At 38.9% G+C, this 130,107-nt stretch overlaps 4 protein-coding genes and 1 long non-coding RNA gene across 11 annotated transcripts; 3 read left to right on the forward strand and 2 right to left on the reverse strand.

The window, feature by feature from the left end:
* Positions 1–16,182: 16,182 nt before the first annotated feature.
* CPT1A (carnitine palmitoyltransferase 1A) lies at positions 16,183–52,390 on the forward strand. Of its 3 annotated transcripts, none has more exons than XM_042884526.1 (20): positions 16,183–16,289; positions 19,884–20,072; positions 26,897–27,051; positions 28,076–28,215; positions 28,616–28,787; positions 31,842–31,943; positions 32,067–32,204; positions 33,424–33,501; positions 34,203–34,310; positions 35,942–36,029; positions 38,538–38,733; positions 39,981–40,169; positions 40,425–40,530; positions 42,187–42,303; positions 43,035–43,199; positions 44,487–44,621; positions 45,772–45,924; positions 46,855–46,959; positions 47,824–47,916; positions 49,362–52,390. In XM_042884526.1, the coding sequence occupies exons 3-20, from the start codon at positions 26,911–26,913 to the stop codon at positions 49,446–49,448; spliced, it is 2,313 nt and encodes a 770-aa protein (XP_042740460.1). In that variant the 5' UTR covers positions 16,183–16,289; positions 19,884–20,072; positions 26,897–26,910; the 3' UTR covers positions 49,449–52,390. The 3 variants fall into 3 exon arrangements, with proteins under 3 accessions (XP_042740460.1, XP_042740461.1, XP_042740462.1); XM_042884527.1 differs by lacking the exon at positions 16,183–16,289 and adding an exon at positions 16,478–16,550; XM_042884528.1 differs by lacking the exon at positions 16,183–16,289 and adding an exon at positions 16,892–17,041.
* Positions 52,391–53,407: 1,017 nt separating this feature from the next.
* Positions 53,408–68,942, forward strand: TESMIN (testis expressed metallothionein like protein). 4 transcript variants are annotated; one of them, XM_042884529.1, is made up of 12 exons: positions 53,408–53,937; positions 56,117–56,234; positions 56,841–56,899; positions 56,997–57,155; positions 57,781–57,901; positions 59,565–59,641; positions 61,468–61,553; positions 62,101–62,172; positions 62,777–62,879; positions 65,939–66,076; positions 66,611–66,786; positions 68,259–68,937. In XM_042884529.1, the coding sequence occupies exons 1-12, from the start codon at positions 53,464–53,466 to the stop codon at positions 68,431–68,433; spliced, it is 1,758 nt and encodes a 585-aa protein (XP_042740463.1). In that variant the 5' UTR covers positions 53,408–53,463; the 3' UTR covers positions 68,434–68,937. The 4 variants fall into 4 exon arrangements, with proteins under 4 accessions (XP_042740463.1, XP_042740465.1, XP_042740464.1 ...); XM_042884531.1 differs by lacking the exon at positions 66,611–66,786 and having other exon boundaries at positions 68,259–68,424; XM_042884530.1 differs by lacking the exons at positions 62,777–62,879; positions 66,611–66,786 and having other exon boundaries at positions 68,259–68,942.
* Positions 68,943–78,917: 9,975 nt separating this feature from the next.
* On the reverse strand, positions 78,918–81,206 carry LOC122187182 (spexin prohormone 2-like). The gene is made up of 4 exons (XM_042884457.1): positions 81,136–81,206; positions 80,947–81,024; positions 80,805–80,862; positions 78,918–79,006 (listed from the first exon to the last, which is right to left on the reverse strand). Exons 1-4 carry the CDS (start codon positions 81,169–81,171, stop codon positions 78,918–78,920), a joined length of 261 nt encoding a protein of 86 aa, XP_042740391.1. The 5' UTR covers positions 81,172–81,206.
* Positions 81,207–95,137: 13,931 nt separating this feature from the next.
* On the reverse strand, positions 95,138–103,090 carry GAL (galanin and GMAP prepropeptide). Of its 2 annotated transcripts, XM_042884590.1 has the most exons (7): positions 102,914–103,090; positions 102,642–102,722; positions 101,947–102,001; positions 100,910–100,981; positions 100,427–100,513; positions 97,849–97,926; positions 95,138–95,393 (listed from the first exon to the last, which is right to left on the reverse strand). In XM_042884590.1, the coding sequence occupies exons 2-7, from the start codon at positions 102,720–102,722 to the stop codon at positions 95,341–95,343; spliced, it is 426 nt and encodes a 141-aa protein (XP_042740524.1). In that variant the 5' UTR covers positions 102,914–103,090; the 3' UTR covers positions 95,138–95,340. The 2 variants fall into 2 exon arrangements, with proteins under 2 accessions (XP_042740524.1, XP_042740523.1); XM_042884589.1 differs by lacking the exon at positions 100,910–100,981 and having other exon boundaries at positions 95,140–95,393.
* Positions 95,300–104,990, forward strand: LOC122187252. Its single transcript, XR_006181267.1, has 6 exons — positions 95,300–95,427; positions 97,719–97,861; positions 102,552–102,795; positions 103,727–103,932; positions 104,764–104,879; positions 104,971–104,990. It is a non-coding gene; the product is annotated as an uncharacterized LOC122187252 (long non-coding RNA).
* Positions 104,991–130,107: the final 25,117 nt, after the last annotated feature.

Consider the following 130,107-nt stretch of genomic DNA (forward strand, 5'->3'; position numbering starts at 1 on the left):
GGCATCCTCAGATGCCAGGAGAAAAATACCTCTCAATCTCACTGCTTTTTTCAGAGTTTCCTTATTCATTGATTGGCTTGTGTACTTTGTGTAGTGATGAGCCATGTATAAGCTTCCTATGCTGTGTTATTTAGTATTTGTAATATGCATCTCTGAACAAATATCATCCTCAGTTCTGCTCCTGAGAAGTCAGCTGAGAGATTATTGTAGTGAATGAGCAGTGGAAATGTGCACCGTACATCATAAAAGTGTATAAATCAACTGAACCTTTAGAATAGAGTCATCAACTTCCACTCAGCTTTTCCTGTTACAGTGAAGATAAGAGATTCTGCACTACAAACAAAGGACTGGGAAGAAAAGATGAGGTACAGAGATCATCATCTACTCACCAATCCCACTGCAGCTCTGAAGGTGTGTGGAGGTTCTTAGGGGGACACAAAAAGGCACTCTGAGGGCCCTGGGGCATGTGAAGGACATGTAGGTGTACTGAAAAGCAAAATGATCACTCTGGCTTAGATCAACAGGTAAAACAAGGACTCTGGGGGAGCCAATAAAGCAGGAACATTCTTGGATCCTAACTCCAGACTTAGCTGAGCCTTGGCTGACACACATGGTGATAACATAGGGAAAAGTCTTTGGGATGAAATTTTTTTTGCAGCCCAGCAACAATGGAACCCCTAGGGTTTGTCATTTTTCCACTCCTAAGTCTTGGCCTCAGCTGAATCTTGGCCATGGCATTAATTTTTGTTAATGAGCTGGAAGATAGGATAGAGTGCACCCTCAGTATATTTACAGTACATGATATAAAATGGAGGAATGGCTGACTCACCAAAGAGCTGTGCTGCTATCCAGAAGGGCCCTGACAGGCTTTGGTTAGGCTTTGTAGTTGAAGTTCAGAGTTAGGATTAGAGTTCAGGTTAAATTTTAGGGTTATGGTTTAGTGTTTGCTTTTCTTTAGGTTTAGGGTAAGTTTTAGGATCAGTTTAGGCTTAAGGTAAATGTCAGTATTAGGCTTTACATTTAATGGCACCTGGGGAACACTAGAGATTCCTTAATGTCAGTGAAAGACACTCAGAAGGTTCTGTTTGCTTACCTAAACGCATTCAGAGATTGCTGGCATGCCCAGAATATTACTGGAAATCTTGGTGTGCATCAGAGAGCTCTAACAAGCATGTCTAGAACACAGAAAGTCCTTCTAAGTCGATAGGTGCACATCACAAGACTCTCATTGACTGCAGAGGAGAATCAAAATGGTTGCAGGTGGCCCTGGTGCACTTCACAGCTCTCTCAGATTCTGGTAAAACACACCAAAGGTACTTGGCCACTGAGCTCACCAGAAGGCATTTGAAAATTACTAGAAATAGGTCAGTTTCTTGGCCGCAAATAGGGTTAGATTTGGGTTTTAGACGTCAAGGATTAGGGCTTCATTTAGTAACACAGACATTTTTAGGGTTAGGATCAATAGTAGGATGTAGGATTGGCATTCTGAGGCACTTGTGGTCTACCGAAAGCACTTCCACTTTCTTATGTATCAACAGAACACACACAGAGTTCTCCTCTGGTATCCAAACTGCATTCAGAGTTCTGATTTGCCCATAAAGTCAATTGACATTCTGGTGTGCACCAAAATCCATTTATAGACCTTCCTGGAGCACAGAAAATCTGATCCAGGCTCTTGGTGTCCACCAGAGGGCTCTCCTTGACAAATTCAGAGTGCACGGGTGTCCTTAAAGAGTCTAAGCTTCACCTGAAGCACACCAGAAAGCGTTTGGAGTGAGTCAGCGTCTGGATGAGGGTTAGGTTAGGAGTTTTAGAAGTAGTTTAGTATTTGGGTCTCATTCAGGATTAAAGCTAGAGTTAGGGGAATGATTACAGATAGAGATTACGGATCAGCATTCCAAGGAACCTCACTTTGGTTTAGGGTTTAGTGTTAGGGTTGATGTTTTGGATGAGGGTAAATTTTAGGGTCAGGGAAGGTTTAGGATAATTGTCAGGAATAGGCTTTAGCACCTAGGGAACATGTCAAGGTGTTTTTCATCCAACAAAAGCACAACAAAAGGTGCTTGGAGGGCCACTCATCAGAAGCTCCTGGAAGACAAGTGAAGCTGCTGCAGGTAAGAGTGAAGGGAACCTCAGCAGTTTTCCCACAGTTGAGTTCTCTGTGTAGGAAAGTAGGAATCCAGTTGTAATTTAAAAACAAATTCACCAGCAGGTTCTCCTGTCTCCAAAGACAATAATTTTTAGTGATTTATTTTTTTATATTGGGATACGTCCCTGTGAATTAAAGTGACCTCAGCCCGGAACCCATTACAGCAGCTGCTGCTGATTATAATGACTTCAATCACAAGGAGTGTGTAAGAGCTATTATCTCTCTCTTGGGCCTTAAGGAACTGTTGCACCCTGGGGCAAGGAGCAGGGGATCCAGATCTAGTCAGTCTGCATGGATTTTGTACTTGATTGATTGATCAGTTTTTCTAATGAGACAACAAGAAAAGACTGGAGTAATTACTTGGTCCTTGTGTACTTTTCCTTTCCTCACTGAAGCCTGGGGATGGGAATGGCAGAGAGCATTGAGAATGTAATTGATTTATCCATCATCCTGTCGTCTTTTTGCATTTTCTTTTTCCTTTTTAATTGCCTTTTTTTTTTTTTTCCTCACGGGGTAGGTATCCCATCAATTCTGTCTTTTGGGACTCTAGATCAGAGTAAAGCTATGAGCACCTCCTTTCTGGTAATTTGCTTTCTTCTGTGGTTTATTCATAAATCATATTCTCTTTACCTTTAAGTTTGTTATTCTTTCAACTGTGTTTAATGCCAGAATTACATCACTAACTTATTTTGTCTGGACAGCTTCCAGGAGCATTATGATGTCTCCTATAAGATTTAAAGGTGCCCCAGATGACAGTCTGGATTGCAGTCCCAAAGTAAATGTCTCTAAGTTGGATTTAGTGAAACATCTTTCAACTAGCTGAATCTCTCAAATGATGCCCCTTTATATGTATTCTTCCATGTCACCATTCTGTTGCTCCAATCAAATGGGTGGGGTTGCTGTATGGTCCCCTACAACCACTCCCAAGAGATTACATCAATTTTCCATTTGCCTGTTCCATTTTTAAGCGTTGAGTCACTACTGGATATTGGGAAATCATTTCTAGATGCATCACTTCTCGGAGATTCAGTTGTACCCAATCTACTCCTTGGTCCCACACTCATAGTAGTGATTCCTCTGATCCTTCCCCAGTTCCCTGTCAGTACTAATCAGCAACATTCTGCAGCTCAGTTTGAGTGTGATCCTGCACTGACATTGTATGTTGCAGCAAACATTTTCATACTTAGACAGTCCTGTCCATTTATCGGAGAGATGCTGGGTAGCTCCATCCCCAAATTGACTTGGTTACTGAAATACTTGCTCCTCCACCCCCATTGCCCAGTGTAGTTCCTGAGTGCAAGTGCTCAAAGCTCCAGTATGTCCCCCGGTTTCTGGGCTTTGAGTTTAGATAAATTCACTCAGTTCTTTGAAGTTTCCAATTTCGTCTGAAGTTCCCTTGCTTTCTTTGCTCATTTTCTAGGGTACAATCACATCCAGGTGTCCAGATTTTCCAGTTATACTCAGAATTCCCATGTTTTATTTAGCTTAAAGTCTGAGATTCCCTCCTTGCATTTAGACTTCAAATTTATTTGAGCACATCTGGGTCTTCATTTTTTCCTTTTCTTTCATTTGCTTTCTAAGGTCTCCCCCTGCTGCTGAAGGTAAGTTAACAACAACCAGACACAATTTAGATTTTGTTATCCTCTGCCCTATTCTGCTCCTGGCTTCTCTAAATATCCTCGGGGGTGAAGCACTAAGTTAATTTCTTCTCAGATTCCCAAAGAATGAGGGCAAGTAATAAATAGTGTGACTGATCCTCACACCTGTATGCCTGGCCAGCCTGGTGCTTTGGCATTTTCCTGCTCTCCACTCAAAATAGCATTTCCTATTGGAAGACTCCAAGTGCATCTTTGCAGTCTGGGGGTTCTTCAGGAAGCTTTCTAGGGCTGCTTGGGTGGAGCATGCAGAAAATTAATTTGAATATGAAATAAAATTGGAACAGGCTGCCCAGGGAAGTGATGGGTTTGTGGTTACTGGAGGTGTTCAAGAACCTTGTGGATGTGGCACTGAGGGACGTGGTCAGTGGGCATGGTGGGGGTGGGCTGGAGGTTGGATTAAGTGATCTCAGTGGTCTTTTCTGATCACAATGGTTCTGTGATTCTAAATCACATCTACTTGAAACTGTTACATGAGTGGTTAGTTTCACATGGCAATCTACCTCTTCTCTATTCCAAAGCCTGCTAGGTTTTGCCTTCAAACTGTTGGATTTTTCTGTTTTATAGTCAACCAAGTAGTTAAAATGAACTAAATATTTCTAGGAACATTTCACTTCTTCCAAGAAGTAGATGTGTTACCGACTAACCACCCCTGTAGACCTTAAGCACACTTAAACTAAGTCATCATTTATGGGTGATTCTTGCACAATTTTGTGTCTTATGTGCTGACTCTGTGCCACTCAGCAATCTGTTCTGTAACTCCCAGTGTGTTACTTCTTGTCCCCATGCTTTAATAATACCTATTTTTGTGAAGATGATTGTCATAGTTTTTCTTTATAGAGGCTCACCTATTTTTTGGATTGGGTTTTGGATTTTTGTTGAAAATAGAGGTGACAGCAAACCAGTGTTTTCACTTGTTGCAGTGAAGTGCTTAGACAGAGTCAAGGACTTTTCTGCTTCACGTGCTGCTCTGACAGCAGGGAGCAGGAGGGGTTGGATGCATCTACAGCTACTGACCCAGGCTGACCAAAGGGATATTCTGTGCCATATAACTCAGAAATGCTCAGAAATAAAATCTAGGGTAAAGAAAAAGGAAGGGGGAGATGTTTGGATTCATGGTGTTTGTGTTCGCAAGAAGCTGTTATGTGGGATGAGCCCTGCTTTCCTGGGAGTGGCTGAAGTAGTGTGAGAATCCCTTGTTTTGCTTTGTGTGCGCACACGGCTTTTGCTTGAACTAGTAAACTGATTTTATCTCAATCCATGAGTTCTCACACTTTTACTTCTCCAATTCTCTCCTGTATCCCAGAAAGTGTGCAAGTGGCTGTGTGGCACTTCACTGCCTGACAGGTTTAAACCATCACAAAGTATTTCAGGAGATTATCTGGTGGAAGCATCTATCAGAGAAGGGTGTATCAAATACTGCAACTGCACCAAAATGTACATTCTTGCACACTTCTGTTTTTATTTGTCACTCCTGCTTTGGTTGTCTTGGAGATTAAGTCCCGGATCCCATTAGTTGTTGTGCATATGGTAGAGTAAAACCTAGAAGCAAATTTTTATATAAGAGCTATACTGAATGCACTTGTTTAATTAATAAATTATTTGTTTTCATATGGATAAACTTAGAAACTGTCATTTGGGTGGGCAGCCTGAAAAACCTTAGGAGTCAGGAGTTCAAATACAATGTTTTGTATTAAAGCTGCTCTGTTAGAGATAATTCTTGGTATTTTCTCCAGCAGCCATCGAAGTATAGGTTTATCTTTAAGTGCATCAACTCTGTCACTTAATGCATATGGAAGTGGTGTAAGTGTTTTTCTGGGTTGGAGCCAGGGACTCAACTTCTCACAGAACTGACCTCTCTTTAGATTGGGAAAAATCCATCATTATAAATGGTAGAATCGTGCCCCAGAAGTCAGACAGGAATATATTCATTTATAAGTAAACAGGGTAGAGGTGCAATAAGGATAACCAGAAATTTTAATGAAATGCTGCAGATTCTTTAGGCTGTGCATGTGCTGCGTGTTGTAACCTAGAGGAACGTGGATGGGTTTGAATGAGCTTCTTTGGATACTCAAGACAAGGGGCTGTAGAAGCTGGGAGCTCAGCAGACTAAATTAGCAGTCTTGCAGTGCTGGTATATGTCCTCTTGTGGCTTCTTCACTCAAGAAGCCAATGCTGTTCAGACAGTGGCTCATAAGAAGAGTTCACCCTAGGTTCTCAGGCATTGCCGCACTGTGAAGTAAAGTGAATTGAGTTGGATTTCAAAGGAGATTCCACCAAAGTGCAGGCATTTCTTTGGAAACTGTCATTTAAATGAGATTAATGAGGTTGAAATGAGTCATTGCAACTTTATCGCTACAATAAGGTAAAATGTTCTGCTTTCAAGTTAATGTTTCACATCTGTTTCTCTTGAAATAAAATGCCTCGTTCTTCCAGTAGCAATGTGGATACAGCATGGACTGTAGCCAGAGGTTCATGTGTGTAGCTCTAACTCCTACAGCCTAACACTTCATTCATGATGCATGAAGCTGGGCTAACTTATGGTTCTGTGGTCAACAGTGGGACTGAGCAGGCAGTATTTGGCCATAAATGAGCATCACTGGACCAACTTGTTTGTGGTGCAACCTATCTCATTTAATTTTAGATGTCTGAGAATTAACTCTGTAAGTGTAAAATAGTGTTGCAAGAGCTCTTCTTAGCCCTGAGAGTGATGGCAAAGCTTGGAGACTGAACTCCAGCTGCCTCTAAGAGGATCTGTTGCCACAGAGGGACCTGGGATTAGACTTAGTGAATTTTCAGAGAACCCCAGTGTACATGAAACCATCAGTGTCCTGCTTAAATAGTGCAGACTGTGGTCATGTAAGAAACCTGCACTATCCTGGAAAACCCTAGAGCTGGGGCAATGATGCTTTCCCTTTATTAGCCACGCATGCTGCTTGGTTTTCTGTTGACTTGTGTAAACCATTTCTGACATGTTGGTATTTGATGGCATTCTCTTGAACAAGATACGATTGAGCCACACTTGCCCACCCCATCTGTCAGAAGGCTGGAGTGTAAACATCACAGTAGGTGATAGTGTCCTAGCACCGGTATTTACAAAAGGAGAGATAAATACATTGCTAAACCTTGAACCATATGTCTTGTCCAGTTCAAGAGTCCATTCTGGGCAAGGGTACCAAGTGTTTTTGTACTTGTGTCCTTCTCCAAAAGGACAGACTGTTTGAAAAAGATTTCTTCCCTCTATTTGTCCTTACCATTTGTTTTTAAGGGCAGACTTAAAGGTATCCACCATTGCTTGACTGCAGAAGCCAGTCTGGTAGGGAAGAGCAGGAATTAAAAATACTCCTAAATTTTCCCAGTGAAGTCAGGTCCTCCTGTCACATATATTTACACTACACATACACTGCCCTATTTGTAGCAGACATGCACCATACCACACACATTGTTTAACATCCTTCCCTTCGCTAAGGACCACTAACAGCACCTTGCGTGCATAACTGCAAGCAAGAAGATCCTTGCTGGGTAATTGCCCTCCATGCAATGCTGGCATCTCATTCCACTGCTGCAGGTTGCAGGTCTGTTGTGGGAAGGACAGTGTGTTTGTAAGGCTGATAGTGCTCTCAGTGTAGCCACCCCACTAGAAAAGGATTCTGGAAGTACATGCTCTGTGGAAGAAAAACAGATTGTACAAGCTCATCTGTAGTGATTATAGGCACTGAGTAGCAGTGATGGAGATGGGCAGGAGCCCCTTCACAAAGTCTGTTAAAATGTAAGGCTGGGTCATCTAGTCAAAGCCAGGGCATGACAAGTCACAGCTGCCTCAAAGGCAAGATAAGAAAGTTCTGAGACTTCTGCTGTGACAAAACCTTGCAACCTTGGGAATGCCCATTTCTAGTAGTTATGTTGGATCAAATCCTGAAGCAAAGCCTTTTTTTTTTTTTTTTTTTTTAATCAGTAGCCACACGAGGGCAGTAAGCCCTATTTTCTATTTAATAAAGGCTTTTTATTTCCCTCCCCTCCTTTTATTATTGAACATGTTGCAAAAAGTCCCTGTTCAGTGACATATGCAGCTGATACCATGACATTTTCAAGTTTAATTTTTAGACCATGTAATTTTCCCATTTCCCAAAGTCTCATTGATACTGCAAGTATTTAGCTTGCATTAAGACTCCCTGACAAATACTGTTCTACTATTTCCATGTATAATGTAATTCCTTGTCTTCTGTGTTGCTTAGAAATGCTACTTTTCTGCACTATTTGTCATTGAATGTATTTCTAAAAGGTATACTTCTTGGAGGAGAGGTTCAATTTCAGCCCCTTCTCTGACCAATTCAATTGCATTGTCATATCAAAGAACACCAAGACTTACTGGCACTCTGAGCTTCTAATAATTCCCCTAACTGATACCTTTCTAATCTTAGTGACTTTTCCCCTTGATACTTCTGTTCCCTCAGTAAGCTGCAGGATTGCATTTGTGCATGGTGGTATTCTAGTCACCCAGCCCATCATCTGCACAGCCCTTAAACTGATTAGCTTCCCAGGCCCAAATGCAAACAGATCTAACTTTATCATAGACACTGAGAGTGCCAAGGCTCCAGCATGCAGAGTCCAGGTCTGTGTAAGAGAAATTCCTTGACAGTGAGTATTTTGAAAAGCTGCCAGGCAGATATGTCTTACCTAGGAATCTAACCTGCTCACAGGTCAATAAACCGCCTACAAAGTCAAGTATAATATTTTACTTTGGATTCTGAAAAGCTTGTTTGCAAAACCTGATCATGATCCGTGTTTTCATTCACCTTCTCTTACTGTTCTCAAATATTTCGGTGATCTGGATGTATGTTTTAGATATGCATGGGAAGAGTTTGTCCTTGGTACATGACCACAAAATCAAGCAGATCTATGTTAAATTGAAATATTCAGTCACAAATATGGGCAAAGTCCACTGGGTGCTTACCTCACTCCAGAAAGTTAACCAAACAGTACAGAAGTGCTTGTGGACTCCTGTTTACTCTCTGTTACCCACCTTGATAGGAGCTGAAGCCAATGTCTGTAAATAGGCCAGTCAAACATTTTGCTTTCTTTAAGTTTTCATCACCTATCAGGATGGTTTGAGAAACATAGCAAGACTATCAGATATGACTAAATACTGAAAATCCTCCAGAAATAATAATTAAAAAAAACATTATGGTGCTTTTATAGCTGTTTACAAAGCCAATATTTCAATATTTCATATTTCAATATGCCTTTATTTAAGTGAAGAGTGCCACAAATTTCTCTGGATCCTGCACCGAGTATAAAGCACTTTATCCAGACTTGCTTTGCTTATATATACAGATTGATCAATGTGCTCAGAAAATATTAATTAGAAAAAAAATGGTTTTGTTTTGTTTTGTTTTGTTTTGTTTTGTTTTAATTAAATTAAGCAGGAGGACCAATATGACAAACTGCTTCTTCTGGGAAAGGCTTCCTCGTGCAAGAAAGATGATAAATACAGATAGCAGAACAGAAGACTGTGGAATGAAACAGCTTTCAAACTAACTTCTGAACCTTCAGCCTTCCTAGTAAGAATAGGAAGACATTAGTAATTCTGGCCATGTTTGCTCTCCTTTTCAGTGAACAGATATCCTCTCTTCCCAGTAACAAAGATCAGTGCCCTCTGGGCCTGGCTGTTCAGTCAGGTTTTTGATCCACCTCAGTCCGCTCATCCAGCCCTTGCTCCAACATCAGGCTGGTGATTTCATTACAGAAGCTTATCAGGATGGTAAGACGTGACCATGGACTTGGTGGATCCGTGATGATACTCCTGATGATGTTTTACTTCCTGTGCCTGGAAATGGTTTTTGGAATGAGCTGTTCCATCACGTTCCCAAGGTTCAAGGTGAGGCTGACTGGCCTGTAGTAGGCAAGGAGTGACATCTACTTTCCTCCAGTCTTTGAGCACTTCTTTCAGTGCCAGTTGATCAAGGATTATTGAGAGCAGTGACATCTGCCAGCTCCTTCAGCACCCGGGGTACATCCCATCAAGGCCCACGCACTGTCTGGTTTGATCAAGTATTTCCTAACCTGATTCACTTCCATCGAGGGTACGTCTTCCTTGCTCCAGCCTTTTACCCTTGCCTGGATTAGCACCCTGAATCCACAAAAAGAGTTGTGATATTTGCTTCCACAAGTGCATGAGATGACCAGAGCAGCTGTGGCTGTGTGGCCCAGCCGTCATGGCAGAGTCACACCACTGTGAGACCACCTCCCAGCAGCAGCATCCACAACGCTGCTGCAGGTAAGAAGCTGTGTCCAAAACCTGGATGTACAATATAACTATGCAGGGAGATTTTAAACTAGTTTTTGTTTCAGTGCAAACATGACCTGTGTTTAGCTTAGCCACAGTTTCTGTCTCTCTGCTTCACTTCGTTGGAGGCTTCTCCATTCTGGGACTCCCAGGGGTCCATGCCTCAAAAGTTGAAAGCTGTGCCGATGCAACAGTTGTTGCCCCTTCTACAAGCTGTCTGACACTTGCTTTCTCCTGTCTTCCTCCAATTACTGGATGTCTTTTCTTCCTTCTTAATACTCAGCACCCTGCTTTGCTTCAGTGGGTGGCACTATGGAAGTTACAGGAAGCAAATTGCAAATGAATGATGTTTTATTGTGGCTGCAGATATAGAAAGATAAGGAAATTCAATAGAAAAGGTACAAAGGTAGATTTTATTTGTATGTGTGCACTCAGCCTTGACTGAAGATGAGACATGCACACGTTGTAAATTTACAGGGCCTTAAAATCTCTTGGTTATGCATACATCTGAAACAAAGTCTGTAGAATTGAGCTCATATAGCAGCCTGTTTTTCGGAAATCTACCTGTGCAATAAGCGAGCAACTTAAGCACAGCTAGTTTTCATGTTGGCATGGACGCTATAAAGAGAAGGAGCTCTCTTTTGGGACTTTGTATGGTTAGAATATCCTTTTCTTTCCTGAGTGGCTGGGGAACAGTACCTGTAAAGAGCAGCACTGTGGATCTTAGTTTGATGGCTGTGATAATGGTATTTGGTACTGGATAGAACTGGCACTAGTAATAGATGCCAAGAGAGGCTTGATAGGGACCGGGTTGGTCTTATCCAGATTTCCTTTATATTCTGTATTATCAGAGGTATTCTGTAACACAGAGCAATAAAATCACAGAGTGATAGGCAAAATGTGTCCTCTCTACTGATCACTAGTGAAGGCATATCTGAGTTATTGTGATAATTAGTAAGGAAAATGCCATAATGAATTGTACATGAACTGCAAGCATTTGAAGGGAAGAAACACTGTCATGCTACATAACAAATAGAGGTTCTAGTGAGAGTTGCAGTACTTTTTCATTTTGCTTTATGTGTTCAGAATCTATGAACTAAGTGGGAGGATAATCTAACCCGTTCAGCTGGAGCTGAGTAGTCTTCTGCATTTTTTATGCTGTCTGAAATGGCACAGTCGTGAAATAAAGGAATGGCTTTCCTCCCTGCTCCCCAGCTGCACGGGTTGTGGTTTTTTTTACATGGCCTTCCCATGGGCTTTGTTTAGCACGAGCTATGAATAACACTGAGGAACTCAGCTGATGTGCTTTGTCCCTAAAGTCCATAACGCAGCTAGGAATTAAACTCTCTTCCTTTGTTTTAGGCTGGGACTCCAGGACACTAAGCAGCAAATCAATCTTTCTCAGTCTTTGGACACATTCTGGAAATTACTGTAAGGTATATAATTGATATACTAAAAATGAAGTGAATATCACAAATACTTGACAGTGGCTAGATTGTTCAATCCGAACAAATTAACCTCTGAATAACATTCTGAATAACCTCTAAACAAACCTCTACCTTCAGCTAGAAGTGGTGGTGTGCGTTTTCAGGCAAGGGGGTTCTCTTTCTCAAAGTTTTGTAGAGTTTAGAGAGTGTCCCAAACACAACCATTATTAGGTTGCAACATTCTCCATAGCTTTTGCTAATTAATATAGATTCAGTACTGTATTTTTGACTTTTCCCTTGCTTTAGAAAACATCCACTACACTGTTTTCTTTCAAAGCTTGGCCAGACTCCATTTTTCTACTGTCAATATAACCTTAGGCGTATATCGTAAGCTTGTCAGTAATGGCCTTTATACCTGGCATGCCATCCATCTGCTCACATCTGGGATGGTATTGGGATATCTGTATTCCTCAACCAATGTGAATGTGAAGGACAAAGCAGGGAGTCATGAATACTCTAAGTAAGGGAATAGAGTTGAAACATCAGGAAGAAAGAGATAGAATTTAAAATGTTCTGTTTTTCATATGTTTAGAAATCTGAAGATCTGTCACTAGCTGTGGCTGTTCCTTCCAAATGGGCTGTAGTTATTTTTTTCTGAGCAGAGGAATGACTGTGAGCTCTTCCAAAAGGCCTGTCTCACTGTATGCTATGGCAGTGCTGTTCATTTCACTTTTACTGTTCAATATGTATTAAAAATATATTAGAGAGACAATGCGCTGCTTGGAAGGTGATGTTTGAAGCATGCAGATACCGTTTGTTTGCTTTTGGACTCTGCCAAATATGCTCAGGTACTCTCAGAAATTCTCAGTAGGGTCTATCATGGTTACTTGATTAAAATTTTACCCTTTCTGAGAAACTTAGCTACCTGCTAAATTTATGGACAGCTTGCTCAGCACTACATTAGATTTGCATTTATCCACTTCTCAGTAGGCACTGATTAAGTGTTTCTGTTCCCTTAGCCTAGCTCATCTCTATGGAAGCAATGTTACAATAGGTAAGAATACCTCAGGCGTACAAAATAGTATGTCCAGACACTGAGAGCACAACTCTGGTCATGGAGACTTCTTGGATCAAATCTGAGGAAATCAGTTGAGTTTCCATCACCTGAAACGTTACTATTAGTTAATTTCTAAAGCAGAAGTGTATTTCTTCCTAGTTGAGCCACATCTGCCAGTGTTAACTTTCCGAGGATGCTCAAAAGCCTAGCTACGTTGACAGCCTAATCCATGGAGTTAGAGCAGTGGAACGGTGCATGTGTTTGATTTATGAATTCTAAGCAAAACCTGTGACATGTTCTGAGCAATCCCTTAATCGGTGAACCATGAGGCTGAAATGCCTGCTTTACTCCAGAAAAATTAATACTCTAGAAGTTATTTATCAGTTCTAATAATGGTATGAAAAGAAGAGCACATTTGTTCTCCTAAAACATCTTTATAGTGTTGAAATGACAGAGGCATGTTTGCCTTCTTGTATGTCCAAATGCCAGAGGATCAGCTGACATCCCTGTTGACAATGCAGTCAAGCAAAATTAGTGGCAGAGCAAGACATGACAACTCACCCTGTTCTGTTTAAATATCATTTGGAGCAATATTATATCCTCATATACTATATGAGAAAGTACTTAAGAATGAAGGAAGATCAAGCCAGATCAAAGTCTCTGTTTCCTGAGACATCACTGTGCTGGCAGAATTTGGTGTTAGTATTAACAGCAGTGAGATGCTTGACTCATAGCAGTAAGGGCTTGGGAGTCAGGAGTGGTCTGAAACATGTAAGGAAAGGAGGATGTGGTAAGACGCTGGCATTACCAGCGGTGTGTGAAATCACTCAGTGATTTTCACTAGTCAGTAAATGAGCAGTATGCAGCTTTACAGTAGCATCACATCTAATTCTTGGCATAAAATTCTATACTGCATATACTGCATTCTATACTTCTGCATTTTGTAAACACCTCCACTTTTCCCGCATCCATCTCACAGGTGAATGTAGCTATTCTGTGAAGGTGTACATGTGTATGTGTGTAACTTGTCTGCGGAGAGGATCTGCTAAGGGGCCTTAGTGAGGCTCCCTGCTCTTAAGTAGCTTTTAAGCTGATGCTTTTGTCCTTGAAGCCCTGGCCTTGCAGCCAGGCCACGCTCTGTGTTGATCTGGACCCTGACCCTGTCTCAGTTTTCCAGATTAACAACCTTGGACTTCCTCATTGCTGCCGACGTGTCAAATGATCTGCCTGACCCTGTTTGATGTCACTGGACCTGTTCTGCTTGCCTTGCTTAGGTGCTGTGGGATGGCGCCCTTAGTAGGGAGGGCACTGCCTGCCTTGCTCTCACCTTTGACTCCTGGCATACAAACATGCATACACGTACCTGTCTATGAAATCTGTATTTCAGAGCTGTTTTCAGTTGGCTTACTATCAATGTGTTTTGCCACACAGATAATCAGTTGTAAATTGCTATGGGTCACTGAGTTACTATGTCCTAACCATGAAGTGTTCACGTTTAGATATCACAAGAGATAAGAGGGGGGGGAAAAAATAATCCTAGTCTTGTTTAAAATGAAACTAGCAACCAAATAGGGAAAATATCTGCTTTAAGCAACTGAGACTGCACACAATAATATTGTGTGCCAAAATTCCAATGAGAATAATATATATAATAATATATAATATTATAATATAATTTAATTATAAATTTAATATATAAATTATTATAATTATAACATACTATACTATACTATAATATTATATATAATATATATATATAATATAATATATAATATATAAATTATATAGATAAATGTGACCAGTTGCTGATTATTTTCATTTCTTTGGATGACAAGAATCAGAATTAACTACTAGGGGGCTTACAGCACCAACCACATGCTGTCTGTGCTGTACTCGTGTTTTTTTTAGAAATCAAAAATGTGCCAGTTGTAAGGGGAAAAACAAACAAACAAACTTGTCTTTCCTGAGCAGTGAAAGGTTACAATAGAAGTCGAGGCCATGCTGCAGGCATGCAGGGGACCACAGATGCAGTCATGAGAAGCACAATCACTCTGTGTTCTTATAGGAAGAGAAAATACAGTGCGCAGAAGAGATGGAGCATTTCAGCAGTGTGTGTTGCCACAGTAAGAGATGGACTAAGTTCTGAATAGGACAGCCCTACCCCAGGAAGTATCCAACTTGCTTTATCTGGGTTAATGGGTGAGTAGAGCCTGACCCAGGTGATAGTGGCAGTTCCACTGGCAACAAGTCACGGGGCTGTCTGTAATGCTAAGCTTACATTTGCCAGATAAATAGAGCCAAGTCTGGTTTGGCTAAGTCACAATCATACCGCTTCATGTAATGCAATACTTCTCATATATGGGGCTTAGCACCATGATAAAGTAAGTGCTTCATCTGGGTGTTCCCTAATTCATGACTGCTTGCTCAGGATTTTGGAGAAGGAGACAAACAATGGCAACATCTGCTCCCAGCTGACTGATTCCTACCTCATTACTGTGTAGATGAAAGTGTTGGCTGAGGACTGAGACATGAGGAAACTCCAAGCAGAATGAGAGAAAGCAGACTTGTGGTTTTGTTGGTTTTAACATTTCAAAGGTAAAAAGCATCTGGAAGGTAAAAATGGCAGCAAAAACCAAACACAAATAGCAACTCATGACATTCTAGGTTGTTTTTGTGCATGGTGAAAAATGTGTAGAACACAAGGACACCAAAGGGATGAAAGTTACCAAATTCCAATTTGTACTTGTTATAGGTAAATATATGCAGACATGGAAGCTGTTGAATTTGGAAGTGTTTTTAGTGATTTCTTTTCCTTTATTTTTTTTTTTTTGTTCCCCTTTCTTTCCCTCTTGCTAATACTTAAATCCCTCTTCTTTTTTCCCTTTTTTCCTTGTTTTCTTCTGGGCCTTAAGTTTCCTCCTGGAATAATACCATCATTTTCAAACTGCATCATTGGGCATGGAATGCTGGAAGGGAAAATCCCAACCAGCACTGTGGTGTTTTATTAGCGTTGCATGAGCTTGAGGGTAAAGGAGAGGTTCAGTCTGTAGCATCAGTGCATCTGTGTTTCATCACGTTTGTATGCTTTGGAGCCCTCAGGCACATGGAAATAGCAGCTGGCAGGAGCACAGCCGTGGCTGGGTGGATCTGATTACGCAGGGAAAGCCTATGGATCTCAGCTTGTGCTGCTTCAGAGCCTCTGTGCTGGCAGACTGTAGCTCGACAGGTCGTGCCCTCATCCTGGAAGGGACAGAGTAGCCTTCCTGCTGCGATCGTGCTGTAACCAAACATCCTCAAGCGCTGACTTCGTACTCAAGCTGTTTCTCCTCAGAGACCTGTACCCGTAAGTTCCCAGCCGCCACTCCACGACCCCACCTGAGCCCCGAGCCCGCAGGCCACCATAGCGGCTCCCTCACGCCCCGCCCACGCGCTCCTAACCAATCACATCGCGTAAGCCGCCCAACCTCAGCCTATCGCCACCCGTTTCCCTTCCCGCCCCCGCCCCGCCCTCCCGGGGAGCGCCCCGCGTCCCCCTTCTCATGCCCCTTTGCGTTGGGCCCGCCCCCTTCGCCGCCGGCAGCCAATGAGAGTGCGGGCGGCAAGCGCGGCTCTGGCAGGGTGTGTGAGGGGAGCGGCCGCGGTTCCCACTTGCTCTTCGTCGGTGCCGCCGCTCGCTCCTGCTCGGCCGGCTGTGGGACGCTGAGAGCCGGAGCCGGTGAGCGGCGGCACCGCCATTCTGTCAGCGGGCGGGTGGGCGGAGGCCCGGCGGGCGGCGGCGGGCCCCGGGGCGGCGCTGCGGGCGGACGCGGGGCTGCAGCTCTTCTCTCTTGAGCGGTGGGCACCGGTGGCCGCGAGGAGCAGCTTGGGGGCGGCGGGGGCCGCGTCCGTCAGGTCGGGAAGGGCTGCGGGGATCCGCGCGACTTGAGAGCCGCAGCCCGACCTCGGCCGCTGGGATGTCGGCGCCCGGCGGCGGGCGGTGCGTGACCTACATGCGGCGTGCGCGCGTGGGGCCGGGACGTTCGTTCGGCGCTTTTGGGACGCGGCTCCTCCCGTCCGCGCTTTGCTTCGGGGCGCCGAGCCGGGCGGCAGCGCCCGCTGAACTTGTTGCTAAAGGCACGCTGACATTTTGCCGCATCTTCCATCTCTGCCTTCTTGCTCGAGTTCAGGCGGCAGGATCGACGCGAAACGCCGGTCTCGTTATTTATAGCCTGGCGGAACGCGGCTCTGTGCTGCTGCCGGCGGAACTGCCGCAGGGAGCGCCTTTCCTGGGGCGGCCCTTCCCTGCATCCCGCACGCTGCGCGGCGGCCGGTCCCAAAGCGGGACGCACTGTGCCGGGCGCGGCTCGCTTCCTCCTGCCGTGTTCTCGACCGGGGCGGCTCTGGTGCCTTTCGTTCTCGGTTTCTCCCGCACTGTGTTTTCCTGCCTCTCTGACCTTCCCGACGCCCGGGTCGCGTCCTCTGCCTGAGGTGAACCATTAAATGAGGGTTAGGAATGCGCTTTCGCAGCGGTGCTTTTCCTATTGTGGCCGTACCGAATCTTTGGTGCTAATGAATCGTTACCGCTTTGTAACGCTGTGGGTGAGCGATGCGGACTGGGAAGCGTGGCATTGCGTGCTGGCACCGAGGTAGAGCTCTGGCACAGCTGTAGAAATAGCATCTCCGAGGGCTCTTTGGAGCTTGGGGGTGTTTGAGCTTTGGTTAGGGAGCAAGAAAGCCTTATTTTTAGAGGAAACCTTAACGCTGCGCAACCGAGGGGTCGTAACACTGCGAGCTGTACTGGAAACAGAACGTTATGCAGGCAAAGCACGTCGCTTTCTCCTGCTGCCTTTGAGATAGAGTCCGCTTCCTTCTCTTTAGTAACTTCTATCCGGCGCTGGCAGCGCTCGGGAGCCGCCCGGGGCGCGCTGGCGCGGCGCTGCGGCGGCGCGACCTTTCCCCTACTTCCCGACCGCGGTCACGTGGGCCGGCCTGGCTCGCGGGGGCGCGCGCGCGGCTGAGCGGCCGGGCTGCGGGCGTCCCGGGACGGAGCTGGGATCGAGTTCCCCTGGGATCGGGCCGCTCCTCCACGTGGCCGTGTCTGGAGGGTGAGGGGAGGGCCGGTGTGCCCTTGGCGGGGAGGGGATGTTTGCTTTCGCTGCGTGCACACACTGTTGGAGAGCTGCAACTGGAGCATGACTGCGTGAGCAGTTTTGGAAAACCTTCTGTGAAGGTGACTCAAGTGGAAGCTTATGTTTAAAATAAAAGCCAAGTGCGTCTTTTTATATTTTGAAGCCGTTCCCTTTGTCCTGCACGGAGCTGTAGTGCAGTCCCAAATTCCACCTGCTCAGAAAAACGGCATCTGTCTGACTAAAAAGCATTCCTCTCTTCCGTGTCTAAGTTAATGTTATTTGAATAATCGGTTCCAATATAAGTAAAATGTTCCATGCTCACTCATTCCACTCTTGGAATGATCATCGGGAGCAATTCATTCCGTTTGTCTTCAGTCACTGGATGTGGTGGTCAGCTTGTAGGACTTCAGAGGTGCTGGGAGGTGGACGGCTTCAGGTGCAGGGCTGCTGAAAGCGAAGACGTTACAGAAATATTTGCTGCCATCAGGAAGTTAAGCACAACTCTTTGCTGCGTGACCACAGAAGGTACTTAGTGCAAAGGGAGGGAGAAGTGGAAAAACACCTGCAGTGGTTTGAATGTCAGCAGGGACAGGGATGTGGTTGTCCCTCTCTACTCTGCTCTTGTGAGGCCCCATCTGGAGCCTGTGTCCAGGTCTGGAGCCCCCAGTACGAGAAAGACAGGGAGCTGTCGGAGGGGGTCCAGAGGAGAGCCAAAAAAAATTATCAGGGGACTGGAGCACCTCCCCTACGAAGACAGGCTGAGGGAGCTGGGCTTGTTCAGCCTGGAGAAAAGAAGGCTGCGGGGTGACCTCATTGCAGCCTTTCAGTACTTAAAGGGAGCCTACAAACAGAAGGGGAATCAACTCTTTGAAAGGGTAGATAACAGCAGGACAAGGGGAAATGGTTTGAAGTTGAGGGAGGGAAGATTTAGGTTGGATGTCAGGGGGAAGCTCTTTACTATGAGAGTGGTGAGGTGCTGGAACAGGCTGCTCAGAGAGGTTGTGGATGCCCTGTCCCTGGAGGTGTTCAAGGCCAGATTGGATGGGGCCCTGGGCAGCCTGGTCTGGTATTAAATGGGGAGGTTGGTGCCCCTGCCTGTGGTAGGGGTTGGAGATTCATGGTCCTTGATGTCCCTTCAAACCGAGCCATTCTGTGAATGCCCGGATAATGTTTTTTATGGCAGCATTTTTAAAAGAAATAAAATACTCAGAGCCCAGAGGTTTGCTTTTGAGGGTGTGGGAGGCTTCTGCATAGTGCAGCAGCTGTGCAGCATTTTGCTTTTTTGTGTTTATCTCTTACTTGTCAAGATGACTGAGTTTTGAGAAGATGAGAAGAGGTGGCTTATTGAATGAAATGTGTACAATCTAATGTGTGTTGCAGTGAAGATCAGGATGATGCAAAAGGCTTAGCAGAAGTTCAGTATGTCCTACTGCTCATAGAAAAGAATGTAAATAGCAACAATTGTAAGAGTTGCAGTTTTGATTACAGCTGTGGAGCAGTTCAGTGTTGCTGTTGTATGTTTGTTCTTGGTGGAGTAACATCATGGAACCATCCAGTAGAGCAGCATGATATTCAGGAAGAGAAAAGAGGCTATATGATCCATACACAGTAGGGATTAAAATTCATTAATGTTAGTCTAGTAATGAACACGTCTGCTATAACTGGTCTTCTTATGCTTTTTGCTTGACTGTCCTCAATTTCTGCAGGTGGGAAGACAGCTGCTTATCTATCCATGTCTTTTCTCCTGGAGGCACTGGTGAAAGCAGCCTGTTCTGTGAACGTGTCTCCAAGAAATCTTGGTGGGATCAAGGTTGATGGGAGCTTAAAGCCTGCAGGATGGAACTTGCATTTGGATGTCTTAAACCGCACGATGAATCTGGCCTTTGGGTCTGGCCACTGAGATCACCTTGCTTGTTGCACAAGCCAACAGCCGCTAATTTCAGCCCTCAGAAATAGCTAAGAGGGGAGCAGGGCACTGGGTGAACTCTTATTCACCATCTTAGGCCTGCTAAATACAGCCAGATCAATCCAGTATATTCGTGCAGTGTAGTGGAAAACAGTTTCACACTACTCTTTGTGACAATGCTTTCCTTTGGCATAAATTTTACTTGAGGGCTTCCAGTTTGATCCAGTCCCTCACAGCCATTGAAAGCCCTGTGTGAATCAAAGCTCAAACTGTTTTTCTTGACTTTCTGTTTCAGAGCTACAGTGAACTGTTTGTCATTGCCATCGTTTAATGGCTATTAGCAGCTAACAGCATTGGGATGAGTCTGGCTCTGAGCGTGTTCTGACCTACTCAAGAACCCAGCTGCAGTGAGTCTGTGGGATAGAAGATCTCTGGGGGACAAGCAGATCACAAATTCTTTTTTGAGGAATACAGAGCTGTTCAGGTATGTTTGCATTTCATTCCTTGGTCTGTTTGTCTGTTTTCATACTGTCCTTCCACATGTGCCTGCCATCCCATTTTAGCCTTTGGGAAGGGGATAAGGAAATTGGGCCAAAATTTCAAAGAAGCTGCGTTTGGAGGTTATCTATTCTACCCCCATAAGTGATGCTGGAAAATGCTGAGAATGGGACACAAGCTGATAGCTTTGTCAGTGGGGGCAACGAGTTACTGCGCACTGCTTGGCTGTTCTGATCTCGAACTTGCTGCACGTGAGGTTTGTAGTAGGTCCCAGTGCTGCTGTACCTGTGCACATACATGCACTCAGTTCTCTCGGTGGGCTTGCAACACACCATTTGTTCATTTTTTAGGTGCAGAAAATCCTTTAAACATTGTAATTTCAATGGACTACAGCCCTCAGCCATAGGGGAGGATAAGAGGGATGGAAGCCAATGCTTATTGCTTATACAGCAATAATGACAACTAAAAAAATAACCCCTAAAATTTACATTAAAAAGTTCCTATCTCATCCAGTGCTTTGCTTAAGCCATCTCAATCATTGGATTGGCCCAGTAATCCTATTTTGGCAATCCTTTGAGAGATCTATCATGTAAATAATTGCATTCAGCTTTTGGGGAAACTTAAACTGGTTTTAACTCCCTTCAGTTACAGCTAGCCTGGCATGAGAGAACTTGTCAGGTTAGCGTAGCATTCAGCCCATTATCATTTAATGGAAGTTTTAAAGGCGGGTGATTGTTTGGTTTCTGTTTTATTTCTGTACCGCAGTTATTAGGTTCACCCGAGAAGACCTGCTGAATTTAACCCACGTGGTTGTTTATTGCACAAAAAAGAAAAAACTTGGCTTTGCTCCTCTTGGATTTCTCTTAATAGTTTTGTGTCTGCAGTCCCATTGGAGTAGGGAAGTGAACTGTTGGTAAAACTTAAGCATGTAAAGTAGCCAGTGATAAGTGCAGCTCAAGCATGATTAGTTATTATTGAAGGTTTGTACGTGAGCAAGCTATTCTGAAGTAGAAATTCTTAACTGAATAACAGTGTTGGTTAATCTGTATAGTAAGTTCAGAAGTCAGCCACTTGCAAAATATCACGTGGTTTGTGAATAAGCTCTTTATTCTTCCTGAGGGATCTCGTTACCTTTTTGCAAAGCTCTAGATCTCTAAGATGGGCCGCAAGAAAGTGGTATTAGCTGGTAGAACATCCAATAAACAAAAGCCTTTTTGGTCATGATTAAATGTTTGGGCTGCATATTTCTCAGTGAAATATGAAGAGAATTGGAGATCAAAAAATTATTTTCCTTTGAGAGGCATAGCAACCTTTTTTGGGAAATTATATGCAAATAAAATTAGCCAACTTTCATCTTTGTATTTCTGTTAAATGGGATGCTTTAGTTTTAACTTCCTTCAAGTGCTCATCAATGGAGCACCAGATTCTTGTAAACTGCTTTAGGCATCTTCTGGTTAGCTGCCTGCCTTACCCAAATCCTGTCTGATGTTAGGTTGTCAGGTAGTGGTGGGGAAGCACTCGTATAACGGCAGATGTGACTTTGACTGCATCGATGCTGGATACTGCTGACAGCATACGTTTCAGTGAATGAATCTTCTGCACCTGTAGCAGACTTTCTGAAAAGACATCACTGAAGTCACCCAGGTTTTGTTATTGGTAATACAGGGCCTCAAGTGGATAAGAAGGGTCATTGTTTTCCTTTCCAATGAATACACACATGACGTTAAGTTTCAAGGACTTTTTACTACTAGGAATTTGTGTTCTTTCCCACCATTTATATCACCAGCACTTAAGGTACAGCACTTAAGGTCAGCACCAGAAAGCTGCCTGCTACCTTTAAACCAGCCAGCTCTCACTGTAGCAGTATTTAAAATGCCTCCATCTGTCTATAAAGTTCATACAAAAACGTCTGTATGTAAATTCTATTGTGGAATCCAACTTTCTGTCCTCCGGATTAATTGTACGCTTCTGTCAGTTGCAGAAAGCACTTCCTGAGTGCTTGTCTGGTTCTACTTTGTCTTCTAAGACATGATGGTCTTTCAAAGCAATTGAGTTGTTTGTGCATAGGATTTCTTCATCAGACCTATTTTTTTAAATGAGATCTACTTTTAAAGATGTCTATGTTAAGTTTCAGAAAGAATCTCTGCTAGGTAGCCAGTTGAAACTCTACTTTTCAGAAAGCTTTTGTATTTATGTACAGTGTAAGTGGCACTAATGGTGAATTGGGAGTTTTGTTCTCCTGGGTTCAGGCCCTGCTGCAAATGAGATGCTACAGATGCTGACTGCTGGAGTTTGAATGCTTTGTGTTGCACATCCAGGCCATCCAGAGTAAACATCATCAAGGGAGCTATGAACTTATCATGACTTGAGAACTTTGGATTTTTTTTACTATGTTAATTATTTTCTTCTGAAGTCAGCATTGAGCTGTTGACTTGATTGTTTTTATTCCATGCCTTTGAAGGTGTTCTTTCAGCTTTCACTTCATGTATGCTTTCCTGAAATGTTATGCTTGGTCCATAAATAGTACATACATGGGCTATAAGAAGCAGTAAGATTAAACAAAAGGGAAATGTGCTGCCTGTAAGGTGCTCCGTGCAGTTTCTTGGGTTTTTTTCCTGTTCTGCTCTGTATGTAGTGCTTCTTTTCTTCTGGTTCTGTCCTCTTTGCACTCTCCCTCTGGGTGTTTACAGACGTGGTAAGATCCCCCAAGCCTGCTCTTCTCCAGGCAATCCAGTCTCAGCTCTTTCAGCCTGTCCTCATAGGAGAGATGTTCCAAGTTCTTAATCTTCTCAACAGCTTTTCACTGAACTCTGGTTGCTTCATCTCCCTTGTACTGCGAAGCCCAGAACTGAAGGCGGTTCTCAGAACGGGACTTGAGCAGAGCTAGAGAGGGGCAGACTCACCTCCCCTGACTTCTTAGCAGTACTGCTCCTAATGCACCTCAGGGCTGTTAACCTTTGCTTGAAGGGCACCTTGCTGGCTGCTGTGCAACTTGCTTCAGGCTGGCTTTCCAGCCGGCCTCCGTGCTTAGACACCTCAGTGTTGGGAATTATCTTGCTTTTAGTTTAGTATCTGGTTATGATGTTTTAGCATTTGCATGCTGGTGATCTATCCTAAAACGACAAAATAGATAACAAATGATTTTTTTTTTTCTTTTTTTAATGACCATTTCTTCCGAAAGCTGCATCAAGCTCATCTCCTGAAGGGAAGCTTAACTGTTTTTATTTCTTAGAAGAAATGTGTGCACCTGCGTGAGTTTATAAGCTTTTCAGGTGCTTTTAAGCTCTGGAACAGCTTGCAAGCACTGGAACAGGTTGCCCAAGGAGGCTGTGGGTGCCCCATCACTGGAGGCATTCAAGGCCAGGCTGGATGTGGCTCTGGGCAGCCTGGTCTGGTGGCTGTCAACCCTGCACACAGCAGGGGATTGAAACTAGATAATCATTGTGGTGTCTTTTCCAACCTGGGCCATTCTGTGATTCTGAATCCAGCAGCATAATTTAGCTCTTAGCATGGAGATGTGTAATGCTTCAAGTCTGCCTGCCACCAGGGAGCAATCTGCGGTCAGGGTGTTGGAGATGTCTGTCTGAGAGCTCCAGCAACATTATATTTGGTGGGGTCCTATGTGGGGGATGTTCTCAGAGAAACAATGTAGCAGTCATTGCTCTTCTCAGAAAATTCTCAACCACTGATTGTCAGAGTAGAAGAATTGGGGGGATTTGCTGTGTAAGCTGAGTTTGATTCCTGGCAGATGTGTGCTCCACATAATGTACAAATAGATGTCAAAATATCACGAAGAGAGCTTCAAACTGAATTGTTGAGCTTGCTTGCAAGCAAGAGTCATAGAATTAAGTCTTTAACCCAGATTTTGGCAGTTCTGGGCCCTGTGAATAAGAGATCTCTTCATTTTACCCTTCATTTGTGAATTTGCTTTGTTTGCAGGAAAAGGAGCAGAGGATGTAAAAACTACATTTAAATAGGAGACCCTCATCTCCTTCAGTGGCTACAGGACACATAGGTTGTAATACGAAGTGGACTCTTTGGCGTCTGCACCCTGAAATCATTGAGTCTATGGGCAGTAGAAGCTAAAAAGTTAAACATTATTACTGTAGCATCAGTAAAGGTGTAACAATAGCACAGTGAAGAGGCTTTGTGTGTAGCAGACAGCAATACAGATTTTCAGTCATAGCATTTTTGGCCGGTGAGGTCTATCAGGACTTGACGTGTATTTTCCCAGCTGAAAAAGCTTACTTCCAACCTACCAGCATTTTGTTTGTAACAAGAGGAAAATTGTGGCAAGCTTTGATTGGCTTAAGCTGAGTTATGAAGAGGAGGAAGGAGAAGCATTAGTGGCTGATACAGCGTGTTTGAATTGAACTGAAACCAGAAAAGAACAAGGAGCAGGCAGCTTTCTCCTTTAACTCTGTTTGATTTTAGTAAGGAGCGAGGCGTGTTTTGGAGGTATGTTAATACTAGGAAAATAACACTCAAAGGATGAAAATAGCCACTTCAGGCTGATGGTGAACATGTGTTCATTTCTCTCTTCTCCTTTCAGTAAGATCAGCCAAACTGCTTAGCTCTTGTTTATGGCTGGGAAAGGTTATTCTGCATTTGCTGACCGAAACGCCTGGAGTTACGAGAAGTTATTGTTTCAGTGTTAGCAAGCTGATGGATGTGGGCGCTGCCTTACTAACATTGGCAAGTCAAATTGAGAATCCAGCGCATGCTCCTTCGGCCGGTGCCCTTTTCCCTACTTTGTTAGCAAGCACGTGACAGTGGAGGAATGCAAAGGAGGGGAAGTGTTGGGCAGCTTATGATTGAATTGGCCTGTGTAGGCTAAAAGAAGTGTTCAAAGGAAGGAGCTCCAGGAAGTCTTTTTGCTGCTCAGCCATCATAATTCAATCAAACAGTAGTCTGAGATACTTGGTTTTTCTTCAGTAAAGGAAAAGGATATGAAGAGAGGCATGCTGTGTGATGCTTTAATATCTTTCAGGATCAAGCAGTGCAGTTCTCTAACTATCCTTGTCTTCTGTGCTTGGTTACTTGATTCAGGTTTCATTCTTGCTGGTTTAATGTTCTTTCATTTGTACTTTGGCTATAGGGAATGTTTTCCTTATTGAAGCTTATTTAAATTTAGCCTGACCATTGAACTAAATTTAGTAAAATATGAGGCTGTTTATGATTAATGCTATTTATAATCTTTTCCTACCTCGGACAATACAAATGCATGTACTTAAGTGAGAGGGTTTCCAGAAATTCTTTCTCTTCAGAAACAGAGGGAGGATGATTATGAATTCTCAGGTTGAGGAGCCACAGGGGGCTTGAAGGGTAGTGGAAACCAGCTGACCTGCTGCTGATGCGTTGGCATCCCAGAATGTAAAATTCCAGGAGTGAACTGGAGAGTCAGTTGGCCTTTCTTGAGACAAATCGAGGAGCCTGTTTTTCCACTTAGAGCTATGGTTGGGTTTATTTTTGTTTTTTAAACTGTCTGAACAGCACTAGACTTATGATGAATTCTTTAATTGCTCTGTGTTTTTGCAAACCCTGTCGAGTCCAGGGTGTACCATGTATTAACTCCAGGGTGTACCATGTATTAACCACTGCCTGTCTCTGTTTTATTGCTCATGCAGTTTTGGTCTCAGTGTAGAGCTGATGGTGTGCAACTCACATGAACGAGTACACAGCTGACTTTGACTTCCTGATACTTGCCTTCAACAAGGCCATTATAAATAAGCAGTTGTTAGTGACTGAGTCATGGAGTACTACAAATTGCAGCTGTTACAAGGAGGGCATACAGTGCTTGTCTTGGAACTTGTGTTCAAAACCAGTTTTGTTTTTTTGCTGTCCTAATGAAACACTGTGCATGCATAGATGAAATTGCATTCTATCACAGTATCATGAGCGTTAGCTTAGTTTCTGGAGGCCCAGAAACCTGATTCACCAAGATTTGAGCCTCTGCCTTCCCCAGCAGCGACTGATGGATTTGGGAGGTCTTTGGATTGCCATCAGCTCTTCTAGGAGCAGTTGTATATCCAGAGGCTGATCATTGGAGGCTGACCTAGAGATAGGTACTTTTATAAATATTGCACTACCTGTTGGTCAATTACCTTACTAGATGTTGTGCAACAGCATTTATCTTGTTCATCTCACCCTAATACTCTTTCTACATTGTGTATTTATTTCCTAGTCCTGTTAATACAGCATTCCCAGTGTTTACATTCCTTTACTGTATATTCATACACGAACCTTTGTGTTTCTTCTCCCACGTTCCAGATGATTTTGGCATTGTAGAATATTTACAGCGAGGATGAGCGAAGTCACAACAGACCACTTTTGAAGTGCTCTGCTAAACTGTACTTGTTAGCTCTAACAAGCGGTTTAGCAAGGGATGAAGGTCAACTGGAACTTAATTTTTAATTAAGAAGTCTAAACTTGAGATTTGCAAAAGTGCTACGCTTACAGAAAAACGTCAGTGCTGCCCTGGTCCAAATGGTGTTGATTATCGTAGAATCGTAGAGTCACCAAGGTTGGAAAAGACCTCCAAGATCATCCAGTCCAACCGTCCACCTATCACCAATAGCTCCCCACTAAACCATTTCCCTCAGTACAACATCTAAATGTTTCCTGAACACCCCCACAATGACTCCACCACCTCCCTGGGCAGCCAATTCCAATGCCTGACCACTCTGAGATGAAGTATTTTCTGAAGTCCAACCTGAATCTCCCCTGGAATTATTATGTTATGCTTATGATTTTAGTACCTTTGTACAGAGTCTTAATTTTTTTTTTCTTTTTGGTTTTTTTTTTTAACAGAACTCTCTCCAAAAATGGCAGAAGCTCATCAAGCAGTAGCATTTCAATTTACAGTAACTCCAGATGGGATTGACTTGCGAATGAGCCATGAGGCACTCAAACAAATTTACCTATCTGGTGTCCATTCATGGAAGAAAAAGTTCATCAGATTCAAGGTACTTAAAACTAGTCAAGCCTACCAAACTTAAGGTTCTCATAGATATATAGTTTTGTTTAAGCAGAACTTAATTTTTAGGCCTCTTTGGCATATGAAGTTCCTTACAGCAAATGACTTCTGTGAATTTTAGTTAACAAGGGTAGTAAGGAAACATCAGCGCTGGCTGATGCTGTGCTAAAAGTACAATGTCAAGACTGAAAGGATTCTTCTTTTTTATCTGTTCTATGGAATCAAGATGAAGCGGGTGTTAGAAATTAATAATACCTTTATTTTATTCTCAACAGCTCATAGAATTAAATATTATCTATTTGCATAGATCAAAAATGTAGTCATGACTTTCAAAATCATGTGGGTGCAGAGGTACAAAACTACATTCTTGATTTATGTGTTCTTTACCAAAAATAAATCTTCAAATTAGGAAAAAATGTTTGTTATTTTCCAAAGGTACCTGAACATCCATCTTGAATAAATTACACCAAACAGTAATGTTTCTGATTGTTGTTTTGTTTTGCTCATAGAATCAGAAATGGTATCTATTCTATTAGTAGTACATGAGGTAAGCGACAGGCTGACTTCAGTGTCTTTTTCACATACTTTTAAAAAGTAGCCTTAAGAAAAGTATCTTTGAGACAGACAGTTTAAATGACAATTTTCTGAATCTTGTCCAGTAGATTCCTGTAGATTCAGATTTCTGAATCTTTTCCCAGGTATTTGTTTAGGAAGGGCTAATAATGGGATTATGGAATCATAATTGGAAATGTCATTTATTCCAAAGAACTTTGCTGATTGCAGTGCTTTCACTAGAACTTGTGGCACAAACTGCATAATCTATGAAGTAATTACTGGTATTGTTGTGAGAATTTTCGGTAGCAATCGAACTTAGCTAAAATCCATGAAAAAAATGCTGGATAATCTTGTTTAAAATTAAATGACTTAAATGTATTGATTTTTGTTTCTTTCCATGGTAATATGAAGTCAACCGCTTTGGTATGAAAAAATTATGTGAAGGCTTTTCTTTCCAGAATGGAATTATCACTGGTGTTTATCCTGCTAGCCCCTCTAGCTGGCTTATTGTAGTTGTGGGTGTGATGTCAACAATGTATGCCAAAATTGATCCTTCTTTAGGAATAATAGCGAAAATCAACCGAACCCTTGATACAACGTAAGTAGTCTGAAAACTTACTGTTCTCTAAACCAAATCAGTTTTATGTGTAATTGCTTTTCATCTAAATCCTGTTAAAGCATACCAGTCTTTGAACAGTGTCTTTGTGATAGAGTAAGCGTAAATCTTAATGCATGAAGTTATTAAATGTGTAGGTTGTTGTACCAGTATTACTGCATTGTTGTATACGTGTTTGGGAAGTGCATTTGGCAACTCCTGTTGCCTTAGTTCTGGCCATGGGAGAGGAAGTTTGGAAAGGAGTTCAATAACAAGGAGCAGACAGGTGTAAAACTTGCACAATGCCTGCCTTTGTACCACAGAATGTAGGTTGGTAATGTTAAGTTCTCCTTAAAACTTAAACTGACGTTAACTGATTCATACTGCCTTTTGTTTTAAATAGTGGCTATATGTCAAACCAAACACAGAACATTGTGAGTGGAATACTTTTTGGCACAGGGCTTTGGGTTGCCCTTATTGTCACAATGAGGTACTCCCTGAAAATGCTGCTTTCCTATCATGGCTGGATGTTTGCTGAACACGGCAAACTTTCTGCAGGCACCAAGCTGTGGATGGTAAGGATGTATTGACTTTCTGTTCTATCTCATCTCTTTGTGTATGTGGTCTGTTTTCAAAGCCCTGAAGTAGATAGTTTTGTAGTTGTTCTTTTTTTCTGTCTTGCTTGAGTTTTCTGTGTCACAGAACAAGGGCTGTTGGGTATTTTTTACTAATGACTATCATCCTTTTGATGCTTTAATTAAACTATTCAATATGGCCTTGTGGAAGGAAAAGCAAACACTTCAAGAAGAATGTCTAAATTTCCCAGCACCTTGGGACTGTGTGACTCAAATGCCCACTTCCCTATGTGCAACCACAGCTTAAACTCAGGCTATGGAACAACAACAAAAAAATGTTGTTCTCTCCAGAAAGCACTACTCTAATTCTTTTTTAAAATAGAAATGCTGGTATTTTTAGTCATCCATTCTAAAATTAACCTTACATTTAAAGAAAACTACAGTCTGTCCCTTCAAACGGTCGTAGTGGTAGGACTCCAAACAGAGTTGGAGAAAACATATGAGGTGGGTAGCTTGTAACACAATTTACACTTAAAGATAAGACTAGAATGACGTGGCTTCTCTTGATAATAAAGATGCTTTGGAAGAGGGTTTGAGAGGCTGCCATCTCCCTTAAAGGCTGTAATAGGTGTGGGGAAGGTATGTATAGGTGCTCTGGAAGGGGGAGTGGATTTTTATTATTCAGGCTCAGTTGTTTAAACTTCTTCCATTGTTGACATAGAATTTAAGTGCTCTCCTAAGATAAGAGTTAGCTTCCTTAAAAAAATCAAGAGATGTGTAATGATATATTATGGAAGTTGTTCAACAACAGATATCCAGAATATACATTACAGTTCAATATTAGTTTGTTACAAATGAAATTTCTAATCAATAGTTTCTCCTGGAAGCAGTGTCAAGAGCCTCATGACTTGAATTTGTACAGTCCAGGCTCTGAATGGTAAGGCTTTCTGTCGATTGCTTGAAGCTCTCTCTGTCTGGGTTTTCAGCATGTCCTACCAAACAGATATGTTAAGGCTGTTAATCTTAGCTTATAACACTAGCCTTGAACAGTATGAACTGTAGTGCTACTTACCACGCTCTGTTGCATATTATTGATATACTTTGGTATATGATATGCTGCATACATTTGTTCTATTTTGCTGTGTGTTACACGTGGTTTAAAAACAGGCCACTATACAGGTGTATGCCTAGCAGTATCTCATCTCTGTTTAATATAAGCCTTTATTTCACTCCTTGCATTTTTTTAAGTAGTTCCAACAAAAGAGAGGACTAGTTTGCCTATAAACCAGCACCAGCTACCTCAGCTTTCTAAACCTTTGTTATCCAGGAGGGATTTTCCTGTGCATGTGTTGTTTTTACCCCAGCTGATTTTCATGCTGATTAACAGCATAACAATATACTCACGATGTTTTTCTTTGTTCAAATAGTCCTGCAGATAGCAAACCTGCGCTGCGATTTCAGCTGCAGTACTGATTGTTTGGCAGGCTAATTGGAAGTCTGGTGACCCATCTAATGAAAATATTTCAGCTTCGAAGTAATTAGGTTTTCTGATGGGAATTAGGATGTGAAATCAGAGAAGTAATGAAGGAGGTGTCAGATCACTTCAGTGGTCTCAGACTCTTAAGTACACTTGTAGTTGAGCATGTTTGTTGTATTTGTCAGTTGAGCAGGTAGTCTTACTCTCTGTCTGAAGAAAATCTTGCCTGGCTGAAGAGTTCTGGAATAAAATAGTCTCCAAGTAAGGGAAGTAGATTTTCTTACGAAAAGCTGTGGTCTTTTTCTCACCTGGCTTTAAAATTGTCTTATCCACGAAGCACAATCAGATTTCATTAGGCTGATCACTATGGTGCATCTAGCAGATCTGTGCTGCGGGGAGGTTTTTTTTGCTGGTAACACACTGCGACTGTTAATGGCTTTGCTGCCTGAAACAGCTTCCTGTAGCTGTGCTGACCAAGGAAATGGAGAGGGAATGGGCTGTTCTCGTAAGTAGTGTTTTCAGTTGTTTGTAATTTGGGTGAATGGGGCAAATGTTAGCAATTAAGTAGTGAAAGGGCATCCTCAGTTTTCTTCTGTCTTCAGCCCGTTGGAACACAGTATATTGAACTTCACAGAATATACTATATAGGATGTTGAGATTGTACTTCAGAATAAGTGAACTGTTGGTTTAATACTTGATTTTACTTTCATGCCCAAATGGGGTGATTAATATCAATATCCTTCCATGTATAGTCTAGAATTTGCCTGGTTGAGAGTTTCAACTTAGTGCGTGTCACAGCTGAGAGGTATTCAGAGATAGAAGCAGCATTTCTATCTTCAGTTTCGTGGAGAAGATGGGATGCTGTAAAACTTGAAACTGAGTCTGGAACTGTTGTCTTTGATTTTTTTTGTTTGTTTATTGGTTTTTGATAACACAAGGACTGTGCATAACATTGGCATGCTTGCACAACTTGATGTGTTTAAATCACGCAGTTGATTATCTGGGAGCAAACTGTTCTTAAAGAAACTCCCTTTAAATGTGTACTCTTGATGTTGAGATATAACTTTGAAAAATATGAAAGCATGATTCCAAAGCATAATTCTTAATGATGGCTATTGTTATGCGGGATGCTTGACTGAACGATTCCTGTTTTGGAGTACAATTCAGGTGGGTTTTTCTATTGCCTATTTTATAAGTAAAATATCGATGGGTACATTTGCTTTTTAATCTTCATAAAGGAAAATGAATGAGGAAGTTCACTCAGTAACTGCCTCCGTTTTCTATTGAGATCAAGGCGTGTCATATGCGAACAATATTGCCTAATGACCAGAAGAAGTCAGGAAATCTCCATGATGCTCTTTTTCTTCAAATGATGTGTTGTTTGCTTTGGAAGATAGTTTGCCATTGCCTTTTTGCCTTTGTCAAACAATGATAAAGATGATAGTTGGCTAAATTTAGTCTAATGTTGCTTACTAGTGAAAGGAACTCCCAGCTATGTTATTCCTTTTACTCTTGTCATTTTCCTTTGTGGAACATAATAAATTGAAGTGTATATTTTGATTTTGTTTTTCCTTCAGACTCTTGTAAAACTCTTCTCAGGACGTAAGCCCATGTTGTACAGTTTCCAGACGTCTTTACCACGATTGCCAGTTCCAGCTGTCAAAGACACAGTCACCAGGGTGCGTGGAATTCGATTCGTTATCTTTGGTAACATTGAATCCATGTACATGACTTTCTGCTGAAATGATGAGAAGGTGCACATCTGCAACTACACTGATGCTGATTCTCTTCCTGTATTGTAGTATCTGGAATCAGTCCGGCCACTTATGAATGATGAAGAGTTCAAAAGAATGGAGGGTCTTGCAAAAGATTTTGCGTTTAACTTAGGACCAAGGCTTCAGTGGTACTTAAAACTAAAATCGTGGTGGGCCACAAACTATGTGAGTAGATCAACAGACGACTTCAAATTACATCTGTTGAATATTTATTTGTTTCCTGTTGTATTTTTGGCTTATTGTTCATTCTGTCTTAAATGGAGAAGAAGGGAATTGAAACTTCTGCAAAGTGTGTTGGAGACCACTGGATTTGCACAGAAATAAGTTGATGTGGGATTTTGAAAACAGAAAGTTTGGTAAATGGAACTTTATAGAGCACATCTTTGTTCAGTTCTGTGTGTGTTATTCTGGAGCCAGTGATTTAGCTATTACGACTGCTCATAGTCTATTTATCCTTGTTAAGATTTGTAATTAAACCCTGAACATAGCTGTCCAGGTAGTTTAGATAGAAGAGTACTTTAGGAAAACTTTTTTATGTAGAATTGATAAAGCATATGGAGAAGAAATAAGCAATTGTAACAAATGTTTTCCATCAAAAAGAAAATCCAAACTGCAGTATCGTAGTGAGAACTGTGTAATGCAATTATAATCATAGAATGGCATGGGTTAGAAAGGTCCTTTAGGAGGACCTCACCTAGTTTCAACTCCCTTGCAGTAGGCAGCGTTGCCAACCACTTGGTGAAGCTGCTTAAAGCCCCTCATCCTACCTGGCCTCAAACGTGAGGCATCCACAGCTTCTCTGGAAAACTTGTTCCAGTGCTCACCGCCCTCATAGTGAAGAATTTCTTCCTCAGATATCTCATTGAAATCTCCTTTCTTTTAGGTTAAAGTCATTACCCAGGTTCTATCCTTTTATGCCTTTTTACAAAGCCCCTACTTTCCTGTAGGCCCCTTTTGTGTAGGGGAAGGCTGCAATAAGTTCTCTTCTGAGCCTTTTCTTCTCCGGGCTGAACAACCCCAAGGCTGCTCTTAAGCTTCCTGATGTGGTATCTAAAATCTGGCTCTACACATTAACTGTAGTTCTCTTAGGTTACCCCAGCATTTGGGGTTTCTGATGCATTTCAAATGTCATGTCAAGATGACAATTTATTCAGAAACTTACTATTTCTAGAATTATCTCACTTTTTTTTTTATTTGCTTTCCTTAAATATTAACAGAAATCAGTGGAGGATTTTTGTTTCTTTGTATGTTTTTAAGTTGGGGGGTGGCAAGCTGACTGTTAAATTTCTATTTCTGTACAAAGCACTGTAATGTGGAATTACCAACACAGCAGGTGTCAACTATAGAAATAATGAACTTTTACTCATCTTTTTTCATCCTACAGGTGAGCGATTGGTGGGAAGAATATATCTACCTTAGAGGGCGTGGACCAATTATGGTTAACAGTAACTATTTTGCAATGGTAGGTAAATGCTATAAATGCCTTATGGGTCAAAGAAGCATTGGAAAATTTCTGTCATGGATCTTAACTTATTTTTCTTTAATATTTCCCTTTTTAGACTTCTGTTGCCACTGAGTATATGGCTTTCTTTGTTCTTTCTGGAGTACAATCTGAAACAAATGTCTTACAAAGTGCTATCTTCATAATAAACTTAGCACATCTGGCAGTTGGGCAAACTTGTGCAGTGATGGCTTCTTTTACAGTTTTATACTTACTGCAACAAGCTATCTTTAAAAAAGATTAATGTGGAAAAAAAACAAACTGATGCATATGCATAGCACAGTTGTGTGTTCTGGTATTTGTAAATGTCTGTACAGGAAGTAAAATTGTGAAAGACCCTGAGGTTAAAAACATAAGTAGGAAATACTGTGGTTTTGAATTCAAATTTTCAGTAGCATTGTATGGGATGACTGACAGCCATGCTGTAGATTTTCAAACTGGTGCTGTTAAGGAAATTGTGGCTATTGAAGGAATGGAATTTAAGTCATCAACTCACTGCACTAATGTACTTCATGTATTTTCAAGACTTGACTTCATTGACCAGAATATAGCTTAAAAAAATAAAACAAACAAACAAACAAAAACACAAAAAAACAGTAGTACTGTATATTTTTCAGTGTTCTATGATAATAGCTAACTTAAGATTCTTATGTACTTTGCAGGACTTCCTTTATTTATTTCCCACAACCATACAGGCAGCTAGAGCTGGTAATATTATCCATGCCATCCTGCTCTACCGGAAAAAACTGGACAGACAAGAAATCAAGCCAGTATGTACATTGGTTTAAATAGCTTTTGGTCTTTTCCAGCTCAGTTCATAAGGAGTTGATCAGCTTTTACAGCAGGAGAGGAAAGAGTTGTGCCAGAACCATATGTGAGACTCAACTGAATTTGTGATCTCAGGCATCTTTGTTATCACTTGAATTGCACATGTGCACAAACTACTGGCTATCAGATACAAGCTTCTGTTACACCAGCTAATTGCAGCACTTGAAACTGACCCTAGCTATTTGCCCCAAAGAGAAATAAGGTCTTGTGTTTGCATACGTTAAGTACACCACCTAACTAATTATTGATAGGTAGCAAGCATGTCATGGTACTTCTGAACCACTGAGTTCTGGAAATCCCAGCAGGAAAACATTTTCCTATTTCCTGCTAATACTGACTGTAAGGATGAATTTTAAATTGAGTAGCATATGAAGTAGGTTATATGCTGAAATATTAACTACAATTGGATGTGTACTGCTTGCCATATTTTCATGTTGTTCTTTGTGATTTCTGCTTATAGTTGCTTTGCTTAGTGAATCTGCCAAATGCAATGAATTTATTTACTTGATATATCAATGTGGAAAATAAACACTTCAGTATATTGCTGAATTTACTCATTTCTTAAGCTGGTGTAGCAATAAAGCTAGACAACTTTTTTTAAAGTTAAGTTTATCTGAAGTTTAGAAACATTTGATTTACGCTGTGTGTGACTTCATACTTCCTCAGGTCACTGCATTTCCAGAAAACTTAAGTGTCTTTCAAGCAGATATTGTTTGAATACTTGATTTGTTTCTATTTCGTATTTTATTCAAGTAAGCATCATAACCCCCAGCCCACATACTCAGTCTGTGATGATTCAGTGGATACAATTTTTTTCCTAGTGTCATATAAAGAAACGCTAAGAAATGTTTGTAGTTTTTCTTCAAAGCAGGTGTCCTAGGGAAGTCTTCCTACTGTTCTGTTTGTTTGGATGTTTGGACCCAGATAATTGGAGTAAATACATGGTGTGTCTAAGAAATGGTATTTGTCAGGCAGAACACTGCCTTAAAAACATCCAGACTTCAGAGGAATTCAGATCCTGATGTGGACATAGTGGTTGTAAGAAGGTCTGCTTGATAACAAAAGGTACCATTGAAAGAGTGCAGTTGAGTAGCTGTTGCTGTTTGAAGCAAAGGTTGTCCTTGGACTTGGTGTTGTGATTTCTCCTGCATAGGAGAAATCCAACAAGGAAGGGAGCCAAAGTAGATAAGGATAGGAGGAGAGTTGTGTACTCTCTTGGGTTTATGATGTAATTTCATAGGTAGATTAATCAGAAACAGAGGAAGAAATCAAGGGGTAACCCAGATTGACCATAGAGCACATTAGATTTCTGATGCAAGCTATCTTAAGTGCTTGCTTCTGAAGAGTGAGCTTTGATAAGAATTAAAAAATAAAAATAAGAAATACAGCTACTGGAATGTCAGTGAGTGAAATCTTCCACATGTAGTTGAAGGGAAAACAAGGAACTGAAAAAAAATGATGCATTAGAAATATTCTTGTTCTGCAGCCTCTTGTTTACCCAGATTGTTTTTTTTCTTTTAAATTTACTAACAATAAATACTAAATTAGAATTTAATCCACATGTTTTGTACAGATTCTTCTGATGGGATCCACTGTTCCGCTTTGCTCAGCTCAGTGGGAGCGGATGTTTAATACCTCCCGCATCCCAGGAGAAGAATCAGGTAAGCAGGGCTATCCAAGGAGAAAAGAACATCTTAATGGAGCTCACAGTTTTGGGGATATTTTCTGCTAGACTCCCTTTTTTTCCAGCTAAGGGGTTGAATGACACCAGGGCACCAGTACTGCTGTTTCTCAGGAAGTAATGAATTGTCATAGAGCACATAGATAGTTTTTTCTGTTCTGAATGACTTTGAAACTTCACTTCAGTGTTTGTCTCTTTAATTCAAAGCTGACTTCAGGAAATTCTGCCTCATGCTTTTAATTTATATGTAACCTTTTTTTTTTTTTTTTTCCTGTTCTACCCTTTCAGGTTTCTTTTGATACACAGAGTTTTTCTTTGCACAGATTGAGTTCTCTCATCTGAGTCATTTTAAAATCTGTCCTTTTTTGACTTTTTTTTTTTCCTTCAGTTTATTATTTACAACAGCATCTTAATGTATTCTGCTCAATATGAATGTGTGTTCAGCATTGTTGCTTACCTGGGTTAAAGGCAGGTACAATCTTAGTCCTTAGGCAGGCTTTTCAGTGCCAGTGTCTTGATGATTTGTATGCACTGTAAGATACCAGATAGATGAATCAGCTCTAAGAAGGACAGTGACTAAATCTTTCTCTGTAACACATTAAGGAAAACACATTCTTTTTTATTAGCTCCTGCTCTAACTTTCAGCAGTGAAATGATTATTCTAAGTTTTAACTAAATTTTTACATCTTACTGTTGAATTGAGATACCTGTTTAAGTAGAACAGGGTTATTTTTATGTGAATCTGTTCCTGCAGCTTCTATGGGATATTAAGAATGTATTTACACGTTCACAAGCAATCGTGTTTGCTAGCCATGCCCAAAAAGCAATTATATCTGTAAGTCAAAGTTCATCTGTACATTTTCACTGTAAATGGACATATGCTTTCAATTCAGACAACAGGAGTTAGGTATGTCTTGAAGGAAGGCAGATGCATGCATTTTCATTAATGCATGGATAGAAAAACATGGGTAGAAAAGTAGGGTATGTCACACCTCTTCCAGTCCTTTCAGTTGCTTATTGAAATTAGCCATGTAACCATGGGGTAATTTCATCTCCTTATTTTATTTTTTAATGCCTTCTCTGGCATAGCAAGGATTTTTTTACATATCCATGTTAAAGTTGTATTGCTCTTTCCAGGTGACGGTGATGTTCTTTAATAGCTCTTCAAACCATTCTATGATTCCATGACACTACTAAAGATCATGTAGTTCCAACCCCTGCCATGGACAGGGCACCTTCCAGATACCTTTCCATCCCTGTCTGGACAGATATTCCAGATTTTCCAACTGCATCTCCTATAATTCATTTATACTGGTGCGAGTCTTAGTACCTGCCATGTTGAAGAGTTGTGTTGAGGCTTAACGAATATGGTGGTCTTGTTCAAGGTACATTTGACTGTCACATAGGCTTGTATAACCTGGTGGGTTGGAGCTTTAATATTCCTGCATCCTGAAGATCCTAAGGAACTTTAATTTTTTGCAAACTTTAAAGGGGCTTATTCCCATTCAGGGATTCGGGTTGGTCCTGACGAACGTTTGGTGACTTGTTTGTTGTACTTGAATGTGACAGTCAGTGCATCAGCTTTGAGAATTTGGAATATTAAAACACTTGAGGCAAATTCTTCTCCGTGCAGTGGTATTTTTCTATGGAGTGTATCCCTAAAGGCTTAATAGGGGCTTCTCCCCCAAACTAGCCTCCAATGATTCCCCCCAATAGCCTGGCCTACATTCTCTGGGCTCAGCTTCTTTTTATGTTTGTGGCTTTTTTTTTTTTTTTTTTGGTGTGTGTGAGGATGCTTTTTTATTTTATTTTTTTTCAGCGTCAAAATAGAATAGGAGGCAGATCATCTGGAAATACTAACATTCGTAGTCAACAGATGAAAGAAAATGTTGCTGTCTGTTTTTCTCAGTTCTGAGAGTCAAACCCTGTGCTAATTCTGCAGCAGATTTTCTTGGAGCTTTCAGGTGCCCTTGTGATACTTCTACAAAAGCTTGAGCTTTATCTAGATTAGCTGAAGGTGCCATAAGTATAAAACTGCTTCTGGTCAGTGGATACCTCTCAAAACTTTATGGGTAGGTCAGAACGCCCAAAGTAGAGAACTCTTTCCTGGTACTGTGTTTCTCAGAATAATGAATTTTAGGCTTTTAGGATGTCTCTTTCTTCACTGTCTCATCAACTGATTTCCTCAGATTTGTAAGAATGTCAACAGCAAGAGCAAAAGAACTGAATTACTGGTTTCCATCATATGAGGAGTTTACCTAGCTGCTTAGAAAGCTTCAGTAGGTGTTTGACACAAAGCCTTCATGTCGTAAGCCTTCTTAGGCTTATTCCAGTTGACCTTCTGTTTATAAACAAAGTGAAGATAAACTTGTTTGAATGAGTTGTGGCTAATTGATAGTACATGCAGCAGGCACTCGCCGTTACATAGTGTATTATTAGTATTTTGAGACTTCAGCTTTGTTTTCATAAAAACTATTTAAAATTCTAGATACTCTCCAGCATGTGAAAGACAGCAAACACATTGTTGTCTATCACAAGGGGCGTTACTTCAAAGTGTGGCTGTACCACGATGGTAGACTGTTGAAACCTCGAGAGATTGAACAGCAGATACAAAGAATTCTTGATGATGATTCAGAGCCTCAGGCTGGTGAAGAGAAATTAGCAGCTCTTACTGCAGGAGATAGGTATGGCTATTATCATTTTTTTTAAATTAATTTCATTATTTGGAAATATATTGCTGACGTGTTCCTGCTGTGCTGTCCTTTGTAATGATGATGTGGGATTAAAAATAATTTGGCAATTGCAGCTCTGTGTAGACTCCCCATACTTAGCTGGAAAGCTAGAGAAGTTTGCTTTGTGGTAAGAAGAGCAATTTGAGGCTTTGCAGTAGTAAGCATGTTAAACTATGTAAGCTTTAGGTTTTCTCTGAGATTCACTGACATTTTACAGAATGTTCTCAGACTTAAGATTGGGAATGTAAATTCACCTGGCTCTTGGTGAGAGATCATTGAATTAAATTCTATTTTGACAAATTCAGTTCAGTCTTGTCTGATTTGTTTCTGGACACTGAAGTGAAAGAGCTTTGGGTTTTTAATATACTACCTAAGAGATATTGTACTTTAATACATTTTTTTCATTGGAAAAAGTTATAGATTTCTAAATAAATAAATGTGGCACTGCTGCATAGAAATTTTTGTTCGTTAACTTTAGATCTGTTTCAGTTGTTTACCATGGAAGTTTTCATGGAAAATTGTCCAGATGCTTATATTTAGGTGTTACAGCAATAGATATTTTTATCAGTGAATTGTTTTCATTGTTATTACTGTTTTCTTTCACATAACAGGTATCTTCTTTTGTTCAGTTATTAAATGTAGATGATCGATGTTATACATGTTATGTGCAGCAGAAACTTCTGAAGAATAATGCTTATGCTTTGCGTTCGTGTTGTGATACGAAGGCATTATTGAATAGTTTGAGTTGGAAAGGACCTGAAAGTTCATTTAGTTCCAGCCCCCCTGCTATGGACAGGGTTATTTTCCACTAGACCAGGCTGCTCAGAGCCCCTCCAACCTGGCCTTGAACACTTGCAGGGATGTGCATCCACAGCTTCTCTGGGCAGCCTGTTCCAATGCCTCATCATAGTCATAGCGAAGAATTTCTTCCTGATGTCTAATCTAAATCTGCCTTTTTTAGTTTAGAGACATTTCTTTCTGCACTCCCTGATAAAGAGTCCCATCCCAGCTTTATTGAGGAGACCCCCTGTGGGTACTGAACTAATGCTGAATTAGTGTTGTTACACTGTGCTGATACAGTTTAAATGAATGCAAGTAGCAAGCAGCTCAAAACTTGATACAAGTAGGAGGAATGTCTCAGGATGATAAAATATGCCCTAATTCATGTAACCTGGCTGTAAATAAAATTCTTTCTGCAGGGTACCATGGGCTAAGGCTCGACAGGCTTATTTTAGCCGTGGAAAGAACAAACAGTCCTTAGATGCCATTGAAAAAGCAGCATTTTTTGTGACATTGGATGACGACGAACAAGGGTACAGGAAAGAAGATCCAGTGAGGTCACTAAATGAATATGCAAAATCCTTAATACATGGCAGATGTTATGACAGGTACAGTATTGACTCTGTGAAAAGACCCTTCTCTTTTTCAGAGATGTGCTAATTCACGTGGCTAATGCATATGAGTTAGTGACTTATTAGCATATAAATTTGTCCATTTCATACAAAAACAAAAAAAAAAACCCCCAAAAAAAAACAAAAAAAAAAACCAGCATTGTCTTCAAATCTTTTTCACAGACACGAAGTTAGAGTATAAAAATGTTTCTGAAACATAAGAATTCATAAGTAAATTTAATCTTTTTGTAGGTGGTTTGATAAAACATTTACTCTTGTAGTATTCAAAAATGGCAAAATGGGCCTGAATGCTGAGCACTCCTGGGCAGATGCTCCTATTGTTGGACACCTGTGGGAGGTAAGTGTTACATACAAAAGGTTAATGTAGAATATAATGTTAGGTGGCTCATGCAACACCTCTGAATAACATCAGATTCCTTTCCAGTCTCTTGCAACTATGTTGCTGATGAGTGATTTTGGATCACTTTTGTCTTCTGTGTTGTCAGCAGAATTCAAAACAAACAAACAAGCAAAACTAGCTAAAAAACAAGTTGCATTGCCTTAAAGGCCTTTATTAAAATTTAATGACAACAAACGTGTTTATAGGAAAGTGATATGTCACCCTATCTAGCTTGTTTTTAATATTCTAAATCAGTAAACTATTGCCTGTTTGACATAGCACTTCATTTTGCATATGCACATGCTGCTGAAGCACCCAGGCTTCCCTGTGCTGTAACATCCCATGTTTATTGTTAAAACTTAGAAGTTATACTCTGTCACATTTATTTCCCTTAAGCTATTTTTACGTTCTAGATTGATGTTATTTAAATTAGCTCTTGTTTTGCTGCTATGAATGGTATAAATGGGCTTTTTGTCGAATTTGTTCATCATGGAGATAGTTTATTGCTTGAAATCCTATCTGAATATTTTTTCTCTTTGATGTTTAGACCTATAAACAGTTACGACTTCATCACTCAAAAGTATTTCAGAAACATTAGCTAATTCTGATTTAATTATGAATCTGTGCAAGTGGAACCCAGGTCCAACTGACGCCCCAAGTCATGTCCTGATTTTATTATCTAAGAGTATCCATTTGTATAAGAAGAGAAAGTCCTAACTGCATTCTCTAAATGGGAGAAAGTCAAAACTCATTCAAGGTTGATTGAACAGTCTAGTTCAGACTGGCTGTTCTGGCCAGTGGAAAAGTATTACTTTGTTCTACTTCAGAGAATCGCTCAGTGTGCTCAGTTCATTCTTTGTACTTACTGTTAGTTGGTTCCTTTTCTGCTGAGAATCAGGAAGCCCAAAATAAAATAGAATTCAATTTCCTAAGAAATTCTGGACGTTTTGTAGTTGGTGTGTTCTATCCATACCAGCAAGAGATTAGAAATAAGTACAGACATGTAACAGATTTTTATCAAACTTTTTCTTTCCATGTTGAATAGATTGATAACCTCAAGGTAAAAAAAACACACAAAAACCCACAATATTTCACTCGAAATCCTGTAAGGCAAAGTCTTTGTTTGTCATTCAACCTGCATCATCCATCTTGAAAACTACTCCAAGAAACCCAGTGTGCACATAAAATGTACTGAAACATTGAGCAGCTTGTGAATCTTGAAAAGAATTAAAGATTTCTGATTAATTTTTTGGAAATTCACAATCTGCAATAAACTGTTTTTGGTGAACTGGTTTTGTCAGATAACAGACTTACAGAAATTCTTTAGAACCAAAGTTGAACAAAGATTGAAAGCCTTTTTTGGAGGAGGTTTAATTAAAGCATTTTGCACCACTGTAGTACGGTATTTTATGTATACCTGGTATTTTTCTGCTTAGAAGTAAAAATGCCTTGAAGTAATAGGCAGTATTTGAGAATAGGTTGTATTTCACTGTGTGTTAAAAATGTGTTATCCTGAAAATGTTGGGACTTAATCACTGTTTTTGCAAATTACTTATTGTTGTGGAATTAGGATATAATGTGTTTGCAATTCTGAAAAGGTATCTTTCTTCACAGAACATAATGGCAACTGAGTATCTTGAACTGGGCTACTCTGAGGATGGACACTGCAAAGGAGAAACCAATCAAAATATTCCTATCCCTACCAAACTGCAGTGGGAAATTCCAGAAGAGGTAAGGGGAAAGGAGCTCAGCTTTTCTTAAGCAGTCAAATCATGTAATTAATTACTGAAAACCTTACATGTAGTTAATTGCTTTGAGCCCTGTAAAATATGTATTTTGCATGTGCGCATTACCCAGTGTACTTACAAGGATGGCAGTGTTTTTAACACTGCTTTTTAAAAATTCTGCTCAGGAAATAGCAGCTTTTTTCTAGAAATTTTCTTAGCTTAGCAGCTTGTCAAAAATCAATGGCCATCCATTGTAAACAGGAGCAGTACTGCAGTGAAGTTTGAGTTGCTGCTGTGTTGTTATTATGCCTGCGTAATATTTCCTTGAGATTAGCTGTATTCAGAATTCTGTGGCTGGTGGTACACTTAATGTTCTAGTGATCTGAACAGTCTTATGGTTTTTGTTGGAAGAACATTTTTGGTCTCCAAATGTGTATTGGCTTAAAACTTTTTTTAAAGCTGTTTGAATCTTAACTTTCACACAAATATATCTTCTTTTTCTCCAAAGGAAGAATATTTACACAATGATGTTAATGGCTTATAATTTATGGTTATTTTATAATATTATATATTTATAATATGTAATAATTTTTTAAAATTTTATAATTTTACATTTATTTTATATTAGTTAAACATGCGTGCACTTTTATTTCTTTTGAATGCCTTCAAATGCTTATACTTGTGTATGTGTGTATATGTATATGTATAGATAAGTCATTTGCTTGTGTATTTCAGTGCCAAGATGTGATCGAGAAGTCTCTGAGCACCGCTAGAGCTCTGGCAGATGATGTGGACTTCTGTTCATTTTACTTTGATGTTTTTGGGAAGGGGCTAATAAAGAAAGCAAAAACCAGCCCTGATGCCTTCATTCAGCTTGCCCTGCAGCTTGCTCACTACCGAGTAAGAAGAACAGACTTTGACTTATGCTGTGGGCAATTTAATAAGATTCTGTGTTTCCGTACTTGCAATTAGAATGTGTGATGGTGTGAAGTACGCTGTGCTTTCACGTAACTTCGCACTGCTTGTGTAATTAAAGACATTCAGTGGAAGTTAGTACAAATGCTGAACAGATTACCAGTCGGAAACTCATTGTCCAAAGGTTGATTTATTGATGCTAATGCAGATTTTTCTCTTCTGCTTAGTTGTTTTAGCCCTAGGTATCTTCAGATATGAAAACTTTGGTAGGTGAATTTGTTGTTGCTGTTCAAACCCACATAGTATTAAACTTACCTGTTAGTTTGGAGTCTCCCTTAATTCTGTAGTAATGAACATATCATTCCCATTATTAATAGGTGTGCCTGCCTGTTGGCTTTTTCTTTTTAGCTCACCCTAAAAAGCTCACCTTTCCACCCAGGGAAAAAAAATCCCTGCACATTTTCATAGGATGCCCACATAGCAAAATGTACAGGTTTTGCATTCTGGCTGTCATTGCTCAATATTTATTGGTATTAGCTCTCCGAATTTGTCTTTTGTTGCTTTTTTAAGTGCAATTGTAAATTGAATGTCAAAGCACAGAGATTCCCTTGCTGCTATTACTACTTATTATCTTTGTTACCATTCCTTAGGGCAGCTACATGGCAAATAACTTGACTTTCACGCACCATCCCAACCACCTTTTATTTCTGTATTTTCAGTAACCACCCAATCTCTTAATTTGAAGCTGAACAAACTTTTGTGACCTGAAAGAATTGGTGCCATGTTCTAGATAAGCTTTTACAATATAAAAACTTCAGAATCTGTGGGTTTTGGATTTTGCAGATCGTTTTCAGTTTTCACTTTCTCAGATCATGTTCTTTCACTTTTTTTTTTTTTAATCCCCATGCTGCCATACAAATCTATGCTGTTAAACTTTGAATTGAAAATATTGTAGCTTACTTAACTACAGCTGTTAACACAGCTGTGTAAAGTAGCCACTGAACTTTCTAATAAGCTTTTGATAGTTTTTGAATTAGTTCTTTTTGTGACGAGCCAAAGAAGTGGATATAAAATGTGTAGTCTTTACTGTAAAAGCATTGGTCAAATCCCATTACTACTTTTTTCTGTAAGGGTGCTAATGGTAGACTACTAACAACTTGCTTAACTTGTGGAGTGATTTGCATCGTATGTACTTACCTTGAATGTTACGATCAATTAAGAGAGGCTAAGTCTGTCTAAGCCACTAAGACTTTTTTTTTTCCAACTTTCAAGGACATGGGGAAATTTTCTTTGACATACGAAGCCTCTATGACACGCTTATTCAGAGAAGGGAGAACTGAAACTGTCCGTTCGTGCACCATTGAGTCGTGTAATTTTGTTCGAACCATGGAAGATCCAAGTGAAAGTGTAAGTTGACTCTGTTGATTTCTAATACAATCCACAAAGTACGCAGCTAGCACTTTTTATTCATGTAAATTTCTGTATATGTACAGAATGTATATATTATAAATGTATATATACATTTAAAGAAAGAGTGATGCCTTGTTTTGAGAATGGAAGTGTAGCAGCAGATAGCTGTCTTCATCCTCTGTCAGTATGGCAGAAATTAAAGACTACACCAAAGGAGAATAACGAGTCACTAATTAACAAATATGCCAACTTTATGGATCTTAAACTCCAGAAAACTGATAATATTTGTGAATTTCTTATTTGTGAAGCAAGGAATGTCATGCCAAACTCTCAATTGCCATTAAAGAACTTTATTGGGATGAGAGTCTCTTGAATTGCTGCTGTAGAGTTGATAGGTTTGGTTTAACAGAAGGTGCTTAATTTTAACATTCAGCGAGGCTCTAGAAATATCTAAGAATAAAACTTTTGATGGACACATTTTAGTTTTAACATGGTATTTAACGAGGATTCTGACCTGCCCTTATGGAACTGTTCACTTTATAGAAATGTGGATACTTTCTAACACAACCATCCCCCTGAATGTACTGTTTCTGCATTTTTGACACATAGCTTATTCGCATGGTCTGGAAAGCTAAGTCGGTAGATACCTTTGCTAGTATACTCAAATCTCAATTCAGTCCTTCTTAATACTTGCTTTTACTGCTTGCTTCTTATCTGTGTGTTTTTGCCCTCCAAGAATTTGTCCTCCATGGACTATCCACAAAGCTTTATTCCAGAGTGCCAATAGTAGGCATGCTTAGCATGACTACCAGTGATTTAGAAGCTTTCATCTTGGAGACTAATAGTCTGTTAACAGCGTCCTGAATAAGTGGCATAAAATACAGCGATGCTGGACCTAAGTGACAGGTTACCATATTTTCAGTGTTGCATTTGATATTATAAGATCTTAGCAAAGGAGCTATCTTAAAGTGAGTCTGAGACAAATTTTCTTTCAGCCCTTGTGTTACACTCATACGCTGTCATCTAAAATGGCTCTTGCAATTCCTGCCTTTCTTAAACCGCATTGAAATTTGATTTTCTGTAGCTTTCTAAGAAACCAAATAGATTCACTTAATGGAATTTTTTTCCATCTTTCTTTCATTGTTAGAATGAAAATAAGCTGAAGTTATTCCGGCTTGCGGCTACCAAACACCAGCACTTATATCGTCTTGCCATGACTGGTGCAGGCATTGACCGCCATCTGTTCTGCCTGTATGTTGTTTCCAAGTACCTTTCTGTAGATTCTCCTTTCCTCAAGGAAGTAAGTTATCTTCATTGATTGGTTGCAGTAAATAACCATTTATTTATTTATTTAGTGTTTTCTGGTATCTGGTTACATATTAATAGAACTCCAGTTTTCCTTAGAAAGAAGATAAGAGTGTAGATAGCGTGGCTTAACATCTTACAGCTTGTTTTCATTTTTTTTAATATACATACATTTACTAATAGACTTTCAGTAATACCATGTTAAGGTTTGCAAGAAAGATATAATCAGTGTTACAATAAAATACTGGCTCTTAGCACATATTCACCACAGGCAGCCATGCGCTTTCTCTCAAGAATATTCTTTTGGAACTGTAACAAAATTACTTTGTTGTACATTGACATGAACTAATGGAGCCTTATAGTGTAATTTTTGTTACAGTTAACTGCAGTGACAAATGCTTTATCAAGCCATATTTTAAAATTGGAATTTCTGAAATAAAGTTGGAATGCTCCTGCTTTAAGTTAAGAATCAAACAACCTTGTAGAGCTTCTGCAGCTTTCCAAGAAACCTCTGTATTGTTGGAGACTTTACAAACTTTTAAGAACTACTTTCTGTAGTATTTACCTGGGATTTGAGTACCACCACTGCTGATCTTGTTAACAAGGTCTGTTATGCAGAGTTTACCAGGCTATAGATCAGTTTCATCAGTTTTGAAATAACATTTGTACTCTTAAGAAATTTTATTACTTTTTAGAAATGAACATCAAGATCCAATATGTTGATGGTTTACGTGTTAGGACAAGTTGTTTCTTTTAACACTCAATTATTCATTCCATTGACATGTGAACTAGAGTTACCTTTTAATATTGCTTTATTGAATATTTTTAAAGTTATTTTTATTGTTTCTTGAGAGAGTTGCTTGTTCCTAAACAATATGATGTACTTGATTTTATCTTTTTTTTTTATTTTTAACCTCTAATAAAGGTTTTGTCAGAGCCTTGGAGGCTATCAACGAGTCAGACACCACAGCAACATATTGATCTGAAGAAGAACCCTGAGATGTTATCTTCTGGTGGTGGATTTGGACCTGTATGTTTACTAAATACAAATATCCCTTTTAAGAACAGTTTTGTTTCAGACCCGTAGTCCCCTCATGTTGCACATTAGAAGTGCAATATACACTTCAAAAGTGTGTTTAAAGTTTTCTAATTATGTGAATGTGCTCAGAAAAACCAACATCACCTTTTTCCCTTGTCCCACTAAAAAATGGATCATCCTTAAGGAAATATGCAGTTATCAAATGTGGCATAAGGCTCCACAGGAGGGCTGATAAACTGGAGGCTTCTGTCATAGTATCTATGCCTGCAGATTTAGTATGTCAAACTATTATTAAAGTGACAAGCAGTTTACTACTTACACTAGATTTTAAGATTGTGATTTGTGGAAAGTATTTCACTGTTATGAGGTTTTTTTTATTTATAATTTCTAATTAATTTAAAAAAAATAATTGTTCACGTTTTCCTCTGAATTAAGTTAATCAGATTGTCTGCTTGCCTTCCTAAATATGAGTAGTGGCTAGGATAAGAATAAAACAGTTTTGTGGAGCTAGTGTACTGTTAGAGTTGTAAATGAGCTTCTGACTTGCTATAATATTTCACCAAGATTTGAATATAGAAATTGGTAATATTCATGTTAACTCTGTTAAGCAGGCTTCTCCATGTGATAGACTGGATTCGTCTGTTTCAAAAAGCATTTCTATTAAAAGCATGGTGAGGGGATCACAGGACTACTCTTCGGCACTCAGAAATCAGAATAATTATTGTGTATTTTGGCTGGCTTGTCAAGCTGAAAGCTGGTTTTGTGGCCGTTGCTTGATCGGTTTGGAAAGTTCAGGGACTGTTGTAGAAAGTGAAGGAAAAGTAAGTTCAAGACTTGTCATTTTTCTTCCCTTAGGTGGCTGATGATGGTTATGGTGTTTCTTACATAATCTTAGATGAAAACTCCATCCATTTCCATGTCTCCAGCAAATTCTCTTGTTCTGAAACGGTAAGGGACAATCCTTTCCTGCTCTGATATCTGCTTGTAAAACTCTTCTACTCACTGTCTACTAAAAACGTTAGGACTTGCAACATACAGTTATACTCTGCTTCTTTCTTTGTCATATGCTGTATATTAACGCTTTTCTCAGCTTCTATAAATTCAGTGTCTTGATGAACCAAGGGAACGGTACAATACTTCCCCTTTCTGTCAGATGTAAAAAATAAAAAAGGCCTAAGGTGATGGTTGTGCACGTGTAGTTCTCCAGAATTCCTCTGAAATGACTCCTATCTGTCCCGTAAGCAGTAAGATAGGTGTCTCCTGGCTTTTGTTATTGCAGTTTAACTTTGATTTGCCTCTGGCTGCAGTGGTAAAGATAATTCAGTGGTGTGTTCTTTATTCTTTGAATCTCCTTAGCCTAAATAGTTCTGACGGAAGTTGATGGATAAATTTTAATCTGTGCTTGGGAAACTTAAGTATCATAATTTATCGGAATAGCACCCATCTATTGAGATGTAGTGATGTCATCCATCACTTCTGTTGCAGAGATCAGCATTGAGTGAGCTTCAGTTTGTCCTTCCCCTTTGTTTTATGACTTGCCAGCATACTCGGTTTTGGCAGGAGTACATAGACCTTAACTTGTCTGATAGATCTTGGTGCCTCTGGTTAATCATTACATATTAGAAAATATGACTCTGTTCATGTGTGGTTCAAACTGTTCTTCAGATGCCATTTAATTTATACATTAAGTTTCCCTGTACTCTTATCAGTCAAGGCAAAAGTCCACAGAGAGAAGGCAACACTTTATGTTCTTGTCCTTGATATTATTAGAGCTTCCTGTAGTAGGTTTTATAATGTAGCTAATGATTTATATTCGTAATCTTTTTCTTCCCTGTGCCATTCATCTCTTGGAATAGTTTCTTAATGTTTAAGTAACTGTGATTTTCATTTCCTGTTCTTCATGTTGTTCTTCCAATGGATTCAGGATTCCAACAGGAACTCAAATGCAATTTCTTTTTCTTTTTTTTTTTTTTTTTTTTCCTTTTTCAGTATTTTTAGGTTGTTTTATACTTTCTGGGCATTCTTTTGTGTTGTGAGAAATGGCTTAGATAATATCATCTTGTATGAACTAGACGTTTTAGGGGTTTTTTTTTTATTATTATTATTTTAAGTAATAGATGCATTTGATTTCAAAGCTAAATTCTCAGTTCTGTATGTAAAAAAACGTAATAGCATAATGTAGAATTTACCAGTCAATAATAACATAAACCTGGATTAACTTACATAGCATTCAAATTTTTGCAGTTTAAATTACCTGTTCTATGGTAACATATGTGATCTAAGCCTGTGTTCCAAAGTCACAAAATATTGAAATTCTTTCTTTTGCTTATAAAATAACTTTACCAGAGAGCACAGCTCATTGTATCTCATTGTATTTTTATTTATTTATTAAGGATTCTCATCGCTTTGGAAAGAACATCCAAAAAGCAATGGTTGACATCATGGGTTTGTTTCAACCTCCTAAAAACTGTACCAAATGATTTGGGTTATTGCCACCAAGCAAACTCCCATCGTTGGGATGGAAACTCTTCTGAACAGCGAATGAAAGCAAGGTTTGCAAAAACAATAGCTGGTGAAGAAACTGAGTCACATCGAGTTGATCTTCTATGAAAACTATAGCCATGGTTTGAATGTTTCATGAATATTTTTTTTTAGTAGTTTGGAAGCATTTAGTTCCACAAAGGGCAACTTTTGCAATTTTATACATTTCTAGGGATGAAGTGTACCACTATTGCACGAAGGCATGTATATTCTAACTCAGTTTTTTTCTCATTTTTTTTCTTGTACTTAAAATTATTTGAGTCCACTTGTGTTCCAGAATGGAAGCGATAAAACATATCAAGTCTTAAACTCAAAGCCTTTAAAAGATTTGATTCGGTATGCATTGATAGCAGGATGTTCTTCAGAGTATCTGCTGCTTTATTTCAACAAATGACAACTCTTCTGGCTGTTTACCTTCATTAACATCTTTAAAGGTAATTTCTTCATGAGATTAGAAAAAAAAAAAACCAAACAAAATCAGAACCTAGTGCAACACATCCAACTGGTGTGTTTCTTTTTGGGAAGAACTATGTGCTACAGCGAAGTAGTAAAATATGCAAATTAGCAGGTATCAAACTTTCCTTGTTACTTATAAGCATGTTTGCCACATGATTGATTTTATATCCATATAAATGAACCTGTGTGCTTGTTTGTGCCAGTGCCTTAGTAAAAGAAATACGCTGAACACGGGAGAAAAGCTTATGCTGGGAGTTGGTTTTACATTATTTTTGTGGAGGGGAAATAGCAATGCAGATCTAGTTCTGAAATTATAAATTAGGGGGCTATGATATAAGTAGAATTGAATTTGCTTGTGTATGGTGCAGCTAGGTTCAAAGCTCTGATGGGATGATCTCCTCTTACATGGCAAAGACCATTCTCTAAAGTGCAGGAGTATCTTTTCAGAGCTGTGGATACTCATGATCCCATTTAGCTGAGTGGTATTAGTGATTCGCTGAGAGAAGAGTTTCTGGGTCCTAGGGAATGTAAATATATTTAAACTCAGACCTGTTAGATAATCTATGAATCAGTGCTGCATGTAGAGGCTGAGCAATTGCAGTTTGCTAGGTTTCAGCCTGAAAGGACCAGAATTGCACGGTCAGCTCTCTGCATGAAACAGGCTGTGAAGGCAATGGAAAATAGCTCCAGAATGGGGAAATTATGGCCTTCTCAAACCTCTTCTGCGTGGCCCTTTGTGTCAGGCAGTTTCTGAAACACGCAACAAAAATGGGGGTGGGAATAGGGCAGACAGTTTCACTGAAAAAGGGGCGTATTTGTAAGTGCAGAAGTAAAATGATTGCTACAAAACTGAAGTAACTTGGTGTGCTATGCTACTCTTCCTCAAACTTTTATCGGTGTCATTACTTTTTTAGATCACACGATACAGTGCACCTATGAGGGCAAATTTATTTTTCTGGGAGTAAAAGGTACAAAATATTTAGTAATGTTGCTCCAGAGCTGTGCTCATTTTGAAAGCTCTCTGGGGGTGCTGTGAAACTTCTCATTAGGTTTTTTGGATTTCTTTTTCTGGCCAGTATTTCTAACTTGATATGCCTCTACATGTGTTTTGTTTTGTTTTGTTTTTCACTCTGATCTAGCTGTTGAAACACCTGTTATGTGTATGTTTGAGGTGGAAAACCTCAGCAAAAGTCCTAAACGCATACATAAGCAAATACATGCTTACATAAATACAAGTTCCCCCATAGGAATTGGCCAAAGATGCCCATTATTTGATTGGATGAAGTTTGTGGGAAAGGACACTTTAAAATAAGCCTTACTGCAGCAAGCATTTACCAAATTACTGCATCAATGTTATAGCGATGTGTTTTTCTGGAGCTGCAGAAATAATGCACTGTTTTTTTTTTATTGACCACTAACCAGTCTGTGCTTAAATTAACACAGGGCTTCTAGGATTTTCCAAAAAAAAAAAAAAAAAAAAAAAAGTTTAGATTTGACTCTCAGGTTTTAAATGTTTCATGTCTAATTGTATTTAGTGCAGTTATCAATGCAATTTTACATTCTTAAAGTACAATTGGCACAGAAAGTTGTTTTTTATTGTAAATGTTTAAAGGAGTGCTGTTAATTGTATCTTCTTTCTTTTTTCTTTTTGAATTTGAGTTAGATCGTAATTCCTAAACAGGTAGGATCTTATTTCATTCTTGAAGATGTCAACGGCGTGTAAATAAAATATGCTTTCTGGATGTAAATCTTAGAAATCCACAGTGAATGTAGGCTGTTAATAAATAATTTAAAACTTGATGTTCAATATGGTGTACATACAGTAAAACTACTTGCTTTTTTGCTCAAAAGCCATAGGAATGTAATGGAAAATACTTAGAATTGAATGAACTTTCTAGCACAGTGTACTTTAATGTCTGTATTTTAGAACAGCTGTTCATCCTTAACTAAACCTTGAATCACCTGCTCTCAGTTAGTGAAAAGAGCTCTAAGTGAGGGATGGCTAGGTATGGATAATAATAAATTAACCTGTTGGTTAAATACCAGTTTTTTGGAATTGATGGAATCCTTTAAACATGAATTTGCAGAATTCATTATTTCAGCTCTTTAATATGATGGAATAGCTGAGATTTGGTGCATCTAGAGGCTGCCATTGTCCAGGACTAAGGTTATTCCAAACTGAGTACTCTTAAGGGTTGGGCTTCTACAGAATCATGGAGGTGTGCAAGCCTGACCTTGAAAATCATGGTTCTAATTCAGCCTTTGTACCAATTGCTTCCTTGTATAAAATGTATTACTTTCAGCTGTTTTTTATCTTGTTCACTTACTCCTGTGGTTGGTTATTTACATTCAATAGTCTGTCCCAATGTTCTACCCTCTTCAGTGACTTCAAAAAATAAAGTTTCACAATTATCACTACTAAGTAGAATGTTTCCTGTCTTCTGTATTTTCTTTCCAGGCCCCCTTGCTTTACTGGGCTTGCGAAATCATTGTAGTTAAATCCAATTCAGAGCTGTAGCAGGACGCTCCTCAGCTTATTTAAGAAGTGTTTTAAATGTAGACACTTTGCTAGTTAACAGAGAACGTGCTAATGAGCAATTTTTCCAGGTTTAATAGAAACAACTCGAGGTGGGATAGCTGGTAGAAAGTTTCAGTGAGACTGCCTGCTAGCAATCGGTCCTGGTCTGAACTTGACAGCTATGGAGCACGTGGCTCCTCTCCATACTGTGTGGGTACGTGGCTCCTCAGTCAGGAGCGCGCCGCCGTCCCCGCGGCGCGAGCCGAGCGCGCGCGCGGCTCGACCGTTACCGCGCACGCGCGGCGCCCTGTAACGGTCGGGCACGCGGCGGTTCCTCGCCTTCTCACAGAGCGCAGGGTGGAGCTGGAGAGGGGGGTAGAGTGAAGGAAGAGGGCTGGTTTCGTGTCGTGAGCCTCAGCATCCTGTTGTTAGCCTAGCCCACATCCAGGAGTTGCAGTGATAGCAGAGCAGGTGGGGCTGGGCTGTGTCTTGCAGGCGCTGTGGAGCACGGAGGGCAGAGGGGTGCCTTGTCTCCACCTGACAGTGGTGACGTGGGGAGCATAGGTGATCTGAGCTTACAGTGCTCAGTTATACGAGACTGACAATGGGACTGCTGCTCTCCAAGCTCTATGCTGTGTCAGATTTTTCTTTCTCTTTTTGAGTGCTAAAACCAAGCAGCTAAATTCTATTTGAAGCCTGAATGCCATGAATGCTGCAACACAAACAGTTGCAAGGTTGTTCTTATGCTAAAAGCATCTGTTTGTGTTGGCTTGGTGGCTTTTCAGGACCAAAACAGCTGCTTCAGTGTTGTATTCTTCAGTTTCGTGTTAATTGAGTTAATCTTCAGTACTGCACATACTTATTTGGTCAAGACTATTTCATTCCCTTTTAGGATATCTAAATTATCTGGAAGAATAGTGGAATAGAAAAATTAATGATCTTCAAGTAAATAAGACGCACCTGACTGTCTGCCTGTGACCATGGAGAATCAAATATTGTTTGACATAAGATCAGCTACAGATGATGGATTTCTAACTGAAATATTACATCAGAATGTTCTTGATAGTTCTGAAAACTTCAGTTTGGAAACCACAGTAATTAATAATCCTGTTGAAGAAGGATTGCCATCCAGTCAAGGCAATCAGTTATACGCTATAAATGTGGAAGAGTCTTTGTTGGATCACTTTGAGAATCCTCTTTCCACTGAAAATCAGAATACAATAGCAGTTGAAATATATCCACATGGAAACAATAGCTGTGACAATGAAGATCTTGAAAAATACAAAGCATTAAATCTTCCAGAAGAAGCTGATTATACGCATTCACCTTACCTGCCTTCAGATGGTGACCATTTCCTTTCTTCTGTGGTGACACAGCATAAAAATTGCAGTGTTCCAACTTCAAGTGTTTTCTCTTCAGAAGGAGCAGTCAATCAAAATGTTGGAGCCGTACCCGTAAGATGCATAAAATAAGTATTTTCGTGTGTTCTTCTTTGTAATTTATAGGTGGAAGATCACCACATTAAAACTTGAGATGGGATCCATGTAATCTTTGAAGTAATGTCATAAATCTTATACTAGAATGAACTTAGTAGCGCACACAGAAATCAAATTAGTTTCCTTGTGCTATAAATAACATGCAGTGAACGTACAGTTCTGTTTGCTGTTCTTTCTTGCCTGTGTTTGGGAGCACTATTTTTAAATGGCTGGGTATTTTGCTTATTAAGAAAGAAAGTTACCATGCAGTACCTGCTTCAGTTTTATCTATTACTGTTGATATTAGCAACCATCTGATTGTTGGACAAAGTAGAAACATAGTATCATAGAATGGCCTGTGTTGAAAAAGGCCACAGTGATCATCTAGTTCCAACCCCCTCTGCTATGTGCAGGATCACCAACCAGCAGACCAGGCTGCCCAGAGCCACATCCAGCCTGGCCTTGAATGCCTCCAGGGATGGGGCATCCACAGCCTCCTTGGGCAACCTGTTCCAGTGCATCACCACCCTCTGAGTGAAAAACTTCCTCCTAATATCTAACCTAAATCTTCCCTGTCTTAATTTTAAACCATTCCACGCTCTTGTTTTTATGCTCCCTTCAAATGTTGTAAAGCCACAGTGAGGTCTCCCCAGAGACTCTTCTCCATTACGTTAACTTTTGTTCTTTAGTTGTGCAGCTGACATGCTTGTCATCTTAGTGTAGTCTGAATGTGTTTGCAATTGATTTATTTGCAATGGTAAACTGTGGCCTGTGTTGTTAAATATCTGTAGAGGAAGTAGTTTTGTAAGTGGCGTGCTTTGAAGGTAACATCATCTATTAATTAATTACTACCTATAAAGACGTGCAGCATTAAACTTTCAGTGATGGTCAGGGGATCAAATCCATCTGCTTAATGCGAACTATTCATATTTAGAATACTTAGATGTGCTTGTACCTAAGGAAACCACCTAATTCAGCTTGTGCTCTGTAGGCAACTTCTGGGGGAATACTGTGTCCTCTGGGAAGCTATTTTGAAATAACTAAGTGCACCAGTTTCTTTCCAATGTAAATATTTTAACAAACGTTGCTACTTTAAGGTTCAGAAATTCAAAAAGGCATTAAAACTCACCAAAAATCAACAAAAATCACTTGGTTGAGAATGGGTCCAATGCTTGTTTCTTGCCATATTCCACCAAGGTGCCAGACTGAAAATCAGGTGGCAGCTGTAGAGCATTTCCTGGTGCCATTTCATCTGAAAATGTTTGAAGTCTTCCTTGGCATTAACCTTATGTGTTTTAGCTTGCTTTCTGAATTCAGGTTAAGATTTACAGAGATCTCTAGCTTCAGAGATTCTTTAAATGCGCGTCCAATATTATCAGTAGTTCTTTAATAATCAAACTCTTCATTCTTTGGAACTATTAGTAAGTTTCAAATCTCTCAAGAACATATATGATTGGGGTGTAATAATTCCTTTCTTCAAAGTCAAGCTGGGGGTAAAGAAAATGTGTTTGGCTCACTTCTTCTACACAATGGTCTAAAAATGAAATTTGGAATCTCTCAACCACCTCTTTTCCTGTTATCCTTACAGCTTACCACACTGAATCAGTTTCCTTCATCTGCTATGTTCCCTGAAATTATTAGAACGAAATTATAATCATGTTATGAACACTAATTTTACTGAATTAAAGCCAGTTGGCTGTTTCTATACTGCTTGTTTATCCCCCTGAACTACTGTCAGTGTTAAGCAGAGGCAGCAGGAAACAGAGATGGAAAGAAATTTGTCCGGTTCAAACAATCTCAGTTCTAACTTCAAACTACATAATAGTTGGTTTCTATTTGTTTCATTTCTGTTCATTTACTTTATCATGGAAAATTGAAATGTAGGTGTTAGATATGATGCTCTTATAGTTACCAAAGTGTTAGATCTAAAACATAACTGCACACTGAACAGAAGGAGAAGTAAAAGACACTTGTCAATAGTATCTGGTAATGCTGGTTATTCTGCAGCATTTATGTGCTTAATTATAATTTAGAAATACAAATAATTTTCAACTTGAAGATCACTATAAATCAGTTTCTGTTTATCTCTGTGTTTTTGGTTTTTTTTTAAAGGAGATGTGTAATATATAAAGTAGTTATAAAACATTCTTTTCTTCAGGCGTTCAGATCATTAATACCTCCAGCTGAAGATGAGAATAACTGTATTTATTATGATCAGTTTAAAGGAATCCAAAACAGTCCTATGCAGTCAAAAAACTTGCCAGATTGCTTTAATGGTAAGTGCCACAGCTCTGAGTGGGATTATTTCTTTGTTTGTTTGTTTGTTTTATTACTTTATTTTAACTCCTCTTACAGGGTTAGAAAAGGGTATGAATGTCTGAATAAAATAATTTCTGGATTTGGGAAGTTGCAGCATGAGCCCCTTCTGATAATGGTCATAGAGCTAAGAAAGTCTGAAAGGAGAAAGTTGTGAAACAGATCAGTGTTTGTTCATGTGTGTTCTTGTTGCTTCAGACACAGAGTTCAGGCTTACTTTTGATTTTCCCTTGTTCTTTATTATGCATTAAGTCTCCCAGCTGTCCTTTGTATGATAGCAGTACAGCTTTCAGTGGAAGCTGACATACACATCAGCCTCGCTAACGTACTGTCATTGCTAAATGACCTTCGTCAGACGGTCACGATAAACCTTTTGGAGGCATCGAACACACATGGAAGCCTGTATTTCCAAAGTCTGCTACAAGAGAATACTAAATATTGTAAGACTGTAATGCTGCGGTGACATCAAAATCATCTTGATACTGTGAGCCAGCTCCTGGCATTAAAGCCAAGCAAAAGCAAACAGATGCCTTAATAAACAAAACTTTCTTTATTTCATGTACAAGAATGCTTCAGTGGTGTCTACGGCTTGCCTCAGACTAGTGCTTCTGTCTATGATGAAATAGTAAGTATGCATTTGATTTCTAAATTCATGGTATATGCCTGCAATTCAATGAAGATTTTAAGGAGTGCCTGTTACGGTATAACACTTGTTTTTTCAGACTGAAGTAAGAGATGCAATTAGAAATGCTACGGAGAATCACGAGGATGGAGCAATTTTTCAGAGTTCAAATACTGACGAGTCTAACTGCGAGTTATTAGCACTGCATGGTGTGACAGAGGAATCTGGATATTTACACACAAATTATTCCAGCCCCCTGGTAATTTATGTCTGGTAACTGATAGAAGAATTATATGCTAAGCAAATGTTAGCTTGCTTGTACCATGCATGCACCAAAATCCCACTTAGTAAGTTTTATGTCAACACTGATTAGACAGTGCTTTGCTCAGACTCAGAGACTAATTTTTATTTAGTCAAAGTATTGTTTTACGTATAAAATGTTATTTTCTACTTGAAAGCTACATACAGTAATATGAAGATTACTTCACAAAGGAACAGTCTTGATTTACAGTCGCATCTGAATAAATGACATGAAACACTGAAGAGAAATTGGGTTTGTTTTGGGTAGGGAATTGAATGTTAGGCCAGCATAGAAGAAAACTAGTTAGAATATGTTACACAAAGCCTCATAGAACAGTTTAGAGGACCAGGAGTGCATCTCACCCTAGGTTGAAGAGCTACAGTATCACAGATTCTTCCAAAACCAAACAAGTTGAAAGGGTCAAAAAGCAGATACCTTTGTGTACAATGATCCATTTGTCTGAGAGACTTCAGTGTGTGATGGTGCAGCTTTATGAAGCATGCTACTCTTACAAAAACCATTCTGTCTATGCTTAGAGTTGCAGTTTCTCAGATGGGAGGCTATCATTGTTTACTTCTTCCAGATGATCTGCCAACTGGAAGGAGGTACTCAAATGCTCTGTATAAAGGATTGTGGCACACAGGATCTAAAAACAATACATCTCATTCCACAGTATGAAGACCAACGTCATTATCTTCAATCTGGTAAAATCAAAGTTAAAGTTATCTCTAGCTTGTCAGATAGCAGACCGTAGTTAACTTGCAAGTGCACGTGTTTAATTTCTTATCAGCAGTGAGCAAAGGTGAGGTGAAAATAGTATAGCTATCACAAGTTATTGATTTACTTTATTTTGTAGTAATTAAAACAAAATCTAGGCATTTAAATGTTATGAAAATGATGTAATGGACGTGTTGAATGTAATGATAATTTTTAATATACAGATCAACTTCTTTTATGAAAAGGCTTAGCAGAAAGTGCCTGCATACAGTTGCATTTACCCTAGCATACCACGCAGTGTCACTGTTTCACTATAAATGAGGAACATCATTGAGGGCTGTTGGATATCCTCCAGCCTTGGGATTCTAAATGTCCCACAAATGTTTCTGCTCTTCAGTGAACTTGAAATTCCATCCGTTTTTAAAGAAGGTGGTTTCTGAGATCTCAAAGCTCATTGTTTATCTATTCAAATATTTAGTGGAACAATACATTTACATCTTAGGAGCAACACTACTTAAGTTTACTTAAATATTTCTTTACCCAAATATAGCTTCCACAGAAACATGAACATTACTTCCTCACTTACCAGTATCTCCTTATTTCAGTGGTGTGTGTCAATCTCACTGTAAAATCAAAGCCTTTTGTTAGTGGGCACCATACAAGCACTGGTCGTGGTGCCAGTAGGTGCTGAGTGTTTGAATCTCAGCAGATGCCCTACTTATGGAGCATGTTTATTTCTATTTATTGGAAGAGTAAATCAGGTACATTCAAATTACAGAAAATGTGCCTATAAAAAACATTCAAGCTCTCATTAATTTGCTGCAACATTAGGGAAGAAAAGTCTGAGGAGAGCACTGACTGTTTGTTTGTTTTACTTTTTATTTGCCCTGTCTTCATTTCATTTTACTGATCTTCCCAGTAAGTAAAGGATGTAGGTCCAGAAGTTGTATCTAAAAGTTTCTTTAAACCTAGATTAATCTTGTCATCTCAGTGAGACTAATGGAGTAATGCTTACTTTTTTCTACGTAGCCTAAGATACTGATTTCCTTAAATGCAGTGCCTCACTGGGACTTGCACAGAACTCTATTCTTACAGCCATGGGTTTCTTCATAGATTTTCAGCTGTTGTTTCTTTGTCGTTGTTTTTCTAACAGGCTAAATACCTCCTTTCTAGATGCTCTGACAGAATTCTGGGAATTCATAAAAGAGCTCAGGATAAACATCTGCTTTGGCCATTTTTCATATCAAAATATTATAAGTCTATGCAGTTTCTAATTAGATGTACTTGATGTCATGGAGTAAAAGCATCTGTCCACATTCCTAGCTAAAAAATTGGTGAAGAGTTGAGTTCTTCTGTGAAGGAGTTGTTTTGTATTGTCAGTTTTCTTCTTCTAATTGAGAAAAACTTTTCTGAAGAATGAACTGCTAGGTCCTTCTTTGGTACAACTGTGGAGTAAGTTTGCTCCCCACGCTAAACTGAGTAGATAGTGCAAAAAGACAGACAGTCAGGAAATATTGTGGGTTAGATTTTTGTTTTTTATTAATACAAAAAGTTGAAGCTACCCATTTGCCTGTATGCTTAATTGAGAAAGTTGAATGCATAAATGAAACTTAATACTTGTGAGCAGTCAGTTAAATGTCATCTTTTCAGATGTGGGCAGCCCTGTAACAGCTGTACTGGGGCAGCTTTTGCCTGTTTCAGGTAACCTGGATTCAAACAAACAAGAGGTAAGGCAGCTTTATTCTTGTCACGTATAAAGCACAGTATAAATTTTCCTTTTCTTAAAATGGGTTCTTGTGTCTAATGTCAGGAGGTAACAATTGTATGCATTTTCTAAATACATTTTAGGCAGGTTAGTTTTACAATCCTGTGTGCTTCCTGTGTACAAACTCTCCGATTTGAGAATTTCCTATAAATAATAACAGAATTTAAAAGTGCAATTCCATTTTTTCAGACTCAAATTTGGTATTTATATAAATTACAGTATTTCTGAGAACTATTCTGTAACTCTTTTGAGAGGTGGAGGAAAACACATTGACTTTTACCAGAATGAGAATGTTTTCTTCCAGTAGGATTCCTTGCTCTGTATTTGTTGAGTAGGACTTAATAGTCAGTAAGTCTTTATCATTTTCTCAATTATTATTTGCTAGTGGAGTGATAGAACTGTATTTCAATTTATTTTTAAAAATGAAAACAGAAGACTAAAAATCTTTGTAGGTGTTTGATTTCTCTTGTCATTTCCAACAGAGCTGGTAGCAAAAATCATTGCAAATGTTTACCTGTTAACTTCTGATTTGTGTTAAATGAATGTAATGTCAGTGCAAACACAGCAGATGGTTTGTGGGTAACAGCCACCCTCGTAAAAGAGGAAATTAAAAACCCAAGAGCCAGATGGAGCAATGAACTATAGAGTCTTTCATCACTAAAAGTAGAGTACTGACAAATTGGTATCTAAATTTTCTAGAGATGTAGACAGCATTGCAGTTCTCTCTGATTTTATCCCCAGCCTGTTGTTCCTTACATTTCTTCTCTTGCTTTAAAAATATTAATTTTCTTCTTCCTTATTGGCAGCTAGATTGATAATTAGTTAAAATAGCTATTATTTACAAGTACTCACAGCACTTCCTTGTACCTGTTTTACTAGGCTATTATATCATAGAATCACAGAATGGCCTGGGTTGAAAAGGACCACAATGACCATCCAGTTCCAACCCTCTGCTATGTGCAGGGTCGCCAAGCACCAGACCAGGCTGCCCAGAGCCACATCCAGCCTGGCCTTGAATGCCTCCAAGGATGGGGCATCCACAGCCTCCTTGGGCAACCTGTTCCAGTGTGACACCACCTTCTGTGTGAAAACCTTCCTCCTCATATCTAACTTAAACTTCCCCTGTCTCAGTTTAATACCATTCCCCCTTGTCCTATCATTATCCACCCTCGTAAACAGCCGTTCCCCCTCCTGTTTATACGCTCCCTTCAAGTACTGGAAGGCCACAATGAGGTCTCCCTGGATCCTTCTCCAAGCTAAACAAGCCCAGTTTCCTCAACCTTTCCTCATACGAGAGGTGCTCCTGCCCTCTGGTGGCCCTCCTCTGGACCCTCTCTGTCTGAAGAGAAAATAGATCTGCATTCTGTTTCGATGGCCTGTAAGCTAATACATTTTATTTAAATTGTTTAGTCTTCAACCAATTAAACGCCATATTGCAGCTGAACAGAATGTACATCATCAAGTCACTAGCCAGTTTTTGTTGATTACTACAATTAAAAGCAACTGAACTTAGAATTATCAGTATACTGAAAACAATGTGCAAATACTGCAGCACTGGTGGCTGTTCTTGATGCTTTACAGTGGAAGAAACGAGAGTCCTGATGTACTGAGCAGTTTCAAAGAGAAATGCATGCAGTTTTCACAGCCTTATGCTTCCATGAATTTTATAGCCTTACGTGGCAAACAAAGCATCCTCAGAACATTTTCTTTGTATTGCTTTTTTTAACTCACAGTAGTCTACTTCTAAAATTTAATATAAGCAAGCTGTATATATTTTATCTTGAACAGTTTGAACATGAATACTTACAATCAGTAGCTAGCACTTCCACTTTCCAACCAGAATCGAATCTGCAAGTGGAAATGACTTCAGCTGGGTAAGATGCTTGCAACACTTAGTCCATTATGAGCTTTGAATTTTATACTGGCAAAGACTCTTAGACATTTTGTGTAATATAGCTGCTTCTCACACAATTTGGCAAGAGTGATTTATGTACTCATCATGGTAGCCATTATTCCATTTACTGGTGGTCAAGGCTTCCAGGATTTCTTAGGATCAATGCAACTGTGCTGTAAATGTGTCCTAAAAGCATTTAATTTTCGGAGTTAATTGATATGTTTTAAAATATAATTAACATGTGTTTAGCTTTTATTTCTAACAATAACAGGATTCTTTTAATAAACCTTAATTGCAGATGGTTTTTAAATGCAAGGCAGATGCGAGCCCGGTGTGATAGATGAGAGTGCTTTGCAGTTGTGCTGCAGTTGCTGGGTTCTGAGTGGTTGCTGACCTGCCCCTAGGAATGACCACTGGTGGATCACAGGAGGGGGGGGGGGGAGAATCTTGCAAAGTTTCAAAAGCATAGACCAATCCATGATTTGTATATTTATTTTCTTATTTTCTCCCTCTTTCAACCTGTGTAGCCAACCTTTTGGTTCGGGGATTACGAAGTCTAAGAAACCGTGTAACTGCACAAAATCTCAGTGTCTTAAACTGTGAGTAATAGCTTAGCAACATTTAATAAATATTAATAGCAGTGTATTTTTGAAAGAATAAACATACAGTAAGTGTATTCTAATGAACAAGCTATATGGAGCAAAATTTGCTCACCTGATCTTTAGTTAAAGATCAACAGTTTATGTCAGCTAATATCACATGAATTCACAATTCAGGGTGTAGATGTGGATGACTAATGTAATTAAAACCATGGAAAATATGAAGAGAACCTAGAAGGCATTGTTCTAGAAAATCATGTATAGAATGAAAATGCTGTATTTTGAAGTATCATTTCTCTATCTCACTTCTGTGCAGCAATAATCTACATAACTATTGTGCAGAATCTTATTATGTATTTACATGCATACATAAAATGCACACAGATGCGTACATGAGGATTCAAATTTGATCCATTTGTGGAGTGGGTGTTTGTAAAACAATGTGAAAATGAATGAGAGATAGAGAGAAGGTCTTTGAGTATATTTGGATACGATTGAATAACAGAGGAGGGGTAGAAGCTATAAATTCTGCCTTGAAGTAGAGTAACATGTAAAACCAGTTAATCTTTTCATTTCTGAAGTTGTGTTTATATGTTGATTGTAGATATTGTGAATGCTTTGCCAGTGGTGACTTTTGCAACAACTGCAATTGCAATAATTGCTACAACAATCCACTTCATGAAACTGAACGCTTTAAAGCCATTAAGGTAAATAAATAAATAAATATAAAATACTGTATGTACCAACATCAGCTTTGTGTATGAAAAATACACTAGTAGTTTTTTTTCCTCTAGTTACAATCTTTGAAATATTTTATTTTTATACAAAATGTCACCAACTGCTGCTGCTATATTTTTTCTTACATACAAAATAACTTTTTTCTCTTTTAATCTACTTTTAAGGAGCCTCTGATACTTTTGATTACAACTAGTGGTATATTAATGGAATGATAATTTTCATTCTTGGAACAAAATGTGCAACTCCAAAATTAATTTCAGAAAATGTTTTCACTTGAAGGAAAATTTGTGTCCCAAAGTCAGAATTAGGTTGATGATGTTGGTTGATGAAAAACTCAGCACGAGCTGGCAATGTGCACTTGCAGCCCAGAAGGCCAACTGTATCCTGGGTCACAGCAGAGAAGTGTGACCAGCAGGTTGAGGGAGGTGATTCTGCCCCTCTGCTCAGCTCTCATAAGACCCTACCTGGAGTATTGCTTCCATTTCTGTGTCCTTCAACACAAGGACATGGAGCTGTTGGAACAGGTCCAGAGGATGTTCACGAAGATCATCAGAGGGCTGGAGCACCTCCCCTATGAGGACAGGCTGAGAGAGGAGAGCTGGGGCTCTTCAGTCCAGAGAAGAGAAGGTCTGTGGGGCGTTGTACAGGACCTGAGAGGGCCTACAGGAAAGCTGGGGAGGGACTTTTTAGAAGGCCATGTAGTAACAGGACAAGGGGAAATGGTTTAAAGCTGGAAGAGGGTAGATTTAAACTAGATATTAGGAAGAAATTCTTTACTGTGAGAGTGGTGAGACACTGGAACAGGTTGTACAGAGATGTTGTGGATGCCCCCTCTGTGTAAGCATTCAAGGCCAGACTGCATGGGGCTATGAGCAACCTGGTCTAGAGAGAGCTGTCCCTGCTTATAGCAGGGGCTGAAACTAGGTGATCTTAAAGCCCCTTTTCAACCCAAATCATTCTATGATTCTATGAAATTATCATTCTCTGAATTATTATTTTAATTTGCAGATCCTTGGTAGTTGTCTGTGCTAGTCTTTCTGGTTGACTAAACAACAAAGCAAAGCAAAGCTTGTGCTCATCACAACAGCACTGAACCCTTTACTTCTGAGAAGCATTGACACTTCACATTTGGAAGCTGATTTTATTAGTGGAATACTGAACAGGGGCTAATTTTTGAATGTTATCAAACTGCATACTCTCGGCAATTATTTATTTTATACTAATATGTATCTGTTATGCAAGGTTTAAAGTGAAAATGAAACATCTCTATCTACTGATACTCTAAAATAACAATATATTGGTGGCTTAGTGTTTCTTGTGTGCACCTATCCAGATCTCTTTTGTATCATTCACATCATTTCTGGACCGTACAAGAAGTTCATTTAATTAGAATTTTGCTGAATGCAACCAGGCAAAGCCTCAGTAGTTTTTGGTATTGATATGCTACAACTGGGTTTTGAATTCAAATGCTCCTCAGCAGTTGAATTGGTGAGGTTGTAGCAGTCCAAGCACTCCTTTCACTGCTGCAGATAGCATCATGATAGTGTGTGAGAGATTTGTCCTTCAGAAAAGCATATCAGTTTCTGTGCCTCTCTTTAATATTGTACAGTGAGATAGTAGGACCTGAAAAAAGCTAATGTCCAGTGGAATAGCCAGTGCTGATTTCTGAGTATCAGCTTTGTATTAGACCATCATATGGTTAATAACTCTGAGATGTCTATAGCTATATATGGATGGGTTCATTTTTCTTTTTGTTTCTGGTGAAAGTAGTATCAACAGAGGGACAAAAACAGCCCCAAAAGAATAACAGATGTGTGGGTCATTTACAGAATTACAGGAACAGCAAGGTTGGAGAAGACCTACAAGATCACCCAGTCCATCCATCCACCTATCACCAATAGTTCTCACTAAACCATGTCCCTCAACACAAAATCCAACCATTCCTTGAACACCTCCAGGGCCGGTGACTGCACCACTTCCCTGGGCCGCCCATTCCAGTGCCTGACCACTCTTTCAGAAAAGCAGTATTTCCTAACGTCCAACCTAAATCTCCCCTGGCGCAGCTTGAAGCCATTCCCTCCAGTCCTATCACCAGTTGCACAAGAGAAGAGGCTGACCCCAAGCTCACTACAACCTCCCTTCAGGTAGTTATACAGAGTAATAACGTCTCCCCTGAGCCTCCTCTTCTCCAAACTGAACAATCCCAGCTCCTTCAGCCACTCTTCATAAGGCCTGTGCTCCAGACCCCTCACCTGCTTTGTTGCCCTTCTTTGAACCAGGGCCTCAGTGTCTTTCTTGCAGTGGGAAGCCCAAAACTGGACACAGTACTGGAGATGCAGCCTCACCAGAGCTGAGTACAGGGGGACAATCACTTCCCTGTTCCTGCTGGGAACACTGTTTCTGATACAAGCCAGGATGCCATTGGCCTTATTGGCCACCTGGGCACACTGCTGGCTCATGTTCAGCCAGCCATCAATCAACACCCCCAAGTCCATTTCTTCTACACCGTCTTCCAGCCACTCTGCCCTAAGTCTGTAGCGTTGCCTGGGGTTGTTGTGGCCGAAGTGCAGGACCCGGCATTTGGCCTTGTTGAACCTCGTCGCATTGGCTTTAACTCAGCTCTCCAGCCTGTTTAGATCCCTCTGCAGGGCTTTGCTACCCCCAGGCAGATCCACACCTCCAGCCAACTTGGTGTCATCTGCATATTTACTGAGAGTGCACTCAATGCCCACATCCAGGTCATCAATAAAGATATTGAAGAGGACAGGCCCCAGCACTGACCCCTGCAGAACACCATTTGTGACCGGTCACCAGCTGGAGTTAGGATAGTCCATAAAATCATGGTAGATCCCACTCAGCTCTGAATCCTGGAATCTTTGAATTGTTGCCTTCACACACTTTGGGAAACTTACGTATGTTTCTCTTATCACCAAGTGAAAATAAGAATTTCTTTGCTAAATACTGGGAGTCACTCAGATGCTATAAAACAGTCTTTGAATGTCTCTTAATGTAATGCTTTTTGGTTTAGGTCTGCCTTGATAGAAACCCAGAAGCTTTTCTACCAAAGATTGGACAGAGCAAACTGGGAGATATTAAACCTCATCATAACAAAGGATGTAACTGCAAGCGTTCAGGATGTCTCAAGAATTATTGTGAGTGCTTTGAGGTGAGTCTGTTGAATTTTCCTGTCAGTGGTTATCACATTCACATTCATTGTATTCTGTAAACAGTAGTCTTTAAAAAGAATTACTCATCTCTTTGAATAGTTCATCATAAATTTTTTTTGAATGCAAGGGAAGCAGTCTCTCTCTTGCCATGTCTTCTCATGACTTCAAGTAATTAATTCTAGCTGAAGTTGATCAGTTAAAATGTTCAGTATTATGAGCTCTCAGCCAGTGCTGTGCTCCAGATGAAAAGAGGAATGTATTTCTGCCTACTCAGATAGTCTTTGCTCAAACCACGAGTTTATAGGGGCATTGATTTGTCCAATATACAGAGCAAAGAGAATCATCATTCTCCAAAAAGGATTCCTGCAAGGAACAAACTTGTTTCCTTACATTGATACTGATGGTCTCTCTCTGGGAGTATCCAAGACACGTGCATCTAGAATAAGTCCTGGAGATTTACCTCTAGTTGTTGCTTAGCTTATGTTGCATTCAAGTTTTATACATTTTTATTCTAAGTATTCTATATTTGCCAGGCAAAGATTGCATGTTCCTCTATTTGCAAATGCATTGGTTGCAAAAATTATGAAGAAAGTCCAGGTAAAAAAACCCAGCTGACCACACTAAACTGCATGGATATTGGAAATAATGATGAAAATAACCCAATTTTGACAACAACATTGGAAACTTCACCAAAATTGGAGAAAGACAGGTGAATATTTGGAAATACAACAGATAATACATTGATCTGACTTTATTAATTTTTCAGTTAGCTGTTATTCATTTATTTCAACCTGCTCCGTTTAGAAAAAGGCCTTCAAGATAATTGAGTCCAACCGAAACATAACCAAACTACCCTAACTCTAACAGTCCTCTGCTGAATCATGTCCCTGAGCACCACATCCAAAAGGATTTTAATTTGTAATGGGTTATTATTCACTAATGAATTTCTATTGTATTTATCTAAGAAATGGTGACTAAAATGACAGACAGTTTATGTAAAAGAAGTCACATAGTTTTTGCCCTTCCAAGTAAATAAAAAATATCTAAGGGGGAGGCTGTTCCTATCCTTTAGGAATATAATATGAAGAGTTCAGGGATATGAGTTCTGCTTAAAAAACAGCATTTATTTTTGTACTGTTCACGTACTCAGTTCTCTTCATGCCCTGCCTCCCATTTATTTCTTACAAAACTGCTCGTAGAAGTATGTTAGAAGGTTTGTGGATTTCATTTAATGAGCATGTTTATACCGCTCCTCCTTCCATCTCTTCGTCCTTTGGCTCACTACTTGTCAATTTTACTTTGGCCGTTTGCTTGCAATGTTTTTCAAGAAGACCATACTATCCTAATGTTATATTTAGTAATGCAGTTGTATTTTTGGTTGGTTGTTTTTAGTCATTGACTTACTAAAGAAAAACACCTGTTAATAAAAGTTCAAATTAATTAAAGCACCTTTTATTTGATCTTAGTGAGATTTACTCTGGGCTTTTAAATTCTCAGTTTGCATTCAGTATTTTCTTTGCATTAACCACTGCCTTGAAATTCTTATGCCAATTCTGTTTTAAAAGCATTCTGATGATCTCTTTTGAAAATATTTGAATAATTTCTGCTGTGGGTAATATGCTGATTGGATAGATGGTTCCAATGGAGTGAGTGTTGCTATTAATGTAGCGCAAGGAGTTACGGTGTTAACAACTGGTAGTTTCAAGAGCTTTTTTCAAAGAAATGTTGGTAAGGTGCCATTCAGAGAACCCTTGAGAGACTTGATTCTACTTCTTTCAACAGCAGTAATCTGATACAGTTAGTACCTCCTAGATTCTGACTAAGACTTTCTTTGCACATGATGTAGGATCTGACTGTTGCTGGCTTAACTAAAAGCTGTTTATTGTATAACCTTTCCCTGCTACACTTACTGGTCAGCATTTGTAGAGATCAACTCTGTGGTGTGAACACAGTCTTCCATGTGATTAATTAGAAAAATTCAGAAGCAAACCATTGAAAGTAAAAACTATTCAGTGTAAAATGGAGATTTCTACAGGGATGTGTCTCACTGTAACAGAGCAGCTGGTCTGAGTCAGCTCTGTGCATTCCAGCTCTTGGATAAGAGGTTTGCAGTTTGTCTTTTAAATTATTTTCTGTATTTAAAATGCATATATTTTATCCTAGTTTCTTTTTCCATGTCAGGGAACCAGCTGTATCTGTTTCTTTGGAAGATGTGAAAGCAACATGTGCTTGTCTTCTGGTGCAAGCTGAAGAGGCAGAAAAAGGAGGTTACTCTGTCCGTGTAGCTGAACGCATGATCATGAAGGAATTTGGGAGGTGTTTATCCGAGATCCTACATGTGCAATTGAAAGACTGAAAGTTGAATAATGTTCAATGCATTATAAAGTCAATGAGTAGTAATACTGATATACTGTCATAATCTAAATGATCTTACCTTGAATTTTCATAGGGCTAATTTCACTGATCTCAGCTGCATTCTTTCTGAATTATGCTGATGTAAGTGAAACTTGGGGTTTTCTGGGCCAATTGTTCAGTCTTTACATAGACTGCAGTTTAAAGTAAATTTAACTTAGAATGACTTTGTTGAATGTTTATGTGAGTGGAGAGCCAGTAAGCACTGAGAAAGAAGTTGCTATCTTAGTTGGGTTGTTACTGGTTGTGAAACAGTTCAACTTCCAGCGATGGCTGGCAAATCTGCTGATTTAGCTTTGTTTCTTCTCTGATTTGGCAACTTATTTCTCTTATTGCTGCCATATCGTTATGATTGCTGCCATGTCATTTAGATTATATATTAAAATTATATAAAAATATATGAAATTATATAAAAATTAGTGCTCTTTAATTTTAGATGTTTTGTGCTGGTTTAATATTTGCTTGGATATTTTTGGCTTTAAGCTTGAAAGAATAAAGATATTCTCTGTGTGTGTTGATTCATAATTCTTGGTAGGATAGCAGATATGATTGCATGTTATTTAAAAATGTATTTAATAAGAGGTAGGGCTTTTTTAATGAATGGTAGTTAATATATGAATGGATTGGATTATACATCTTTGTTTTTAACAACTGCTGCTGGGGATTGCTGAAGGTTGCTGGAGAAAATGGGTTCTCAAAGTGCTCCAAATGGGACATGGTATCATCTCTATGTATCACTCCTTCCTTGATCCTTCACTTCCTAAGACCATTCCCTTTTATTTTGGAGTTAATATCTACATAATGGCATTGTCTTAAAATGTTTGTCCCCAGAGAGTTAATATGGGGTCATGAAATCGGAAGAGCACGCACAGCTATAGAGTCAACAGACACTAAATAAATAAGTGGAGAAATAAAATACATTAAAAGTAGGGGAGATGAGTGGTGGGGAAGGTAAGAAATTCTACAGCCAAATGTAAAAGGTAGAAAAGCAAGCTGGGGAGAGGTATAAATGTAGTGCAAATAGCAAAGTAAGGAAAATGAGTTAGATAAGACTTGACCTACAGCTTTCAGCAGCACCCTTAGGCAAGAGCTGTCTCTAATTTTTCTTAATATATTTTTTAAAAAGAATGAGCAAGCCCATGGGTTCATAACTCCATGAACTGATTACATTTTAACCCTGCAGATAAAAAAAAAAAAAAAGTCTAGATCTTTTTGAAACTGCCAACATCTTTAGCCTCATTGAAAATAGCAAGAAATCTTCCTTTTTTTTTTTTTTATTCCTTTTTTTTCCTTTTTTTTTTTTTTTTTTTAAATGGATAAAGTTGAGATTATTTAATGGCTACAACTGCAAACTTATTTAAAGCAAACATTCTCATCAAACATCTTTTTTCTATTTTAGTTTTTAACAACGGATATGTCAGAGTACTTCAAAGGCTTGGTAAACTGTTGTCAAGATTTCCAGTGCAGGGGCCTGGGGGGGGGGGGGGGCAAGGGGAGGAGGATGCAGTGAAGTGATAACTGAAGTTATGGTAAAGAATTGTATGGATTTTGATACACTGGGTAAAAAGTCCTGTGAACAGCAAAAATATGCAGTCTTGCTTTCCATTTTCATAAAGGAATTTGAGAATAGTATTCAAAAGTGCAAGACAAAAATAATATTTTGGTTTATTTGTAACTTCATTTTCAGCCAACATCAATATACTATTTGCAAATTCTCGAGAGGAATGTTTAGAATTGCAATCCAAGATCTGATCATGTCTCCTTACCAGACTTCTATAAGCCCTCTCTTACCAGAGAGAAATATCCCTTGCTTTGCAGTCAGGCCTTATTCATGTCATTTCTTTTGGCTGTATGTACATTTGTGAACAACTTTTTCAAGGGTGAAGCACAGGAAGAGGGGAAAAAATAAATGATCTTTTTCATCAAAAATCTGACAAACACCTTGAGAACACACTTAGAATTGCAGCCACCACCATCAAACCAGACTGATGTTAGTTTTGTTCTTGTTTTTATACATTTTAATTAAAAAAAACCATTAAAATAAGTTTGTCACTTATATGCATTAACCATGTTACATTTATTTTATGAAGGCTACTCTGAAAGTAATGCTTTCTATTTTGTTCTATTGGCCCACAGTGCCAGAGGTGGATGTTGGTGGTGTGGCTTGAGAGGTTGAACCTTCCTGCCAACATTCTGTTACATCTTGTTGCTGAGAGACAGGTGGCAGCAGAGGGGCAGTCTGACAAAATGGCGTCTGACATCGAAGTGTACATGAAGCAAAGGTATGGAATTGGTTTCCTCCACATGGAAAAAATTGAAATTCATCAATGCTTGCTGAATGTCTATGCTGATGAAACAGTGGATGTGAGCACAGGGAGGTGGTGAATGGTGTGCTTCAGCAGTGGCAACAGCAGCAGTGGCTCATCTCTGCTGGTGCAGATTGTTACAAACATGGGCATGTGGGCTCTTGTTCACTGCTGGTGAAAATGCATACCTAGTGGTGGTGACTGTACTGAAAAACAGTTTTGTAGCTGCGAATTTGCTCTAGTCGTGTGATTTTACTCTTTACATTGTTTGCCATTTCCATGGCAATAATTAAGAGGCATTACTTTCAGACCAACTTTTGCAGAATGCGGCAACCTTTGCAGATGAGTTCAGTGTGGCCAGGCAAGCCAAAAGGCTGGACACTCACAATGTAATGCAATGTCAGTGGGAAGATGGTCCAGCATTGCGTTTAGAAGTAGCCCTTTTATGTAGAAATAATTGCATAATTTAAGCATGTTTGATGGGGACAGTAAATTAGGTATGTGGCACAGGAGTTTGGGTATCTGTGTTTTGGCATATTCAGGGGATTTTCAAAATGAGAGATAGTATATTATGCTGTATTTGTCTTGCATTAATCTCATACTTTACAGCTTTTACTAGTCATCAATGGCACCCAGAAAAATATTTCTTCTCCTTTATATGTCATTCTTAGAACCTCTCAACACTGCTACATGCTGAGGAAAGATGCAAGCGGAGTGTATTCCCTTTCCAGAGATACAAATTCTGTTTAACTGTGCATGCTCAGATTGATCGCTTTGGTATCATGAATGAATTTTCAACCACATAAGGTACAGAATTCACTGGGAATTTTGAAAATTTTCTTTTATAATGTAGGACCATCTGTGAAATTTTTTATGTTCCGCCAGTTCCAAAACTTATCTGTTGTTGTTGATGCTCTCAGTCTCTGATTCTTTCTGTATCACAGTTTTGTTTTGAATCGCTTGAGTTGTGTGTGAAATGTACAACAAACTGCTGGGAAGTCTTTGGGGAATGTAAAGCAGATGTTCTGTGGGCCCTTTGAAACTGTACACATCATCAACAAGGGACCGTGTCTGAAGATCCACCTCCCTGTGCCTACAATCCACACCAGCAATGTGCATGGTGCCTCAGCATGGAGAGCTCTTGGGACTAATAAAATGATCTGCTTGTTGCTTGGCAAGTCTGTAGTGATGAGGTAAATACAAAGTCAAACCAGGAATTCAATAAGTGAGCCAAGATCAACACGGTTTGTAGGTGGGCATAGGTATGTCTGAGAAGTAGCTCAGGAGGGAGCAAAACCTGAGTTTAAGGACACCTCCTGGGTGAAGGCGGAGGCTTCTCACAGCACTGGGATCCTCAGAGTGTGGTCAGCACAGCAAGTATATTGTGCTGCTCCAGGTTGATTTGGTTAGGCAAAGATCTGTTCAGTAGGAAACAAGTAGACAGCGTGTCCCCATTTTATACTCACCATCATTCCTTCTTCCCCCACTTCTTCCATCCTTGTTTGGTAGTTTCAACCTTGCTGGTGACTGCAGTAAATCAGCCCGTGCCTTTTAACGATATTTTCATTTTTCACTCAAAGGGACTTCCTGGTTCTACATTTTCAGTGTTTTACATCTAAAAACTTCTCACGTTATTCTATTAGGTTAGCTCAGATTGTGGCTGGGCCTTTCCCTTGTCTGCAGTATGTGGCAGTTTCTCACACTTCTACCCTACTGGGCTAAAGCTGGCTAAAGTCTGGGCATCTGTACCTTAACAAGTAATGAGTATTACTGAAAGTGACAAACTTCGAACACATATAAAATAATTAGATGAATTACATGATGTTTTACTGCACTGACAATGTTAGCAATCTTACTGTACAATAAAACTCATAATTTGTCACAATTTGACTTCTGCCATTAGGTGAATTTTCTTTTTTTTTTTTTTTGGGGGGGGGGGGGGATTGGTTTTTTTTCAACATTATTTTTCTAAAGGCAGAAATAACTGTGATACCTGTTGCAATTAGACTTTATGTGTATGTTCAGTATTTTGGGCATGTCTGTATTTCTGGTATGTGGCAAAGCAACATTAAGTCAGCTCATTCTGTTGAGCTGCATGTCATCAGTAGGACAGGATGCATGGAGACCATCTGTGTACAGCTGTCCTTTTCCAAATGTTGCAGCGTGGCAACCTGCTGTGGCATACTTTTTTGTTTAGTTATTATCATTCCTTTTAACAATCACAGTCAGTAACTAATGAAGCTGTATCAGACCTGCCCTTTGAGATGTGCTAGTAGTTAGACGTTCCTAATAAAGTGAACAGCACAGAGCTCTGTGCTTTGTGGCTAAGGAGAAACATGAGGACTTCGGAGAACTAAGTTCTGTTAGCTCTGCTGCAGGCTTCCTGGCAGAACCTGAAAGAGATTTGCTGAACTTCCATGGCCTTGTTTCAAGGAAAAGGACCTTCTCGAATTAGAATTCTTGTCCATTCTATATAACAAGATGACTTATGCTTTTCCTGCAATCTTCCAGTTGTTTCAGGCTCAGTCCATAAAACATCTAGCCCATTTACTTAAATGGGATCTTAGTCAGGTCTTTACAACAAGCTAGAAGCAGCAGATCCTGAGCAAGTACCTAACACAATGGGGCTCTGAACTGAGCCCTCTACTGTAGCAGAAATTACAGAAATACTGCTAATATTTTAGGGAGAGCAAAAGGTATATGGTGGATTTGCAAAACCCTGTAGCTTACCCTATAAGCATACCCCAAAATGATGCTTTCATATATCTTCTTTATAGTGTGGATGTTTGCCAGTCAGTATTACTCACTTCAGAGACCAAATGTGACTCATTATTGAATTACTACAATCTGTGCTGATGTAGAAGCACCCCTGACACATCTTGTTGTGAGCCATTTTTTCAGAGTAATTGCATTAGTAATAGCCGATTACACAGCAATCTTGTGTTCCTACAAAATTAAGGTAATTACTGTAGCTAGAAACACATCCCTCTGTATTCTGTCCTGGCAAGGAAGCTGGTAAAAGGCAGTGCAACGTTTCAATTCTTTGTAACAAGAGAAACATGAAGCTGTAATTACATTATTGATGTGGGGGAGGGGAAGTTTTTACATTTGAAAGGAACATGGAAACAAAACTGTGATTTGAAGCTGCGCATTCCTATTCCATAAAGAAAAAAAAATCTTTTGTATTTAGGCTTCCAGTATGGAAGAAATGTATTTGAAATACATGAATGAAGTTGTGTTCTCTGTTTTGAAAGCCACAGATGTTTGCCTTTGAAGTAGATTTATTGTGCAAAAGATGTATTCTTCTTTGATCTGGATGGTCCAGCAAATCTGATATGGATTTATTGTTATATTGAATTAAATAGTTATTAATTTGTTCATATGGCAAACCTCATGAATACTGGGGTCAGCTTCTAATTAGTCTATGTGCAACAGAATTTAATTTGTGCTACAGCTTTCAACTTTTCTTGTGTCTTGGGGGAAAATATGATATTTCACATTGATGCAGTATTAGGTGTTTAATGTATCAGCTGAGGAAAAGCAGACAAACCATCCTCTGTAAGCTTCGCTAAGTAATCTAGAAAGGGTTTTAGTCTTTTCACAGCTATTATGCAGCATCCAAATTCATAGACAGAAGGTGCCACTGGGCACCCACAGCTTGTGTTTGGGTTTGAGCAGGTGAAAGGGTGTTGCCTGATGCAAGTACTTGCAAATTTTACTTTCTGCTGCCTTACTGTACCATATTTGAATTGCTGAGTGCAAGCTGATAGCCTTGGAGTAGAAAGAATTGCTCATTTGTTTTCCTTCATTATAGGATGTGCAAAACTGATAAGAATAACATGGTGCTCCAAATTGTTTTGATTATGAAGGTAAAGCCCACCAACTACATATGGATTGTTCTGTCAACACAGCAGATGGAAAAAGCATCAATTTAAGCTAAATTCATTTGATGCAAGAGTTGTATGTAGTTGTCACCTATTAGCAATGCTTATGGTGAAAGAAGTGGCTCCTTTGAAATGATCAGAAATCACACGGAATCAGAGTAGCTACTTCAGAAACATTTTTTTCATAAGGAGTTATGATGAAAGAAAATACTGCATTTCTCTGGTGCGGGGCTTCTCCCAACAGGACTGGGGAAACAGAAAACAACTACATTGTGAAGCTGTTCCTATTTAGTGTTTATTCTTCCCCATTTTCATATTGCTCTTCCAGCCTTACTTCATCACTGCATACATTTTCTCTTGTGCCTGTTTCAGAAGCCTATTAAGATTTACATACTGTCAAAAGCAGAAACAGGCAATTCTTGAGAATACTGACTGCAGTGAATATAATCATCATCATCATCAGAGGTTGCTGCAGATCTGCCGTGATTTGGAAACTGGCCATGCTACTGCAGATATAATTAAGGAAAAGGTACACATTGTGTATTGTCAGAGTCCAGTAATAACGTTCAAATTATTAATACAGCTTAGTTAGTCACTATTCTTTGTAAAATTCAGAGTGGCAGCAAATATTTCCATTTTCCAGACTTTTCTGAATTAAGGGGAATGCTGTTGTGTCTCTAGGAGTAAGATTGTTATTGATCTTTTTGTTTTTTCCCAATTACATGTACATATATACATAATGTGCACACACACGTGTGTATGCATCTTATGCAGAAATTATTTTTTCTGTCTTCATTAGAAATGTATAGACAGATCTTTTTGTCACTTCTAGGTTTTATCATTTCTCCTTTATTTAAGAAATACTTGGGTTTCTTTAGAGCTTGAAACTACTTTTTACTGAGCATCTGTCTTGTAGAACTGCTTTGTTTAGTTCTGCAAATTTCACATAACTTTTCTTTGCTCTAAGTGCATATGAGCACATTTAACAGCTGTCTTCTTCATCAGAGCAAGAGATATAGAGTAAGTGTAAATGGGGAGAGCTGGGAAGTGACCTCTCATCTATAAGCTGGGAGAGGTACAGGCAGTGGCAAGCTCTGGCTGCCCAGGAAATGGTGATGCTTAACTGCTCCCTTCTTTTTGAAAATTTGAGTTAATATGACGTGTGCCTCGCTCCCTTAGGAATGGCATGGGCCCATATTTATATTCAAGGCCAGGCTGGATGTGGCTCTGGGCAGCCTGGTCTGGTGGTTGGTGACCCTGCACATAGCAGGGGGGTTGAAACTAGATGATCCTTGTCATCCTTTTCAGCCCTAGCCATTCTATAATTCTATATGGGCTGTTGAAATAATTTCTTCCATGGAGCCATTCTTGCAATTGGAGCTACTAGCGAGATTTTCAGAGCTATACATGGCATCTTGAATGTGCTCTTTTCTGCATTATAGTACTAGGATAAGCAATGAGGAAAAGTTTTCCTTTCTGATGCAGTCAGTTTTAAGCAATCAAGTGAAATTGGTGGGAGCCTTTCACTCAATTTCAGTTAGTTATGAAAGCCAGTGATACTATGCAGGGACTTGCTCATTCCCTGCTTTGTCCCTCTGCACTTCACCCACTTCCATAACTTTGTCTCTTTCGGGGATAGTCTTGTATTTGTATAGCGTCATTCACTGTTTCCTTCAGTTCAGTGAAATGCTTTACTAGAGTACGGCTGTATTGTATAGGTGGCATCAACAAACTTCATTGAATGCAGAATTCTGACAGCCTATTTGTCAGGCAGCAACATCAGACTATATAATCCTGGATAATTTCTTAACTTCACATGGAAGTAAATGGATTACACAGAGGTACATGGATTTAACTTTGCATGGGGCAGCTGCCCTGTGTTAATATAATGAGTGAGAAGCTAAGTTGACTTTTCAATAGGTAAATAATAAGAACTACCATTTGTATAGAAAAGGTCAGAAGCAGCTTTCTTGAGATGTTCGTGTTTTTCTAGATCTCAGGCAAGAATATAGCATGTTTTTAGGAAGGTTCATGAAATTGGCAGCAACAAAATCTTTTAAATGCCTACTCAGATTTCTAAACTCTGTTTTAATGAAGCTGGAAAAGAAAGCATGCACTACAAATTTAGTTGTATTAAAATATCTGAAATATGATCTGGTAGATGGCTCTTTTGACAGTTAATGTTTCTAGCAATTTCTTGAGTAAGGGGCAAACACATTGTATCTGTGTTGAACTAACCTCTAAAGATAATGCAATCATTTCCGTGTGTCATGCCGTAGAAGGTACTCAGCATTTGCTGTGAGAGTCACATCTGTATCTCCAGGGAGACACCTCGTTGTCTTTGGCAGACTGGTACAGGAGAGTGATAGGCTCGGACACAGGGAGAAGCTAAACACAGTTCATGAAGTTAGATGAATATTGCAGCATCACATGTGACAAGTTTTGGAAAGAGCTTCTCTAAGAGCCAAAAAAATGCTTATGTTTCTCTGCTTTCCACAGACAACTAAGGAAATAATAAATAATTTAAAAGCTTGTATGTACCTTTATGTCATATCTTCCATATAACGTAAGGAAAGAAAACAAGATGAGTTGTATTAGTAAGCATTTAGTTTTATTAACTTTCAAGTGTAAGTTTAATGAACTTACATCTTGGAACAAGATGATATAAAGCATGCACATCCTTAAAGAGACTTACACTGTGACATTTGCAGTATTAACATTCAGTTAAAGTATTTATTATTGTTTCTCAGAATTAGATGTTTGTAGTAAATAAAGGAAAGCTTTGTTTTGGTTCAAGTAAAGCCCATGCTTTGGGCTTTAAATCTTCTGATTTTCAGAATGTTCAGCGGTGTTGAACACAGCCTAAAGGAAAAAAACAAAACAAACAGAAAACACAAAGTCATATATATTATCTGGATATTCTGTAAGAAGCAAAATTTGTTATCTATGATTCATTTTTGTAACCCATTCTAGCTGCACTGAAGCTGTGATCTATTCTCTGACATCCTCAGATACTGGGTTTGGGTCCTGTACCTGTACTACAGCAGCTGTAGATACACATCTGTCAGTTTTAAAAGCCTAGAATATTGTTCTTGCTCATATAGAAAGTATGTGCTTAGCTAGACCAATAATAGGGTGTTGAAAGCTTAACCTTGACTTAATCTCGAATGTTTTTCACAGGCTTAACTGAATTGTGGCATTTTTCTCCACAACAGCAACCCAATGGTGAGGAAAGGGTTACCTATGCATAAAATTGCTTTTTTGTTACTTGTGGTCTATTTTCCATTAACTTTCTGTATAATCAATGAATATACAGATGTTAGAATTAAGAGATATCCAGGAAAGCTAGGCTAAGTAAGATTACTACAACAGGAACATAATAAATGGAAAATGCTTTCCAATGTCATAGGCTTGCACCATTCTCCACAGGGAGCAATCTCCAGAAGAGACCTTCCTCAGTGGCAGTCAGCACTTAAACGGGGTCTAGGAGAGGTGCAGCCAGGCTCCACTCCTTCAGGTAGCAAAGGTGAATTCCCTTCACCTGTGCTCCATGGCTGACTGATTGCTTGCCTCAGGTGGTCAATCAGGGGTTCAAGTGTGATTCAGCAGTTCCCATACACTTTCCAACAATATCACCATGATCTGAATCACTAAAACTGAAGCTGTGTTCATTCTCTATGGTTGGCTGAACTGCTGCTGGGAAAACCCATTCTCTTTAGAGCTTTGTTTCCGCCACTAATTTTCTGGTAATATTTCTACAATCACTATTCTAGGAAGACCTTGAAGTGAAACTCTCCATCTTTCTTTTTTCTTATCCCCAGATGTCTTCCTGCTATAGTCTTTTTCCTTTTTGGCTCTGAATGTGCACAAAACTGCTGCTGGCCTTTTGTCAACTCTGTTTATGCAGAAAGACCACCAGTGTTCTTTTTGTTTTCTCCAATAAATAGTTGAATTCTTAGAATACCAGTGGTTTTGGAGAGAGGGCAGTGCTGTGTGCTTGGCTTAAGTTGTAAAAGGCAGCAGGAACAAAATCATTCTTAGCACTTGGAAAAATCCTGACCTCAATCTACTTTTCCCTAAATTTAAGTCAGCGTACCAAACCAGGAAACAGAACGTCTGCAACGTAAATTCTGTGGAGTTAGAAATACCCAGTTCCTCAAGATTCTGCTTTTGCTATGATAGAAATCAACAGAGAAATAGCTACAGGTAATACACTTGCAAATTATAAATGTTTGTCTTCAGAAATTACTTTTTAAAAACGTGCTGAAGTCCTCCAGGTTAAGCTTGTAATACTGTTCATCCTTTTCAGAGGTGTATCTCCTGCCATCTAGTGATAAATGAGAGAGAAAGAAAATTCAGAAAAATGGTTCCATCAGCAGCTGCATGCAGTCCAAAGCAACAGGTACAAATTTACCATATACGTGAGGAAAACCAGACCTAGGCAGAGGAATACTTGTGCAGCTCCTACAGAACATAGACGTTGACTTTAAAAGGCAAGGCACTGGCCCTCGCTTAGTTTCTCTGTATAGCACAGTCAGACAGATCATCTTACACTGCCCTTTTCAAACATCTGTACATTCTGCACAGTGCCTATAGGAAGTATAGATATAGAGAAGAAAGAATGGGAGAACTCAAATTACTTGGAAAAAAAAATTTGGTCTGTAAACCTGATCAGCTTCATGGTTTGTTGTGGTTAGAACTAGAAGATGTCTGTCTTAAATGTCAGAGTTTCTTACTTTTCAAGTACCACTGTCACTTGTGTATTGTACAAGAGAGATTAAAAAATTAAGAACATATCTCCCAAAATCATACAATGAGCGACAGTTACAACATCTACCACAATTGCTTATTGATGACTCATTCTCATCTTCAGTATACAATGGTTTTGGTCAGTACTTTTTCTGGTGTGATTAGAAGAGTCTTAGTCTGCACACTCTATTTAGATTGCAGATGAGGTCAACGTACCCGTTTGTATGATTGTATCTTCTGACTAATTTAGATTTGTAAAGAAGTGATGTGATCATGGAACAGAAATTCCTACTCGAGGGAATAATCCAGTGACTTAAATTAAAAACAAATTTACCTCAGATCTATTGTGCATGCATCTCTGAAATATTTTGATTTCACATCAAATCACTTCAAAATAATTCTAATAATATCTTAGCCTAGAATGAAACCCCTAAATCCAGACGGTCTTCAGAAATTACAAATCATAGGGTATATAGCATTACAGCAAAAAACTCTTGGACCATCAATCACTCTTTGAATTGTTCACTAAATACTGTACATATACTCTGGAAGTCAAAAGAGTAGATCAACTGCAGTCCTCAATCTCTAGAGCAAATGTCACCTGAGTAATATCTGAAGATACTGAGTAGGTGTGCTATAGAGCCTCTCTTCTTCAAGTACCTCATTAATTCAAATGTCTTGTTTTTAAAGATATTTTTAGAAGGGCTGCCTACTCAGTGACATTCTGTTGGCAAACAGAAGCCAACTTCACAGTCCTCTCACTTATTACTCACAAGCATTTTTCTTTTTCTGGTTATTTAGTATAAAGAGATGATTGCTTACTGTGAAGATTCTTCTAAATTTCAACAAAGCAAAACAACTATTTGCTAGCTGGCTTTAAAAGTAATCAGAACAGGTATTTCAAACCTTGTAATAAAATGCATTATTCAGTTTGCATGTAGAAAGGTAGATCACTGTTTGTATTTGGGAGGTTGAATACAATCAGAAAGATAAACAGCATATTTCAGCCCAATGCCATCAAATTGCCACAAGAATTAAGTATATTTTAATTCTGCAATTAGTACTGTGTGGTTTGTTCATGAGAGGCATTGTAAAATGAATATATATCTGAGTAAAATATGATACCATAAATGTCTGCTAAAACAACTTATGTATAATGCAAATACGCTTACAAGAGGTTTCTTATAGCAACTGCCTAATATAGGATATTGATCTGCATTATTTCATTTGTCATAGCTGTCATGTCATAAGCAATCTGTTTAACATGCTTTGATTTTCAGTGACATTTGAAAAATCCATTAACAAATTTTTAACTTTTTAGTCCAAATCAGCATATAGCTTCATTGTCCATAGAACAGGTTTTGAATATAACTTACAGCGTCCTTTGAGATATAGAATTGATTGTGGGCCCCAATTTCTCACTATGGTTTTACCCTGTAAGTTATAGAAAGAAACTGGCTGTTATTTCACAAGAAGCAAACCCTCTTATACAATAAAGACACCTTTAACACTGTTTACCTTTGGAGCACACCCGATTTCAACAATAAGAAAAACCACGAAGATGACACAAGCAAAAAGCACAACAGCTTTAGTTTTCTGAAAGAAAACAAACACAATATTAGCTGTTTTTTTCTTTCCTGATGCAGTAAGCAAAATGAAACAGTGACTATTATAAATGTCTGCATGCATGCACTCTAAACTTCTTACCATTCTACCACGACTTCTGTCAGTCTCTTCTATCATCCGAATAGTCAAAGATCTGCTTTGCTACTTTTTCACGTACGAAGAGCTCAGTAGCTGACAATGATAAAATGTACAAATCTCAGTTCAGTCGGTCATGGTCCTTTACAGTTGCCTGTCTTGCAGGCAATAATGTATGCATGCAGATTTGTTGTGAGAATTAGGTATAAAGTATTTACCACCTTTTGTGATTAAGACTAGAAATTATGTCAGCCTCTTTTATACCAGAGTAGTTAATGACAGTTGGCCCCAGGAGATCTGGAAACAACCTGTACCTAAAAGCAAAACAAAAACAAAAAAAAAAACAACCACAAGTTGACTAAATGTCAAGCATTCTTAGTAGGTGGTGCATACATGAAATTGCAATATTCAGTCCTCTTTTCTACTACACAAAACAAGTAATTAACGTAGTTTTTTCTTTTTCCTGACTCTACTACCAGTGTAATTTTCTGTCACATTCTTCCTGTTTTCATCTATTTTATAAGTTTTGTGATGTCATAGAATTCACATATTTGTAAAAATTTTATTTTACTTTCATGATAATCTCATTAGATCATTAATTTATTATTATTTTTGTTTTTATTCTTTTATTGTTCCCTAGCTCATTACATAGGAGTATGTCTTCACTTTTTTGGTGTTCCTCTTTCAGGCCTTTACTCATTTGATTGCAAAAGCAATGACTGTATGCATTTATGTGATTACACTAACTGTAGTATTCAGAAAGAAAGGGGTTTTTTGGTTTTTTTTGCTGTTTAAAGTTTTTCTTTTTAAAATGATGAGGTGATGTAGGAGAAATGCAAGTCAAAGCTTGAACCAGTGATTGAGCACCTGGTGGGAAGGCAGGGCCAAAGCAGGGGAGCTCAGCTGCATGTAATGCAATGCACCTGTGTGACCAGAAGGGTGGGGGAGGGGAGCCAGGATCCACCCCTTCCCAGACCTCATTTAAGAGTTGGTGGTGGAGGTAGGGGGATCACTGAAGATTTCTGTCTGCTGGAGGCTGCCTCAGGGTAAGTAGTTGCTTTGTTTCTGTGTGCTGGCTGTTGTATTTGAGCAAGTCCTCACTTGTTGCAGCCTGTGACTTTGCTGCTCTGCTGTTACTGCTGTGTTTTTCGTTGTTTTCCATTGTGTTGCAGCATTATATATGTAAGGAAGTAAAGATTAACGTTTTATCCTTACAGATCTTTCCAAAATTAAAATGTGTTTCTACCACAAAATAAAAGGTTTTCTCTATATCTGTATATGAAAATCAAGCTAAGAACTATAGCAAAATATTTTGCCAGAGTAAAATAAAACTAAAGTGCAAGGGAGATGAAGTATTTAAAAGATTATTGCTTTTCTGTATTTGGTAACATTAGTGACACAGCTTGAAAGGATGAGATTTGAGTATGATTGCTCAAATGTGTGCACTTCTGTGTCATTGACTGCTGCCCTCTGGGCCTGGCTGTTCAGTCAGTTTTTGATTCACCTCGGTCCGCTCATCCAGCCCATGCTCCAACAGCTTCTCTATGGGCATCTTTTGGAGTATGGCATCAAAGGCCTTGCAGAAGTCTAGAGAGACAATATCCACTGATCCCCACTCACACATCGGTTTGGTGATTTCATTGCAGAGGTTTATCAAGGTGTGAGTTCCCCTTGGTGGATCCATGATGACTACTTCTAGTGATTTTTGTTCTCCTGTGCCTGGAAACGGTTTTGGGAATGAGCTGTTCCATCACCTTCCCAAGGTTCAAAGTGAGGCTTCTGTAACTATAGAAAATAGAGTTGCTTTGTTTTGTTTTATTTTCATATTTCGGGGGAGGGGGGGGAAGTACTGAAAGTTAGAGACCATACTGCAGAACAATTGAGGTCTAATTGTTAACATTCCACACCTTTTTATGATGTGAATGTGACAGGAACTTAGGAAATTTAAAAGAGGAAAAGTCACGTCCCCAGGTGAAAACTGTGGGTCATTTTGGCTAACTGTAATGATTTAGAATTCGGGGAGCTGGATTATAGGCAAGAAACATCACTGTGGCTGCTGAGCAGCTCTTTGTTTAAAACAAAGCAAACAAAAAAAAACCTGAGGGTGATATTTTATAAACAAGTCCTTGAAGGGATGAAGTCTAGCATCTGACTTTCCTATGTTATGGGTGTTTAAAAAAAAAAAAAGTTGCAGGTGGCTTTTTGTGTATGCTGCTACTTCTTATGGGAGAGATAATGTCAACTTGGAAGCAGGTGTTACTTGTGTTCTCCAGAAACACTGGAGAATATTTTGCATAAATTTACTGTGAGCTGGATCATTAAAGCTAGAGACAATTCACAGCTACGGAGATTAACTCTCTTTTAACCCAAACTGCTTTCTCAAATCGGGAAGATATCTACTCTGTCCATATTCTACTTTGCTGTATGTTGAATTAAAATGAGGCAAAATCAACTTTCCTATTCTTTCTGGCTAGACTCAGTCCCCACTTAAACTAGCAAGATTTTTCACTGGTATCAGTTCTGATGAAGGCCTCTGATTTGCAAACTGTATTGGTTGTATTGGCTGTCATGGTTTTCCCTGAAGGCTTGTCTTTATGAAGTATCATGCTGGCTAAGATATTTGGTTTTAGAATAGACTTTTGACATTCATGGCTGTGGAGAAAATGGTAAAGTATAATTTGGTGTGTTTTCTTTACATGAAGGATCTAGAATACCTTGCCAAGTCTATTTCTTTTTAGTTTGCTTTCTTGTAAGCGTAATTCATATTTGCAGTGGCTGCAACAATGCTTTGATTACAGTTGGCAATAAACCACTTTATTTGATCTCTAGGCTACCATATTCTGAAAGTAGGATAGTACGTGATTTCTTCCTCATTAACTGTCTCTTCCTTACAATTTAGCCATGCACTACACTTTTCTTTGCCCTTCTCTGTAAGCGCAGAGAATGCTTTCTCTGCTTGTTCAAATCTTCTTTGCTAGATTTGAACTCTTTTTCACTGCAACCACCTTGATAATCATATCTGCATGATGAACAAATATGAATTTACACACACGCCCACCTGATCAAGATTTGAGGCACTTACGTTGTATGAATACCTTTCCCTTGTTTGTGCAAACTTGCTCCTGAGGGTTTATTACAATGCCTGTTAATGTTTACTTGCAACTGTTTTCCTGTGTATGAGCAGTCAAAGGTCTCACTGCTGTAGTGTTCAGCCCTTTAAATGCTTCAGTGAGGTACTGCAGAAAGTCTCCTCTCCTTCACCAAGAGTCTTTAATAGGTGTCCTTCTATATCACAGGTCCCTTGTCTTCCTTTGCAAGCTCTAAACAAGTTTCCCACTTGCTTCCTCCTGAGTTGCAGGAGGGGATAGAGCACTGTTGTTACAGTCTCCTTTTTTCTTTCCTGTCTTTTCTGAAGTAAACAAAAGGAATCTGTAGCAATTTGACCAAGGAAACTTCCATAATGTCATTTCAGTGATTGCTTTGATCATTATTAATAATTTAATCTTATTCACATCCACACATTAATGCTAACTTAACTGTGAAAGAGACTTGGCAGGTTTTTCCCCTGTACCTGTGCACAAATCATTTTTTCCCTTATTCAGTTTATTCTTCTTTCTTAGGGCTGAATTGACTGGATTTTGATTATCTCTATAGTAAATACAAAAGGAACATCAGGTGTGTTATGATAAAGGAAGATGGAACTTTCTAGATTGGTTTCTGTGAACTAGCTATTTCAGAACATCTGTATTGTGGTGACCATTCAGGACAGTAAGCACTCTAATGGCACTAATAATGTAGCACAATATGAAATGTATTCACTGCTCTGAAGAAAGATGTGGCATTTGTCTATTCTGAATATATTAGCATATAATATATGCTGATGACCTGAGGGCACCCATAGCCCCTTTGATCTCTGTCAGAAATGTCACATTTTGAATGAACTCAGCAAAGCTATAAGCTACATGAAAAATATTAAACTGTCTTGAGTTTGTATGGCCATAATTAGGAATAATAAATAGACAGCTCTGCCCATTTGGATTTTGCATTCATCTACTTGTGGTGCTGATTTCCAGGGGCTTATTCCTCCATAGCACACTGCAGGGCTGTGCCAAAATCATTGGACTGAGAAGCAAATCTAATTGACTTATGAGGAACAGATGTCTCTGAACAGCATTTCATTGCACAATGCAGATGAAACTTTAGTACCACAGGAAGTCAAGATTTGTTCAGTGTTAAGCCCGGAGTGCAGAGCCCAACACCTCCTGAGAATTGGGCTGCTTTCAATACCCGGGGGAACGCTTTACCTAGGAGGAGCTTTTCAGCTGAAGCTCTCACACAGGCATTTGCTAAATCTATGTTGCTGTCATTGCAAAGCCTGCTTGACACTGACTTTAAAATGCATTTATCTCACTTTGTCTCAGACTGCTTCATCCCTCCAAGATTGTCTGGCAGTGTGGACTGTTAGCTGAACCTAGTTATCATCACTGTACCTGCTCTGCCTCTCTTTCTTAGATATTACAAAATTTTGCCCTTTTTGGTGTGGAAACTGCATCTCTCTACCTTCTTGTCATCCTTAGCTCCCAGCTGCTTTCATGTGAAAGTTAGCTTCACTCCTGATTTGCTGGAAAGCTGCAACGTGACAGGACTGAGAATTTTAACTGCACTTCACCCTGAGAGTGTTCCCATATGACAGAAAAATTAATCCTTCTTATTAATGGTCTGCTACTTTGCTACATAGGAAAGTGCTTATACAGACTGGATGCCAGCTGTAGCAAATTGACTTGATGGGTGAGGAGATTGGTGCTTTCTGCAGTCCTTGAAAGTAAATCCTTTAACCTTACTGTACTAGTTTGCCTATTTATTGTCCAGTACTAGTGTCTACTTTATATTGCCCTGTCCAAAAGCAGTTTATTCATGCTACAACTGTCAAATCAGCCTGGTTGTTCAAATTCAAATGCTGGACACCACATATAATCTATTTTCTCTCTGTTCAGTTGTATAGAAGCCACTGCATTCTTACCTCTTTTACAGGAAGAGGCATGGATTTATTTTAATACTTAAAATTCTTGATTTATGGGTCAGTGAGTCTGGAGGAGGGGAAAAAAAGCAAAGCTAGAAGATGATTAAATTTTACCAAAGAAAAAATATGATTAGGTAGAAACAGTATATGTGAACTCTTAAAGAACAGGAGGGAAAAAAAAATGCAGAAAGCCTTGTGGAAAAGGAGACTAGCTGCTGTCCTGTCGTATGCTTAAGTGAGAATCTTCTTGTGCCAAGCAAAAAAGAAAGTGCTGTGAGGCAAGGTAGTGTAATTTGTTTTGTGGCTTTCTTCCCATTCCCCCCCAGATCTGCTTCTTTCTAGAGAGATGACAAGCATAAAATCCACATCATTACATAGACTTTTTCTTCAGACAGTGAACTCCTATGTGAATCGGGGATGATTTATGAATTGATTCCCAATGGTAAAGAGTGTTTGAAAAGCAGTCATTAACCATGAATTAGATAGCTAGAAGATGAGTGAACTACTAAACATGTGATCCAGTCACTGGCTTATCACAGGTAATTGATGCAGTCATTCAACATCATTTAGCCAAGGTTAAGAGGCCTGGTTCTGATACTTGCAGCTGAGATAATCTCTAATTGTGCAGATGGTGCCTTGACTTCAGAGGAAGGGGTTTGCACAACTGGCCTCAGAAGAAGTGAATGATCTATGCTGATAAAACTTAGCTTCATAATTTTTTGTTTCCCTCAAATCGCAGAATCACAGAACAGCCCAAGTTGGAAGGGACCACAAGGATCATGGAGTCCAACCCCCCAGACAGGGCCACCCAAAATCCCAACCCTATGTCTGATAGAGTGCTACGCTGTCAACAGTTCCATTGCTAGCAATTGAATGGAAGAGTTAAAGATCCAAATTCCCACACACCCACCCATCTAGACTAAATTTTAAATTGCAAGAATATTTTTTCTTACCATTTCTGTCTGTGAAACCTAGTAATAAAATTACTTCCCCTCATAATAGTTGCTGAAGAGCATGATTAAAAATGAAGCATCACTTCATGTGGGTCATAACCCCTATTAAGCACCTATATGCATACCTTCATTTCCTAGAAATTCATTTTTTTCCCATCTAACACCAATGTGGTTTTGGAGTCCAGAGACTTAACGTTTCAGTAAAAAATTTCTGAAATGCTCATTATAGAATTCAGAGCTGCTGGTTTTTTTTTTTTTCTTAATTATCAGACAGTAGACCTATTTCCACTGCCTCAAAACCTGTGTCTTGATTTATGATTTGGAATGCTCAGATTTGCCATAAGATCAACTGAATGTTTATCTGTACATGTATTTGTGCACATCAGATTTTTTTCTAGTGATTTTGAACACTATGCTGTTTTTTTTTTTCTGTGAGAAGGAAGATAACACAAATGTAGCGTTTTATACGAGCGTTTTGTTACTTGTATTTGTAATTAATTTTTGTAAAAGAATTTCTGGGCAATTTTAGAGAACAAATTGTTCCATGCCTCCTCTTTTCCTAGGCAAGGAGTTGAAAACACCTTCACCAGGTAGCTCAGTGGTGGTTGAACAGCAGTCTGGGAGTCTGCAGGGAGTGCAGTCTGCATCTGGTCTGTCGTGTTCCATTTCTATGTCAGTCCTATTTCCATACTTGTGGTACTCTTGTTACTGGATATTCTCTCTTTTTGCAGGCATTCATGTTTTTCATACCTTTGCAATATGCCATCCACTTATTTTTGTTTAGTTCAGTGTGCTTTGAACACTGTTACAATAAAACTTTGTTGTAATATCGCAGTCTCCAAATCTTCTGGCAGGCCATCACTTACCAGATAGTTGTAGGGCAAAACGGTTCCCAGAAACTAAAGTCCTCTTTTGTGCTGTTGTTAGTGTCTGTGTTGGTCAACCACAAGGGTAAATCCAGAAATCCTTTGTGTGGAGAGCAGCAAATCACAGAATCACAGCTGTTTGGCTCTAAACGAGTATGATTGCATCCAGCTGACCAAGTTGTGAGACATGCAAAAGAGGAAAGCAGCTGCATGTAGCAACTTTGCCAAAGCCGTGCCCAGTGATCTCTTCAGAAAGTTGCGGCTGCTCTCTCAATGTCCTACACTTCAGTTTTTTGAATGAACACAAAATACATTTTCAGTGTTGCATAATTTTTTTTCTGTTGAAATCCTGCTTCAGCAGTCCTGAGAGTTGTATTCCTGCCCACTTACATCTTTCTTCCTAGCAGCTGTGAGTGTTACCCCCTCCCCCCCACCCCCCAGGAGCTCCACACAGACTGCTTTACACTGGTCTTTCAGAGGAGTCCACCTCTAAAAGAGAGTTGCCTCCAGAGAAATATTGATATTTACAGCTCTGGGCTGTTGCAAACATCTAAACATCAATAAAGATCGTCATCTCTTTGGGGGATGTTTCTTGAATCCTGACAATAATCTTTTTTTTTTTTTCTGTATGATTTTTTTTTTTTTTTTACTGTATATATATATATATGTAAACCAGTTATCTGATCAGCAAGATAGTGTAGCTCTCTGTATTCACGTGCAGGCACTTAATAACAGATTTAAAAGAAAGCTTATTTACAATGGGAGATTTTCACTGTGAAGTTTTGGAAGCTGCTGTGTTGCTTCTTAACTGGACTATTTTTGCAAGCAGCAACTATACTGCCCTCTGAATATTACTCGAATCTTCCCTATACATACTGTAAAATGCAAGTTTTCCTCCTCACTGAAGCATAGGTAAAGCATTCTTGTTTTCATTGTCTTTCAGCCAATGATGTTTTCAGTTTTTGTCACCCTAATACAAAAGTAATTTAATAACAATATTCAGTCAAATACAGCTGGTGCATTTTGTGCTGTTAGCAAGTACAGAATGTTTTGTTTGTACTTGCAATTCCAAGTAAATCAGCCATTTATATTGATTAAAATGTTAAATAAGCAAGCTGCTTTTTCAAGTAGAGCAACACTTCCACCTTGCGGCCATCTAATCTTCTGTTACATTCGGCAGCACAGGACTTCCAAATACTGCAGTCTGCCCAGCTGTCAGCCTTCTGTGCATTCAGGTGAAAGCGTGTATTAAAGCACAAAAATTATGGCACTTAAACATTTTGCACAGAACACCCTAATGTGTTCTATGTAGTCTAAAACTCAAACCATTTATTCAAAACAGGGAGAAAAAAAAGCTATAAACCTTGACCCTGCAAATACTTAAACCTTTTATTCTGGAAACCCTTCTCACAGAACTGCTTGGGTTGGAAAGGACCCCAAGGATCATCAGGTTCCAACCCCCCTGCTACAGGCAGGGTTGCCAACCACCAGATCGAGTACTGGATCAGATTGCCCGGGGCCTGTCCTAGCTGGCTTTAAACACCTCCAGGGACAGGGCATCCACAATCTGACCAGGCAGACTGTTACAGCACTTCACCACTGACAGACCTCTTCTTTGCTGGCTTGTGTTAAGTTTTTCATCTGCCAGGACTCCTAGGTCCTCAGCATTGCTGCTCTCAAGGAGTTCTTCCCCCAGTCTGTATCCATACCTGGGATTACTGTGACCCAAGTGTGCAGCCTCACACTTTGCTTTGTTGAACCTCATTAGGTTCAGATGGGTCTGAGAAAGGTACGGAACAATAATTTTATTTCTGCCTGAGAATGCTTTTTGGTGATGAAGAATTTATTGACTAGTTTCTTACAGGGTTTGAGAAATCTATAATTAGGTGTGAGTTTTAACTTTAATAGGTGCAAGTCTTTATGTTTTTATTACAAACGCAAATGAAGGCTCAGCAAAAAAAGTATTTTTCCCAAATTCTGTAGCATAAGAGCATCATTCTCAGTGGATGAATTTCAAGCCTGTTCACAGATGTAATTCCACTTTGAATTTACAAAAGGCAAAATGTCTTAAAATATATATGCATAATTTTTTCTGTAAGGGGCATCAGCCTTTTGGTAACTGAGGAAAAGACTAGTGCCTATGCATAATAGCTATTACAGGTCACAGAAAAAGTATGTTAAATCTGCTTTTCTGCTCAATAAAGAACACCTGGCTTGCCAATGTTGTCATAAATACAGCTTACTGGTAATTAGTGTGCATTATGCTAATAGGCAACTGGAATGGGGAGAAGGATGTCAAAACAATGATTGACACAACAAATTTGTAATGTTTAACCAAAGTTAATTTGGAAACAAATGTTGAGTGCTGTAATCAGGGATAAGATACTCTATGATGTGTGGTGGAAAAGGAGTTCAAATGGAAATGCTGCAAAAGACTAAGAAAATGTAAATATTTGGGGGGAAAAAAGAGAAACAGTTTGCACTACATAAACCTAATTAAGATTTAATGGACATGGGGATATTTCTAAACATACAGAACAGTATGATTTCTTTAACAGATTGAATCAGATGGTTTTGAAGGCACAAAATGAAAAGATTTCATGGGTAATCTGCATTGCAGCAGGCAGGAAGGAGGAGAGTTGTTTAGGGAACGAGAATGGCTATAGGTTTTATTTTGAAATCATATTAATCCGAAGCTATGAGATCTTAAAAAATGAGATTTTTTTGTTATAACACTGCTCCACTGGATGTGTCAGATCTTAACTGATATACATAAACCTATCTGAAAGTCATCAGTACGGCTTTACTAAGTTTTGGTAGGCCAGGATTTGTCACATGTATGCTGACCTTATAGAAGTGTATTTTTAAATATTAAATAAATGCATAACTAGCATGAAGGCCAAGCAGGCACAACTTGAAAAACTGTGTTTTGGGAAGTAATAATAAAAAAAAACTATAATAAAAACTGTAATCCTGAGCTTTAAAATCATGATGATTTTTCCTCCTTGCTTTTGCTTATTCTTAAGTCTTTGGGCCGAGGTTCCTTCTGCATTTGCAGAAGCTAGCAAAAATGCCTGTTGTCCTGAATTCAGTCAGGGCCCACACTTTTGGCTAGCTGAGAGCAGAAGATGATACAGCTCTTCACTTAGCACAACTGCCCTCTTCAGTTTAAGTACCTGAAGTTGCTTTAAGGAATCCTAAAAGAAGCTGCCTAGCATGAGTGTCCCCCAAATACTCATTTCTGTATACAGAAGAAGTGCATGCAGCTCTTGCACAAAGCTTTGGAGTCTACATTGTGAATGGTTTTAGTAGCAGTGGAGATCAGCTAGTGTGAAATCCACCCCAAAAATGCTGATTCCTGAGTCTTCGATCTTTCAGAACAGGGGTGCTTAGTAAAGCAGGATATAATCCCCCGTAACCGAAATAAGACTAAAGGGCTATCATAGGAACTTATAGCAATATAAATGATCCTCACTCCTCACCGAAGTAAGTATCAGAGTTGTTATTATATGCATTACAAATTTAAAAGTAAATGATAGGACACAAAATAGTGACAGAAAAAGAGCTGCAATTTATTGATGAACTTCACCAATTGGTGAAATTTCATTTGTTCTGCTGATAACACTTAGCTCTCAACTTCCTTTCAAGCATCACGTCTGCCTTAGAAATCCCTTGAGGTAATTTATATCCTGGGTAAATTACAAACTATTCCCTGGTGCCCATTTCTGACTTGCTTTTTTTTTTTTTTTTTTTTTTTGTCCCATTCTCTGAAATTATATAAAACTAATCCGTAGCTTTTGCTGTGAGTTATTAACGTGTTACTTCATGTACTGTCTCACCTCATTATCTCCTTGTCTTGTCTGAAAAGCAGCTAAGTAATTGAAAATTGTCTGAAAGTACAGCTAAGAAATTGTCAGAGTCCTTTGTGAGCTGTCACGAGGTTCTCCATTAGCTTGGGAAGTCAGTGTGCTGGTCATATGAAACAGGGCTGTAGTTTGCTTCCAACTATTGCAACGTTAAACTTGAGAGCAGAGTTATGTCAATTCCTGTATAAAGCTTCCTCATTATTCTGAGTCCCTATCTAATTTTTGTATGCTAATTTTGCAGTCTGACCTTTACATGAGTAGACAGGTGGGAAAATGCATGTACCCTGTCAGCTGCTTAATGGTTTCCTAATCTGAATAGACTGTTCTGTATCAAGTGCACCATCTGGAAATACCCTTCTGCATTGAACTGCTCTGCATTTAAACAAATATTGGTGAGACTGTCTGACAAGTGAAGCACTATATTAAAACTATACCTTTTTTGTCTGAAGGAAGTCTTAATTCCTGTATCATTTTTAGCCAAAAAAAGTGGATTTTCCAAGTTTCTTTCGTAAACTGACGCTAGCTGCTATGCAAATGACGAATCCCTGCTTTAATTAAGCCCTGAATCACAGTTGCAAGGGTTGTATTACAGCTCTGTACGCACACAACTTGATTATACACTAAGGAGCAATCCAGTTAGCCTTTCTGAGCCAGTAGGTTCATTTGGAGCAATTGTTTTTGAGGGACTTTCCTTCTAAGTGTAACTGCTTCTGCAGCATGGCCTCTGCAATGCCTTCCAGTACTACAGTTTCACTGTGAAGTGCGCAGAGAAGTACTCCTTCTTCTGGAGTGGGGTTCTAAAATGTTACGTGATCATTTTATTAGGTAATCATTAATTCCTGGGTTACAGTACGGAATAAATTCATTAGGCACTGCAAGTGTGATGTTTAAGACTATAATGTCCCATTGTACCAATCTCTTCAGCTAATGAGTCATGGCCTCTTTAGTCTCTCTGCTTGTAATTGTTTCCTGCAGCTGAAGACCCTCACCACATTTCTTGATTGCTTTTCTGGTTCTAGAGTACCCTCTTTTTTTCAGTGCAGTGACCAGAAGTACAAATGGTGTCAAAGATGGGAATGGTAGGATAGTGATGTTTTTGAGTTTTTGTCTGCTTTCATTATAATTCCTAGCATTCCATTTGCCTTTGTAAATACTGCTGGGGTTTAGAATGACATTTTTAGAGAACCATGTACAATGAGTCTAAGCTGTTTTTCTGGAGATAATTTAGACCATGATTATGTGTATGCGAAATTAGAATTGTTTTCCTCTGTGCATATTACTTTGCTTGCATCAGCATTTAATTTCATCTTCCATTTTATTATCCAGTTGTTCAGAATCATGCGAGCCTCCTGTTCATTTTCAGTATTAAATTTGTATGCCAAATAATTTCATTGCATTAGCAAACACTGCAACAAAGTTTTACTTGTTTTTTAGACCTTGGCTTTTATCTTTAGTGCAGACCAAAGGTTGATCTAATCCTCAATGGAAGTGAGATATGATACAGGGGAATGTGCAAGTGAATGAAATGTAGACAAAATGGTTAGGAGTTGGTTTTGGGTTTTTTGTTTTAAATTTTTGATTGAAACAAATCTTTCTGCCTTCTCTTTGCTGTGATGAAACAAATGGCTTTCAAATCATAGTTTAAAGGGCATTTTTAATTAGGTATTTTTTTTGGGAGTCTGATTATGGAGATGTCATTCCAGCTGTCTGCAAAATTTATGTCTGAGTTGTGGAAATGTAAGCCATGCTTTAAATAAAAGAAGAGCAATAAAATAAGACTTACTGAAGTTGGCTGCAAAGAATACTTGTTTACAGTTCTGGCCCTTTGTATTTCCAAAGGCCAAAGCTCTGGAGAATGAGGAAATACTTCTAAAATTCCACATGTCTCTGTATTTTGGAGTATTATTACCAAAACATATTTGAATGTGAGCACGTGGATTGCTTTGGGCAGCTAAAAGACAGCTTTTGTGGATATACGTATATAAATTTGTAATAGGTGCACTTAACTGTTTAGTGTAATGTGTAAGATCTTGTGGACCTCCTTGCCCAGACAATTCTGGAAATTTTGCAAGGGACCTAATCCTATGAGTCTTCAGCATTTCAAGTAATCTGTGCATTTAGAACTTCAAGTAGACATTCCTACAGAATCGTTCCAAATTTCATGAGCTTGGTGCTGAAAGTTCCTCTTGATTTTAGTAAACCATGGTTCAAATTTATGACTGGAAATAAGGAACTTACTAGCAAAAATGCATTTTGAAGTGCTGAACGATGCTAATGTACACAAATTAGAGTTCACTGTATTGTTTTCATGTTTCGGAATCTCGTAAGTTTACCAGATAGTGTAGGGGGAAAAAAGCCTTCCCCAAAAGCCTATTGAATGTGATGGAAAATACTTCGTATGCTTCCAAAGGTGTGTATCAGACACTGAATCATAGTCGGAGTGATTATTGGAGGAAGAGCAAAGATGGACTGACAGGGCAAAATGGCCTTGTGGTTTCGCATTAGTCGCTAATGGCTTGGCATCTAGAACATACTCAGCTATGCTAAAAGTGAAAAACAGATTACATAATAATGTTCTGCAACGTTTCTGTCAGTCTGTGTGCTCCAGAAAACAGCATTATGAAAGGATGATATTTCACTGTGCTAAGTAGAATGTCAAAGTCAAACGTGAAGAACCTTTATAAGACTCTTTGTACTCTAAAAGTTCTCCTCAATTCTGCTGTGCCATTTACACTTTATGGGCCTCGCATCGTGGTCCTGATACATCAGAACTCTTTGGAGGAATTAAATGTCTTCAAGTGCTTTGCTAGACTCAAATTACGGCACTTCATAACATGTAATTTTAATTCTGGAGTAGCCAGTAGAACCTCTTCATTAAAGTGTACAGACCCAGTATTTGTGATGGCATAGGAATAGGAAAACTAAACACATAGTTTGTGTAAACCAAGATACATTTGTATTGTGTAAAAGTAAGCTTCAGCCTCTGGACTGGTTTATTACAGGTGAATAATTTGAAATACAAAAGGAACATGTGCTCATTTCGTGTCTGTAAGCAGATGAACAGGAAGAAAGATTTCCATGAAGTATAGAAGTACAAGAAGATGTGACCTAAAAAGATTGTATGATGGTAACAGTCTGAAACTGAACTTTTCCTGTGTCTCAGTAAGCTAAGATGTTCCATATGTAGCATTTATGTTCTATTTTATGAGTAGAGATGCAGCATAATCTTTTTGTTTAGCCTGGGTTTTGTATGTGAATTATCGTGTGCTTGTTAAAGGGAAACAGAACAAAGACGTTGCTGTTTATTTTTATTTTATCATTTACCTACCAAGCCAAAATTTTACACCATAACATTACAGGAGAGAAAAACAAAACCAAAGAGGCAGAACATCATTTACCATTTCTCAGATTAATGAAAACAATACGTCTCATCTTCTGTTCTTCTGGATCTTTTGTTTAGAATTGAATCAGATTTGCACTACAACAGAATAAAAATATTTTCTTCTTCAAGACTGGTTTGTTTCCTCTGGTGAAGATAAATTGTCAAGTGCTCCCACCTCTTCGAAGAAGGAAAACAATGAATTAGCAGATGTGTAAGTATGCATAATAATATTGTCAAGTAAATCATAAGATCCAGTTGCAGTAATACACATTTTTTAAAATATTTTCTGTTAACTGTAAGTGGCAAATCTTTGCACTTTTGATAGGTTACTTTCTGAACTTTTTATTTCTTTTAAATGTTAACAGCCTGTTATATATTGTAATGTTACTTAAAAAAAAAAAAAATTACAGTGACAGAGTGACACTACTGATATCAAGCTTCAAAGGTTTTAATATCAAGTGACAGCCACATGCTGTTCTACTTCCAGATTTACATGGGCAAGACTTTAAAACTGGAGGGAGTAATTTTCAAGAAAAATGGCTGAAGCCGCTTTTTGTGATCTCTAAGGCATTTCTTATAGAGATAATACCTGAAACAATCACTTCATCTTGTAGATAGGTAGAAATTTGTATGTAATCTGAGTATCACCATTCCCTGATGCTGAATTCCGTGAGTGGGTTCACACACCACCTTCAAAGGAACATACCTACTTGAATATATTTAATGTGGTAAGGTGACATTTGAGGGAAAAGGTTAAAGCATCTCCACCACAGAGGTGTAGTATCAAAGTATGTTTTTCACCTCCAAAATTCACAGATCTGATTTGGTGTAAAAGTTTGTACTGGGTTTTGGCAATACCTGCTAGGTATTAGGTTAGGGGACAGTGTGACAATATTCTGTCTTTTATAACCTGGGAATACAAGAACTATCTCAAAGAAAAGCCATTTTTATATGTTCTGGAGATACCATTTTCCTGTATTCCAAGGACAGATAACAATACCATCTTTTCTGAATAAAAGAAGGTGTTTGGTATTACTATGCTAAATAGGGAATTGATAGTTACAGTTATTCTATACTTTTTTTTCCTCATTCATCCTAGGGAAGAAATAATTTGTATTTCTATGAGATGCATTTCATTTTCTTGCCCAACAGCTCAGTAGGTCTTAGCCTATTCACTACAGTGGACTCTCACACTCTGCATGTTTTGCGTTCTTTTCTTTTCTATCCAGTTACTGTTTTTGCTTCCCTAGGCTCAGACAGCAAGGTATGTCTAAATGTCTAGGGCTCCTTTTCAGTGCTAAACAAGCTCTTTATTTATCCACAGTGAATATACATGCTAATAATGTTCTTTAAACATATGTATATATTTGAATTCTCTCAGGCCTTTAGCACTAGCTGTAAAGAGTTTTTGTAACAAAGGCAGATTTGATTAAGTAAGCATTGGGTTGTTGATTTTAGTAGTGAAAATTATTTTGCTTTGGTGAATGCAAATCATTTAGAAAATTATGCCAGAGTGTCTAGAATTTTATTTCCTAGGCATACAGAAATTTCATAGGTCTATTGAATGTCTTTTTTTATAATGAAAGTGATATATAACACCTTGTTTTTTACTATTCCACATCATATTCTTACTATTCCACACCATATGCACATGACAAAATTGCTTATAATTTGTTATATTCAAAGAGAAGAGTATAGAAGTTATAGATGGCCTGCTTCCTGAAACAGAGAATTCTGCAATCACTTGCAAAGAAAATATCATTTTCCTCCTCATTATGTTCTTTGCAAATATACGTTAACGTTTAAAATATTTCATAGATGGTTTTAGGATGGCAGAAGACATTTTAAAATATGTAGTTGTCTTTTTTTGTGTGAAAGTTTTGGTTTTTTTTTTTGAGAAATCTATGAAGAAACCAAGAATTGTGATTAAAATGAACGAAATTGGAAGCAGACAAAATTCTACTTTACCTAATGATATAATGAAACTGCTGTTCTGACAAGATCAGCTGTGAGCTCAGTTTTACAAACCTTGCCAGAGCTCTGTGACTTCCCATACTTTTGCCAGCAGCATTTTGAGCTGTTTGCTAATGTGCAGTTTAGTGTTTTTGCAACTTTATGATGTGGCTTTTGTGGAGAATGCAAGGAGAAAGGGAGATGCGTTTCTTCATTGCTAGCAAGTCTATCTGAATTTCAGCCAACTGCTCTTGGAGGTAAACTGAGCCTTTATTTAATTTGTTACTAAATGGTTTTAATAACTCGTGTATTATCAGACCGTATTTACTTTGTTTTCAACTAGCTGTGAGCTGGCTCCGTAACATTTTAACAGTAACTTACTATTTTCACAGTGCTGGTAGTAATCAAGTAGTACTAGAAACCTCTTGTGCTGGGTATCCATTCGCCTGCATTTTGACAGGACTGCTTGTACTCATGAAGTCAGTTGTATTCCTAGATATGTTAAAGGAGAACTGACTTCCTCTCCCTTCCTCCCGCTCTTGCTCCCAGAAATACAGGCAAATCTACTGCAGACTTGTACATGCAAGACTAGTCCTGAATGTCACAGGAGAAAGGCCAACAGAAACAGATCTTCTGTGCTTCTGCTAAAAGTAACTGGATTTAAAAGGCATTCACTTACCTTTGAGATGCAAGTAAGTCAAAAATTCGATTATTGTGCGCACAATGTTTTCGTCAGCCAGTGGTCTTCCAAGATTTCCTAAAAAAATAAATTGGTCATTACTTAATATGGCGTAAATGTATCTATTAATTGCATACAACATTGTGACTAAATTCATAAGGATCCTGGAAAGACAATCTAGGAAAACAAAAAATCCTTAAAATGGAACAGCACTTTTCATGGCAGAGCAAAGCAACTTTCAGGTATGCAGCTGCAGTTCTCAAAATGGAAATTGCACACTTTGTATGCCATTGCTGCAGAGGAACTGCTTTGACAGCTTAATAGTCATGATTCTTGAGGCCAGTGAGCCTCAATTTAGAGGAGAGTTATCCTTTGTTCTTAACTCCCTCTTTTGTGTCTGCTATCTTGAGATGAAATGGAAGGGTCAATGTAGCAAATTCATCAGCTTTACAAAACAGTTAAAAGTTCTGCATGAGGTCTGACTTTGTTCCCAATGAGATGATGTTAAGTGATACAGAAGTGATTTGTAGTCCTAACAGCTGGGTCTGGGGCTTATCTAAAAGCTCAGAAGGATGTGCTTTTGCATATGTATAACAAGTACTATTTACTCGCTTTAATCTTGTGCAAGTTGGCTTTTTGATACTTCCTAAACTGCTCCAATAATCAAGTGTTCTCAAAGCTTGTTGTTTACTTGGGAAAATGAGTTATATGTTTGTTGTGTGTATTAAAAAAACAAGCAAACAAAAAAAACCTAAAAAGTGGAGACATCTTGCTTTTTATCAACGAGGTGGAAGCTTGTTCCATATTAGAGAACAAATTGTAGTAATTTGCAGAGTGTTTTAGTTCTCTACATATAGAAGAGATGGGTAGCAGAATCTGACTCACAGTCCATTATCACACTGGTGAAAATACTGTCCCTTGATGTTATCACTGAGGACATGTTTCATCTCAGAAAATAGTCTGAAAGGCAGGTTTTGCAGCTGGTGAATGCTGGGGGAATTCTTCCATGACCGTAGAAATGAGTGATTTCTGTAGTGACATGCAGACCAGAGAGAGCTGTACAGCCCACGAGAAAAATATTGATGGGAAATTGTAAAGCAAGAAAGTTTCTGATATAGAGTCAGCATTTAAGGATCTGTGTGGAAGTTTGTGTTTAGATGTCGTAGTTTCCAGTCTTTGGATGGACAGAAACGTGTTAACTCTTACGTAAATAACACTTGTGTTTTCATTTGAAATTCTTTTCTTAATTTCATTTTATTCTGATCTCATTTGTTATGGATTTTTATGATGATAAATATGACCATACTAGTCATCATATTTTATTTATCATCTGGTATTTATTGCATATATATATATATATTAGGGACTTGAGAATACACACATTCCACTGAGTATATATGACTGATTTTTGTATAGCCAATTACTTGCAGACTCTAGCAACAAAACAGTTGTTTGTTTGTTTGTTTTGTAGCTTAAGGTTTTTCCTTAAATGTTCTCATAGATTTTGGTAGGGTTTGGGGGCTGTTTTTTTTTTTTAGTCTAATATTATGTGACTAATACAGTTTATAAGCTCAAGTTGATCAGGAGGGCTTGCAGCATGTCTTGAAGAGAAAAACATCTAAAATATGGTTAATAACAGAGGCAGTTATATGTATTTTTAGGTCCCACCCAGACAGGTTTGGTTATGTTTTCTTGTAAGTTTGGGCAAGCAGCAGTTCCATAGAGTTCCATAACTCTTAAATATCATATAATTGAGTGAAGGAGCTGGCAGTTCATTCGCAAATGGCAGCATTGCCTTGTGCACCACACTGTTAGATTGCAAATGCTGCCTGCCTTTATTATCGTTTCTGATTGGCGAAGTATTACCTTTGTACTGATGTTGAGGAAATACTTCTTGTTTGGGTGTTGTTGTTTTAAAATATAACTACAAACCAGCACTAAACTGGCAGTCATTTTGGAAACACAAAAACTGAGGTAAATATTAATTTGAGTTGACTTTAATTGACTTGCCTTAGTTTTTGGGCAAAGCCAGTTCTCTAGCTTTAATAAAAACAATGCAAATTGCTTAAATACAGAAACATTGTGAAACTTAACTTGGAGAGCTTATTTTAAACGATTGACTATCTTCTAACATAAGCAGTGCCGTACAGTTTTAATTCAGTTGGTTTCAGCTCTGTAATATCAGAATCAAAAAATATTTGCCTATTTCTGTTGATTTCCCTACTGGAAAGAATGATCTCATTTCTTAGACAAAAATGAGCTCTTGATTGTCTGGGGTGAAGTCTGATATACTGAACTGTGTATGCAGAAAGAAAAAGCAATGTATTTAAAGTGTAATAAATCATACTGCTTTTAAAGTAATACAATTATGGCACTTTTCCCAAGGCAACAGAGAGTTTAAGCACACTTACAGTCTGAGTGGGTAAAATTTAAATTTTCTTGCTCACCAATACTTAGTGGGATATCTGCAAAAGTGCAGGAGGAGCCTTATATCTAAGCAGTTAACTTAGGTCAATGACTGTAAATAAATTAAGACATCTTAAAAAATCAACAGTACTAACTTTCAGAATTTAATTACCTGCTTTTAAATCCTCATCAGGCTGTATTTCACGTTTACCAGTGAAACCATGTTTGTCATTAAAAGATCTGTGGTTATCTACTGCATCTGACAAATAAATTAGAAATCAGAGGAGTTAATTGACTTGGCAGCAACCTTTACCTCTCATGGATTTTAATGAAAAGATCACAATGAACACTTTTGTTAGATGCTTATGTACAAAAAAAAAAAAATAATGTCACTAAAATAACCTTTCTTCCACATTTGTGGTTATGATTTTTATCATTTTCAGACTCTGTCCTGCATTACATGTACATACTTGTCAAACCTGTTACTGAATTCAATGGAAGGTCTAAGTAAAACATAAGTTTGTACATTTGGGTGTAATCTGGAAGGCTGTTTTTGCTATCCTTTCTCCTGCCGTTAGAAAGTGTTGCCGAGGTGTTTACGTAAAGAACAAGCTGCAGGTAGATTTTTGAAGATTAATCATGTAAACTATCTTACATGCCCCTGGTGCCTCTTCTCTCCCCCTTGCAATGGGCATTTCCTTTATCATTAAAAGGTGATCAATACGACCTGCAACAAAGGATGATTCCTATTACCCCGTCTTAGATAAATGGCATTTGAAAAGCACAATTCCATATTTGTCAATTGGGTTAGATCTGCTGTGGAGCATAAATTTACAATGCCAATTAACACACTTAAGATGCGTTAATCAGTTTTGTGTATCCTTTTATGTGGTCTGTATATGGAGAGTTACAGTAGGTGCTGCAGCATCGGTCATGTGTCACTGAGACTGAGAATATACAAACATTGGTAAAAAGTGTAATTACATTAACCAGAAATAATGATGAAAGACAGATATTTGAGAGAGCTTAGCGCTGTATTTCCATTTTGCTTATAATGTACATGCATTTTCTTACAAATGCACACACAGCATCTATTTTCTTATAATCCAATGATCTTTCATCATTGTGAACCAGTATGTGTGGCTGTATTTTGAATAGTATGTACCTGGTGTCACACAATGAAGTGTTACGGTTACAGCCATGACTTTGCACTTTGTAATTGTTTTAATTTGTTTGGATTATTTTTTTTTTTAAATAGTAGTGTATTAAAGCCATTTTCAAACAGATTTTAACTGAAATCTGAAATAAGTTGAGTAATGCCAGAATTTCACATTCTGTCGCTCTTCCTCTGACATCTGGGATGCTATGATGTCTTGTAACACTTCCAGGAAAAAGGGGAAAAAGGTAAAATGAAGTATTTGCCATATGGAAATTACAGATCAGTAGCACAAAGAGTGCCTTAGATGTGCATCTGTGTATAAAGTCTCACAGCATGACTCTTCTTCTGAAAACAATTGTTGCCTAAGGCAACTCAGCTCTGTAATAGGCACGTAATAAATATCTAAACAAGCATTCAGTCTTTGCAGGCTCAGTGTAGTTGTCAGAGAAGTGAGTAGCACACAACAAACAAAAAGTTTTACAAGAAGAAACTTCTGAGTTTTGAAATAGTACGAGAAAGAGCGCTTGACTTACGTGGCCCAAGTAGGTAACCAGCACTGTTCAAAGTCCAGCCCCTTTTTTCTTTTGCCTCAAAGAAAGAAAAATGCAAGTAGATTAGTGCTTGAGCTACGCTCTGAAGGCAAGAAGGCAAACAGCACCCAAATGGATGCTCGCTTACCAGAATTGTCTTCTGAAGGTTTGAAATACAAGAAATATGATGAAAAATAAATAATATAATAATATCAAAGCATTTACTACAGCTAGCTCCTGCCTCCTCTAGTGCTTTTGTTGTTGAAATCCATGTACTGCAAGTATTTCCCATCATATAATTGAAACTGCAAATCACAGTTTGGAGGTAACAATTTTGACTTTGCATTTTAAGTTTGCTTCCTGACAATCATTTAGCAAACAGCAAAATTTTGATTGCTTGAGTTTACGTGACAGTTTCTGTAAAAGGTCCGTATCTGACCTTTTCTGAGTCAGACAGGGATGGGTACCCATTGAATTTTGCTCTAGACCTTTGTTTCTTATTCTTTGTGACTTGGGAGCTATTATTCAAAAGCCTGGTATTTAAGTAATTAACAGCCCCAAATGTATGAGTGCTACGTCTTGTCTCACTGCTGTATCTCTAAACACAGGGTATATCATGAAAGAGCTCACTGTCGCTTGTCAGCTTTGACACGGATGCTGCCCAGTGGAAGGGACCCTCGTGGGAGATGAATACTTACAGACAAAACCAGTCCGAATGTTTCTGACAGGGCGGCACAAAGGATTAAAGACAGAAACAGGAAACCCGCACACCTCTGCATCTGAAAAGAAACCGCACCAGGGTAAGCTTCAAGTCGCTCGCTGCCTGACTTCTAGCTTGGATCCGCACAGCAGGTGAGCAAACTGGCCACTGATGAGGGGTGAGGATGAGCCTTCATCCCGTGGGGCCCACACCCCGATTCCCTCTGGGGAGCGGTGGGACAAGGCTGAGAGGTGGGAAGGGACTGAGTACCTTGAGCTGGGGCACAACGGTGTCTCACAGGGAGCTGGCAGGTGGCGAGATGGCTGTCCCACGGCTGCTGCTGGAATGTCCCACGGATGCTGGGATGTCCCACAGCTGCAGTCCCGATGGCTGCTCCCCGTGGGCACTCACTGCATGGCCCCGGTGCACGGACACGGCTCTGCACACCCTCCCTTCATCCCCTCCGCTCTTTATGGGCTGCGGAGCCCCCCCACTCTCCGCCTCCCGTGGGTCATTTTACCTCACCAACCCACTGCATTAGGAAGGGCAAAAATTATAGCAATTCAATTAGAGGCTTTTGGAAGCACGACGCAGGCTGCAGAGAGATAACTGTCCGGGCAATTAGCCATAATTAGGGTGGCCCTGGGCTAGCTGGCAGTGAGAGGAGCTCTGTCCTGGGCAGTCTGGCATGCGCTGCAGTGTGCTTATCAGTGGAGACCAAGCAGACGTAGCTGAATTCAGCTCGCTTTTCACTGAATCTGCTATGGAAGCAGAACTAAATACAAACAACTATGTGTGGTGCCCACCAGCAAGATTTGCAGTGTTTGGGCATTGCATTTGGGAAGGCAAAAGACTTTACACACTCCCCATCCCACGGTCCCTTAAAATGCCTTTGACTCGCATGCCTTTGCCCCAGCATCACAGCAAATAGAGCTAAAGATTCTCAGTCATTGTACTTTCTTGCTGCTTTGTACTTCTTTGCTAGTTTTGGAGTGGGTCAGAAATATGTTTGTTTGTTCATTGCCTAGGCTGCAATACAGCAATGTTTTGTATCTGAGATATCACTTTTTTCTTGTCCTTAAGGTCTTGCATGAAGGATGATAATGAAGCTCTCCCCAGTGACGAGGCATGCCTCAGCATTTTAATTATAGCCTGTGAGATTTCAGTTGTTTATCTTATTTGTGCTTATAGCCAGTGTATGTATGAGCAAAACCAAATTACGAGGCAAAGATCCCAACGTCATTTCCCAGTGTCAGGGAATATACCCTGCCAAGTCATATTTTTTCAGTGTAAGTCCCCTCAACTCTTCTTTCAGTATGAAGAGCCTAAGAGGTGTTGTACAGAATGTTATACTTCCAGCTCCTTTTTCTGAAGCTGCTTAATATTCTTTGCAAACTTTTACAGTGTGTGTGTGAACTTGGATATAGAGTAAAGGCTGCTAGCAGGTAATACAATATCCTATCTTCTACTAGTTTAGAAGCAAATAGCATTTTTTACTTAAAGTAATGTAATGTTCATATTACTGGCTAATGGCAGAAGCTGTGTCTTGTAGCTTTGTTTTCCAACTTCTTTTGTCAGAAGCCACAGCATTGCAATTATCTGATCATCACTGAATTCCAGATCTAAAACTGCTTGAATGAAGTTTATTTTATACAGTTGTTAAATGCTAGTGTACATAAATGGGAAGCAAGAAATTTGCTTTGTTGTTTTGTATTATTTGTTGAGGGTGTTCTGTCGGCTGTCACATTAGCCTTTTAATTCAGAATAGATAGATCTGGAAAACAGCACTGTATTTTTTTTGTGAAGAGTTGTTTTTCTTTATCAAAAATGTACTTCTGAATGAAATTTCTTAGCTTTCTTGACATCTCAGAAATCTTTGAAACTTGAAGCATCTCTGAGACACAAAATGTTTTCTTTGTGTTATTCGAGTGTAATTACAGAAATTATTAAAGCCAAGTCAGAATTTGCATTCAAGCAGTATTATAAAAATGTATAAATTCTGTTATCTTTGACTGTTTGTTTGTTCAAGATCCGGTGAAAAGTACTTGAAACAATGTGTGTTAACCTGTGTTTTTTATTCCAACTTTGCATCACAATTCTTGCATCTTGTCAAATTTCAGGGGCAAATGACCTCTTCATCTTCACTAGAGTCAGATGGAAAAGGAAGCCTCTTTGTTTACTCAAGCGTTTAATCCATCATTTGCCCATTATACATTTTGTGTCAATCTATCTTTAGGTTAGTGTCAATTAAATAATTTTATCAGTCATTGCTACAATTGATGTTCTCATTCCCACAATTTTCCCTGTTTTTTTTTTTCTTCTTTAAGAATTCTAAACCTCGCTGCTTAGAGAGAAGAATTAGAATCTAGCCTGAAGCCTGCCTTTTCTTGCTTAGCTTCCAAAATGGCCTTCTGCTCAACTACATGGTTTATTTTCCCATTGAGATGGCTCTTCAGCATGCAGATTCCTCCACTGATGTATTTGTTGGTTTCATTTTGTGAAGAAGTGTTAAATCCTAAGGTAGTATGTGTTGAATAGCAAGAATTTCTTCTAGATGCAATGGATGTGTTCAAGGAAAGACTGGATGTTGTGTTGAGGGACATGGTTTAGTGGGAGCTATTGGGAATAGGTGAACGGTTGGACTGGATGATCTTTTAGGTCTTTTCCAACCTTGGTGATTCTATGATACTATGATTCTATGTGGTAATATGATTTATTTTATTTTTCATTGGCAAAAACCATAAGCAGCTATGAATGAGTGTTTATATAATGTTTTGGAAAAACACTAAAAAAAAAGAGTGGATTTGAGGTATGTTTTGGCAGGAGCTGGAGATACAGTAGCTTCCTTCCCTGTAGAGCTTGCTGAGAGATAATAAGTGAAAAAGGAAGAAATCATTCTGCTGTTTCTTTATTGAAGCTGTACAGCCTGGATAGAGGATATAGTAAATAAAACACTAGAAGTATTCACAGAGTGATGCTCAGTTTCATGAAAAATGAGTTTTTCTTCCCAGGTGGTATCAAGTGTGACCACACTGTTAAAGATCATCTTCAGGTATGTATGCAAAATCTCTAATTTTATGTAAGCAATGAAAATGAATTCTAGACTTGAGAGATCAGTTACAAGACAAAATTGTTTCCCATATGGTGGTGTAATTCCAGCAAAACTTTGATGTTACAGAAAGAAAATGCTTTATTAGGGGGAGGCCATCATCCAACTAACAAGAATTGATTCTTTTAAGAGCTGTGGAGATGTCTGTCTGAGTCTATTTCAGTATGTACTAGTGGGCCACTGACTTGCAGTGCCACCAACAACTTGAGTTTTTGGATTTTTCTGCATTGGAAACTATTGTAGATTTTTAAGATTGGTGTTTTAACTCTGAATACAGAAGTGTACCATAGCTGAGTATGGAGGTCACAAGTGCAAGGCTTCATAGGACTAAATCTAATTCTGAGTGGGAAAGACATTTCTTTCCAGTCGAGTATAGACACTGACAGCTTTGGGTATCTAGGAGCAACGAAGAATTCCAGATGCCAACAAGACTGTGAACAGCTTCAGTGATCTAAAAATGTAATGATAGTTTGCTGGTAAATAAAGGCCGTGTCACAGAGCAGCAGTATTACCCCACTCTTTGATACCTTAGCTGCTTGTTATTAACCTAACAAGGCAGAAGCTGATGACATTGCATTTACCTGAAAGTCATGTAGATCACACATCTGTATCATTTTCAAGGTAGATTACTCTTTAAGTCTTTGAGAAACCTCTGGATTATTTTGCTCCTTTATATGTGTAGAATTTGCTGCTGCTTTAATGAATATGCAACTGAAAATATGGTGGGGGGTTTCTTTGTGGCTTTTTTTTTTCCCTTAGGAAAAAGGTAGTAATAAGTGAAAGGTCATTTTCTTCATCCTTCCAGAGCTTTTACTATTGTTTTTCTCCCACTTTTCCAATTTGTAATTCCTGAAAAATGTAGGCAATTTTCACTGAGAGTATCTTTTACCCATTTTACCACCTGCAGCTCAGTGTCAAATAGAACTAAATATTATAGATATCTTCTGTATGAAGGGCCATTTTCTCTTCTGAATTACACTGATATCAACTAATAATTTCCTGTTCTTACGTCAATCAGTGTGTTAATAGTGCTATTATTCACACTACATATATCAATACAACAAAATTATCACATATTGTATCTTTTAAAATGTTTTTTACTTCAGGATGCACATTGATTTTAGGCCACTTGTGTATTTAAGAAGCAAGCAATAGAATAAAAGGTTTGGAGGAATATTCTCAAAAAATATATATTGCATATTATTTTACATTATTACATTATTGCAATATTACATATTGCTATACACTCAATAATACTGTGTAAAATCTTGATTGATGATTCTTAAACTTAAAAGAGAATCAAATATTTGTCAGATTTTAGGACTTGCCAACAGCTTCAAACCATTCAAGGACAGGTTGCCAGTCAATGCAACTACATAAGCTTAATTTCCTAAAGATGGCAGACTGAAATAGAAGCTATCTCAATGAGAGTTTATCTAATAACCTGTGAAAAGCCCTGAGATTCTGAAATAGAAATTCTAAGAAAATACCATTTGTCAGGGTTTCTGGTTCTCTCAGTAGTGGATCAATACCTGTTGCACATCCTACTGTATTTTCTAGTCTCCTGCATCCCCAGATTACTGCTAGCTGGGCAAAGTGGCTGTATGTAGTAGAGCCTCTGCTCCACCACTGTCATTTATAGGGCCCCTCAAGGAAGGGAATGGTTTCAGATACACTCCCTCTCCGTTTGTAAAAAATAAAATCTTGCATACGTTGCAAGTAACATTAGTTCCTTATCTGACAACAGCATCATAACTGTCAGAATTTCTGCAGTGGCTTTGAAATCCCTTAAAATTTACAAAGAAAATTTTCCAGAAGTGGAAAGGATTTGGCACATTTGGTCTAACACAGGGAAATGTTAGCTGAACAGGGAGTGCTCCCACATCTTCTCAGTGGAAAAAGAAATAGGGAAACAATAATGCTCTGATTTCTTTCCTCTAAGTCTTTTCCCCGTCATACCTGAAAACCTTCAAAACACCAAACCAACCCCGAAGTTTCCCAAGCCAAAATCATTTCATTTCAGGCTTAAAACAATTCTCAGCGAGCCCACTTTCAAATGTAGCATTTCAGCTCTGATAGAAGTAACAAATCTTACGGTCTGTTGAGATACGTGGTTCAGAAGAGATCAGGCAAAGCTGAAATTTGCTTTAAAATGATCTTTGTTCTCATTTCTGACTCAGGAGGAGGCAAAACTTCTGTTATGTTTGTTAGGATATATGCTGAGATCCTGATGTGTGCTGAGCACTCATAACATTTCTGATTCTCAGTGGGAACACAAATGCTTAATAGCTTCCAAGATCCTAGCTTCCATCAAAACTTTTGACATATAGTTGGACATATTGGGCTTTTTTTTAAATCTGAAGATTGAATGTGGAGCAAGGGGGAGAAATGTCAGTATCTCTGTGCTGCATGTGCCATTTTCCATGGCTTTGCAGAATAAAAATGCCAATGATAGCACAGGATAGATTAAATAAGATACCCATGCAATGGTTTCCTATCACTGAAAATGAATGTTTATGAATTCAATAAGGGGGGGAAAAAAAAAAAAAAGCTGCTTACTTTCTGTTTGAGTACATGGCTTTTTGTCTTTTGTGGGCACAAATAATGCTTATTCTTTGCAGCGGCTACAGAGGGAGCCCGTGCTCTTAATTTAGATCACTGCTCAGCCAGCGTGAGGTATGCAGGGTTTATTTGCTTGGGAGACATTAACAGAAGACTGAAAGTTTGAGGCAAACCAAAACCACTAAGCAAAGGCTATTAAGGTGCAGACAGTCTGTTAAAATGGTGTATTAGAAAAAGGCACATGAACAAATTCCCCAACAAATCTCTTAAACAGCCCTAGCAAGACTGTAGAAAATTATGGTCCAGATCGGACTGAATTTTCCATCACACTAACTTAATTTGCTTAGCACTGCCTCCCACCCAAGTTTTCTTATTACAGGAAAAAATGCATTTGAGAGTCTGAGATAATCACGTTCCCCAAGAAAACTCTAGAGAATAAAGAAGTATAGGACATACAGAATAGGATTCAGCTTCTCAGCTTGAGGAACTTACTTATATATGAGTTAGATATCAAGCTCCTACGATAGGTGGAGAGGAAATCAATACTGTCAAGAGTGACACCACTTAAGCTAATATAACCATCTATTTGTGGTTGCAGTGACCCATTTGGCTAACTATCCATCAATTGCAATAAAATGCTTGACATGTAGCTCACCTTTAGGGGCCTAAATTAATGTCAGATAATTGCAGCCACAAATGATATTCCTCTAAACAATAAGAAAATTGATTATTATCCCTGTCTAATGGGAATAAGTAGGACTGAATTAATCTGCAAGAAAAAAATCTGCCGAGGGTGGCTATTAGGAAAGACTTAATAGCTATATGGTAGAAAAGGACTCTTTAAAAACCTAGTATTAGGGGATTTAAGTGGAGGCTTCTGTAGAGAACAGATTGAGGGAAGGTGTCATGTATAATGCAGGCCTACTTAATACTTCAGCAGTGAAGCATTTCAAATAGACAGCCTCTGCAGTCTGCCTGTATGCCTATCTGTGTGAACAAGACCTGTGCACAGCACATTTCCTACAAGTGTTTCCAGCCTATTTCTTCTACGACATGATCTGCATTTGTTACTGTTGTGATTGATCCCAGCACATGCAGCATCTTTACTTGCCAGCTTCCCTTACTTGCCTTCTTAATCTCCTTTACTCTTCTTTTGTCATTCTTTTGCACTGCTGTAGAACCACTTCCCCTTTTCATATTCTCTGTCCTTGCCTCGTTTTATCTGTACTTTCTTTAGTCTGCTTTCCTGAAGGAAAATAGTTTATCAGCAACATTTTGCTGTCGTCTTTTTTCGTTTTGCCTCAGAGCATTTTGGAAAATGGTAGAAATGAAGAAGGCTGCCAACCTTAAGTCATAATCTGTAACAGATCAGGTTTAATTAACTTAATACTTCCTAAACCATTGAATTTCTTTTGATTTTCATAGGTTGATACAGTAATTAAATTGGAAACAAACTGAAGAAGTTGTCTAGATCAGCTTCTGTAGGTAGCACATCCTCTGAGCTCTAACCTCAGAGCCTTACCTGAGTTCTGAGTGTTGCCAAAGGTGGAAAGTCCCCAGCCTTTATGGAACCCTGCTCCAGTGTTTGGCTGTGCTCAAGATAATTTTTTTTCCAATTTGCTTTTAGATTTATTAGAATTTTCTATGTTGCAGTATCCTATCACTGTATATGTCCTAAACTGTTTGTAGCTGCAACAGGAGAAAGTCAGGTCACTGCTAGCGCTCTTTGACACAGAGTTCGTATGAAACAGAATGCATAGCCTCCATTAAGCTCCTCTTGTCTTGAGATAAATGTCAACAACAACAAAAAAAAAAAAAAGAAAGAAAAAGAGAAAAAGAATAAAAAGAAAAAGCAAATACAGTGTTGGTTTTGTTTTGTTTTGTTTTGTTTTGTTTTTGTATTAGTTGGTACCTGAATCTGTACCAAAAAGAAGTCAGTGGGTTTAACATTGGAGCACTTTGCCTTATGCTATTTGAACATCAGCAATTATAACCTGACATTCTAAGAACCATGACTATTTTATATGTGACTGTGAATTAGCAGTAATTTAGTGAAAACAGCAGCTGTATTTTGGAATAGCGATGCTGAGACAAAATTTATTCCAATATTTATTCAGGATTTCTCAGAACCATCTGTCATCCTGTTCAGCATTATGCCCTATGCCTAATCACTGTAAATTGAAAAACAGAGCCTCCTAGCTGCAGAATAAGATCTATGTATTTAATTGAACGGATTGTTGAAGATTTTATTCTGAATATAATACAAGTTCAAAAAGAACAAAGATCAAGGCACTATCCAGCCATGGTTATGGGAGCTGGTTGCATTTTACCAGAAGTCTCGCAAGCAGTAACCAGCTGCACGTGCAACTCAGTTATCTGTATTTGACTCTTAGATTCTAAATGCACATTTCTAGTTTGCTTATTACAAATAAAATTGCAGAAGGTGTAGCTTAAACATCTGCTAATGTTATAATAAACAGGAAGGTAATTACATTTGTAGTTCTTCCCTATCTCTTGTCAAAAAATGTCCATCTGTCCTTCCATTCAATGCTGCATATTTACAATTTCTTGTACTTACAACAGAGCTGTCTTTAGCTAGCAGTGTTGAGAAGTACTGTTTGCTTCATCAGCCCTTGGCTCTCTATGAGAAGTTCTTGCAAAGAAGAGGCCAACAGAAGCAGATGTTTTTTAATGAAAGCAACTCCATTTTGCTCTGTCACTTACAGAGCAATTAAGTGCTACCGATCCAATCAAATACAATGAATATTCAGTACCTCTTTAACATTATCAACCATGTTATTGAACCAACTGAAAGCATGCCCCTGTGGCACACAAGGATTATAAATAAATCCTTATTACATCCTTTCTTTAAAACTTTTGATAAATGTGTGTTGTAAGGGCATATACAATTTTCCAAGGACTGTATTTTTATAGTCTAATACTTAAGTAGACACATTTCCTCGTATACAATTAAAGACTACTCATATAATGCACAGAACAATTTCCAGTGATCTTTCCTCTAATCTGTTTCCAAAATTCTCACTATTAATATCTCTCAGGATTATATAGTGAGAGTTCTCCAGTACTTAATTTAAGCCCACAGAGCAGTCCTGAAGAAATCTTATGTGTTCTTATGAGAGTAAATATATCCTTTCACTTTCTTTTGAATTCCACCTGATCCTTTCAGTAATACCTGGTCTCTTTTCCAAGGGCTATGCAGTAACAAAGGTCTATTTTTTTTATTACCAGTGCAGGCAGGCAGACCGTGATGGTCCATTTTCTCTTACTGAGTCCAGGAAAAAACATGTTCTCTTTGCTTTGGCCTGCAGGTTCTAACAGATTTGTTCGGTTTACTTTGATATTATCATCCTAAGAAATAAAAGTGAAGAAACCTTCTAGCTGCTTCAAATTGGTGTAGTAGATGTCAACCTTTTAGTATCAAGTAAGAAAGAGTTTAATGGTTTCTACTTGTTTCTGCTCTCCATTGCCAAAGAAATGGGGAAATTTAGATCTTATGGGGTTCTTCTCTCATCAAAAGAAAAATAGGAAAGGAGCAAACCAGACGAATAATTGGAGAATCTGGAGATTTTGGGGGATTAATGGCCTCCCATGGGGACAAAAGGCTCTGATCACTTGTATACATAGAACAGAAACTATTTATGCACTTCCTTGGCTCGGGTACACTTGCAATGTTTGATTAAACTTTATGTTTTAGGCAAACTGCCATAGTTTTTATACAGTTAAATATCAGTATGTTTATACATTTTTACAGTTAATAGCAGTACGTCTCCTGTATTTCTCTATTGAAGTTGCAAGAAAATAAAGGAAAGCTTCTTTGTGACCTGTAGGTCACGTGAAAGCGCTGATCTTATATGTATTATGCAAAAACTTGAGCTCTTTTTCTTCTGAATGCCGAGGCTTAATCTGTTGAAGGGCACGTCCTGTGTAGGTGGATGCTTCATGCTCCTCTTGTCAGCTCCTACTCTGTAAACTCTTGGTTTTCATTTCATTTTGCTGACTTTTCTTACCATTCTTTTAATCAGAGAGATTACAGAGGTGACTGTTCTGTAAATACCCGAGATTCATTAACAAGAAGAAAAGCAGAGATAAATGCCTTCTCAAATTAAGATTTTCTTTCTTGTTACATTGCTCAGAAGGCTATCTGCTTAAGGTGAGTTTTTTTGGTCTTTTAAAGTCTCCAAAAGACGTTAAGGAAAGCACTGATTGTGATTAAAGAGCTGGCTTCTCTTTTGTAATATGTAGAGGAAATAAATAAAATCAAAATTTTTATTAACTGTAATGACTTCAAAAGTTTATAAAGGTAAGTAAATGGATTAAGTCCCATTGACTTTCTGCACTGAAGACTGCCAGATTTTTCTCTCCAGGCTCTTTTCTTACTCAACAATGGGCAAAGAGAAAAGTGAAAGTTCTGGAGGACCTTTACTCTGGCAATTCGTATCTATTATTCATTGGAAGGCATGATTTCTTTGACCTGTAAGTCTCAGATGTCAGGCTATAGAAGGAGGTGCAGTTTGCTGTCTTTCTGTAAAGATCATTGTCTGCAGATGCAGAACCTCATGTGACCTGTTCTTTAGAGACTGCTTGTTGAAATGTTTAGGTGGTAACAATTCTCATTCCTCTTTCCCAGATACTGTTGTGCAGCAGTGTTTTCCTTTCTTAAATCTGCTGTCCCAGAGAACATCCAGCATCACTATGAACAGCAGAGGATCCCTTTGGAGCAGCTGGATCTGGCTGTGATCTGATGTGGAGCAGTGCCCTGTTACCAAATCTTGGCATGTAAGCCCACTACAGAGTAATATCTTCTGATTTTATGACTAGTTCCATCTCCAAATATAAAGGTATTTCTGTTTAAAAAAAAAAAAAAAAAGTACATATGATGTACCCTTTCTGTATTATCAGACTTTAGTAGAGCTGACACAGGGTAACTCCTTCACTACAACTGAACCTGACCTCTTTTTCATATCTTCATACCATTTTCAATCTTTATTTCTGTTTTTGAATTTTTGTGCATGTCTTTCAAAATGTCTTCCATCAAGTAAAAGGTCATTTTAAAAACTTCGCTGTACAAAAAATGAGATTAATGTATCCTGCTTTTCTTCATAAAGCGTGGCTGAAGTGCTTTGACAGGAATTGCAAACATTCAAAACATTAACAGGCTGCCTTAAGAAAATAAGATCACAGAAAGCTCTTCTGACTTGAAATCCCTGTCTCCTCTAAGTCAGGGCAGCATGCCATCTCCTTTAGCATGCGGACCAAAGTGTTTCCTGGAAAGAGAGCAGAACGATTATGCTTCAGGTACTTCCTGTAGAGTAGCATAGAAGAAACTCCAGCTGGTTTGGGATGAACTAGTTTGGGTGCTGAGGAAATGGTTTTACTGGGAATGCTTTTCTTGGAAGAGCAAATTATTTCTTGTTAGATTAAATGTATTAGAGCAACCGTGCTGTTACTGGCTCCTGAGCCATCTTAATCTCTCTGTACACTAACTGCAAAAGCCAGCTTTCCTTCTCAGCACTTCATTGTTGTACTGAAGTTATAATCCCGTTCTGGTTAGCAATTTGACTTTCTTCTGTCAAGGCACACCTGAACATAGAGCAAAATTTGGAAAACGATTATGCCCTGATAAAATGAACTTTCTGATTTGGAAAGACTGACCACGATAGAGGTGCTATTCTATGGTCTTGTCCTGTTCTTAGATGGTTTGCATTTACAGTTGCTAAAGTTGCTAGACTGATAAAATTTGGAAGCTAAACATAAGAACAGATAAATGCCTTCTGGAGAGATTTCATCAGGAAATATCTTTTCACATAATTTTCTTTTAATGAAGGAGGATGGTGGTGTTTCATACGGAATTCTGATTTCTGAACATCTTTCATCTGTTTGATCTGACACTCACCTATGGTCAACCTGTGATTCTTTCCACTAAATGTAAGGGAAAAAATCATCAAGACTAAATACAGGAATTACAGAGTTCAGTCTCATCACCAGGGCAATAAAGCAGAACCGTTTCACTGTCTGTCTGCCCCTCCTGTTGCTTTTGATGATGTATGTCCAGTTGGTACCAACACTCTGAGATTCAGCTGGAATTTCTGTCTGGGCTGTTAGCATTTCCAGGATGGATAAGGAAGGACTGAACAAGTGCAGTCCAAACAGATTAGATTAGCTTTGCATCCCTACAAATGGTGGGGCTGTGGCAAGCTCCTGCATTTGTGCATGAGAGAGAGATGTTGTGCATCACACACATAATGCACTGAAACTGCAAGCAATTTTGCCTGCTGCATTTTCAAAGGAGAAGGGAAGAGGATTTCATTTTAGGTATTCACAGAGGAAAAGGTACTCCCAATGCTGTAGCTGTGACTCTCAAGGATTGGCCTGAAAAAATAATTGTTTTTTTCCTTTTTGTTCACTGTATAGGTAGGTGTGGATCTTTTTTTTTCTCAAATTAGGATCCAAATTTTTACAGCAGATCTTCAGAGATATACAGGACTTCCAAAGCTGGAGTTGTCTTTGTGAAATACATGTGTAGTATAATAGTAAGTACAGTAATATGAAGCAGGATATGCATTATTTCTGTAGTTAAAAGTGTTAATGTATTTTCATAGAGTTTTATTAAATGAAGTGAGAAATTAATGGCAAATAATTATTATATTTTGTAATGCAGTATGTTGTGTTTGGAGTAGTTGGGTGGAAGGAAGCACTTTTATTTAACGCAGCTCTCAGGTGCAAAACCATCTTACCGGAGATGAAGACCAAAAATCTCAAAAGATTTCTCAACAGAAACCTTTGCTGTTATTAAAAGGAAGGAAGTGAACACATTTCAGTACCTGCAAGTAGTCAGGGAGAGAGTGGTGTGGAGGACTTGATCTCCAGTAGGTTTTTGAGCCTGGTCTCAGACTTCAGCTCACTTGTTTGAAAGTCTGTTTTATGATAGTGCTGTCACATCAGCCAGATTTTTATTAAAAAGGAAGAAGCAAAAGCAGTATCTCATGGGGCTTTCAGGTTGGCATCTCTGGAATTATCACATGCTTTTATTACATAAACACTGAGCAAAGAGTGATAACTCAGCAAACACCTTTTATTTTCCATATTGCTTCTGATTAGTTTCTTGTTTTGATATTGAATGTTACCTTTACCAGCTTTGTACTTCCGAAAGGAAAGAAAGCATTGGAAAGTGTAAAGAGGCACAAGTTAATTTGTCGCTATCGCCTATTTTCTACCTTGCCATATTTCATTCTTTTATTATCTCCATCCACATGTATTTAATTTTGTTTTTTCCCTGGGCAAATAGTAAAATCTACTTTTTCAAACCCAGGTGTACCCATAGAATTGCTATCATGTCCCTGATTTTTGTGATCATTCTGTTTCCTGGGAGTTACTTAGGGTTTTTGTTTTTCTCAAGGAGAAGGGAAACATTTATTCCACTTGCCAAGTAGGGAAAACCTAATTACCTTGTTGAACAACCACCTGAATGGTAGGTTACAAGTACTGCTCTATGAGCATGTTTTATCAGCTCTCACCTCTTGACTAACACTGCAAGAATGGCAACAGAGAGTTTTATGATTTGTGTTTTCAGTTGGCAATAGAAGTAAAGAAAGAGTGATTTGTAACTTCTTTGGAAGTGCTATTGCAAGCTGTTCATAGGTTCAAGAAGGGATCACTGCACAGATGGAGATGTTTGTATGCAAAACCAGAATTCATTTTTGTAACAGGTGACTTTCATACTATTTCAGGTTGGTAAGTACCTGAATTGGGAATCAGTAGATTCTCAAGAAAGTGTTTCTGAATATTAAGTCAGCACTTTCTCTCCCATCTGACAGTATGAGCAGCTATGGTCTTGTCTTAGGAGCCTCAAAAAAGAATTCAACAATTTGCTTAGTATTTACATATAAATCATTTATTTTAAAGATTCTATGTTTCACAAAAGTATAAGTTTGTTCTTCAGAACATCAGCCACAAATTCTTGTCTTCATAAGCTAGCCTTCATAGTAACGCTATACTTTTTTTTCTTTTGCATAGAATATGAAAGAACATTAATTCTTCACCTGAATTGTAATAACTTCAATTTACAAATGTTGGGCTAAAACGAATGGATACTTTTCCTCAGATTAGTTCCAAGATCAGGTATGTCTTTGCATTTTATTGTTTTTCCTTTCTTCTTTTCCTCCCTCCACACCTTTCTCCCCTCTCCCCTTTCTTTCTTACAGCACCGCAGTTCAATTATTACTGAAAATTTACAGGCTCCGTTTTCCCTAAATAATCAAATAAAGCAAATCAAATAAGCCAGAAAAAATCAGAAATATGCCTGGCAGACAGCTAGCCTACTAGTTTTCTTGTGTAATTGAATAATATTTATCAAATAAGCTTTGCATATACTGGAAAAAACAAGAAAAATTACAGACAATTAAAATACTTATGCCTGTTTTTCATTAGGTATCCACTGTCTTGAAAAGGTAAATGTGCATTAACACTTCAAGAGGAAAATACACAATTTCCTAAATGTTTTTGTGACAAATGCTTCTCTCAAGGTATATTTTGCTAGCATGATAAAAATAGCAGTAATTTTATTCTGTTTCCAGTTTATTTTTCTTTATATGTCCAGGATACCATCAATGTATCTCTGTGAAAAGAGTTTTTATCAGTAACTGCAGCATCTGGCATCACCCTCATGATTGAACAAAGAAATGAAATGCTGTGGGCGGTCAGAAGGGCTACCAATGCTGGTGGGTAAGGACATCTGCACAAAAATAGACTCTTGCTTTCCCATCTGCCATTTGCTAATCAAAATGGCTTACTCCAGTCTTTGGAAGTTGGTGAATTTGGACTCTGCTGAAGGTCACACGAAGCGTTTCATCATCGAAGTCCCAACACAAGAAACCCTTACTTAAAAAAAAAACTATGTTTTGATGGATTTCTCAGTTACAAGATGATATTCTGTGAGAAGAGTGGTCCCCTGTAGGAACCAGTAAATTACTTTTAAGATTGTAGATGGTTTTTTGAATTAGGAACAACAGGTGGTTGAGCAAAGGTGGTTCCACAGAAAGATGGGAAGAGAAAGTTTCTGCTGGTAGGCTGCTCCCTAGACTCAGGAAAACCACATCAAAAATTTTCTTTCTCAAAATTGGGGAAGAAGAGAGGAGCAGGATTTATTTTGCTTACCAACATGCAAGCAGTGGCATGTGAGCCCAGCAGTTGGGAAAGCACCACCTCTTCAATGCAGCTAGTGGACATTAGGGTGCAAACTTTAATGTTACTTGAACGACTGGTTCTTATGTAAGTACCCACATGTCAGACCTTGTTTTATGGCACAGGGATTGCACAAGGCTCTGTTCTATTCTCTATAATGCAGAGATGATCTGAAGACATTTTTAATGATGTCTGCTCAATACAGGTAACTCTTGTGTCAAAGTAAATTCCAAAAACGTCCCAAAACAAGCTCAATATATTTCAGTATTCTTAATGTTTAGCTGGTGTGGCTGATAGTCTGCACCCATTTCCCAGAGAACCTTGTCAAAAATATTTGCTCAGTTCACATAAATGTAGTTTCCATTCAAGAATTTCTGCTGGCAATTGATATTCTGGCCCAGTGTATTAGCTTGTTTCTACCTGGAGCCCTGCTGAGTGGGACTCATGGCTGTTGGTTGCTATAGGTTGTTATTAGAACAGTCTAATAGTTTTGTAAGTCAGTAGTTATTTTCACTCAGAAATTCAACTCAAATATGAAATGAGACTTAGCTAAAGGTGGAGGATGATGATGGGTTATGAAATGTGGCGCCTGAAAAGCTTCTAGTTCATAATTTTTCAAGTCTTGTGTATTAAAATAAAAATAGCATCTATTTTAGTCCTACCAGCAAACAGCTTGCCAGTAAATACTTGCTGAAATTCTGGGTGTTTCAAGAGCCAAATCTGGCCATAAGCAGCAGGAAGAAATCATTGTAAAATGCAGGGAAGACAGCGCAGGTGCTTCTGCTGTATTGTTTAGCAGGAGACACCCAAATGCATTGCAGAAACCTGACAGTGCTGCAAGGTGAACTGAGATAGGTGTTTTTCATCTTTTTCTACTTGAAGAACCAAAATGCCTTATTTTTGGACTGGGTCACCCCAGGGTTGTTCCCCACTGTTCCACACTGTCACCTCCATAAGATGAACAGACTGATAACTGTCCCATCTGTTAAAGGACATTTATGCCTTTGATTTGATTCTATGAATGACTGTTTTTTCATCCTTATATTCATTTACCACACAAGTGAGACTGCAAGAATCAATAATAGCTTTTCAAAATACTTCTGCAGAATGTTCCTGTTGACTAAATTTTGTTAGTTGTTCACCTTGTCATAAAGTAAATCTCCTTGTTAACGGAAAAACCATTACCGGAAAGTTAAAAGAGCTTATTTTGTGCTGTGCTAAGATTGCACTGAATTGCATCTCTGGAATAAAGCACAGATGTGGTTTCAGATTTTAGACTGTGACTGTTAAAAAGCTGTGTTTTCCCTGGCCTCTTTTTCATTTGTAACCCAAGTACAAGAAGACAGCTAATGACAAAATGCTGGAAGGTCCACCATTAACTGCACAGGCAGCAGTGACTTGCCTCGTATTACCTAGCTCTCTTCACTGCACAGATCTGATAGTTCCTGCGTGCACAATGCGAGCAATTACTGGAGTTATTGAACTCTAAGAAAAATGCTTGTCTTCTGAAATGGCAGCTCTGCCTTCTTCTGGTCTGAAGCCCAGATGTTAGAAATAGGCAGATCATTTTCTGTTCTCCGATTTCTCTCATAACAGAAATCTTCATCTTGGTTTCAGAAATTGTTACCATATCTTTAAAGCGCATCACATTTATCTGTCAGATATCACTGCGTGGTCTACAGATAGAAAATGACATTTGTAGTTTATATAAATGGAATTTACTCGTTTTAAGTATATTTATGGTTAGCTTGCTTGCTTGATTTGCTTTTTATTCCTGCATTAACTCTTATTTGAAGAATGTATGTGATATTTAGGGAAATTTTAATGATTTCAAAACCATTTCAATATTTAGATGCATCTAAAATATTCTTTATTAGCCTTTTGTGGGTGAAGACCTTTAAAATGCAATTGGTGTCAGCCACAATGCCTTGTGAGTCATTCTGGGCTATTAAGAAGCATACTAATCATTTCTCAAGCCAGCACTTCTAAAACAAAGTCCTAATTCATGGACTATTTGGAAAATGTTAAATAGCGGAATAGTCCTCATCAGCAGACTAATCCCACTGTAAGCAAAGTGGATTACCTTTGTCTGTAGGCACATCTACGTATCCTTATCACTTTGTTTTCTGCACTCTGTTCTACTGTGCAGTCTGGTTCCTCAGCCAGTCTTCATATTGAATTTTGCTGAAGTAGTTATAATAGTTATAATTATTTATAACAGTAAATATTAACTCTGCAGTTCATGAAATCGTTCATAAATGTACTTCCATCACCTGGCTAAAGGATGCAGCCCCAGTGCCTTGGGCTCAGATAATGCTTCAGAAAAGTGTGCATGCTGTTAATGCTCCTTTTTTTAAAGTGAAAAGCAGCAACACAAAAAGAGGGAGGTTGTCAGAATCAGACAGAGGAGCATCACTGTCCTCAAGGTGATACAAACAGATTTCTCCATTCCTCTCTCTGGATTCCATCGCTATCTAGACTGCAGGTCAGATGCTGACTTACTCTGCCTCTGGTTGATCTGTCATCTGCTGTTGTACCTGCTCTTGAGAGCATATTTTCTTGCCAGCCATAGCTGTTACTGAAGTTTGCCTTTTATCCTGTAGTTACGTCTCAAAGAATTAGGGACATTTTAATAACTGGTACGATGTTTCCTAGAAACACTTTTTATTTATGGTTACACTTACACAGTTACACAGTTTGTATGAATGCTATACAAAAGATGCTACCAAAAAAGCCAACAATTTCATGTTTTTTTGACTTTCCCAATCAATTTTTCAATGTGTTGTGGCTGTTAAGGAATTCGGCCTCCTGCCCTCCTGCCTTTCACCCTCAGAAATGCCTTCAACTCCTCAGAAATGTAGTTGTGGCAAAGCAGACAGAATGCTTAAATAATGCTTCTGGACATTTTTCCAACTGCTCTGTGGGTTCATCTTCATAACCCACACAGTGAGGTTCATTGTAACCCACCCTCACCGTAGCTGTTCCAGGGATGTAGGTACGTGTGGATTCTATCAGAACATCGGGGTACTCTCTGCAACAATGTTTGGCTATTTATCACGTAATATGGAAAAGTTTCATTTCAATTAAACGTTTAAACGTCAAGATATAAGACTTCTAGGGAGATTGTGTCACAGATCAAAATTCATGAAGTAATTTTAACAGGAAAGAATTAAAACGTAGATATTTGCAGCATACATGCATTGGGTGAAGTAGGAAAATTACTGTTGTGCAAAGCTTGGCTTTGTGTAAGTGCTTTTCTAACACAGAACTTGTCAACAGAAAAATAAGCAGAAAACTGTTCTTTATGTGCTCTTTGCTATTGACTGCATCATGAGGATGCAGACTGTATTATTTATTCCAAACAATGACCAGTATTTAGAGTCTAAAAGGGGATATAAAGCATGGGAAAAGTTTCTTAAGGGTAACAAAGTGTTTTTTCAAATAGTGTTAATGCCAACCTGTCTGTATTTTGGCACATTTAACTTCCTGTTGCGATGGTACGACTGAGCCTAAGTAGCTACAAAACTCAAATATAAGGAAGGAGTGTCATGTGCCAGCAAGTTCTAACTTTCAAAATACAATATTTCTTCATCTGCAGTTGGCAAAAGGAACCAACAGCCACGAAAGGGCTGTAGCTCAGTGAGGAATTAGAGGGCTCTAAAGTCAGCTTCCACTTCCAAACTAACATTTATCCTTGTTGACACAGTATATGAAAATACAGTAATAATCAAGTAGTGCTGTGGGCCTCATTCCCTCTAGCTGGAGGCACTGTTGGAATGCTATTAGTATCTCATCTGATAAATCTGAAACCAGCTCATAGAAAAGTTCCATTTGTATTTTAAAATGTCCAATTATGCCAGTATTTCTGTGATTAATACACAATAGGGCTGTTTACACAAATGAGAAATGTTCTACATTTCGAGCCCTCCTTTTAATACAGATTTGGTTCACTGCTTACTTTTTCAAGCAGGCACCCGCAGTTGATCTGACTCAGAGAGACAGTAATAGATGGCAGGAGGAAGGAGAAAAGGATCCTGCTCCTCCTAACGCCTGCTGGCAACGTGGGCTTCCTGAGCTGAGGAGGATTTCTATGTAGTGAGACCTGATGTTTTCATTAGCATTAGTTTTCATTACCTTTTCTAACCACTTTTAAACCTGTCCAGGCTTTATATAGTTTACAGATTCGTGGCTTGATAGTTAACTTCTTGTGGTGCAGGAAATCCATCGTTTCCTCTTTGTGATTTTCTCTGTCTTCTTCATGTTCCCAGTCCCTTTTTCCAATGCAAAAGACAAAAGATCTTTTTGCATATGTGTGTCTTTTACCTTTGTTCATCTCAGCCGTTGGTACTTTCATTGTTATTCCTTCTGTGTTTGTGGGGAAGCAGTATTCCAGTTAAGATGGATTCAGGGAGTTAAGGTCCTTATTTTGTTTCTGGTAAGCTCTGAAATCCTTCCAATGTTTAGACTACTACCTAGCATAAAGTTGCTATTAGTAAAAAATAAAAAGTAATTCCAAGATTTTTGCAAATTTCACTCTATGTTATCAGTGCTAAAACCCCAAGCACACTGCTTGGAAATTATTGATGTAGAACTTAGCCTGCCATTTTACTGACTGTTTTTATTCAGTGTTGTGAAATCGTTTTCCAACACTGTGCTGATTACTTCCAATTTCACTCTTCCATTTCAGGTTAGAGGACAAACCAGCTCCCCTTTCCATGTGCACTCTTCCACATCAGTTATGCAAATACTAGAGCAGCCCCATCAATGATCTGTGGGGGATTCTGGTAACTGATAGACAGGTTTAAAAGCCAGTGGAGGGGCAGGATTGCCTTCACCAGAGCAACAGTGTCTTGAGAAGCCCAGAAACAACACAAGTTTAGGTTACAGGCTGGTATGCAAATGTTCTAATGATGAACTTTTGATGACTGCAGTCAATTTCTGTAATTAAATCAGAACAGCTAAAAACCTTAAGGGGAGACAGAAGACTGCTATTTAGATGAACGCAATCTTACAGAACAGTGAAATGTCTAAATGCTCTCCTTATCCAACACAGGCTAAGACAGCAGTCCTGTGCAAGAAGCAACAGTTTTTCATGTGTGAAGGAACCAAGGGTGAACACGTTCATGAGCAGGGCTGGGGTTGTGCTGCTGTGCCAGTGGTATTTGCCAATAGCTTGACAACAAAGTGTCACAAGAGTGGTACTAGAAAACTCAACAGCTGGCTCTGAATTGCTCAGCTGCTCTGAATGATACCTTTAGACACTTTGTGTTTGAGCTCTCCTTTTCACATTTTGTTACCGGGTCTTATACATTTTTGTCTACCCTGTGCTTGCATTTGGAAAGCATAGCTGCTGCTCTGCCCAAAACCTGGCTTACGATAGGGTAGTTCAAACTGCTGTAAAGCACACAAGCTTATTTGATTTTTTTGCTTTAAGAATGGAGCCAGAGAAAATAGCTTTAACAATATAGAAGGTGGTGGAAGCCTCTGGAAAGATCAGTGCAAAGGAAATACAAGTATCACTTTTATGGAAATATAATTACACTGAATGTTCCTTATTTGTTCCAGGAGCAGCGCAACTGGGTGTGATGGAGCAAAAGGCGTTTGTGACTGATGTGAGCGAGATAGGCAGCTCTACACTAGGAAAGGCATTGTCACAGAAACGATCTGCATAAGGTAAGTACAGCCTAATGTGCTGCTGAACGCTCCATCAGTCAAAATAATACCGCAGGTCGCTAAACAAGCACAGAAAAAAATCTCTTTTTGTTACTTCTTCCTATCAGTCTAAGCATGGAGATCACGCTATGAATGCCCTCTTAAAAGAGCCTCAAGGCCTGTGCAAAAGCAATCTGATAAAAACTAGAGGTTTGGCAGTGCACAGCAAGGAGTTATGAGATAGCATGAGAAGACTTAGCAGAGTTCCAGCCAGTTCCCCACGCAGCTCCTTGTGCCTTGCTATGCAACAACGGAAGCATTGGTCTGTTATAAACATCAGTCTGATCCTAAATCCAAGACGCAGCACCATGTCAATACTAGGAAAAAACTAACTCTATCCCAGCCACAATCATGAGTTACTAAGTTCTGTTTCACTCCTACAGAAATGTAGATTTAGAAACTATTTTCACTATGGCAGTTTGCTCCTTCCTTTCTTGCCTCCTCTCTATCAAAATATGACTTAGATGATTAGAGTGATGCAAATTAGAGATGATGGGTTTACTGGATTCCTCACACACTCACAGTACTGCATCTTCATGTGTCCCAAAAAAATAACTTGTAACAACAGGATAGTGGGAGAATTGGTTGGGGAATACCTTGTTATAGATTAGAGCAGTTTCAGAGGCTCACGTGGGCCAAGTTGTGTTTTGTACTTTTGGGATAGGAAGATCCTCTGTTGTAGACATTTCTTTCCTGCAGCAGTGCAGCACCCTCTCCTATACAGCAGCCTGAAGTGCTGCCTCATTCTCCTTTGGGCTTTGTTCCTTGAACAAAATGGACAAAGATCTCTTGCAATGCTTTCTGCCCCCCGCAGAAATATAGGGATTTTAGGGATAAAACAAGATCAGAATTGCTCAGAGGCAATGCAAGAGTAGTCCAATGGCTAACAATAAAATCCAAATAACAATGGAAAATGGACAAGCCCCTAGTATTTGCTAATAGAGGAGTGTCACTGCTAAATATGCCTTGTACTGCTTGTACGCATCGGGATGCAAATGCAGTGGTGTTTCTTTTCTTAAGTTTATGCAAAGACCTGAAGAAGAACTGAATTAACTCTCTGCAGCCTGAAAGGTGCAGCAATCTTTTTCTTTTCAGCCCCATCCTTGTCTCACAGCTATTTTAATAGTGATGCTGGGATCCCAGCCTTTGACAAGCACCATAACTTTTCAGGCACCACTGCATACTGTATGCACTCAGAGAAAAGAAACATCCAGGTAGTGACCATAGTGACCTCATCTTAAAAACAACAACAACAAAAAAACACTCCCACCAAAAAGAAATAAAACAAGTCAGGAAGCTCAGAGGCTGCCAGATGCTGTCATCTTCTGCAGTCCTGCTATTTATTTCACTTGGATCCCTACTATGCAATACCTCTGCCCTTTAACCCATGAATGGGGCTGTGGAGATCTCTGCAGCACCACCTTCTGCACAGTAAGGAGACAGAAGAGATGATGCTGGCCAGAAATACGCTCATCCTGAGAGCACAGCGTGGCACCGTGCCACACAAAATCATTGCTCCAGAAAAGAGAAAAAACGCTCTTCACCCCGTGCCAAAGAACCAGAGCATGTGCAGATGAGTAACGAAATGGAGTGCGCTAAAAGAGCAGGAAATAAGTTCTGGGTTTCTTACTCAGCTTTCTCCCTCCTCTAGATACATTCTGCCTTATTTTTGCTGCACATCTTCACAAGACTTTTTTTTTTCTTTGCGTTGCTACCACCTAATGGTCATAATGTCTTTGCCTTAACTCTAATGGCAGCAATTTTGTCCCACTCATATACAGATTTCAGACAGAAATCATACAATAGCTTTTGTCTTTCTATCAAAAAAGAATAGTAGCAAAATACCAAAATTACCATCAGACTTCCATCACCCCTTTTTCCCTCTTTCTGGGGGGGTGAAGTCTTTCTTCCCTCAGTTTTCCTGAATTTCTAATGATGAAGGTTATGATTAATTTGCAGACAGAGTAACCCTTTTCTGAATGCACGCTGCTCAATAAATGAACAAGCTGCTTACAGTAATTAAAGTAATGTCATCCTGTGCTCAAATTGCTTGTGCTAATAGGGCTAATTGGCAACAGCCAGCATTAAGTCTGATTAGTCATACGTGTCTAATGTCATCACCAGTGCCTATAATTTTCTACACAGAGGGAATTTCACATCTGTTTTAAATCACTTGTCTGTTGTCTGCATTGGTTTTCTTTCCTATGTTATTTTATCAAAGATTATTTTATTACAGTAAATGATAGCAAAGTTTATTTTGTTTTTTGGAAGTGAAGAAGCGCACGGTGGAGAACACGACGTCAGGGACGGCCAGGGCACTCATTCCAAACTATTTGATTTCAATTAAATTAATAGGAGTGGATTTTCCTCCTTTTGCATATAGCCAGCTATCCCCTCCTACAGGATGTGGATCAGCTGCAACAGAACATCCATCTAATCAATTTAGGCCACAAGCTGGATTTCCCAGTAGAACAGATGAGCCAAAAGATCCATTTAAATTTATTTCAGAAATTTGCAAAGAATTACCTTCAGGATCACAAACTTCCCAGCTTTTGCCCTCTTCATTGCAGGCAAACTTTCAGCTGCGAATAGAACAACTGCCGATGTTGAATCGATCCAAACAGACAGGCATTATATCGCCAAGAATCCAGCGCTGCAAAGCGCAGCTTCAGAGACCAAGGTTTCCTGCTGCCCTTCTTGCACAACTCTTTCCTATTTGGAGATTCTGTTCTCCCTTCCTTTACCTACCACCGATTTCTACAAGTGCTTCTCCTAAGCTGTACTTAGTGGATGGCTGGAATTGACACAGCTTTCTGTGTTCTCTGTTCAAATTATTACAATTTTTGAAAGCATGAAACTGTCCTCAAATTCTGTAGCTGACTTTTACATGTATTCCTTAGCTAATTTTCCCTAGCATCCAGTTTTAGCCAACATAATTTTATGGCTACATGTGTGCCAATCAGACATTGGACTCAGCATTTCTCAGCAAAGACTACAATTCCATAATCAAATCAAGTTAAAAATCCCTCCCTCCCTCCCTTCCTTCCATAGATTTGCTGCAGTGAGCTTTTGGTTTTGAAGAAAAAGTTGGGTGTAAGCCAGTGCACCCCTACAGACAGCTAATGATGTGAGAAGGCAGAAGATGCTAAACCTTTTTCTGTCTCATTTTAATGCTTCAGATCCATGTAACAATGGCTCACTGTTATTATTCGTTACATCTGCCCCCTTGATTTATGTAATACATCGCACCGATACCAAACTAAGAATACTGACACAGTGTGCTTTTTCAATTGCTATCAGAATACTATTTTACCCAGAACTATTAAAAATAGTCAGTCAATAAAATTAATGCTCTCCATCTACAGCCAGAGGCAAAGTACTGGCTCATAAAGCAGGAAGAACGAAGCGAAATTCCATGTTTTGATTGTACAGCACAGTCCTGAACCTAACTTCTGCCACACCTTGAAAGTAAAAGAGTGTGCCTAAAACAACATTATCCAGACTGCTCAATGCCATAAAAGCCAGAGCTACTCGTAGTGGAAGAGTAATTAGAAGCTGGACTCAGCTTATCTGCCCCCTCAAGTGTAATTATTTTCTTTAGAGTGTAGAAAAATTTTATCTCTAGCACTGCTCTCTTATGTCCTGCAAGAAATTAAGGATCAAGCTCTTACACAGAAGGGAAACAAGGCTCTTTTACCATGAGCAGCATTGGGCAGTACTGACATAGCAAGTGCTGCCTCTCCTTCATTTCTTGCAGGAGCAAGTTTGTTTCAGTGTTTAGGTACTCTGCTATTTACTGCAATGTTTTATCAGTTTCATCTACAGCCACTACAAATGGCAAGGCAGCAGCGAGCAGTCCTTGCACAGATTGATACCACGATGGCAAAGGCAGGAGATGCCCAGTGTGTCATCTGCACGAACAGCTAGAAGCCACTGTAATGGAGTAAGTACGTTCCTAAAGATCAGCAGGCAACAACTCAGGTAAGTTAACTTCCTTTGGATTGCATTAGACATTCCTTAGCCATCTGGAACTTCGTTATACCACAGAGACCCTGCCTTTCCCATACAGAGTGCTAGAAACAGTTCATATCTGTGCAATACCAAATTCAAAGCCACACAGTAAACCTGTTTGTGAACTGCTGGTGGCAGCTGTTGGAAGAGCTAAATCAATCATCTCACCAACATATCATGAACAGACGCATAACTGTCAATAGATTAACAGCACCAGTACAAGTTTATAGATGAAGTCAACATGATGATTCAGTCACCAATACTGGAAATCCCATCTCTTACCTAAGTTTCTGAGAAGCCATAAACACATGAAGAAAAAGGCTCAAGTATTTCATGCCTACAGGAAGCACAGCAGGACCCTCTTTGATGAAAGTTGAAGTTGGCCTCAAGAACTGGAGGCATCAGTTCCTCCTCTTCCCCAAATCCAATTACAGCCATGCTGGCCAGACACCAACAGAAGTGTCAACATTTGCAGGGACAGAAGCAAAAGAACATTTTGTATTATTGAAGTACTTCAGTATGGGCTGAATCATGTGCACACGTGCCTCTTCCACCTAGGATTGTAGAGCTGAGTGCATTTAGGATATGCACCACTTACATGGCACCTGTCTGCATAAGAAAATGTACTTTACTCACTCATGTGAGTGTATCTCCATGTACACAGACTAAAAGTTCTCTGATGTGCTGGGGTATATTGCATGAATTGGGTAAATAACAATAACTAACTTGATGTCAGCTTCCACATCACAAGTACAGAGAATTATGTCTTTAAAGTACTTTAAAACAGACATACCAGTGCCAGCATTAAAAAAAAAAAGCTGCACACTCAGTTTGCCCTTCAGCTTCTCAAGCTTCTTAATTCTGAGGAAACTACAGCAAAATAGAAGGATGCGATTCTATAGATACATCAACATCCCCAAACTCCTCTTTATAACCCCTTCCATTTTGAATGTTGGCTGACCAACATGCACAAGTCCTGTACGGCTCACTCCAGAGCAGAACTCTCCTGTTCTCCAGTAAACTCTCCTCATTTGAAAGCACATCTCAATGATGGTCTAGCAGAGAATACAGAATAACCACCTTCATCCTTCTTTTTTTTTTTTTTTTTTTTAAATCATCTTTTAAACCAAGCAGCATTAGCAAGTGATTAATAAGCGTTTTTATAAGGACACAGATAATTGATATAGTGCTCTGGAGAAACAAGGTCACCTCAATCTCAGCAGACACAGCCTCTAGGCTTATGTTAGCTATCTCATCTCACTGTCTGATACAGGAACCATTAGATGACAGTCAACACTTCAGATCTTCCAGTAGGAAAAACAACAACAACAAGTGATTTTCCTGCCACTCATTTTTGTTTGGCACGAGGAACAACAGGTTTTATTTGTCAGGTATACATCATCAAGCTTCAGGACCTCAGCAGATGAACCAGGTTAACCTACTACCCAAAATGAAATTGTGGCCTCTAACAGAAAACTGGCTTAGATAAAAAGGGGAAGGGAAGAACCTACCATTAGTCATGTGCAATTCTTCCAATCAGCAAAAGCAGAAAAAGTCACACATCCTGTAAATAAGAGGTTCAGGTTCCTTTTGAGAAAGACGAGGCAACACTGCGACTTCCTTGGGAATCAACCACCAATGTGATCATTCACAGACTAAAACAGCGAGACAGGCAGCTCAGTCTGAGCGATTGGGTAAGCTGCATCTGAGAAACCTGACTCAGCAGCTAGACAAGGTTCAGGTGACTGCACATCACATACAGAACAGATAATCGTGATTTAAGTTAAGTCTTCAGAATCCGAATTTCAAGATGCAGAGAACACAGATCGCAGAAAAGGCACCCACCAGCACTCATAGGAAATAAGAAATGAGAAACGAGAACACTCCTCTTGAAGGAGGTCTTGGAATCAGGATTACATTATTTTAGCTAAGGCCAGGCTGTCAGACTAAAGGTAATCTGAGCTCATGTTGCTCAGTACCTGCTGATTCAGAGAGAAAGAAATGCATCAGACAGTAACCCTGCCTCATCTACAGGAGAGAGAAATGTTGAAAAATACTACTAGCTGAGCACAGTTCTCTTCACTGCTTTAGCCTGTAGCAGAAGGGGAAGAATTACAGTGGGACTTTCCGTGATGTCACAAACACAAGTTGAATGCTTCTATTTTTACGCTAAGAATCTTTTTAATTCTATGGGCTTATGCTTTCTCCATACTGTAACCTTAATTCTAACAATAATGGCACAGAAGGATGTCGGTGCCTTATTTGATAGAAAATAAGATGCAAAAAATAAGACAGAAGCTTAAAAAAAAAAAAAAAAAAAAAAGCTGGTTTCTCCCACGTTCTCTTTTAATTTCCATTCTGATTTTGAGAAACAATGCACACGTCTGCAGTAGAGCCTGAAGCGCTCATACTGCATTGCACTACTGGCCAGAGGTGATGTTGAAGTATATTAACAGCCAGTTATATACAGTAAATACTTCCTAACTGCATAAAGTATATGTCAAAACAAAGTAATCTCCAAGGAAATTAAAACTAATTTCAACAGGAATATAAGTTCATTATGAAAAATTTATCTTCCTACGTCTTTCTTACCTCCTCATGGGAACGTCACCGTGAGTTTTCACAGCGTGCAGCTGACAATGCAGAACAGTTTGAGAGGCAGAGACAAAAGCTTACTAGCCAAAAGAGAAACTCCACTCCAAAGCATGGTTAAAATGAGTTGAATTTACAAGGACTTAATGAGATTACTTCAGCTGTCCTGCTGTCAGTGAATACCTGTCAACTCACTCAACAGACAGCGTCATATTATTAATCAAGCTTATACCTTTATTTCAATGGAATGACCTTGCTGAAAAACTTCAGACACGGC

This window comes from Lagopus leucura, unplaced genomic scaffold (assembly GCF_019238085.1).
Source record: "Lagopus leucura isolate 7727_CA_CO unplaced genomic scaffold, USGS_WTPT01 Super-Scaffold_100044, whole genome shotgun sequence".
NCBI classification, from domain to species: Eukaryota; Metazoa; Chordata; class Aves; order Galliformes; family Phasianidae; genus Lagopus; species Lagopus leucura.

Excerpts from the sequence above, each read along its gene's own strand:
- CPT1A (XM_042884526.1), top strand. The coding sequence starts at position 26,911 with ATGGCAGAAGCTCATCAAGCAGTAGCATTTCAATTTACAGTAACTCCA. Across the intron at positions 28,216-28,615 it reads AACCGAACCCTTGATACAAC|TGGCTATATGTCAAACCAAA; the intron begins GTAAGTAGTCTG and ends TGTTTTAAATAG. Across the intron at positions 33,502-34,202 it reads ACAGTAACTATTTTGCAATG|GACTTCCTTTATTTATTTCC; the intron begins GTAGGTAAATGC and ends TGTACTTTGCAG.
- TESMIN (XM_042884529.1), top strand. The coding sequence starts at position 53,464 with ATGGAGAATCAAATATTGTTTGACATAAGATCAGCTACAGATGATGGA. Across the intron at positions 59,642-61,467 it reads TGGATTCAAACAAACAAGAG|TTTGAACATGAATACTTACA; the intron begins GTAAGGCAGCTT and ends TATCTTGAACAG. Across the intron at positions 62,173-62,776 it reads AAATCTCAGTGTCTTAAACT|ATATTGTGAATGCTTTGCCA; the intron begins GTGAGTAATAGC and ends TGTTGATTGTAG.
- LOC122187182 (XM_042884457.1), bottom strand. The coding sequence starts at position 81,171 with ATGATAGAAGAGACTGACAGAAGTCGTGGTAGAATG. Across the intron at positions 80,863-80,946 it reads AAATCGGGTGTGCTCCAAAG|GGTAAAACCATAGTGAGAAA; the intron begins GTAAACAGTGTT and ends TATAACTTACAG. Across the intron at positions 79,007-80,804 it reads TCTATATCTCAAAGGACGCT|ATGGCAGGAGATACACCTCT; the intron begins GTAAGTTATATT and ends ATTTATCACTAG.
- GAL (XM_042884590.1), bottom strand. The coding sequence starts at position 102,722 with ATGCAGAGGTGTGCGGGTTTCCTGTTTCTGTCTTTAATCCTTTGTGCC. Across the intron at positions 97,927-100,426 it reads TGATGAGGATTTAAAAGCAG|GAAATCTTGGAAGACCACTG; the intron begins GTAATTAAATTC and ends TTATTTTTTTAG. Across the intron at positions 95,394-97,848 it reads GACTTACTTGCATCTCAAAG|AGGTGGGAGCACTTGACAAT; the intron begins GTAAGTGAATGC and ends CCTTCTTCGAAG.